At 46.8% G+C, this 112766-nt stretch overlaps 3 protein-coding genes across 6 annotated transcripts; 1 reads left to right on the top strand and 2 right to left on the bottom strand.

Moving 5' to 3' along the window:
- Positions 1-2480: 2480 nt before the first annotated feature.
- On the top strand, positions 2481-30943 carry LOC145339347 (uncharacterized). 3 transcript variants are annotated; one of them, XM_080183785.1, is made up of 8 exons: positions 2481-2586; positions 4872-5006; positions 5920-6115; positions 9280-9466; positions 15725-15860; positions 16602-16784; positions 18489-18607; positions 30630-30943. In XM_080183785.1, the coding sequence occupies exons 2-8, from the start codon at positions 4992-4994 to the stop codon at positions 30730-30732; spliced, it is 939 nt and encodes a 312-aa protein (XP_080039911.1). In that variant the 5' UTR covers positions 2481-2586; positions 4872-4991; the 3' UTR covers positions 30733-30943. The 3 variants fall into 3 exon arrangements, with proteins under 3 accessions (XP_080039911.1, XP_080039910.1, XP_080039912.1); XM_080183784.1 differs by having other exon boundaries at positions 9250-9466; positions 30630-30942; XM_080183786.1 differs by lacking the exon at positions 16602-16784 and having other exon boundaries at positions 9250-9466; positions 30630-30936.
- A 3768-nt stretch (positions 30944-34711) lies between these two features.
- bud13 (BUD13 homolog) lies at positions 34712-64364 on the bottom strand. Of its 2 annotated transcripts, none has more exons than XM_080183778.1 (10): positions 64245-64364; positions 59627-59732; positions 57700-57784; positions 55950-56004; positions 55070-55799; positions 48984-49098; positions 46712-46850; positions 46110-46294; positions 42443-42524; positions 34712-35929 (listed from the first exon to the last, which is right to left on the bottom strand). In XM_080183778.1, exons 1-10 carry the CDS (start codon positions 64349-64351, stop codon positions 35836-35838), a joined length of 1698 nt encoding a protein of 565 aa, XP_080039904.1. In that variant the 5' UTR covers positions 64352-64364; the 3' UTR covers positions 34712-35835. The 2 variants fall into 2 exon arrangements, with proteins under 2 accessions (XP_080039904.1, XP_080039905.1); XM_080183779.1 differs by lacking the exon at positions 64245-64364 and adding an exon at positions 64021-64178.
- A 6656-nt stretch (positions 64365-71020) lies between these two features.
- zpr1 (ZPR1 zinc finger) lies at positions 71021-99521 on the bottom strand. The gene is made up of 14 exons (XM_080183782.1): positions 99205-99521; positions 97560-97721; positions 95511-95601; positions 91103-91173; positions 89865-89951; positions 88364-88486; positions 87419-87472; positions 86798-86864; positions 82180-82250; positions 80727-80816; positions 80465-80575; positions 77428-77517; positions 72974-73039; positions 71021-72357 (listed from the first exon to the last, which is right to left on the bottom strand). The coding sequence occupies exons 1-14, from the start codon at positions 99304-99306 to the stop codon at positions 72226-72228; spliced, it is 1317 nt and encodes a 438-aa protein (XP_080039908.1). The 5' UTR covers positions 99307-99521; the 3' UTR covers positions 71021-72225.
- Between the last annotated feature and the right edge of the window lie 13245 nt (positions 99522-112766).

The raw sequence follows: 112766 nt of genomic DNA, 5'->3' as shown, positions 1-112766 counted from the left end.
TGCCGCAGCTCCAACACTCCAAGCCGATTGGCTGAGTGGGAGCAAAACACTGCCAGATGAGGCTGAATGTGGAGAGCATTCGCTCTGGATCCCGGAGAGACAGATCGGAATATTTTCTAATATTCCAATCTGAAATGGGAGGGATTGGGGGAAGCAGAGATTTAGGAAATCACTCAAAGCTGGTGGACAAAAAACAATGACAAAAGCTCCCGGAAAGTTAGCTGTTATCTCAGGGTGGCCGTTTCCATGGTGTTAGCTGCACTGTGTCCTGGTCACACTTGGACAACATAAGTTCAGTTCTGGACTGAACTCTTCAGGAAGGAGATGTTGGTCTCAGAGAAGGGGATTCACCAGCCTGACAGCTGCTTTGAGGAATTCCTGTTGCAAAGTGTAGAATATGATTTATTCCCTTAGAGAGGAAGGTTAAGAATATCAAAGTATTTAAGATGATGAAAGGATTTGATAGGGTCGACAGAGATCAATTATTTCCGGGGGTGTGGGGGAATGGGGGGGAGTGATTCGGAACCAGTGATAGGGACAGACCGTTCCGGGGGGATTTCACAAAGCATCATTCCACAGCCAGGATGATTGAATACCTGAAATTGTCTCCCCCAGTAATGGGGACAATTGAGACTTTTGGAACGGAGATTGATAGGAAGGTTTCAAGAGTTAAATGGAGTTAAGCAACAAACCAACCTGACCAAATTAACTGGTGACAGAACAGCTGAAGGGGCTGAATGGACTTTCTTGATTTGCTCATGGAATGTCCACATCACTGGCCAGACCAGCATTTATTACTCATTCCTAATTGCCCTTGAGAAGGTGGTGATGAGCTGCCTTCTTGAACCACTGCAGTCCCCATTTGGTGTAGGTACACCCACAGTGCTGTTAGGAAGGAGTTCCAGGATTTTGACCCAGTGATTGCGAAGGAACGGTGATATATTTCCAAGTCAGGATGGTGAGTGACTTGGAAGGGGAACTTGCAGATGGTGGTGTTCCCAGGTATCTGCTGCCCTTGTCCTTCTAGACGATAGTGGTTGTGGGTTTAGAAGGTGCTGCCTAAGGAGGATTGGGAGCCGATGCAGTGCATCTTGTAGATGGTACACGCTGTGTGTCAGTGATGGAAGGAACAAATGTTGAAGGTGATGGATGGTGTGTCAGTCGAGCGGGGCTGCTTTGTCCTGGATGGTGTCGAGCTTCTCGAGTGTTGTTGGAGCTGGCTCCCATCCAGGCGAATGGGGAGTATTCCATCACACTCCTGACTTGTGCCTTGTAGATGGTTAAAAGCCTTGGGGGAGTCAGGAGGTGAATTAATCTCTGAATTCCCAGCCTCTGAGCTGCTCTTGTAGCCGTAGTGTTTTTATGGCTAGTACCTACAGTTTTTGGGTCAATGGTAAACCCCAGGATGTTTATCGTGGGGAAAACCACGATGGTAAGGCCATTGACTGTCAAGAAATGATGATTTGATCTTCTCTTCTTGGAGGTGGTCATTTTCTGGTATTTGTGTGGCACAAATGTTCTGCCACTTGTCAGCCCAAAACTGGATATTGTCCAGATCTTGATCATGTGACTCAGACTGGTTTAATATCTGAGCAGTTGTGAAGAAAACAGAACACCATGCAACCATCAGGTTCTAACCTCATGATGGAGGGAAGGTCTTGATGAAGCAGCAGAAGATGGTTGGGTCTAAGACACTCCCCTGAGGGACTCCTGCAGAGATGTCCTGGAGCTGAGATGACTGACCCCCCACGACCATCTTCCTGTGTGTTAAATGTGACAAATGATTCCCATTGCCTCCAGGTTTGCCAGGCTGCTTGACGCCACACTCGGTCGAATGCAGCCTTGATATTGAGGGCTGTCACTCTCGTGATTAATCGTGAGGAAATAATGACATCGTGGAACAATGTGAATCATTTGATTTGGTTTTACAGATCAATTATTGTCAAATAAATGAATGTTTAAATAAATAATATCATTACATCCAGAATAACACAACATTGCCAACTTGAGTTAGACCATAAGATAGAGGAACAGAATGAGGCCACTCAGCCCATCGAGTCTGCTCCGCCATTCAATCATGGCTGATATTTTTCTCATCCCCATTCTCCTGCCTTTCCCCATAACCCCTGACCCCCTTATTAATCAAGAATGAATCAAGTTGGGTGTTTTCCTGGAGGTTTTACCACAGGAACTCCTGTCTTCACTTGTTTACTTGGTTAAACTGCAATTTCTCACTTTTCCAATACTTTTATTAACTCAGTTGAAGGAAAGTGAGGGGAATAATTTCAGACTCTGATTTACGCTCCTGAACTGCAGAACCCAATCATTAATTTTCAAATCCTGAGGATGGCAGAGTAATCCTGAAGGATTGGCAAATCTAGAATGTAAAACCTCAGGAATATATTTATGGAATTGTGTCTGAGAGTTCTGGTTGGTTAAGGCTGATTCTGGTTACAGCTTCCTGATGATTATTCCTCTCCTACAGAGAACACAAACACCACCAGAACTGTAAAAAGAAACTATCTCCACAGCCGGACGCAGACTTCCTCTTGAGCCATTACCAGTCCACGTTCACTCGACCTCAGAGTAGAATCCAATGCAGCGCTGTAACAAAATGCCACACCTCTACTTTGGTCTTGGGATTTGATCTCTGCTTATTCTTTCCTGTTTGCGTTTGTGGAGGGGGTGGAGGGGGATGTGGAGGGTGAGGTTGATAAGAACAGACTTGGGGGGAGGGGGGTTGCTGGGCACACAGTCTCCCCTCGCACAGCCACTGGATTGGGATTTGTGACTCTGTCAATGACCCTTCCAGGTCTGTCTTCCTACCCGGGGGTTCTGCCCTCTGGGATGTGTCTGCTGTAAGACCCTCTCTGAACAGGTAGCCGACAGTAACACCAGCAATGTCCAGGGCCAAACTGAGAGCTGGTTATTTTCCAGCACTCCAGGATTAATGACTCCACCTGCAACAGAAAAACAGGGAATGGATTCCAGAGTAGATTGTCTGGTTTCAGTTCCTTTAATCTAAGCAGCATGTTAAAAAAAACCATCACACAATTTAAATAAACAATTCTTTTCTAATGGTAAGATTAAATTTGTTGTCTACAACAACTTGCATTGATATAGCACCTTTAACTGTAGTAAACTAGCCCAGGGCATTTCACAATTACTAAACAACAATTGACACTGGGCCACTGAGAAAACGATTGGGGCAAATTATAACAATGTTTTAGAAGAGTGAGAGAAAGCACCGTGACAGAAAGCAACTCTCCAGCTCTGCCCTGGCAGCTGAAGCAGTCACCCTCTGCCCCCATTCCCACCCCCCAAGCCCCCTCTCCTCCCTCCCCAAACCCCCTGCCCTCAACCCCAAACCTCCTTCCTCTCACCCCAACCCCAAACCTCCCTCCCCTCCCCCCAACCCCAAACCTCCTCCCCTCCCTCAACCCCAAACCTCCCTCCCCTCCCCCCAACCCCAAACCTCCTTCCTCTCACCCCAACCCCAAACCTCCCCTCCCCTCCCCCACCCCCAACCTCCCCTCCCCTCCCCAACCCCAAACCTCCCCTCCCCTCCCCAACCCCAAACCTCCCCCCACCACCCCAACCACCTCCCCTCCCCCCAACCCAACCTCCCCTCCCCCAACCCCAAACCTCCCTCCCCTCCCCCCAACCCCAAACCTCCCTCCCCTCCCCCCAACCCCAACCTCCCCCCCCTCCCCCCAACCCCAACCTCCTTCCTCTCACCCCAACCCCAAACCTCCCTCCCCTCCCCCCAACCCCAAACCTCCCTCCCCTCCCCTCAACCCCCAAACCTCCCTCCCCTCCCCAACCCCAACCTCCCTCCCCTCCCCCCAACCCCAAACCTCCTTCCTCTCCCCCCAACCCCAAACCTCCCCTCCCCTCCCCCCAACCCCAACCTCCCTCCCCTCCCCCCAACCCCAAACCTCCCTCCCCTCCCCCCAACCCCAAACCTCCTCCCCTCCCCCACTAAACCCCTCCCTCCCCCCCAACCCCAAACCTCCCTCCCCTCCCCCCAACCCCAAACCTCCCTCCCCCACTAAACCCCCTCCCCTCCCCCCAACCCCAAACCTCCCTCCCCTCCCCCCCAACCCCAAACCTCCCCTCCCCTCCCCCACTAAACCCCCTCCCCGCCCCTCAACCCAAACCTCCTCCCCCACTAAACCACCTCCCCTCCCCTCAACCTCCTCCCCTCCCTCAACCCCAAATCCCCTCCCCCACCCCAAACCCCCAGCCCTGTGTTGCAACAATTAGAATTGGGGGTGTGCTGGGACAGGAGGCTGATGTCACGGAGGGTTGTAGAATGGAAAGGAGCTTTCTCTATTATTTATTCACAGGATGTAGGTTTCATTGGTTTGGCAAGCATGGAATCTTGCTGTGTGCTAAAAAGCTGCTGCATTTCCTACATTAGAACAACGAACATACTTAAAGTGCTTCACTGACTGTAATGCCGTCTGCGATGGTCTAATGATGTAAACGGTGCTATAGAAGTACACATTTATTTCTAAACTCCATTTCTGTTCCATTGCCTATCGCAACACTCCAGAATTGGACATCAATGCAGAATGAACCTTTTCAAAACTAGAGGGCAGGGGTTTAAGGTGAGAGGGGAGAGATACAAAAGTGTCCAGAGGGGCAATTTTTTCACACAGAGGGTGGTGAGTGTCTGGAACAAGCTGCCAGAGGCAGTAGTAGAGACGGGTACAATTTTATCTTTTAAGAAGCATTTAGACAGTTATATGGGTACGAGGGTATAGAGGGATATGGGACCAGCTTAGTAGTAAAAACTGGGCAGCATGGACAAGTTGGGCCGAAGGGCCTGTTTCCACACTGTAAACCTCTATGACTCCATGTTTCAGATATCCTGCCTCGCAGCAGCAAGAGGCCAGTTCGTACCCCTGCTTATCGCAACCCACAGCCATGCAGTGTGAAACAACACAACGATCCGAATTCGGACCAAGATACCGAAGGACCAAGCAATGCGCAGCAGCCAAGTGAGTTACACTGGACTCTTCCTCCAATCTTACACTGAGCCTACTGCACGTCCAGAGGAACGGTTGGGGGTCACAGGCAGTGGGGGAAGGGGCGGGGTCACAGGGCAGTGGGGGAAGGGGCGGGGGTCACAGGCAGTGGGGAAGGGGCAGGGGTCAGAGGGCAGTGGGGGAAGGGGCGGGGGTCAGAAGGGCAGTGGGGGAAGGGGCAGGGGTCACAGGGCAGTGGGGGAAGGGGCGGGGTCAGAGGACAGTGGGGGAAGGGGCGGGGGTCAGAGGGCAGTGGGGGAAGGGGCGGGGGTCAGAGGGCAGTGGGGGAAGGGGCAGGGGTCAGAAGGCAGTGGGGGAAGGGGCGGGGTCACAGGGCAGTGGGGGAAGGGGCGGGGGTCACAGGGCAGTGGGGGAAGGGGCGGGCATCACAGGGCAGTGGGGGAAGGGGCGGGGGTCAGAGGGCAGTGGGGGAAGGGGCGGGGGTCACAGGGCAGTGGGGGAAGGGGCGGGGGTCAGAGGGCGTGGGGAAGGGGCGGGGGTCACAGGGCAGTGGGGGAAGGGGCGGGGGTCAGAGGGCAGTGGGGGAAGGGTGTAGGTTTGTCGTGCTGGTGGAAAGGTTGAGGAAGGAAAATGGGGATGTTAAAGTGAGGTTAAAGCAAAGCCCATTCCAAAGGCGTGAAATGAACCCAAATAAACAGGTCTTTTTCAGGTTGGCAGGAATGTGAGAGCGGGAGGGGGAGGGGGAGGGGGAGGGTGATGAGTAATAAATAGAAAGAGTAAGAGAGACTCGGCCCATCAGTGAGAAACCAATATTAACTCTTGTTTGGTGTCTGTCTGTCAGAAAGCTGTTGTGCTGCCTTGACTGGAATCTTCCTGTGATAATCTCTCCAGCTGCTCATTCGCTGTTTGTGTGAGTTATTTGCAGAAGGGATATCATGGAGTACCCCATGAACCAGTTTCCGTCAAGTCTGCCTATAACAGCGCTATGAGCCTGACAGCAGATCTAACAACAGCCCTGAAGCGTCCAACTAGCAGCATACGCTCAAGTTCCAGCAGCAGCTCCAAGAAAGGCTGGCTACCAGATACACCCAGGAGGCACAGGGAACCTCCAGCCACTGCAGGTGCAGCTCACTAAATACTCCTTCCATCTCTCTCCCCTCCTAAAGGGGTCTCGTTCACCAGCTGACAGGGTCTCAGATTGTTATGTACACTTTGGTGTACCTCAGCCAGTAGTGTTCCTGGATCTGAACATTGGGTTATTGATTTGGTGGGAGATCTGTTCCGAGCCCAGTTCTGAGACAGGTACGGGATTAATGAAGTGGACAACACAAGGCAGGTGGTATGAGGGCATTTCATAACTTGGAGCAAACTGCTCAGAGAGTTACATATTTAATAGGTCAATAACAAGATGGATGAGGGAGTGTCTTTGGACATTTTAGACATCTCAAAGGTAAGATTTCACACAGAGCACATGGAATTAGGAGACTGAGACTGCAGGTGATGGAACCCTACTCAGACAGGAGGAGGGTTAATTATTCCCCTCACCACCCATCCACAAACAGAAAGGGGTTTATTTTCCTGTTTATGAGGAGTGCCCTATTGCCCAAACTTGCAGTTTTAATGTGTTCCAATTTTCCATCAAGAACCCCACAGCAAACTCAAGAAAAGGCACAGTCAGAGGATTTATTTGCATGCCCTCAAAATGTGAAAGGAGAATTGTGTTGTTATCTCCAAACTCAGACAATAAAGAAAGAGACAGGGAAAGAAAGATTTGCAGAGCTAAATGTCTCAACCACGAATAGGTGAAAGGAAGGTTGTGGGTCCTTTGTCCTAGCAGAGAAACAGATTCCTGTTGACCAGCCTGGGTTATAAAATGCAGATGGCCTTTGTATAGCTCACTTTGAAACTGCCTGTGCAGTCCACAAGGGGTCATTAGTGGGTCCCCAAAGATAACAAACGATATGCCAGATTCCTTCATAACTGCCAGGTAGCTTCTTTTGTTCTGGGGTTAGGGGGTATCGGGTATGGGGAGGGGTGCAGGTCAGAGTCATACGCAGACTTGGATTTAGCAATTTTAATAATTTTGTTAATTTTTTTAAAATTTTAGGATCTTAAGTTTTACCAATTGAAATACTTAACATAACAAGATACAATTTTTAACTGCTAACCTACCTCTACTTGTTCCAACTTAAGCAATATTGCTTATAGACTTAAACTCCTCTTCAACAATCAGTTAGTGACGCACAGGCTTACCTACTTATACTTGGGCTGCCAGTCCTTGAGCCTCCAGAACACCTCCGGACAGAGAGAGACAGACACAGACAGAGAGAGAGAGAGAGAGAGACAGAGAGACAGAGAGAGAGAGAGAGAGATAACTCCTGCTTCTTTCAGAACTTGGCAGTAACTGCTTTCTTTTCCCTGTAAATCTAGCTCCTCCCCTTAAACACATTACTCCGTCAACCTAATCAAACCCTATTCTGAATCCACAGGGGAAAAATCAAACAAAAATGCACCAACTCTTTAGACAACCACACCATTAACTACAATTAGTAATTATCCTACATTCTCAGTACATGAGCTGCCTGGTGCAGACAAATTGGCATCATGTAAAACAGAGCTGAATTTTAAACATACCCCTTACAAAAAAATGATATGAATACATTTCTTAGAGGCATAGTATCATCACACATATGTCTAACAAGTCCAACATATCGCACAGCTCCATAGGCAACAAAGAAACCAAGATCATAAATATTCTAGAAAATAAGATCTCTAATGTTCTATTTCCATATTTCCAGGATCTCAGAGTTACCAGAACAAAATGCAACAAAATACAACACAGGCGGAAATAGCTGAAAATTCATGCTCCAGGGTAGAACGAGGAAAAGCTAAACCAGACAACTTAAAGTTTGAAGGTATGGTGACTCAGTGTCACCAGGTGTTACAGGAAGGAGACAGTGCGCAGCTACTGGACCCTAGCATCCTTCCATGAGTCAAGATTAGATTGAGGAACAGACTGTCTGATGTTTCTATATGTCTGTCTATGTTAATATCTGTTGTGCTTCCTGAAGACATTGACTCTAACGATATAATTTGTAACATTAATGAGATACATTAATTGAGATGCAGTGGCAGAGATTTAACGCGATATTTCAGAATACACAGACATACAGAATATACAAAGGACAATGCCAGAGGGAAAATCCACCCTCCATGATTCAGTAGAAAAATGAAATAACATCAGACTTAAAGAGAAAGTTTATAATTGCAGAAAGATGGATGGCAGATCAGAAGATTAGACACAATATAAAAAATAGCAGAGAACAATAAAAAGATGAATAGAGGAAATTAGAGTACAAGAGAAAGCTGGTTAGAAATACAAAAACAGATGGTGAGGGATTCTATAGATATTTAAATCAGTTAAGCGAGCTTTGGTCTTTTAGAAACTGAGTCTGGGGAATGAATAAAAAATAAAAAGATGGCAGATATTTTACCCTGGTTTCATTATAGAGGATAAAGGAACATCCCAGAAATATCTGTAAATCAGGATATGGAAGGAAGGGAGGAACTGAGGAAAATTACAATCACCAGGGAGCTGAGACTGTGCAGATTGTTGGACACATTCCCAGATCCTGATGAACTTCATCATAAAGAAAATAGCCAGTGGGATAGTTGATGCAGTGGTTTTAACTTTCCAACGTTCCCTAGATTTGAGGACCATTACATTGAAAAATAGCAAACGTAACTCCTTCATTCCAAAAGGGAGGGAGACAGAAAGTGGGAAGGTACAGGCCAGTCAGCTTAAGATCCATCAGAGGGAAAGTGTTAGAATCATTATTAAAGATGTTATAGCAGAGCACCTGGAAAATGATCAAGGCAATCAGGCAAAGTTAACATGGTTTTGTGAAAAAGAAATCATGTTTAACTAATTTATTGGAGAAGAGGTAAGGTTATTGTGGAAAATACCAGCTCACGGTGTAGGGGGTAACATATTGGAATGGATAGAAGATTGCCTCGCTAACAGGAAACAGAGAGTAGGCGTAAATGGGTCTTCTTCAGGTTGGCTGGATGTGATGGGTGGTGTGCCACAGGGATCAGTGCTGGGACCTTCAACTATTTACCGTTTATATAAATTGAAGGGATAGGTAGAATAGGTAGGAAAGGAAACTGTGAAGAGGAGGCTACAAGAAGTTGGTAATGTTTCCGTGCATTGTGTGAATGAATTTATTGACAATGTGTTGCTCTGTTACCAAAGGTGTTCATGATTTGAATACCACTTACCAAGTCACGTTTCAGCCTCTCTCCCTCGAGAAGCAACATTGTCCAGCCAAGAAAAGACCCAAGGCAAAGTGTGTACCCATGGAGACTCTCAGCACCTATCGCAACGACTATCCTTTGTATACACTCCAGTCCATGAGGCCAAGGACAGCGGTACCGAGATGGGACAATCTGTATATTAACCGCAATTTACCGTAAGAGTTACACATTGATACCTGTTAACCTTTCACTCACAGTGCACCACACCCATCCTCACCAACATGATTGCAAAATACTGGAGATGCTGGAAATCTGAAAAAATGCTGGAAACCCTCTCCGGTCTGGCAGCATCTGTAGAGGGAGAATGTTTCATGTCCGAATGACTTCCACAAAAAGAATAACAGGGAGTAAAGAAGATATTACAGAGTAACGCTCCCTCTACACTGTCCCTATCAAACACGATGTGAAAATGCCAGTGTTGGACTGGGGTAAACACAGTAAGAAATCTCACAACACCAGGTTAAAGTCCAACAAGTTTATTTGATAGTAAACCCACAAGCTTTCAGAAACGCTGTTCCTTCGTCAGGTGAGTGGAAAGTTCTGTCCCCCATCAAACACTCCCAGGACAGGTACAGCACGGGGTTAGACACAGAGTAAAGCTCCCTCTACACTGTCCCCCATCAAACACTCCCAGGACAGGTACAGCACGGGGTTAGACACAGAGTAAAGCTCCCTCTACACTGTCCCCCATCAAACACTCCCAGGACAGGTACAGCACAGGGTTAGATACAGAGTAAAGCTCCCTCTACACTGTCCCCCATCAAACACTCCCAGGACAGGTACAGCACGGGGTTAGATACAGAGTAAAGCTCCCTCTACATTGTCCCCCCATCAAACACTCCCAGGACAGGTACAGCACAGGGTTAGATACAGAGTAAAGCTCCCTCTACACTGTCCCCCCATCAAACACTCCCAGGACAGGTACAGCACGGGGTTAGATACAGAGTAAAGCTCCCTCTACACTGTCCCCCATCAAACACTCCCAGTACAGGTACAGCACGGGGTTAGATACAGAGTAAAGCTCCCTCTACACTGTCCCCCCCATCAAACACTCCCAGTACAGGTACAGCACAGGGTTAGATACAGAGTAAAGCTCCCTCTACACTGTCCCCCATCAAACACTCCCAGGACAGGTACAGCACGGGGTTAGATACAGAGTAAAGCTCCCTCTACACTGTCCCCCATCAAACACTCCCAGGACAGGTACAGCACGGGGTTAGATACAGAGTAAAGCTCCCTCTACACTGTCCCCCATCAAACACTCCCAGGACAGGGAGAGCACAGATGAGGGTGATCACTCCCGATGCTGCCAGACCTGTTGAGTTCTTCCGGTATTCTCTGTTTTTATCCCAGTGTTCACAGCCTCTGGTCAGAAATTCTGTGGCAAATTCCTGGACGTTAGGTTGTTTTCTGGAAAGTTCTTGATGCAACGAGTAACAATCTGTTTTACCTTTCCGCCATCCCCAAAAACATCACCTTTGGTTCCTGCCTGATTACTGCCATCCTTTTCAATGGGAATGTACGTCTTGATCAGGCTCAGGTGTGATGCTCCCCATGGTTGGATAGCTTGTATAACACTGACTATGCAATCCGGGAGGGACTGTGGTGTAATGGTGACATCACCTGAAACAGTAATGGTGAGGTCCAGGCTGATGCTCGGAAACTGGGATTCACCCTTAATCCCTTTTGCAACATGGCACCTGGTGAATTCAATTCATCAAAATTATCTGGAATATAAAAGCTCATCTCAGTAACAACAAGTATCAAACTATCATCAGTTATTGTAAAACAATCGTCTATTTAATCAATATGCTTCAACTCAATGACAGATTCACTCAGTGGGGAGTGAATAAGAACATAAGAAATAGGAGCAGGAGTAGGCCATCTAGCCCTTCGAGCCTGCCCCGCCATTCAATAAGATCATGGCTGATCCGTCGTGGCTCAGTTCCATTTTCCCGCTTTCTCCCCATAACCCTTAATTCCCCTGTCTATCAAAAACCTATCTACCCATGTCTTAAATATATTTAGCGAGGCAGCCTCCACCACTTCAAAGGGCAGAGAATTCCAGAGATTCACCACCCTTTGAGTGAAGAAGTTCCTCCTCAACTCTGTTCTATACTGCCCCCCCTTATCTTGAGGCTGTGCCCTGTAGTCCTGTTATCCTTTCTAAGCGGGAAGAATCTCTCTACCTCTACCCTATCCATCCCCTTCATTATCTTATATGTCTCTATAAGATCCCCCCTCATCCTTCTAAACTCCAACGAGTACAGACCCAGTCTATTTAGTCTCTCTTCATAGTCTAACCCCCTCATCTCTGGTATCAGCTTAGTGAACCTCCTCTGCACTCCCTCCAAGGCCAAAATATCCTTGCGCAAGTGCGGTGACCAAAACTGCACACAGTACTCCAGCTGCGTCCTCACCAGTGCCCTGTACAGTTGCAGCAAGACCTCCCTGCTTTTATATTCTATCCCCCTCACTATAAAGGCCAGCATTCCATTCACCTTCTTGATCACCTGCAGACTGGGTTTTTGCGACTCATGCACAAGGACCCCCAGGTCCCTCTGCACCGTAGCGTGCTGCAGCTTTTCACCCTTTAAATAGTAATAAGAACATAAGAACATAAGAAATAGGAGCAGGAGTAGGCCATCTAGCCCTTCGAGCCTGCCCCGCCATTCAATAAGATCATGGCTGATCTGTCGTGGCTCAGTTCCACTTTCCCGCCCTCTCCCCATAACCCTTAATCCCCTCTTTTATCAAGAACCCATCAACCCGCTTCTTAAAAATATTTAGCGAGGCAGCCTCCACCACTTCAACGGGCAGAGAATTCCAGAGATTCACCACCCTTTGAGTGAAGAAGTTCCTCCTCAACTCCGTTCTAAACCGCCTCCCCTTTATCTTGAGGCTGTGCCCCCTAGTCCTACTGTCTTTTTTGAGCGGGAAGAGTCTCTCCACCTCTATCCTATCCATCCCATTCATCATCTTATACGTCTCAATGAGATCTCCCCTCATTCTTCTAAACTCTAACGAGTACAAGCCTAGTTTATTCAGCCTCTCCTCATAGCTCAACCCCCTCAACTCCGGCATCAGCCTAGTAAACCTCCTCTGCACTCCCTCCAGGGCCAAAATATCCTTGTGCAGGTGCGGCGCCCAAAACTGCACACAGTACTCCAGCTGCGGCCTCACCAATGCCCTATACAGCTGCAGCAAGACCTCCCTACTTTTATATTCAATCCCCCTCGCTATGAAGGCCTCGCTAATCCCTCCTACTATTCTTTCTGCCAAAGTGGATAACCTCACACTTGCTAACATTATACTCCATCTGCCAGGTCCTCACCCACTCGCTCAGCCTATCTAGATCCCTCTGCAGACTTTCCACACTCTCCACACAATTTGCTTATCCACTCATTTTTGTGTCATCAGCAAATTTTGTTACCCTACACTCAGCCCCCTCCTCCAGATCATCTATATAAATGGTAAATAGCTGAGGCCCCAGCACCGATCCCTGCGGCACTCCACTAGTCACCAACCGCCAATCAGAATAGCACCCATTGATACCAACTCTCTGCCTCCTATTAGACAGCCAATACTCTATCCACGCTAACACCTTACCCCCAACTCCATGCCCCCTAACCTTCTGAAGCAACCTTTTGTGCGGCACCTTATCAAACACCTTTTGAAAATCGAGAAACACCACATCCACCGGTTCCCCTCTGTCTACCGCACTAGTCACATCCTCATAGAATTCCAATAAATTTGTCAAACACAACTTCCCCTTAATGAATCCGTGCTGCGTCTGCTCTATCAAACCATTCCTTTCCAGGTGCCTCGCTATTTCTTCTTTGAATGTGTCACTTTTACCCGGTCTGGCCCACATCTGACTCGGAAATGGCTATGTGACACACTTAGTTCCAGGGCAACTCAGAATGGGCAACAAAAGCTGTTCCTGTCAGCAATATCCACATTCTATAAATAAGTTTTAAAGACTTGTACTGATTTCCTGGAGATCTCAGCCAATTGACCCAAGCTGACCTCACTATTCCATCCTAGTTTTTACAGCTAACTAAATCATTTGTAGTTTCTGATTGTAAAACAGTCCTCGGGTCTGGTCCTGAAACGAGCAAGTCAGAACCAATCCGTGCTTGGATCACTACCGTCAGAATACACATGTCAAAATCAATTCCTTCTACAATACTCTGCTTCATCTCTCAACCATCACAAACATCCACTCCCCTACCCGTAACCAGATTCCACTGGAATGATGCACACTACCGGCCGTCAACAACACAAAGGCTATTTAAAGTTTAAAGCATTAAAGTTTTAAATGTATTTATTAATCAGAAGTAGGCTGACATTAACACTGCAATGAAGTTACTGTGAAAATCACCCAGTCACCACACTCTGGTGCCTGTTCGGGTACACTAAGGGAGAATTTAGCACGGCCAATCCACCCTAACCTTATTTATTAACAAGGGAAAAGAAAGCTGCCTGCAGCCCAGTCTTTGTATGTCTTCAGACTGTCTTCTGCCTAAGAGAAAGTTTCACCCCAGGTGATTACCCACTCTCATCTCAATTGGTCCCACAAGCCAGGTGACCCTCATCTGCTGTGTTATCCTTAAAGGGACAATCACCACATCTCTCCCCCTTCAACTCCTACAATAATCTGCAATAATCAAGTTATTCAGTCCCAAATCTAGGTAAACATTATGTATGTATAAATTGAGTGTTTGCTGAGTTTTTCTGTTTCTTGTACAGAGGCGTAATTCAGTAGCTTGAGATACTTCCACTGGATTAACAGGAATTGTGAACAATGGGTACCACAGCTGGAATTTTACTGCCCTGCCCACCACAGGAATCGGAGTGGGCGTGGGGTGGACCATGGAAACGTCCATTGACCTCGAGCAGGATTTTACGGTTTTGGGATGAGTGAGGCTGGAGAATGCCGCCATCCTCTGCTATAGGCAGCTTGTTGCTTCTTGCTTCCAGAGACATCAGTTATGTCAATAACAGGCCAATTGGTGCTCCACTGAGAAAGATAAGCTAAGAGATGAGTGCCATTGGTGACTAAAAATATCAAATTGAAAGGAAGGATGTGCAATGTTACAAAGATTAATGGTAGCCTGGAAAAGTGGGAAAATTTTAGAATCAGTAAGATGGCTAAAAATAAGAGAATATGAGAGAAATTGTAAATATAAAAAGACATTAACAGGAAGATGGTCACTGGAGTAAGTGTTAGTCCCTTTGGTGCGAGTGCAAGGAATTCAGAAACAAAGAAATGGCTGTAATTTTAAACAAGTATTTCATATCTTTCTTCACAGCGGAAGATAGAGAAAGCTTCCCAGGAATAGTGGAAAATCAAAAAGAACGAGGGAGGGAGGAACTTAAAACAATCACTAGAGGAAAAAGTACAAGGAAATCTAATGGGGAGAAGGTTGCCAAGTTGCTAATGGTTTTCTTCTTGGGGTCTTCCAGGAAGGGTCTGCAGAGTTAGCAAATTAGTAATTTTCTAAAATTTCAAAAATTCTGGAAAATTCCCAGAGGATTGAAAAACCACAAATGTAACATGACTATTCAAAAAGGTGGGCAGCAGAATGTGGGAAACTAGTCTGACATCATAGTCATTGGGAAATCTCTGGAATCTTACTGAAGCAGTAACAGCAGGACATTCAAAAATCCAAATGCAATCTGAGCGGGTCAATGTGTTTTCGTGAAAAGGAACCTGTTCTTGACAAACTTGGAGGATGTAACAAGCAGGGTAGATAAAGGTAAACCAGTCGATGAAATGCATTTAGATTTCCAAAAAACATTTAATAAGGGCCACATAAAGATTAATGCCTAGGGTAAGAGCTCTTAGTGTTGGGGTGATATATCAGCACGGATAGAGGATTGGCTGAATAACAGTAAACAGTCGAGATAAATGAGTCAATATCTGATTACAAACTGGAACAGATGGAAAATGACAGATGGAGTATAATGTGGGAAAATTAGAGGTTGTGCACTTTCGAAGAATAGAAAGCGGAATGATATTTTAATGGAGATTGTAGGAGCTGCATGCAGAGGGATCTGGGTGTCCTGGTACACAAATAACAAAACATCAGCATACAGGAAATTGGCAAGACAAACAGAATGTTGGCCTTTATTAGGCAAAGGAGAGAAGTGGGAAGTCTTGCTACAAATGTGTCAGGCATTGGTGAAATCATACCTAGAGTACTGTGTACAATTTCTGTCTATCGGTGGAGATATTAGAGATAGTTCAGAGAAGATTCACCAGCATGATTCCTGGGATGAAGGAAAGGTCGAGCCGATGCACTCTGGAGTTTAGAAGAACGTTGTGATGGAGCCTCTGACAGTAAGCAGTCACATGGTTTAGATTGTGAGTAAAGCTCCCATAATATATCTTTCCGGTCTCTCTGCAGTGCGGAATTCAGCACAACTCAGAGAGATTCCTACATTGGCTGGGACCCCACTCAATACCCTCGGCCAGGTCTGGCCAGATACAAGGACACACTACCAGAAAAAGAAGGGACCATCGACACCAACACAGTGACAAAGGTAAGTCCACTCAGAAGGTTCAGGTCTGGGTCAGGTGCAAACCAGACTGGATAAGGACTTCCAGTTTCATCCACTGCAGGATGCATTGAACCAAAATATGAGTGATTGCTGCACCCCAATCTCTGGAACCTTTGTTCAAATACTTGTCAGAATAGTGATGAGCTGTAACACCTGGAGAAATAGGAAGGGTTTGGATAACTTGCTGCTCTCACTGTCACCTTTACACATAAACCCAGCACCTGTATTCAAACACATCCTCCCCAGGGTGGATAAAGTCCAGTATTTTTCCTTCAATTCCTATTATTTTTCAGATTGGTTAGCAATAGTGATTTTCCCGGCAGTTCCTGAATTCAGGAAAACACTGACATCCGGCACAGATTCACTCTGAAAGCCCGCAATGGGGAGAGATCATTCTGTCTATGAAACTCACTCTCATATTCCATGTACTCCCTCATCATGATCCTTTATCACTCACTGAACCCCAGCACATCCACAACAACCTGTACAAAATGCCAATATTTAACAGTCTCACTGCACACAGCAGCAACGATCTGTGCTCTCTCAATGTCAGTTGTGCACAGCCTGTGACATTAAATCAGCTTGTTATCACCACTCCCAGCTATCAATCCAGTCCTAAACCTTTGACAGTTCAGGGGTTGTAACTGACAATTCGTTACCCTCTGCACAACAATGTTACGTTGTGAATGCCAGATAACTTTCTGTACTTTATCTTCCTCTCAGCTTGCTTTCACCTTGACACCGTTCACTAAACGGCAGGAACTTAACCGACCGTTAACAATGCAGAGTCCTTGTGGTGGCAAATTTTCTGATGGAACAATTTATAAAAACTCCTTCAGGAACTGGGAGACAAAGCCCAGGGTGCGCCATGTCGACCGTTATGATGGACCCTACATACCTCTTCCAGTAAGCAGTCAGATAGTTTAGATAGTGAGTAAAGCTCCCTCTACACTGTCCCCCCATCAAACACTCCCAGGACAGGTACAGCACGGGGTTAGATACAGAGTAAAGCTCCCTCTACACTGTCCCCCCCATCAAACACTCCCAGGACAGGTACAGCACGGGGTTAGATACAGAGTAAAGCTCCCTCTACACTGTCCCCATCAAACACTCCCAGGACAGGTACAGCACAGGGTTGGATACAGAGTAAAGCTCCCTCTACACTGTCCCCATCAAACACTCCCAGGACAGGTACAGCATGAGGTTAGATACAGAGTAAAGCTCCCTCTACACTGTCCCCCCATCAAACACTCCCAGGACAGGTACAGCACGGGGTTAGATACAGAGTAAAGCTCCCTCTACACTGTCCCTCATCAAACACTCCCAGGACAGGTACAGCATGAGGTTAGATACAGAGTAAAGCTCCCTCTACACTGTCCCCCCCATCAAACACTCCCACGACAGGTACAGCACGGGGTTAGATACAGAGTAAAGCTCCCTCTACACTGTCCCCCCATCAAACACTCCCAGGACAGGTACAGCACGGGGTTAGATACAGAGTAAAGCTCCCTCTACACTGTCCCCCCATCAAACACTCCCACGACAGGTACAGCACGGGGTTAGATACAGAGTAAAGCTCCCTCTACACTGTCCCCATCAAACACTCCCAGGACAGGTACAGCACAGGGTTGGATACAGAGTAAAGCTCCCTCTACACTGTCCCCATCAAACACTCCCAGGACAGGTACAGCATGAGGTTAGATACAGAGTAAAGCTCCCTCTACACTGTCCCCCCATCAAACACTCCCAGGACAGGTACAGCATGAGGTTAGATACAGAGTAAAGCTCCCTCTACACTGTCCCCCCATCAAACACTCCCACGACAGGTACAGCACGGGGTTAGATACAGAGTAAAGCTCCCTCTACACTGTCCCCCCATCAAACACTCCCACGACAGGTACAGCACGGGGTTAGATACAGAGTAAAGCTCCCTCCACACTGTCCCCCCATCAAACACTGCAAGAAATCTCCCAACACCAGGTTAAAGTCCAACAGGTTTATATTGTAGCAAACACCACTAGCTTTCGGCGCTCTGCCCTTTCGTCAGGTGAGTGGGGAGTTCTGATCACAAAATGTTTGTGACTGGAGGAAACCCACACAGGCATGGGGAGAATGTGCAATGTCCACACAGATAGTGACCTGAGGCTTGAATCGAACCTGGGTCCCTGGCACTGTGAAGCAGCAGTGCTAACCACTGTGCCAACGTGCCACCCTGTTGTTCAAAATGCCCTTCAGGAGGGTTGTGGCAAAACACCTTCTTGAGTATAACTGACTATCTTGTTCCACCATTTTAGTGAGCAGTTAAGAATCAATTAAATTGTGGGTCAGAAGTCACATATACACCAGATTGGGAAAGGAGCAGATTTTCCTAAAGGACATTAGTGAAATAGATAGTTTGTGACATGGACACCATTAATGAGATCAGATTTTTAATTCCAGATTTAATAGATTAATTGGATCTAAAATTTCCACTTGTTGTGGTGGCTTTGAACTCATGTCTGTAGATGATTAATCTTGCTCTCTGGATTACTAGTCTAGTTAATGTCAGTTAACTAGTTAACTAGGTTACCATACCCACTGAGGATACAGTGTCACTGCTTCTGTTAACAGGGAAAGATCGAAAATACATCCATTACCCGACAAGATTTCACCCCGAAGAATATCTGCATGCCAGTGGAATTAGCTGGCCAGCCACAGAGAAGTCTCAGCGTTCAGAAGGAAGCACCCAGGTAAAAGGCAATCCCTTCATCCTACCTGCTTCTGCACTGCTACTTGCTCTTGCCTTCCCTTCATACATGCATGAACTTAAGGAAGGTTGTGTTTTGAATAACATTGAATTTTTTGAGAAAGTAACAAGGAGGATGACACTCACACATTTGATGTAACCTCCATGGGTTTGAATAAGGCTTTGACAACGTCCCACAAAAACAAACAGGAGCAGGAGTAGGCCATTTGGCCCTTCAAGCCTGCTCTACCACCTAATGAGATCATGGCTGATCGAACGTTCCTGATATCCATTTCCCTGCCCTTTTTCCTTGATTTCCCCACTGATCAAAATTCTATCTCAACCATAAATATACACAATGGCTCTGTCCCCACAGCTCTCAGTGGCAAGGAGTTCCAAAGGTTTACAACCCTCAGAGAAGAAATTTCTCCTCATCTCAGTCTTACATTGCTACGCTTTATTCTAAGACTGTGCCCTCTGTTCCAAGACTCTCCCATGAGGGGAAACATTTTCTCAGCATTTACTCTGTCATTCTTATGAATTCCAATAAGCAGAGTCCCAACCTGTTTAACAATTCCTCATCGCTCCATACCAGGGATCATCCCACTGAACCTTCTCTGAATTGCTTACAATTAAATATCTTTCCTTAAATAAGGGGACCAAAACGTCCACACAATGCTCCAGGTATGGTCTCACCGATACTTTGTACAATTGCAGCAAGATTTCACCACTCTTATATTCCAAACCCCTTGAAATAAGGGCCAACCTTCCACTGGCCTTCCTGATTACCTGCTGCACCTGTGTGCTAGCTTTCTGTGTTTTATGCAAGTCCTCCCAAGTCCCTTTGTGTTGCAGCTTTCTGCAGTTTTTCTTTATTTAGATAACACTCTGCTCTTTTGTTTTCCCTTCCAAAATGACTTCACATTTTCCTCCCATTATACTCAATTTGCCAACTTTTTGCCCACTTACTTGACCCATTAAGACTTATTTAGATAGACCCATGAACAGATGGGGAATAGAGGGATACAAGTAGTTGGTCTAGATAGGACAATGTGATTGGCCAATGTACTGTTCTTTGTTCTATTAATATCTTTTCATAAACTGTATCCCTCTTGCAATTTGCTTTTCCACCTAGTTTTTCATTGTCTGCAAATTTGGCTACAGTGCATTCGCTTCCTTCTTCTACATGTATACTGTAAACAGTTGCGGTCCCAGCACTTATCCCTGTGGAACCCCACTGATTACAGGTCATCAACCTGAAAGAAAGCCCCTTATCCACACTCGCTGTTTCCTGCCCATTGGCCAGTTCTCTCTCCATGCCAATATTCTACCTCCATGGGCTCTTATGACTTATCTTATCAAACACCTTCTAGAACATAGAACATTACAGCACAGTGCAGGCCCTTCGGCCCTCGATGTTGCGCCGACCAGTGGAACCAATCTAATGACCCTCTAACCTAAACTATTCCAATGTTATCCATATGCCTAGCCACTGACCATTTGAACGCCCTTAAAGTTGGCGAGTCCACAACTGCTGCAGGCAGGGCATTCCACACCCTTACTACCCTCTGAGTAAAGAACCTACCTCTGACATCCGTCCTATAATTACCACCCCTTAATTTAAAGCTATGTCCCCTCGTGTTAGCCATCACCATCCGAGGAAAAAGGCTCTCACTGCCCACCCTATCTAACCCTCTGATCATCTTGTATGCCTCAATTAGGTCACCTCTTAACCTTCTTCTTTCTAACAAAAATAATCTCAAGTCCCTCAGCCTTTCCTCATAAGACCTTCCCACCATACCAGGCAACATCCTGGTAAACCTCCTCTGCACCCTTTCCAATGCCTCCACATCTTTCTTATAATGCGGTGACCAGAACTGTACGCAATACTCCAAGTGCGGCCGCACCAGAGTTTTGTACAGTTGCAACATGACCTCACGGCTCCGAAATTCAATCCCTCTACCAATAAAAGCTAACACACCGTACGCCTTCTTAACAACCTTATCAACCTGGGTGCCAACTTTCAGGGATCTATGCACATGTACACCGAGATCTCTCTGCTCATCAACACTACTAAGAGTCCTTCCATTAGCCCTATATTCTGTATTCCTGTTACTCTTACCAAAGTGAATCACCTCACACTTTTCCGCATTAAACTCCATTTGCCACCTCTCAGCCCAGCTCTGCAGCTTATCTATGTCCCTCTGCAAACTGTAACATCCATCCTCACTGTCTACAACTCCTCCGACTTTGGTGTCGTCAGCAAATTTACTAACCCATCCTTCTACACCCTCATCTAGGTCATTTATAAAAATGACAAACAGCAGTGGCCCCAAAACAGATCCCTGAGATACACCACTTGTAACTGAACTCCAGGTTGAATATTTCCCATCAACCATCACCCTCTGTCTTCTGTCAGCTAGCCAATTCCTGATCCAAACAGTTAAATCACCCTCAATCCCATGCATCTGCATTTTCTGCAGTAGCCTACCATGGGGAACCTTATCAAACGCCTTACTAAAATCCACATACACCACGTCAACTGCCTTACCCTTATCCACCTCTTTGGTCACCTTCTCAAAAAACTCGATAAGGTTTGTGAGGCACGACCTACCCTTCACAAAACCACGTTGACTATCCCTAATCAATTTATTTCTCGCTAGATGATTAGAAATACTATCCCTTATAATTCTTTCCAAAACTTTGACCACAACAGAAGTAAGGCTCACTGGTCTATAATTCCCAGGATGGTCTCTACTCCCCTTCTTGAACAAGGGGACAACATTTGCTATCCTCCAGTCTTCCGGCACTATACCTGTAGCCAATGACGACATGAAGATCAAAGCCAAAGGCTCTGCAATCTCCTCCCTAGCCTCCCAGAGAATCCTAGGGTAAATCCCATCCGGCCCAGGGGACTTATCTATTTTCATACTCTCAAGAATTGCTAATACCTCCTCCTTATGTACCTCAATTCTGGCAAAGTCCAACTACAACACCTCTATCAGTTCCCCTCTATCCACCTCCAGTTGAGACTTCCTGGAAAAATTCTAATGACTTAATCAAGCACGATTTCCCTTTCATGAAGCCATGCTGACTCTGCTTGGTTAGATTATTACTTCCTTAATAGCTGATCCAACATTTTTCCAACATTGAATGTTAGGCTAATTGGCCTATAGTTACTTGCTTTTTGCTCCCTCTCTTTTTGAATAGGGATGTCACATCTGTAGTTTTCCAAACCTCCAGTACTTCTTCAAAATCCAAGGATTTTTGGAAATTTACAACCACTGGCTAGAATTTTACTGGCCTGTCTGCCACGGGAGTCTGAGCAGGAGAGGGCTGGAGAATGGGAAGGTCCATTAATCATGAGCGGGATTTTACAGTTTCAGGATGAGTGATGCTATAAAATCCCACCCACTATCTCTGCAGCTACTTCTTTTAAGACCCTCAAGTGCAAGCCATCAGGGCCAGGAGAATTACCCCCATTAGCCCCTTAGATTGTCTAACACTACTTCTCTAGTGATAGTGATGGCACTTGATCCCTGCCTTGTATTCTTTAGTATTAATGGGATATTCGAAGTATCTTTCCCTATAAAATCTGATGCAAAATGTGTTTAACTCCTCTGCCATTTCCTTGATTCCCATAACTATCTTTCCAGATTCACTTTCTAAGGAACTTATGTTTACTTTGACCTCTCTCTTCCTTTTCATACATTGAAAGAAGCTCTTATTGTCAGTTTTTTTATTCCTCGCTAGTTTGCCTTCGTAGTTTCTTTATCCAGTTCAGTCTAAAAATAGTCAAAGACTCTGTTTCCACTGCCTTTTGAGGAAGAGTTCCAAAGATAGGGGAGGCGAAAGGCCTAGTAGTATTATCACTAGATTATTAATCCAGAAACTTAGCTAATGTTCTGGAAACCTGGGTTCGAATCCCACCACGGCAGATGGTGGAATTTAAACTCAATTTTAAAAAAATCCAGAATTAAGAATCTACTGATGACCATGAAACCATTGTCAATTGTCAGAAACACCCATCTAGTTTACTAAAGTCCTTTAGGAAAGGAAATCTGTTGTCCTTACCTGGTCTGGCCTACATGTGATTTCAGAGCCACAGCAAAATGATTGCCTGAGGGCAGTTGAGAGTCAATTAGGGATGGGTAATAAATGTTGACCAACCAGCGACGCCCATGTCCCACGAGTGAATTAAAAAAACTCAGGAAAAATTTCTCAGCTCTTTCCAAAAGGCCCAATCCTTGTTTTTAAAGTGACCCTGAGTTCTGGGTTGCCCCACAAGAGGAAATGTTATTTCCACATACGAATCAGAGGAGTGAACAATAGAACCCCTGGAATTCAAGGAGAATTAGCAAGTTGGAACTAAATTTCACTCAAAGTAAAGGATAAAAGGGCGGATATCTGTTTCCAATGAGGTTCTGTCAGGCTCAGGTTTGGGTCCTTTGCTTTCTGTGGTGTATTTCGATGTAGCAGGGGCGGGGCGGGCGAGGGGGGGCTGAGAGGGGCAGCAGGGGACAAGAGGGGTGGGGTGGGGGCCAGAAGGCAGCAGGGGTAGGGAGAGGGGCAGCAGTGGGGGTGTGTGAGGGTGAGAGGGGCAGCAGTGGGGGTGTGTGAGGGTGAGAGGGGCAGCAGTGGGGGTGTGTGAGGGTGAGAGGGGCAGCAGTGGGGGTGTGTGAGGGTGAGAGGGGCAGCAGTGGGGGTGTGTGAGGGTGAGAGGGGCAGCAGTGGGGGTGTGTGAGGGTGAGAGGGGCAGCAGTGGGGGTGTGTGAGGGTGAGAGGGGCAGCAGTGGGGGTGTGTGAGGGTGAGAGGGGCAGTATAAGCACAGGCCTGTAAATGTGTATCACTGCCAGGCAGGCTGCAGCTCGGGGGACAGTGCCTGTTTTAGTCTCTGTCCTATTACAGAGCCGGCTCTCCCTGTCTCTAGGCCAAGGCCTCGCTGCACTGTGACCATGCGGATGGTGTGTAATGACTGTCACACAGTAAAATAATCCACTACACCCCCCCCCTGGCCCCACCCCTCCCAAAACACCCTCACCCCCGCACCCCCCTCTCACCCCCCAAAACACCCACACCCCCGCACCCCCCTCTCACCCCCCAAAACACCCACACCCCCGCGCCCCCCTCTCACCCCCCAAAACACCCTCACCCAAAGAAATGTCAGGACCCGAACAGCAACAGACTGAATATCACACAGCCGTCAGAGCCTGGGAAACCCAGCACTGCAACACTGATACTGTCACCCTGAGTGAGATACCAAACCAGCATAAAGAGTAAGATGGCAGTTACACCACCTTCTGGAAAGGCAAACCAGACAAAGGACGTCATCGCTACAGGGCTGGCTTCACCACAACAGCAAATTAATCAAACTTCTCAACAAACCCACCGCGGGGTGAACGAGCGGCTTATAAATCTTCGGTTCCCCCTGCCTCCCCCTCCTCACACCCATCAGTCCCTGAGCCCCAACCCGAGTCCCAATGGACAAAAGAGGCAGTCTACCAATCACTGCCTCGCATCCCAAAGGGAGACAAGCTGGTTTTCCTCAGCATTTTCAATGCTTGAGTCACGAGGGACACAGGTCTTTGGGAAGCTCTGTTGCACCAGGAAGACGTGGGGGGCACAATCAACACCAACGAGATCCTCCTCTGGACCATGAGCTGACGGTACGAACAGCCAGTTCCGCCAACAGGACAAGCAGGAAACCTCATGGTAACATCCCCGTTCCAAACACCACCACCGAATGGACACCATCATCATCCAGGCAAGGGACTGACCAACACTCGTACCACACCCGGAATCCACAACTGCCGGATAAACCATCGACTAACCCACTACCTCACATCAACCACCCTGGCCCCAGACCAACAGAGGCAGAAAGAACCCGACCACAAGAGACTCAATGTCACTGGACTTAAAGACTCTCAGAGGAAGAGCCACTCAGCCAGTGCCTCACAGCGAGCCAACAATGATCAATGAGCCACAGCCACAGAGTCCCCACACTCCGGCACCGAGCCACAGAGTCCCCACACTCCGGCACCGAGCCACAGAGTCCCCACACTCCGGCACCGAGCCACAGAGTCCCCACACTCCGGCACCGAGCCACAGAGTCCCCACACTCCGGCACCGAGCCACAGAGTCCCCACACTCCGGCACTGAGCCACAGAGTCCCCACACTCCGGCACCGAGCCACAGAGTCCCCACACTCCGGCACCGAGCCACAGAGTCCCCACACTCCGGCACCGAGCCACAGAGTCCCCACACTCCGGCACCGAGCCACAGAGTCCCCACACACTGGCACTGAGCCACAGAGTCCCCACACTCCGGCACTGAGCCACAGAGTCCCCACACTCCGGCACCGAGCCACAGAGTCCCCACACTCCGGCACCGAGCCACAGAGTCCCCACACACTGGCACTGAGCCACAGAGTCCCCACACTCCGGCACCGAGCCACAGAGTCCCCACACACTGGCACTGAGCCACAGAGTCCCCACACTCCGGCACCGAGCCACAGAGTCCCCACACTCTGGCACCGAGCCACAGAGTCCCCACACACTGGCACTGAGCCACAGAGTCCCCACACTCCGGCACCGAGCCACAGAGTCCCCACACTCCGGCACTGAGCCACAGAGTCCCCACACTCCGGCACTGAGCCACAGAGTCCCCACACTCCGGCACTGAGCCACAGAGTCCCCACACACTGGCACTGAGCCACAGAGTCCCCACACTCCGGCACTGAGCCACAGAGTCCCCACACACTGGCACTGAGCCACAGAGTCCCCACACTCCGGCACCGAGCCACAGAGTCCCCACACTCTGGCACCGAGCCACAGAGTCCCCACACTCCGGCACTGAGCCACAGAGTCCCCACACTCCGGCACCGAGCCACAGAGTCCCCACACTCCGGCACTGAGCCACAGAGTCCCCACACTCCGGCACCGAGCCACAGAGTCCCCACACTCCGGCACCGAGCCACAGAGTCCCCACACTCTGGCACCGAGCCACAGAGTCCCCACACTCTGGCACTGAGCCACAGAGTCCCCACACTCCGGCACCGAGCCACAGAGTCCCCACACTCCGGCACCGAGCCGCAGAGTCCCCACACTCCGGCACTGAGCCACAGAGTCCCCACACTCCGGCACTGAGCCACAGAGTCCCCACACTCCGGCACCGAGCCACAGAGTCCCCACACTCCGGCACCGAGCCACAGAGTCCCCACACGCCGGCACTGAGCTGCAGAGTCCCCACACTCCGGCACTGAGCCACAGAGTCCCCACACTCCGGCACTGAGCCACAGAGTCCCCACACTCCGGCACCGAGCCACAGAGTCCCCACACTCCGGCACCGAGCCGCAGAGTCACACTGGCACCGAGCCACAGAGTCCCCACACTCTGGCACTGAGCCACAGAGTCCCCACACTCCGGCACCGAGCCACAGAGTCCCCACACTCCGGCACCGAGCCGCAGAGTCACACTGGCACCGAGCCACAGAGTCCCCACACTCTGGCACCGAGCCACAGAGTCCCCACACTCTGGCACCGAGCCGCAGAGTCCCCACACACTGGCACCGAGCCGCAGAGTCCCCGCACACTGGCACCGAGCCACAGAGTCCCCACACTCTGGCACCGAGCCACAGAGTCCCCACACTCCGGCACCGAGCCACAGAGTCCCCACACTCCGGCACTGAGCCACAGAGTCCCCACACTCTGGCACCGAGCCACAGAGTCCCCACACTCCGGCACCGAGCCACAGAGTCCCCACACTCTGGCACCGAGCCACAGAGTCCCCACACTCCGGCACCGAGCCACAGAGTCCCCACACTCCGGCACCGAGCCACAGAGTCCCCACACTCCGGCACCGAGCCACAGAGTCCCCACACACTGGCACTGAGCCACAGAGTCCCCACACTCCGGCACTGAGCCACAGAGTCCCCACACTCCGGCACTGAGCCACAGAGTGCCCACACACTGGCACCGAGCCGCAGAGTCCCCACACTCTGGCACCGAGCCACAGAGTCCCCACACTCCGGCACTGAGCCACAGAGTGCCCACACACTGGCACCGAGCCGCAGAGTCCCCACACTCCGGCACTGAGCCACAGAGTCCCCACACTCCGGCACTGAGCCACAGAGTCCCCACACTCCGGCACTGAGCCACAGAGTCCCCACACTCCGGCACTGAGCCACAGAGTCCCCACACTCCGGCACTGAGCCACAGAGTCCCCACACTCCGGCACTGAGCCACAGAGTCCCCACACTCCGGCACCGAGCCGCAGAGTCACACTGGCACCGAGCCACAGAGTCCCCACACTCCGGCACCGAGCCACAGAGTCCCCACACTCTGGCACTGAGCCACAGAGTCCCCACACTCCGGCACCGAGCCACAGAGTCCCCACACTCCGGCACCGAGCCGCAGAGTCACACTGGCACCGAGCCACAGAGTCCCCACACTCTGGCACCGAGCCACAGAGTCCCCACACTCTGGCACCGAGCCGCAGAGTCCCCACACACTGGCACCGAGCCGCAGAGTCCCCGCACACTGGCACCGAGCCACAGAGTCCCCACACTCTGGCACCGAGCCACAGAGTCCCCACACTCCGGCACCACCTTCAAACACACCACAGTCAGCAGCTGTGCGGAGACACTTGGCCTCTCGACCCGGGTACACCCCGACTGGTTCAACAAATGCAGGGCCTTCCTGAACTGGCAGCTCCACCAGAACTCGAGTGAGAGGAAACAAGGCCGAGGTGCAACAAAGATCCCATGACCTAGAGATCACATGGTGGGGGGAGAGAGCGCAGGAGAACGCTGCAACTCCCCGAAACCACCACACGTATGGCTTCTTCAGTGCTATTAGAACCATCGATGGTGCAGGTACCCAGGGTCCACCTCCCTGCACTAACCCCCCCGTCGGCCCACCCACAAACAGAGAGCCAAAAACAGAGAGGCGCCCAAAGACAGACAGGCAATGAACACTCACTGGAGCGAGTAGAGAGAGCACATTGAGGACCTCAGACTTTGACACAAGTACCCTCCACATCATCCCACAACATGCTACCTGCTGCCATCTTGCACAACCCCAGCTCGTCGTAAGATTGAAACAGCCACCTGACAGCTGAAAGACATCAAGGCCTCTGGCCCAGATGGAATCCCCACTGAAGGATTAAAATGCAGTCTCGGCAAGAATCCACAACCTCATCACCCTTGTCTGGGAGGAAGAGAGCATGCTGGGAGATCTCAGAGATGCCTTAATTGTGACCACCTTCGAGAGAGAGACGGTTCCGTGTGCGGAATTACAGAGGGATTTCTCTACTCTCCGCCATGGAAAAGGTCATTCCCAGAATCCTCCTCAAACCTCCTCCTCCAAATCTCTGCAGATTCCATTCATCGAGAGGCACAATGATCATGATCTTCAAAGTGTGACAAATCCAGGAGAAGTGTAAGGAGCAGCATCAACCTCTGAATACGGCCTTCTCTGATTGCACAAAGATCATCAATTTGGTCGATAGTGAGGGATTGTGGAACATCCTCCTCAAATTCAGCTGCCTGCAGAAATTTGTCACGATTCTCCACTCGGTCCACAATGACGTGCAGGCTGCAATCCTCACCAGCCCAACCCCCACAGACCCAGAACGAGTACAAGCTGGGGTCAAGCAGGGCTGCGTTACTGCACTGGATGCTCTTCTCCATCTTCCTCGCGGCAACACTCCACACCTAGCCCCCGGCGGCTCCCTGCTAGAGTGGAGCTAACCTACCATACAAGCAGAAAACTTCAATCTCCAACGCCTCCAGGCCAGAACCAAAACCAAAACCACTCCAACTTGTGTCATGAAGCTGCAGTTCACAAACACACCTGTGTACGCGCGCACTCAGAGGCCAAGCTACTCACCATTGTCAACGCATTCACCGAGGCATTTGAGAGAATGGGCGTCAGACTAAATATCCGGAAAACAAAGATTCTTTACTACCCGTTCCTGCTACACAAAACTGCACCCTGACCATCAGGGTCGACACTGAATCCCTGGACAATGTGGATAATTTCCCAGACCTCGGGAACCTCCTCTCGGTGCGAGCAGACATTGATGATGAAATCCACCATCGACTCTGTCTTTGGGCACCTGAGGAACAAAGCATTCAAAATCCAAGACGTCAAATCCAGCATCAAGCTCATGGTCAACAGGGCAGCTGGGGTCCCCACCCTCCTGTATGCATCAGAAACATGGACAGTGTACAGCAGACACTTCAAATCCCTGGAGAGATATCATCCTCATTGCCTCCACAAAATCCTACAAATCCAGTGGCAGGATAGGTGTACCAACGTAAGTGCCTCTCCCAGCCAATGTCCCCAGTATCGAGGCACTGGTCACGTCCACCAGCTATAATGAGCAGACACAGGACTCCCGAAACAAGTGCTCTACTCCGAGCTCTGCAATGCCAAGTGATCACTAGGAGGGCAGAGGGAATGCTACAAGAACACTCTGAAAGCTCCCTAAATCAATGCAACATCCCCATCGACATGTGGGAATTGTTTGCCTTAGCACGCACAAACTGGAGAAAAGGCGCCAATCCTTGTGAGTATCACCGGCACAGCACACGGAGACTCAGCGTAAACAATAGAAATAGAGCACAGAATCCAGAGCATCTTATCAAACACCATCTGCCAAGCCTGTGGCAGAGTCTGCGGCTCCAGGGTTGGACTATTCAGCCACGGCAGAACCCACCTCCTGGGGGTCATCCTCGACCCTGACAGACTGCCAAAGAGGAAGAAGATTTCAATGATTTAGACTTAAAAGTAGGGGCACGATTTAGGAGTTCGCAGACAATAAAGACTAATTGGCTGTGTGGTTGTTTATGAGGAAGAAAGCTGGAAACTGCAGGATGTTGTCAATGGGCAGTAAAGCAGCAAACGGAATTCAATTCAGTGGGATGATGATAATGTATTTGGGAAGGACAAACATGACAAGGGAAAGTGGTAAGGACAGGATTCAGAGACGCTTCAAGTGCATGTCCACAGATTCCTGAAGATAATTGGACAGATGATAGAGAAAGAAGCACAGAATAAACCAGCAGGGAAGTACACAGTATTGGAGAAACCGCAAGATGCTCACTGCAATATAGGAAAAATGTGATCACATATTAGAGAGGGTAAAGATTTGTGCGGATGTTGCCAGGAATTGGCTATGAGGAAAGATTGGATTGGCTGCATTGGAATAGAGGCAGCTAAAAGACAGATTTGATTGGTGTATAAAGCACAGGCAAAGATAGGTTCTGTTCAGAGAGGGTGCAGAAACGGAATGTAATTAGCAGAAGGATTAGGGTTGAGCTTGTGGTAGCGTCTTCTCTCACAAAACAGCTACTGTGCACTAACATAATCCACTGTTCCAGAAATCCTTTGCAATTACTGAGATATCACAGAGTGCAGAACTGGCCAATAAATAATCATATAAGGGAATTAATACAAAAAAAACTAATGACAGAAAATCATTAGAATCATAGAATCCCTACAGTACAGGAAGCCATTCGGCCCATCAAGCCTGCACTGGCAACACTCCCTCCCTCTCCGTGTAGCCCACACATTTACCCTGCTAATCCCCCTAAAACTAAGGGCAATTTAGCATGGCCAATCCACCTAACCCACACATCTTTGGACTGTGAGAGGAAACCAAAGCACGTGGAGGAAACCCACACAGACATGGGGAGAATGTACAAACTCCACACAGATAGTGACCCAAGCCAGGTATCGAACCCAGGTCCCCGGTGCTGTGAGGCAGCAGTGCTAACTACTGTGCTGCTGGACCACCTATGATGATTTGCCTGATAGGTGGAAGCAGATTTAATAATAACTTTCAAAAGGTTAAATTTGCATGGCTCAAGGAATAGGTAGGAGTGCGGATTGATAGCTTTTAGTGTTGCCACATGTATGACAGGCTGAATGGTTTTCTGCACTGTTACTTTATGATGCATCTATTTTGTGTCTTACAAAAATGTCTATAAACTCCTGAATAACAAATCTCTTCCACTTTCCCAGTGCACCCCGCCTCCCCATGTGCAAATTGGAAGCCTACCTACTTCACCAGCGTCTGAAAGGCATGAAGATTCACTCCAGACCTGCGTCCATTGCCACACAATGATACCACAATCAGAGTCACCATGATGCAGCGATGTTAAGCACCAAAGCAGCTTTCAATCCATCCAGGCCTATTCAAATAATAAATAAAGAGCTATATGCCTCAGGTCATCACCACTGGCTCAGCGTCCTCTAACTCCTCCTCCTATAAACATAGAACATTCGTCAACAGAATTCAGTAGGAGGTAGGAACAGGCAAAAAGTGCTGGCATTTTGAGGGAGGTTATTTCTTGCTGGGGTTTGACACCAAGATGGCAGGGTTGGCGGATACTGAAGTGGATTGTGAGGTGATACAACAGGATATAGATAGGTTGGTGCAGTGGGCAGATAGGTGGCAGATGGCATTTAATCCTGACAAATGCGAGGTGATGCATTTTGGAAGGAATAATGTAGAGAGGAGCTATGTGATTAAAGGTAGACAAATTAGGAGTATAGAAACACAGAGGGACCTGGGAGTGCAGGTTCACAAATCCATGAAGGTTGTGACACAAGTGGAGAATGTTGTTAGGAAGGCTTATGGAATGCTTTATAGGAAGGGGTATAGAGTTTAAAAGCTGCCGTCTAATGCTTCAGTTGTATAGAACGTTGGTTAGACCGCATTTGGAGTACTGCATCCAGTTCTGGTCACCTTACTACCGGAAGGACGTGGAGTCTCTGGAAAGGGTGCAGAGGAAGTTTACCAGGATGTTGCCTGGCATGGAGGGGCTGGGGTATGAGGAAAGGTTGGAGAAACTGGGACTGTTCTCCTTGGAAAGACGGAGATTGAGGGGGGACATGATAGAGGTATATAAGATACTGAAGGGAATACACAGAGTCAATAGTGAGAGACTACTCCCTAGATTGGTTACAAATACAAGAGGACATGATTTAAGGGTGAGGGGAGAGAGATATAATTTGGATGTGAGAGGAAGGTTCTTTACGCAGAGAGTTGTGGGGGTATGGAACGCGCTACCGAGTAGGGTGGTGGAGGCGGGAACGTTGGACTCGTTTAAGGTTCAGTTAGATAGACACATGAGTGAAACGAGGATGGAGGGTTATGGTAGGGGCTATTAAATAGGGTTAAACCTCGGGAGACACCGGAAAGGCAGGCTTGTGATTAACGTTTTTGTCTTTTCATTCCGCAGGTGGAGGTCCACCTCGTTGTCAAACAAGGGGCATGCACACGGCGGGTTGTGCGTGGGCTGCTCTTGGAGGTTCCGGGAGTGGCCTAGTACTTTGTGTCTGTGTGTGTGCTTGATCCTGGACCGGTAGACGGGCGCCGCAACAGCTCAGTGACTAGCACTGCTGGCTGTGCAGATACATGGATTTGGGCCTGTGTCTGTGGGAGTTTGCGCATTCTCCCTGTGGTTGCGTGGGTTTCCTCCGGGCGCTCCGGTTTCCTCCCACACCCCAAAGATGTGCTCTTAGGCTGATTGGTTTTACCAAATTGACACTATTCTCCCCTGAATCTGGCTAAGTCAGGGGTTCTATTTGTAGATACGCAGGGTAGAATAGGTGTAGGGTGATGCGGCGGCACGGGCTTGTTGGGCCGAAGGGCCTGTTTCCCGTGCTGGGTTGTTCTTTGTTTATTTATTTGGGATTTCCACCTTGTGGATGTTTGGTTGACGCTGTACGCTCACCTTAACGCAGATCAGGGCAGATTAACCAATATCGGCAGTTTGAAATTTTCCTTATCCATTTGTATGCTGCTCCCCTGATGAGCTCCAGGTTGCTGAGCTTACTCACTGAAGGTTAATTAAAACCATTTATCATTATTTTGTGACGTTCAAAAAACTTGTTTCTATGTAGTTACCCAAGGCACCATTTAACTGAATCCTAAAATTAGCTGAGTCTGGGCAGCTGAAGGATTCCGTTGCAGCCCTGAACTTGGTGCTGTTCCAGTTGCAGAGTATAGTAAAACGGCTGATACATTTAGTTAACGCTTGCCAATCTCTAGGGCACTGTCTAGCAAAAGGAAATGACTGGATAATCTGGAGGAGGAGGAGGAGGAGGAGGAGGGGGGGGGCAGTGTGTTGGGGAGGGAGGGGTGGAGAGAGAAGTCTACACTTTTTGAGCCGTGGAACGTTATCAGGGAAGAATCAGAAAATAGAATCCCTACAGTGCAGAAAGAGGCATCCAGCCCATCAAGTCTGCACTGACACTCTGAAAGAGTGTCCCACCCAGATTCTCCCTTCTACCCCATCCCTGTAACCAACTGCATTTCCCATGGCTAATCCACCATTCATCTGGCCCACACATCTTTGGACACTAAGGGACGATTTAGCATGGCCAAACCACCTAACCTGCACATCTTTGGAAAGTTTACTAAAGTGGATAGTGTGAGGCCCTGAAAGAAATCAGAGGCGAATTCAATTTATCAAGAAGGCTGTTGACATTATTCCAAAAGTTCTAACAATGCTGTTGCTGTATTTTAAGCACAGACACAGTAAGTCCAATGCCGGCATCTCCACATCATTTAAGAAAGGAGAATTCATATTTATATTGAGTAAAAGCTGCCTTTAATTTGACTTGGAAGAGTCCATTCTGTCTGTGTTGCTATTGGCAAAGCCCCTCCGACACGTACAGATTCTTCAAGAATCTAATATGCTTCAATTAGTTGGTTCCATATCCCTCAAAACTCCAGGAAATATTGCTTATCTACTCCAACTCTCACAGAAATGATAGCCTTTGACTCTGAATGGCAAAGGCAGGTTATCGGCCATGAGGCTTGAGGGGCTGAAGGTCTCCTCTCGTAAACAGTCAAACCTGTTGCTGTGGGCACTGAGGCCTCAGTCACTACCTAAATAATGTCCCAAAATCATTTGGAGACACCCAGTATTTATATGACTGATGCAGTTAAAGTTCTGGTCAGTATTAACCTGCAGGATGTTGATGGTAGGATATTTGGTAATGGTAATGGCAATGGCAGGAAAAGGTGATTTGATTCTCTCTTCACAGACATGCCAATTGCCTGGCACTTGTGAAATGCAAATTTGTTTGTCACTAAGCCCAGCCTGAATGTTGTCCAGATCTTGCTGTATACAGGCACAGAATGCTTCATCAGCAGAGTTGCAAATGGTACCAAACATCGCAATCAACAAACATTCCCACTCCTGACCTTGTGACAAGTAGCAGGAGCGGATGACTGAGGTGAGGAAAATGGTTGATGAGGGAGGGCAGTGGATGTTGTCTACATGGACTTTAGTGAAGCATTTAATAAGGTCCCTCGCAGCAGGCTAGTTCAAAAGGTTAAATCTCATGATATCAGGGTGAATTAGCTAGACAGACCTCAAGGGACCTCAGGGTCCTTGTGTATGAGTCGCAAAAACCCAGCCTGCAGGTGCAGCAGGTGGTCAGGAAGGCAAATGGGATGCTGGCCTTCATAGCGAGGGGGACTGAATATAAAAGCAGGGAGGTCTTGCTGCAACTGTACAGGGCACTGGTGAGGCCGCAGCTGGAGTACTGTGTGCAGTTTTGGTCGCCGCACTTACGCAAGGATATTTTGGCCTTGGAGGGAGTTCAGAGGAGGTTTACTAGGCTGATACCGGAGTTGAGGGGGTTGAACTATGAGGAGAGGCTGAATAAACTAGGCTTGTACTCATTAGAGTTTAGGAGAATGAGTGGAGATCTCATTGAGACGTATAAGATGATGAATGGGATGGATAAGATAGAGGTGGAGAGGCTCTTCCCACTCAGAAAGGACAGTAGGGCTAGAGGGCACAGCCTCAAGATAAGGGGGGGCAGTTTAGAACGGAGTTGAGGAGGAACTTCTTCACTCAAAGGGTGGTGAATCTCTGGAATTCTCTGCTCGTTGAAGTGGTGGAGGCTACCTCGCTAAGTACATTTAAGATGCGGGTTGATGGGTTTTTGATAAGCGAGGGGATTAAGGGTTATGGGGAGAGGGCGGGAAAGTGGAACTGAGCCACGACAGATCAGCCATGATCTTATTGAATGGCGGGGCAGGCTCGAAGGGCTAGATGGCCTACTCCTGCTCCTATTTCTTATGTTCAATCACTATGTTTTTCACAATTCACAGTAATTCCAAGTTTTGTGTTGTCTACAAATTTTGATAATGTGCACACACAAGTCATGCTCATTAACACAGATCAAAAAAACAGTGGGTCCAATGCCGACCTCTGGGATTAAAGTAGCAGCTATTAAGGAGCATCTGAAAAGAAGAAAAGGGTGTAAAGAGATAGAGGGGTGCAAGGTCCAGGCAAATAAAGGCAAAGCTGCCTATGGTGGAGCAATTAAAACTGAGAGCGCACAAAGAAGCTGAGGAACAGAGATCTGAGTGTGTTACCCTGGTAGAGGATGCTAACAGAGGGGGTCGGGAAAACAAAGGAATTTGAAAACAAGGATGAGAATTTTAAAATAGAGGCATCAAATAACTGGGAGCCAACGTGGAACAGTGAGCAGAGAGGGGGAAACAAAAAGGAAGCTTACAGTTAGGGCACGGATAGCAGAGATTGAAATTTATTAAGTTTCTGGAAAAAGGGAGTATTGGAATAGTCAACGTTAGAAGTAAGAGAGGATGGTGAGGGTTTCAGCAGAACAGCTGAGACTGGTACCATTTATGAAAGTAGAAATTGGTGTTCTTAGTGATGTCACAAGTCAGACTGCATCTCAAGATGACTAGGAGTTTTTTAACACCTCCAGAAACTATGCTTTCTGATTCACTTAACAAAATAACTGATCCTCCCTTTCAAGACAGTGATAGGTTCAATCAATTTAACAGCATCCAGATTTCCAGCTGTAAAAGATTCAAAAATAAATGAATTTGAACAATTCCAGAGATAAGTTCAGATTTGGAAACAGTGGCAGCAGATTTTTGAGTGGAGAAATGATGGGGATAATCCAACTGCCGGCGAGGGAGCTGGTGTGGAGAACATTAAATCATCAAAGTAACAATTTACAAGACAGACTGCATCCAACAGACCCGTAACCACACAGTACAAACTTTATATAAAAAAAATTAACAAGAATAAAAAGATTTTCATCTTCTCGATTGTCCCCAGAATTCTGCACAAACTGGGGCTAAGGAAACCACTTGCAGAGAAGTCTCTGTTCCTGACATTGTCCACAGTGCCACAGTTGGAAGATGTGGACAGGAGTCTCCCTCAGCAGTTTACATATCCTCCACACTCCATTTGTATGCTATCTCCTGCACTGCCTTCTTATCTGCCAATCTGGCATACCGCTTCTGTTCAAAGCCATTTGACCTGCAAGTATTAAAGAAACATTATCTTGTTAGTTTAGTGCCTTTAACTGTAATATTACAAGTGACTGTATGTCTTTTCTATAGCCCAGTTATATTTGTCATCCAGAACAGTGGCAGAGAATAGATTAGTTTACCTCTTAGATTCATGGTTTCTAATGAAACCTAGTTTCGGTACAGAGTAAATTCCCTCTGCACTGTCCCCATCAAACACTCCCAGGACAGGTACAGCACAGGGTTAGATACAGAGTAAAGCTCCCTCTACACTGTCCCCATCAAACACTCTCAGGACAGGTACAGCACGGGGTTAGATACAGAGTAAATTCCCTCTACACTGTCCCCATCAAACACTCCCAGGACAGGTACAGCACGGGGTTAGATACAGAGTAAAGCTCCCTCTACACTGTCCCCCATCAAACACCCCCAGGACAGGTACAGCACAGGGTTAGATACAGAGTAAAGCTCCCTCTACACTGGAGTGAATCAGAAGAGGACATTTCGGCCATCTAGCTGTTTGGCTTGTCAGGAAGATCATAGCTGATTTATAATCTAACTCCATATTACTGCCTTCACTCCATATCCCTTGACAAACGGCATGGTGACACAGTTGTTAGTCCTGCTGCCTCACAGCACCAGGGACCTGGGTTCAATTCCCTGTCCAGGTCACTGTCTGTGTGGAGTCTGCACGTTCTCCTCGTGTCTACGTGGGTTTTCTCCGGGTGCTCCGGTTTCCTCCCACAGTCCGAAAGGCATGCTGGTTAGGTGTGACAACTAGGGAATTGTCAACAGTAATTTCATTGCAGTGTTACTTCAGGGATTCCCAGGTGTTGCTGTGGATGTTGAACATTTTCGAGGAGGTTTGGAGGGTGACCTTGAAGCATTTTCTCTACCCTCCTGGGACTCACTAGCTACGTCGAAGCTCCGAGTAGAGCACTTGTTCAAGCAGTCTCGTGTCCAGCAAGTGGACACGGCCCACCCTGAGGAGCTAATCGAGTGTGGTCAATGCTTCGATGCTGAGATGTCGGTCTGAGTGTGAACACTGACTGTGATGTGCCCGTCCTGCCGATGGATTTACAGGATCTTGCAAAGGCATCGCTGGCGATGCTTCTTCAGGGTTCTGAGGTGCCTGCTGTACATTGTCCGTGTATGAGCCACGCAGCAAAGCGGGTATCACTATTCATCATGGAGTACAGTTACGAGTGGTGTGCCTCAGGGATCTGTTTTGGGGCCACTGTTGTTTGTAATTTTTATTAATGATCTGGATGAGGGTATAGTTGGGTGGATTAGTAAATTTGCTGATGACACCAAAGTTGGAGGTGTGGTAGATTGTGAGGAAGGGTGTCATAGTCTGCAGGGAGACTTAGATAGGTTGCAGAGCTGGGCCGAGAGGTGGCGGATGGAATTTAATGCGGAGAAGTGTGAGGTAATTCACTTTGGTAGGAGCAACAGATGTGTCGAGTATAGGGCTAACGGGAGGACTTTGAATAGTGTGGATGAACAGAGGGATCTAGGTGTGTGTGTACATAGATCCCTGAAAGTTGGGAATCAAGTAGATAAGGTTGTTAAGAAGGCGTACGGTGTCTTGGCGTTTATTGGTAGGGGGATTGAATTTAGGAGTCGCAGTGTAATGTTGCAACTGTACACTACTCTAGTGCGGCCGCACTTGGAGTACTGTGTGCAGTTCTGGTCCCCGCATTACAAGAAGGATGTGGAGGCGTTGGAGAGGGTGCAGAGGAGGTTTACTAGGATGTTGCCTGGTATGGTGGGGAGGTCCTATGAGGAGAGACTGAGGGATTTAGGGTTGTTTTCGTTGGAAAGAAGGCGGCTAAGAGGGGATCTTATTGAAACATATAAGATGATTAGAGGTTTAGATAGGGTGGATAGTGATAGCCTTTTTCCTCGGATGGAGAAAGCTAGCACGAGGGGGCATGGCTTTAAATTAAGGGGGGGTAGCTACAGGACGGATGTCAGGGGTAGGTTCTTTACCCAGCGGGTGGTGAGGGATTGGAATGCCCTGCCTGCTGCAGTTGTAAATGCGTCTAGTTTGGGGGCGTTTAAGAGATCTCTGGATAGGTTTATGGACGAAAAGGGATTGGTATAGGCTAGTGGGTCATTGTTTTTGTAACTGGTCGGCGCAACATCGTGGGCCGAAGGGCCTGTTCTGCGCTGTAATGTTCTATGTTCTATGTTCTACTACTGCCCTGTAGACCATGAGTTTGGTGCCAAGCCCGAGGTCCTGTTCTTCAAACACACTTCCTTTTTCCTCCAGTGAGGAGCTTCCCTCTCTCCCACCATCTCTGTCTTATGGATGTTTGGTGTAAGGCCTATCCTCTCGCACACCTCACTGAAGGTGATGGTGATGGTTTGGAGCTCGGTGTCCGAGTCTGTGCAGACACAAGCATCGTCTGCAGGCTGTAGCTCAATGACAGAGGATGAGACCACCTTGGACCTGGTCTGCAGGTGGTGGAGGTTAAACAGATTCCCGTTTGTTCCAGTTTCGCTCCACTCCAGTAGGGAGTTGCAGAGAGTGAGACAGAGCGTTGCAGCGAGGAAAATCGAGAACAGCGTAATGCAATGACACAGCCTCACTTAACCCCAGCGTGAATGTGAACTGTGTCTGTGGTGAATCCGCTGGTCAGGATCGCAACTTGCATGTCACCACAGAGCATGGCATCGCAGGCAGTGGTGATAAAGTTTTGGGGACAGCTGAAATGGAGGGGGGTGCTCCATACTCTCTGACAGTTGACCTTTGTGACGTACCCCTAGATCTCTTTGTTCTATAATTCTCCACAACGCTCTACATTAACTGAGTAAGTCCTGTCCTGATTCAATCTACCAAAATGCATTACCTCACATTTATCTAAATTAAACTCCATCTGCCATTCATCAGCCCACTGGCCCAATTGATCAAGATCCCGTTGCAATAGATAACCTTTTTCACTGTCCACTTTGCCACCTAACTTGGTGTCATCTGCAAACTTACTAACCATGCCAAGTAAATTCTCATCTAAATCATTAATAAGAACGACAAATAACAATGGACCCAGCACTGATCCCTGAGGAATTTCGCTAATCACAGGCTTCCAGTTTGAAAAATAACTCTCCAGAACCACCTCTTCTGTCAAGAAGCCAATTTTGTATCCATTTAGATACCTCACCCTGGATCCCATGAAATTTAACCTTATGCAACAATCTACCATGCGGTACCTTGTCAAAGGCCTTGCTAAAGTCCACGTAGACAACATCAACTGCACTGCCCTCATCTACCTTCTTGGTTACCCCTTCAAAAAACTCAATCAAATTTGTGAGACATGATTTTCCACTCTCAAAGCCATGCTAACTGTCCCTATTCAGTCCTTGTGTCTCTAAATGCCTGTAGATCCCGTCTCTCAAAACTTACTAACAACTCTGTTCTATGACCCAGTAGGTAGAGATATGATCAGCGCAACTTGTGGGCCAAAGGGCTTGTTTGTGCTTTAGTTTTTCAATGTTTTTCTATGTTCTAACTTACCTACTACAGATGTGAGGCTTACTGGCCTGTAGTTCCCAGGCTTTTCCCTGCAGTCCTTCTTAAACAAAGGCACAAGATTTGCCACCCTCCAATCTTCAGGTATCTCACCCGTGACTACAGATGATTCAAATATCTGTGTCAGGGATCCGCAATTTCCTCCCTAACCTCCCACAATTTCCTGGGATACACTTCATCAGGTCCCCGGGATTTATTTACTTTGATGTGTTTTAAGACTTCCAGCACCTCCTTCTCTGTAATATGTACACTCCTCAAGACATCACTATTTATTTCCCCAAGTTCCCCAACATCCATGCTTTTCTCAACAGTTAATACTGATGAGAAATATTCATTTAGGATCTCACCCATCTCTTGTGGATCTGCACACAGATGACCTTTGTAGAGCTCTTTGGATTCTCCTTTGCTTTATCTGCCAAAAGAATCTCGTGTCCCCTTTTTGCTCTCCTGATTTCTCTCTCAACTCTACTCCTACACCCACTTTATTCTTCAAGGGATCCATTTGATCCCAGCTGCCTACGCACATCACGTGCCTCCTTCTTCTTCTTGACCAGGGCCTCAATATCCCAAGTCATCCAGGGTTCACTACTTCTGCCGGCCTTGTCCTTCACTCTAAGAGGAATTGGCTTACCCTGAACCCTGGTTAACACACTTTTGAAAGTCTCCCACATACCAGACGTCCCTTTGCCTTTCCACAGACTCCCCCAATTAACCGTTGAAAGTTCCTGCCTGATACCAAATAAAACTGGCCTCACCCCAATTTAGAATTTTAATTTTTGGGCCAGATCTGTCATTCTCCATAGATATCTTAAAACTAATAGAATTATGGTCACTGACCCCAAAGTGATCCCTCACTAACACTTCCGTCATTTGCTCTTTCTTATTTCCCAAGAGGAGATCAAATTTTGCCCCGTCTCTAGTCGGGCCATCCAGATACTGAATGAGAAATTCCTCCTGAATACAATCAACAGATTTTCTCCGTCCAAGCCCCTATTACAATGCGGTCCCAGTCAACATTGGGAAAGTTAAAATCTCCCGACTATTACCACCCTATTTTTCTTGGAGCTATCTTAATCTCCTTACATATTTGCTCCTCAATTTCCTGCTATTTGGGGGCCTCTAGTACAACCCTATCAAAATGATTTCCCCCTTCCTATTTCTCAGTTCTACCCATATAGACTCAGTGGCCGAACGCTTGGATATATCCCCTCTCAGTACGGCCGTGATGCTTTCCCTAATCAAAAGTGCAACTCCCCCTCCTCTCTTACCTCCTATTCTATCTTTCCTATAGCATCTATACCCTGGAATATTGAGTTGCCAGTCCTGTCCTTCCCTTAGCCATGTTTCAGTAATATCCCAGTCCTATCTTACCCATCCATGCCCTGAGCTCATCTGCCTTGCCTGTCAGGCCTCTTGCAATGAAATTAATGCAGTTTAATCTGGACTTGCCTTGATCTCCCTCATGCTTTTGCCTGACCTGTCTAGTACTGAGATTACTGATTCTGCCTTTACTGTTTAATGTGGTCTCTAACTTCTATGCTTTCCTCAACCTTCTTGTCTGTCTCCCTACTGTTTTGGGGTCCTACCCCGCTGCCAAACTAGTTCAAACCCTCCTGACAGCATGTGGTCAGTTCCTTCAAAACTGGGATGGAAATCATCAGCTCTTGAGGATTTACCTTTTATTTTCTTCAGTGCTATTATTTTGTTTTGGTTAATTGTGATGAGTCATTGCTCCGGTGGAATATTAGTTCCCTCGGGATGGCCATGTGCTATCGTGGTCCCCTGCTGTAAACACTGATGCAAGGTAATGATTCAGCATGTCCACCACATCCTCCTTTCCTGTTACAAGGTCACCATTATCAGCCTCCAAGCAGCCCACATCACTCCCAACATGGTGTAAACATTTTTATGCTGATTTTGATATCCATACCCAGTGTCTTTTCACATTCCTTTTTTTTAAACTCTTCTCCTATTGTTGACCTTGGCTGCTTTTTGTATCTCTCCCATTTCCATAAATCTGTGGGGTTTTTGCATTTTTAATTGCTTTTTCTTTTAATTTTATTTTTTATTTCTCATCTCTTTAGTTAACTGCTGAGATTTCTTTGGCAAATAGAGTTCTCTCTCTTTAGTAATGTAAACTAGTTCTGTATCACTTCAAATCCCATTCTGAACAAATTTCCACGGATCTTCTGTTGTTTGTTAGCTCTGAGCAGATTTGTCCAATTTACAAGGGATAGTGTGTGGTCAGTTTTACCTTTCTCCCTCGCTACATTGATCCTGATCAGACTGTGTTCACTATTAACTGTTCACACATTGATAGACAGTTAATCAAATCTGGCTTGTTACACATTCGCTATAATCTTGATTTTTTTAAGATGGAGTAATGCCGAAATAGAGGCAGTTTTTACTTAGATACCCCACAAACCCAGAGATGCAGCTTGTGATTTAGGTGTTTAAACCACTGCCCTGACACTGATCAACGTGGTAAACAGACGCACTGATGCAACCTGGAAATAGTCCAGGGGCCACAGTCTGCACACCTGCCTCTGAATGAACTTGAGGTTAAAACGGATTGATTCCACGGGGCAACTGTGTTACTGAATAAGCAGGTAGAGTTTGATGGAGATTCAGCGGGATCTTTGCAGGGAGGCAACAACCAGGTTCCTTCCACTTATAGAACTATTGCTGTGAGCTGCAGTTAAATGTCTCAATTACGGGTGCAAAACTGTACAGCCTTAACCATCCTCCCAAAACCGGGACTGGATCTCAAATCTATCTACTCACTTTAAATGAAATGTGACTTTAGAATGGCAGAAAGATACAGCGTTCCTGATAGCCCTGTACAGACTGGAGCAGGGATTATCTAGCGAGCTGTATATCCAGTAACAGTATTTAAAGACTCCAGCAACTTCCTTAATCATCTGTTTGGGGGCAACGCAATTATTTGTCCCAACTGAATACATCACTGACTTTCAAAAGTTATACTCTTACCTGTCCACTCCATCCCAGCGATATCCGGGGTAGAGGTTAAACCTATTGGGAGGTGGTGCAGGACCGCTGTACACTGGCTTCTCTGTGAAAGCAAATTGATACACAGTCAGCCCCAATGCTGCCTTAGCCTGAAACAAACTTCCCACCGTACCCTCGGGTGGCACGCCGCCCGAACCCCCCCCCAGACAGTACCGAGCCTAAACACCCCCCCCCCCAGACAGTACCGCGCCTAAACACCCCCGTACCCCCCCCCAGACAGTACCGAGCCTAAACACCCCCGAACCCCCCCCAGACAGTACCGAGCCTAAACACCCCCGAACCCCCCAGACAGTACCGCGCCTAAACACCCCCGTACCCCCCCCAGACAGTACCGAGCCTAAACACCCCCGAACCCCCCCCAGACAGTACCGCGCCTAAACACCCCCCCCCCCAGACAGTACCGAGCCTAAACACCCCCGTACCCCCCCCCCCCAGACAGTACCGAGCCTAAACACCCCCCCCCCCCAGACAGTACCGAGCCTAAACACCCCCGAACCCCCCCCAGACAGTACCGAGCCTAAACACCCGCCCCCCCAGACAGTACCGTGCCTAAACATCCCCGAACCCCCCCCAGACAGTACCGTGCCTAAACACCCCCGAACCCCCCCCAGACAGTACCGAGCCTAAACACCCCCGAACCCCCCCCCCCCAGACAGTACCGTGCCTAAACACCCCCGAACCCCCCCCAGACAGTACCGTGCCTAAACACCCCCGAACCCCCCCCAGACAGTACCGAGCCTAAACATCCCCCCCCCCCAGACAGTACCGAGCCTAAACATCCCCCCCCCCCAGACAGTACCGAGCCTAAACACCCCCGAACCCCCCCCAGACAGTACCGAGCCTAAACACCCCCGTACCCCCCCCAGACAGTACCGAGCCTAAACACCCCTGTACCCCCCCCAGACAGTACCGAGCCTAAACATCCCCCCCCCCAGACAGTCCCATGTCTAAACACCCCCGTACCCCTCGGACAGTCCCATGTCTAAACACCCCCGTACCCCTCGGACAGTCCCATGTCTAAACACCCCCGTACCCCCCAGACAGTACCGAGCCTAAACACCCCCGTACCCCCCAGACAGTACCGTGCCTAAACACCCCCGTACCCCCCAGACAGTCCCATGTCTAAACACCCCCGTACCCCCCAGACAGTACCGAGCCTAAACACCCCCGTACCCCCCAGACAGTACCGAGCCTAAACACCCCCGTACCCCCCAGACAGTACCGTGCCTAAACACCCCCGTACCCCCCAGACAGTACCATGCCTAAACACCCCCGTACCCCCCAGACAGTACCGTGCCTAAACGCCCCCGGACAGTACCGTGTCTAAATACCCCCGGACCCCCAGACAGTCCCATGTCTAAACACCCCCGTACCCCTCGGACAGTCCCATGTCTAAACACCCCCGTACCCCTCGGACAGTCCCATGTCTAAACACCCCCGTACCCCTCGGACAGTCCCATGTCTAAACACCCCCGTACCCCTCGGACAGTCCCATGTCTAAACACCCCCGTACCCCTCGGACAGTCCCATGTCTAAACACCCCCGTACCCCTCGGACAGTCCCATGTCTAAACATCCCCGTGCTCCCCAACAGTCCAACGTGCAGAGCCTCTGGTGATGATCTTTGCTTCATCAATGGAGACGGGAGAGGTTCCGGAGGATTGGTGGATTGCGGATGTGGTTCCTCTATTCAAGAAAGGGAATAGAGATAGCCCAGGAAATTATCGGCCGGTGAGTCTAACCTCAGAGGTTGGTAAGCTGATGGAGAGACAGGATTTATGAACATTTGGAGAAGTATAGTGGGATCAAAAATAGTCAGCATGGCTTTCTCAAAGGCAGGTCATGCCTTACAAGCCTGGTTGAGTTTTTTGAAAATGTGACTAAACACATTGATGAAGGACGAGCGGTAGACGTGGTTTATATGGACTTCAGCAAGGCATTCGTTAAGGTGCCCCATGCAAGGCTTATTGAGAAAGTGAGGGGGCATGGGATCCAAGGGGACATTGCTTTGTGGATCCAGGACTGGCTTGCCCACAGAAGGCAAAGAATGGTTGTAAATGGGTCTTTTTCTGCATGGAGGTCGGTCACCAGTGGAGTGCCCCAGGGATCTGGACTAGGACCCTTGCTCTGTGTGATTTTTATAAATGACCTGGATGAGGAAGTGGAGGGATGGGTTGGTAAGTTTGCCGATGACACGAAGGTTGGTGGTGTTGTGGATAGTTTGGAGGGATGTCAGAAGTTGCAGCGTGACATTGATAGGATGCAAGACTGGGCAGAGAAGTGGCAGATGGACTTCAGCCCGGATAAATGTGCGGTGGTTCATTTTGGCAGGTCAAATGGGATGAAGGAATATAATATTAAGAGTAAGACTCTTGGCAGTGTGAAAGATCAGAAGGATCTTGGGGTCCGGGTCCACAGGACTCTCAAATCAGCCTCGCAGGTGGAGGATGTGGTCAAGAAGGCGTATGGTGTACTGGCCTTCATCAATCGAGGGATTGAGTTTAGGAGTCAGGAGGTAATGCTGCAACTTTATAGGACCCTTGTCAGACCCCACTTGGAGTACTGTGCGCAGTTCTGGTCGCCTCACTACAGGAAGGATGTGGAAGCTATTGAGAGGGTGCAGAGGAGATTTACAAGGATGTTGCCTGGATTGGGAGGCATGGCTTATGAGGATTGTTGAGACGGCTCAGTCTTTTCTCCATAGAGAGACAAAGGATGAGGGGTGAACTGGTAGAGGTTTATAAGATGTTGAGAGGTATTGATCGAGTGGATTCTCAGAGGCTATTTCCCAGGGCTGAAACGGTCGCTACGAGAGGACACAGGTTTAAGGTGATGGGGAGTAGGTACAGAGGAAATGTCAGGGGTAAGTTTTTCACTCAGAGGGTGGTGGTTGAGTGGAATCGACTGCCGTTGGTGGTGGTAGAGGCGAATTTGATAGGGTCTTTTAAGAGACTTCTGGATGAGTACATGGGACTTAATAAGATTGAGGGATGTAGATAGGGATATGATCGGTGCAACTTGTGGGCTGAAGGGCCTGTTTGTGCTGTAGTTTTTCTATGTTCTATGTACTCCCCGACAGTACCATGCCTAAACACCCCCGTACCCTTGGACAGCACCATGGATAAACACCCCCATGTCCCCGGACAATCCTATGTCTAAACATCCCCGTACTCCTGGACAGTACCATATCTAAACACCCCCGAACTCCTGGACAATACCATGTCTAAACACCCCTGTATCCCTGGGCAGTACCATGCTTAAACACCCTTGTGTCCTCAGACAGTACCATGTCGAAATACCCCCTTTCCCTCAGACAGTCCCATGTCTAAACACCCCTGTACCCCTGGACAGTGCCATGTCTAAACACCCCTGTACCCCTGGACAGTGCCATGTCTAAACACCCCTGTACCCCTGGACAGTGCCATGTCTAAACACCCCTGTACCCCTGGACAGTGCCATGTCTAAACACCCCTGTACCCCTGGACAGTACCATGTCTAAACACCCCTGTACCCCTGGACAGTGCCATGTCTAAACACCCCTGTACCCCTGGACAGGGCCATGTCTAAACACCCCTGTACCCTCAGACAGTACCATGTCTAAACACCCCCAGTACAATGTTTAAACTCGCCATTTTTATTCTTGGCCTCTTTTTCCTTCTTCTTCCTGATCAGTCCAGCCATGGGGTCTCCATCTCTTTCTTTCTCACGGAGAAAGCGATCCAGGTCTTCGTCATCAATATGTCGTGCGAGTGGTTTCTGCATCTCATGAAGAGCGTCCATGACGTTCTTCCTCTGCTGCTCCTCCTGAGCCATCCTGAAATGAAGATTGCAGAGAGAATGAGGGCAGTTGAAGAGAACACAAACCTGACAAAGGGAAGAGAGATTGAAGGAAAGGGGAGAGTAAGGAGGATAAACCGGGAATGGAATAGGATGAGGGAAGAGACAGGGTGAGGGTGGGAGCGAGGGGAATGAGGGAATGCAGAGGAATAAATTGCGACTGTACAAGAGAAAAGAGAGGTGGAAATGGGACAAAACGTTAGAAAGCAAAAAGAAGAGAGAGTAAAAAGAGTGTTTAGAGGGAGGAAGATAAACAGAGAGAAGGTGTAGTAAGGAGCTGGAACAGACAATCTCCATGTGCTGTGGTGATGCTTAGGCCGATGGGACTGTACTGGAGTCTCTCTGCCCCACATAGCCTCCTTACTGCACATTACTGATCTTCATCCGCTCTCACCCTTTGCCCCACTGTGCGTATTTTTCTTGTTTTGCTGCTTTCTCCTCTTCCTTCTTTTTGCGCTCAATCCGCTCCTGGTCTAAGTCCCTCTTTTTCCCTGATTTGTCTCGGAAGACAGTGGTGGCATTTCCGGAATCATCTTCGAAAAAGAAGGAGAAAGATCTCAGCACCATCAGGTGGTAATCACTGTCCATTTTCTATGCCCCTCATTTGGAGGGAATTTCAGGAATTGGAGCAGACAGCGGGAGTGGAAGGGCCATGCCGAGTTAGCCCAGGCCACTCCAGGCACAGTCTCACAGCTAGCTAGTGAGATTCAGAGGCAGCTGGGAGGTTGCAGCTGTCTGCTGTTACCCTTGCTCAGGGAATGTTAAGAAGGGGTCTGCATTGTTCACATTTCCCCACAACAGTAACAGTGTAAAAGGAATCAAATAGAATCAGACACAATGTGGAAGTGGGCCTGGCCAACTATCCTTCAGAGAATGACACACCTTCTCCATTATCTCAAGTTTTAACTTGCCTGGAAAAATCCAAGCCACTCCCAGCAATCCTTTCCAGAAAGCCTTGTTTCCTCATTGTTTTCAAATCTCCCCATGACAAACATCATTCCTTCACAGAGACTGGCTTCAGGTCTCATCCTTCATTGAGCGGAAAACATTTATCCAATTTTCACATAAAACACACAATGGTTTCTTCCTCACTCTGTGGCAAAGTGTTTCACCTCTAACAACCCAATGTGCAAACAAATGTCTTCTACGTTCTCTTTCACTGATGGAATTATAGAATGCCTAACAAAACGGGAAGAGGCCATTCAGCCCATCAATGCCTCTCTGTGCTGCAACAACTCAAATCATTGCATTCCCACCTTTCCCCCAAAGCCTGGGAAATGTTTTCTCTTCAGATAACTAACCAATTCTCTTTTGAAAATCAGGATTGAACCTACCTTCACCACTCTGAGTGCACTGTAGATCCGAACCACTCGCTGTGTGAAAAGATTTTCCCCATGTTACTGATTCTTTTGCCAGTCACCCTTTATTGGTGTACGCTGGTCCCCAACCCCTACCCTAGTGGGAACAGTTTCACCAATCTATGTCCAGACCCGTCATGATTCTGAACATCTTGACCTGAATCTCTTGTAAACTTTCCCTCCTCAAAGGAGAACAGCCTCACAGCTTCTCCAATCCATCCACTAAACTGAAGTGCCTCATCCCTGGAACCATTCCAATCAACCCTCTCTACATTCAAATTTTTTGCAAAGTGTGGTACCCAGAATAGGACACATTACTGGGCATGGGATAATCTTCTTGTTCAATGCAGCACAGTAACCTCTCCTCAATCTGTCCTGCCTCTTGCTGATAAATTCAAACAAACGGTGCCCCCATCAGTGACTCCTCCGGCAGAGAAAAAACACATTCTCCATTTACTATCCGATTGCTTCTTCAGTTTAACCTTTTATTAAAACTCTTGCATTGTTCAGCTCCTGTGAGAATAGTTGCTTTGTATCACAACAAGATTCACAGTTTCAAATTTCCAACATTTCTGATCTCCCAGTGCAGGAGGGCATCTGAGCGTGCGTGCATGCGTTCAGCGAGCGTTGAGCGACTGTTGAGAGCAAGAGTGAGTATGACAGCATGCATGTGTAAGTGTAAGAGTGCATATGTTGAGTGAGTGTGGAGTGTGAATGTGTGTGTGTGAGAAAGTGAGTGTGCGTGTGTTGAGGGGAGTGTGCGTGCATCTGTGAGTGTAACCGTGCGTATGTTGGGTGAGTGTGTGCATGGTGAGTGGGAACGTGAGTGTGAGCAAGTGTGTGTGAGTGTAAGTGTGCATATGTTGAGTGAATGTGTGTGGGGGAATGTTACATTGAACAATAGCAAAGCAGCAGAGGCATTGCATTGGAGATATTCATTCTAAGCAGGAGGTCTCAGGTTCTCTGTCCTCCTCTATGCTCACAGCTGGGGCAAGACCAAAACAACAATTGATTCACTCACCTCGGTCAGCCAAGGATCTGTTCCTGTCACCTGTACACTGACCCTGGCAGTAAGTGGAGGGATTTGAGCGTTCGATAAAAGTAGGGTCAGGCTCTTTGCTGCATCCATAGTGATGCTCTCCCTGGTTAAATATCCAGCTAGTATTGCTGAGCTTTGAACATGAAGGATGTGTATTTAAGCAGATTAAGGTGTGTGTGAGTGTGGAGGGATGGACAGTAAGACGGACAGATTACATCATCGGGGGGAAATAATGGCACTAACAGTGTGTGCGTGTGCCTGCAGCATACCTGCCAGACGCTCTGCTGCGTGCTCCCTCTGCCTCCGCTCCTCCTTCTCCTTCCTCAGTATTTCTGTGGATATGAGGCCAGCTTGACCCCCGGACAGCATTTCATTCCCTTGTGACTGAACCACATGGAGACTGTCAGTTCATCAAGATTTCAGACGGATTTGTGTCGATTTAGCTTGCTTACAAACCAACAGAAACATGAAATTTGAATGAAATTGTGAGGCTAACATGACAGTCATAACGCAGTAAATTTAACCTTCTTACTGACCTTTCAGCCTACAGTAATTACAGCACAGAATCAGGCCACTCCACTCATCCATCCATGTTAACACGCACACAAGCCTCCTTCTGCCCTCTGTTATTTCATCCTATCAACATATCTCTATTCCTTTCTTGTTCAGGTTTATCCAGCTTCTCCTTAAATACATCAATACTATCCACCTCAAACACTCACTGAGGGAGTAGCGTCTACATTCTCCCCACTCTTGGGGTAAAGAAGCTTCTCCTGAATTCATTGTCAGATTTATTTGTGACTATCTGATAATTATAGTCCATTAATTCTATGCTTCCCACAAGTGCAAACATTAGGATGGCACCGTGGCACAATGGTTAGCATTGCTGCCTCACAGCGCCAGGGAACTGGGATTAATTCCCAGCTTGGTCTGTGCAGAGTCTGCATGTTCTCCTCATGTCTACACGGGTTTCCTCCAGTTTCCTCCCACAGTTTGAAAGATGTGCTGCTTAGGGTGCATTGGTCATGCTAAATTCTTCCTCAGTGTGCCCGAACAGGCGCCAGAGTGTGGTGACTAGGGGATTTTCACAGTAACTTCATTGCAGTGTTAATGTGAGTCTGCATGTGACACAAATAAATAAACTAAATTAAACCTTCCCTAAGTTGCCCTTGTCAAGCTCTTTTAAAATCGTAAAAGAAATAATCAAGTCATTCCTCCAGCTCCTCTTTTTCTAAACAACACAGCTGGTGCAAATTTTTAAAAAGAATTGTTAACTGTCCTCAAATTACTTCACAGTGGAAAACATAGAACATTACAGCACAGTACAGGCCCTTCGGCCCTCGATGTTGTGCCAAGCTGTGTCCAAACCCAAGATCAAGCAATCCCACTGCCTATAATTCTGGAGTGCTCCATGTGCCTATCCAATAACCGCTTGAAAGTTCCTAAAGTGTCCGACTCCACTATCACAGCAGGCAGTGCATTCCACACCCCAACCACTCTCTGAGTAAAGAATCTACCTCGGACATCCCTCCTATATCTCCCACCATGAACCTTATAGTTATGCCCCCTAGTAACAGCTACATCCGCCCAAGGAAATAGTCTCTGTACGTCCACTCTATCTATCCCCCTCATCATCTTATAAACTTCTATTAAGTCACCTCTCATCCTCCTCCGCTCTAAAGAGAAAAGTCCCAACTCCCTCAACCTTTCCTCATAAGACCTACCCTCCAAACCAGGCAGCATCCTGGTAAATCTCCTCTGCACTCTCTCCAATGCTTCCACATCCTTCTTATAGTGAGGTGACCAGAACTGAACACAATATTCCAAATGTGGTCTCACCAAGGTCCTGTACAGTTGCAGCATAACCCTACGGCTCTTAAACTCAAACCCCCTGTTAATAAACGCTAACACACTATAAGCCTTCTTCACGGTTCTATCCACTTGAGTGGTAACCTTCAGAGATCTGTGGATATGAACCCCAAGATCTCTCTGTTCCTCCACATTCCTCACAATCCTGCCGTTGACCCTATAATCTGCATTCAAGTTTGTCCTACCAAAATGAATCACCTCACACTTATCAGGGTTAAACTCCATTTGCCACTTTTCAGCCCAGCTCTGCATCCTATCAATGTCTCTTTGCAGCCTACAAGAGCCCTCCACCTCATCCACTACTCCACCAATCTTGGTGTCATCAGCAAATTTACTGACCCACCCTTCAGCCCCCTCTTCCAAGTCATTGATAAAAATCACAACTAGCAGAGGACCCAGCACTGACCCCTGTGGTACACCGCTGGTAACTGGCCTCCAGTCTGAAAATTTTCCTTCCACCACCACCCTCTGTCTTCTATGATACAGCCAGTTACTTATCCAATCGGCCAAATTTCCTTCTATCCCATACCTCCTTACCTCTTCACGAGTCTACCATGGGGAAGCTTATCAAACACCTTACTAAAATCCATGTATACAACATCAACTGCTCTACCTTCATCCACACATTTAGTTACCTCCTCAAAGAATTCAATCAAATTTATGAGACAGAACTTGCCTCTCACAAAACTGTGCTGACTATCCCGGATTAAACTGCATCTTTCCAAACGGTCATAAATCCTATCCCTCAGGACCTTTTCCATTAGCTTACCGACCACTGAAGAAAGACTAACTGGCCTATAATTACCAGGGTCATTCCAATTTCCTTTCTTGAAGACAGGAACAACATTCACCACTCTCCAGTCCTCTGGCACAATCCCCGAGGACAGTGAGGACCCAAAGATCAAAGCTAAAGGCTCCACAATCTCATCCCTTGCCTCCCAAAGTACCCTAGGATGTATCCCATCTGGGCCGGGGACTTATCAGCCCTCAGGTTTTTTAAAATTGCTAATACATCTTTCCTCAGAACATGTACCTTCTCCATCCTACCAGCCTGTATCTCACACACATCCTCAAAAACATGGCCCCTCTCCTTAGTGAGCACTGAAGAAAAGTATTTATTCAACGCATCACCTATCTCTTCTGACTCCATGCACAAGTTCCCACTACTATCCTTAACCGGCCCTAAACTCACCCTGGTCATTCTTCTATTTCTCAGCACATGGGATCGCAAGGAATGTCTTGAGATGGATAGAAAGCTGGTTAGCAGATAGGAAGTAAAGAGCTGGCATAAATGGGTCTTTTTTTGATTGGCAGGCAATGACGAGTGGGGTTCCGCAGGGATCTGTACTGGGACTCCAACTGTTCATATTATATATCAATGACTTGGAAGAGGGAACTGAATATATTATCTCCAAGTTTACAAATGATACAAAGTTGGGTTGGGAGGGTGAGCTGCGAGGATGATGCAGAGATGCTTCAGCGTGATTCGGACAGGCTTCGAGCTCTGACAAAGAACAAAAACAGCCCGGGAAACAGGCCCTTCGGCCCAATGAGCCCGTGCCGCCATTTTAACATTACGAGTCCCCCCTCACACCCATGACCCTTATCTATGCTTATGGCATTCCACATTGAGGGAAAACTAATTTGGGGACAATTTATTACCTCCATTCAGCCTAATAGCACATCTTTGGGGTGTGGGAGGAAACCGGAGCACCCGGAGAAAACCCACGCAAGCACGGGGAGAATGCGCAAACTCCCACAGACACCGGCCCAAATCCATGTGTCTGCACAGCAAACAGTAATAGTCACTGAGCTGTCGTGTTGCCCAGCATCTGGTCCAGTTTAAGCTTACACTAACGACATGAAGTACTAGGCTATTCTCGAACAACCAAGAGTAGCCCTTGTACGACCCATCGTGTGTATGCCCCTCGTTGGACAACAAGGTGGACCGACTTAAAACCTGTGAATTAAAAGAGAAAAACATTAGTATCATTCCACATCCTTATACATTACCAGGGACGTCCCAAGGCTACTGAACCTTATTTAAAACAATCTCCTATATCCCTCCATCTCCAATCCACTCATGTGCCTGTCTAAGTTACTCTTAAACAACTCCAGCGTGCCTGCCTCCACCACCTTACTTGGCAGAGCATTCCATACCCCCACTACCCTCTGTGTGAAAAACCTCCCTCTAACATCCGTGTTATACCTCGCCCCCCTCACCCTAAGCCCATGGCCCCTCGTAATGAGCGTTTCTAACATAGGAAAAAGCTTACCACTATTTACTCTATCTATACTCTTCATAATCTTATATACCTCTATTAGATCTCCCCTCAGTCACCTTCTTTCAAGGGAAAACAGCCCCAATTTGCTCAACCTTTCCTCATAACCCAGTCCTTCCGTACCGGGCAACATCCTGGTAAACCTCCCCTGCACTCTCTCCAGGGTCTCCACGTCCTTCCGGTAGTAAGGTGACCAGAACTGGACGCAGTACTCCAAATGCGGCCTAACCAATGCTCTATACAACTGCAACATTAGACTCCAGCTCTTACACTCTATACCCCTTCCCATAAAGGCTAACATACCATAAGCTTTCTTCACAGCCTTCTCCACTTGTACTGCCACCTTCAATGACTTGTGCACTTGCACCCCCAGGTCTCGCTGTGTTTCTATACTCTTTATAGGTCTACCCTTTATCATATAACTCCCCCCTACATTATTTCAGCCAAAATGCATCACCTCACATTTATCCGGATTAAACTCCATTTGCCATATATCTGCCCAATACACCAGCCTATCAATATCCCGTTGTATTGCCAGACACTGCTCCTCACTGCCCGCCAATCCAGCCATCTTGATGTCATCAGCAAATTTGCTGATCACACCACCTACTCCCTCTTCCAAATCATTTATATACACTACAAAGAGAAGAGGTCCCAGTACTGAGCCCTGCAGCACACCACTAGTGACAGACCTCCAGCTAGAAAAGGACCCCTCCACTACTATTCTCTGTCTCCTCTTACCAAGCCAGTTCTCAACCCATCTAGATACCTGGCCTTGTATTTCATGACCCTTAATCTTTTCAACCAACCTACCATGAGGGACTTTGTCAAACGCCTTACTGAAATCCATATAGATGACATCAACGGCTCGTCCTTCGTCGACCGTTTTTATCACCTCCTCAAAAAATTCTGCCAGATTCGTAAGGCAAGACTTCCCCTTTACAAAGCCATCCTGCGTATCCCTAATCAGATCGCAACGCTCTAAGTGCGCATACATCCTATCCCTAAGAATCCTCTCCATCAACTGGCCTACCACTGACGTCAAACTCACCAGCCTATAGTTACCAGGGTTATCCCTCCTACCCTTTTTAAACAACGGTACCACGTTTGCTATCCTCCAGTCCTCTGGGACCTCACCTGTGTCCAAAGAAGAGACAAAGATTTGCATCAGAGGCCCAGCAATCTCATCTCTCGCCTCCCTAAGCAGCCTAGGATAAATGCCATCAGGCCCCGGAGATTTATCAGTTTTAATGCTACCTAAAAGCCCTAACACTTCTTCCTTTGTAATGGGCAAAGGGTCACCCAGACTCAAAACATTGGCTCTATTCTCTCTCCACAGGTGCTGTCAGACCTGCTGAGATTTTACAGCATTTTCTGTTTTTGTTTCAGCTTCCAGCATCTGTAGTATTTTCTTTTTACATTGAATTCAATGATCAGCCACGATCAAAATGAACGGTGGAGCAGGCTCGAGGGGCTGAATGGCTTTCTCCTGTTTCTAGTTTCTATATTTGTCCCTGTGCCCACCTGACTGTGCTGGGCACCTGCTCTCTGCCCAATTGCTCCCGGTGATTGCAGGAATCAGAGAGAAGTGGAGCACAAGAATATTTAAAATTTCACCCTGGACTCAAGTAGCCGTTACAAAAGAAGCCTGTACATGGAGAGCATGGTCACTGAACTCTTGCCATGGGTGAGGGAAGAGAGCCAGTCACGGAGAGAATAGCACTCACAAGAAGAATGTAAACTAAAAGCAATGCTCAGTAAGAGTTTACAAGCAATAATTTTGATATTAACTGTGCTTAGAATCAGAGAAACTCTACAGTGCAGATGGCCATTTGGCCCATCAAGTCTGCACCAACCGTCTGACAAATCAGACCCTCTCTCTGTAACCCAGTGTATTTACTGTGCTAATCTCACTAACTAACATCTTTGGACGTCTGTGTTAGTCAACAACACATCACTGACCTGGGAGATAACACTTTGGATGCAGAAAGTAAAAGTCCAGCTTCAAATGTCGGAACCAAGTAACCTGTCCTCACAATGTGTCCCTACACCTCAGCTTTCACATCAGTAAAACATCCCAAGCAGAGAGAAAATCCTTCCAATCCAAAGACTGAAGCCAGCATTCAAATTTTACCCCTTAACTGAAGGCACATTTCCTCACGATTCCGAGAGCCTCAATATTCCTGCCACAATGCTCCACTTACTTTTCTAATTGGACTCGACTCCTGGCTGGCTCCTTTGCCCCTCGAGGGAGCTGGTCTTCGGGAGGGTAGCCTTTGCCGAGTGGGTGAGGATTCAGAGCTGCCTGAGCCGGGCTTATGGAATGAATCGCGTGCCTCGAACCTCTTCCTCCGTGGTGGTGATAGGTCCAAATCAGAAGATTGCTGACACCTCCTTCGTGGGGATGAAAGGTCAGAATCAGGGTCATGTCTTTTCTGTGAAAGGTCAGGGGAATCATACCTTCTAGAAGTCAGCTCTGTGGACATGACACATTTCTCTGTGTTTTTAGTAAGCTTTTTTCTAGGTGGTGAAAGGTCAGGAGAATCACGGCGAGCCCTCCTGGGAGGTGAAAGGTCAGGAGAATCACGGCGAGCCCTCCTGGGAGGTGAAAGGTCAGGAGAATCACGGCGAGCCCTCCTGGGAGGTGAAAGGTCAGGAGAATCACGGCGAGCCCTCCTGGGAGGTGAAAGGTCAGGAGAATCACGGCGAGCCCTCCTGGGAGGTGAAAGGTCAGGAGAATCACGGCGTCCTCTCCTGGGAGGTGAAAGGTCAGGAGAATCATGGCGTCCTCTCCTGGGAGGTGAAAGGTCAGGAGAATCATGGCGTCCTCTCTGGGGAGGTGAAAGGTCAGGTGAAACCGTTCTCATTTGTCTCTCAGGGAGCTGAGGATCTTTGATCTTTTTGCTTTCTGCAGACTCAGAATCTGGTATCAAACTAGAGAGAATAAAACATATGTCAGCAAATCAAGAAACATCTTTTCATGTCAAACCCCTTCACATTGGGGCATTATCTAAACGAAATGGAGTAAATGAAAAAGCAACTCTGCAAACAGAGCCTGAGTATAGTCAGTCAGAAAGCCCTTACCCATCTGAGCGTGTCTGGGAAAACAGAGAGGACTCTTGGCCCTCTTCCTTTTCATCTAAATAAAAGAAAAGTCACAAAGGTAAGAATGATGTCAAAAACAAGAAGCCTACTTGTGTTTTAAAATTAATCAAAGGATGAGAAAGTTTAACTGTGGGTGCTTTCTGTGTATTTCTCTAGTGGGAATTACTAGTCTGGTCCCAGCTAACTGAGTCAGAGTTCAACTTGTCTCCCAACTTGCAATCAAAGCATAACCCTTTAACAATACAGAGCAAAAGGAGCCAGTGCTGAAACAGGTGATTACTACTACTAGCTACTGAGCCACACACAATCAAGTCTCCCAGCTGCACATCCCAGGTTGTGCTGCTTTAGCTGGTCACACTAATACTACAACTCAGTATCCTCTCCTAATTACTATCCAGTAACCAGTGTTACGGTGCACTTTAAGATTAATATTCCTGCCAACATGAGCTACCTGCGCTGACAAAGCTAGCCTGCCAGGAGGAGTACAGCTAGAGATCAACCCTTCTCCTCAGGAGGCGCCAATTACTCCTCGAGTGGTGGAAATTCAGATCAGCGATGCAGCAATAGTTGCACAAAATCTTGGGATTCCCTCCCTTACAGCACCGTGACTGAGGCAGATCATCAGCATCTCCAGAACAACGATGGGCAATTCATATCCAGTGATGCCACATTCGATGGACACAATCAGCACGGCCGACAGGGCAGAGGAACTCTGGTTATGAGGTTGGACAAGTAAACACAACATCAAAACCCACCACTGTGGATGAGAATTTGAAATCAGTAAAAAGTGACCATGGAATTGCAGAAGCCCAACTCCCAATTTCTGAGGAAGTAAAGTCTGTTTCTTATCCAACCTGGGCTTCAGCATAACTCCAGCTTCACACCAACATGCCTGGCTCTGCACTGCCTTCTGAAGCTGCCTGGTGGGATGATGGACATTTCAAACTACTTACAGCAGCTCACCACTACCTTCTCAAAGCAGTGAGGGATGGACAACAAGCACTGGGGTTCGGCCAATGGTATTCTCCAATTACAAAGAACAAAGGACACTACAACACAGGAACAGGCCCTTCGGCCCTCCAAGCCTGCGCCGCTCATGTGCCCAACTAGACCATTCGTTTGTATCCCTCTATTCCCAGTCTGTTCATGTGGCTATCTAGATAAGTCTTAAACGATCCCAGCGTGTCTGCCTCAACCACCTTGGCAGTGCATTCCAGGCCCCCACCACCCTCTGTGTAAAATACATCCCCCTGACATCTGTATTGAACCTTGGCCCCCTCACCTTGAACTTGTGACTCCTCATGTTCGTCACCTCCGACCTGGAAAGAAGTTTCCCACTGTTCACCCTATCTATGCCCTTTGTAATTTTACACACCTCTATTAGGTCACCCCTCATCCTCCAGGAGAACAATCCCAGTTTACTCAATCTCTCCTCATAGCCAAGACCCTCCATACCAGGCAACATCCTGGTAAGCCTTTTCTGTACTCTCTCTAAAGCCTCCACGTCCTTCTGGTAGTGCGGCGAACTGAACTGGACGCAGTATTCCAAATGTGATCTAACCAATGTTCTATATAGCTGCAACATCATATGCCAACTTTTATACTCTACGCCCCATCCAATAAAGGCATAAATTAATAAATTTAAACCCCACAGCTGCTAATTCCACTTCACCGCGAGGCTGAAATTGGATTTGTTTTAAAAAGATTGCTTCACAACTTCACAGTTTACCTCCCAAAATCTTCCACTTGCTGCTCAACCGGAATTCTTCCATTTGTTGGATAATTTCAGGCCGTTCATCAACGAACTCTGCCACCTAAAGCAACAGGCTGGAGATCAACACACTGTAATACAACAACAACCTGTCTTTCTATAGCACCTCTAACCTAGCAAAATATCACATGGCTCATTCTGTAACAGGCAGGGGGACAGCTCCCATTCAGCTAGGGCTATGAAGATGATGAGGGAAATGCAATAAGTCGGGGGCTGTTAGTCTATAAGCTCACAAACTTGAGCAATCTTCCCAAGGGAGTGAAATTCAAACCAGAGGGAATCACATTAGCAGCTGTCTTGTATAAAGCTGACAAGATAATTGTGGACAATGTGGAATGGGAACAGAAAAAGCAGCTCATAAAGGAGAGCCTTCGTTAAGAGAAGCCACTTGGCATCTACATGAGATCTGGACCAATATAAACTTAAGGGAAAGGTTAGTGGCAATGGTGTACACTGATACTGAATGGAGCAATGAATACCCAGGTACAAGTTTCATCCTAAACATCCATTGCCATTCATCATGTAGTAATCACACCTGCAGCATTTACTGGTAGCTTTGAAGAGCAAAGCTCTCTCACTGTCCCAGTCAAAACTCCCAGGACAGGTACAATGCTGGGTTAGATACAGATTAAACCTCCCTCTACACTGTCCCCATCAAACACTCCCAGGACAGGCACAGCACAGGGTTAGATACAGATTAAACCTCCCTCTGCACTGTCCCCATCAAACACTCCCAGGGCAGGTACAGCACAGGGTTAGATACAGAGTAAAGCTCCCTCTACACTGTCCCCCCCATCAAACACTCCCAGGACAGGTACAGCATGGGGTTAGATACAGAGTAAAGCTCCCTCTACACTGTCCCCCATCAAACACTCCCAGGACAGGTACAGCACGGGGTTAGATACAGAGTAAAGCTCCCTCTACACTGTCCCCCCCATCAAACACTCCCAGGACAGGTACAGCACGGGGTTAGATACAGAGTAAAGCTCCCTCTACACTGTCCCCCCCATCAAACACTCCCAGGTCAGGTACAGCACGGGGTTAGATACAGAGTAAAGCTCCCTCTACACTGTCCCCCCCATCAAACACTCCCAGGACAGGTACAGCACGGGGTTAGATACAGAGTAAAGCTCCCTCTACACTGTCCCCCCATCAAACACTCCCAGGACAGGTACAGCACGGGGTTAGATACAGAGTAAAGCTCCCTCTACACTGTCCCCCATCAAACACTCCCAGGACAGGTACAGCACGGGGTTAGATACAGAGTAAAGCTCCCTCTGCACTGTCCCCCATCACTGTCAGAGGGCAGAGCTTTCTAACTCAGCCCCGATCTCAGTAGAGGGTCTCCTATACACACTGTAACATTTCCCACATCAGCCACCCACTGGCCTCTCTAGAAGCACAGATAGAAGCATTCAGCCCTTTGTACGTGCTGTCTCTAAAAGACAAGTTGCCTCACAGCTCTTTCCCCATGGTTGTGTTTTCCACTTCCTGTATTTACCCAATTTCCTCTGGAAAGTTATTATTGAAGCAACTTCCACTGGCCCCTCCGATACCGTGCTGTGGACCAACGAGTTGTTACAGAAATTCTCTTCTCACCATTGACTCTTTGGCTCTCCAGTGAAAATATCGATTTATTTTTATGGGGCTATTGGAGCTGTACTGAGAAAGCGGGATTGGGTTTCAGGTTGACTGTGGAGCCTTCGCCTTGCCCAACCCTTTAACAGAAGTTTTTTTATGGGCCACAGTCAATTTACCTGAACACACTTGTCATTATTGAATTAGTTTTAGTTACTGTTATGTGGTGTTAGTGACTGCCTTGTTACCTTGTGAAAAAGCCCAGCTCAAGTCGCTCAGGGGAACAACTTATCCAGCTAGCACTTACCACAGGGGCATCATCCTCCTCTTCAGACTCTGCTGCTGCCACTGACACTGCTTCCTTCTCCTTTGCCAGGCTCTTCCAGGTCACATCATCATCCACAATCCGCATCCTGGATTATAACAAACACAGTAAAAAGTCTGACAACACCAGGTTTTAGTCCAACCAATTTATTTGATGATACTCACAAGCTTTTGCGGTTTCCCTCTTCGTCAGGTGAATGGAGAGTTCTGGCCTCAGACAGAGCATATAAAGCATAGACAGTTTAGAGATTACTGATTAGAATGCAAATCCTTACACCTAACCTGCTGTTCAAGACCTGAAGTGGCCGACAATGTGTGTGGAAGGAGCACTGATCACAGGTTACAGACATGTGTATTGTCTCCAGACAGTACAGTAAGTGAGGTTTTGCAAACCCAGGCAAGTCACTGGGGTTACAGATAGTAATGATTACTGATACAGAGACTGATAGCCAAGTTCCGCACACATGAGGACGGTCTCAACAGGGATCTTGGGTTCATGTCGCACTATCTGTAACCCCCGTGACTTGCCTGGGTTTGCAAAACCTCACTTACTGTACTGTCTGGAGACAATACACATCTCTTTAACCTGTGGTCAGTGCTCCTTCCACACACATTGTCGGCCACTTCAGGTCTTGAACAGCAGGTTAGGTGTAAGGATTCGCATTCTAATCAGTAATCTCGAAACTGTCTGTGCTTTATATGCTCTGTCTGAGGCCAGAACTCTCCATTCACCTGACGAAGAGGGAAACCTTGAAAGCTTGTGAGTATTATCAAATAAATTGGTTGGACTAAAACCTGGTGTTGTCAGACTGTTTACTGTGTTTACGCCAGTCCAACGCCGGCATACCCACATTATAACAAACAGACAGAGGCTTTCAACTGCTCACAAGCTCAACCCAACGTCAGTTCTGACCTGGGCAGATAGAGGACAAGAAATGTTTAAATGACAAAATGGGAAAGCTGACAAAGGACCCCAGAGTACAGCATCTGCAACTGTCCAAAAGATCACAGATTCTCTCAGTTTATTTGTATGAATGGTGGCTGCAGGCTGGATGAATAAACTGACTGTGGCACAGGAAGTCATTCAGGTGAGGGAGCAAAAGGGAATGTGATGGCGGTAGGGGACAGTACAGTGAGGGGAACTGGCACTGCTCTCTGCAGTGAAGAGCCAAAGTTCAGGTGGTTGTGTTGCCTGCCCAGTGCCAGGGGTCGGGACAGGGCTGTGGAGGAAAGAGGTTCTGCAATAAGTATAGGAGGAGTTGGACACTAAAGTAAAAGTTGGTAATAGGCCAATTGAGCCAGCTTTGCCATTCAATGGGATCATGGCTAATCTGATTATAAACTCATTTCTGTTGGCTTAGTTTGAAGTTTAAGTAGTTTAAGTTTTCTCAACTTAGGTTTAAAGGACTGAGGTCAGGCTGGATTGTCTCTACTTTAACACCAGGAGAATTGCAGGTAAAACAGATGAGTTGAGGGCAACAATTGACATGTGGAAGTGTGATCTAGTGAGCATCACAGAAGGAAGGACATGATTGGCAACTCAACATTCTGGGATATAGAATCTTCAGGCGAGACAGGGGAGCGGGTAAAGAGGAAGAGACATTGCATTATTAGTTAAGGAGTCAGTTACTGCAGGAAGGAGAGATGATACCTTGAGGGGGAGTGGGGGGGGGGGACGTCAAATGAAGCTTTGTGGGTCGAGCTTAGGAATAAAAGAGGGACAGCCACATTGTTAGGTGTTTATTATAGATCCCCAGATAGTCAGAGGGATATTGAGGATTGTGGATGATGATGTGCTCAATTTGTGCAGGTGTGTAAAAACAATAACAAATAGGTTATTATATTAGGCGATTTCAACTTTCCCAACATTAACCGGGATACACATAATATTAAGGGTTTGGATGGAATAGATTTCTTGAAATGTGAACAGGAGAACTTTTTAAATCAGTATGTGCAGAGTTCAACAAGGGAGGGAGCTGTGCTGGACCTGATTCTAGGGAATGAAACTGCTCAGGTTGTTGAGGTGGTGAGGGAGCATTTTAGTGATAATGACCACAACATGGTACAACTTCAGCTTGTTATGGACAAGGAAATAGACAAGCTGCAAAAAAAAGTTTTGGATTGGGGTAAGTGGATTTAGTAAAATAAGACAGGATCTGGCCAAGGTAAACTGGGAACAGCTACTAACGGGAAAATCTACAGAAGAACAGTGGGGGGGCATTCAAAAAGGAAATGGGGAAGGTGCAAGCCCAGCATGTTCCCTCTAGGATGACAGGGAGGAATAACAAAGCCCAAAGAACCATGAATGACCAGAGATATTCAGGGTACAATGAGAAGGAAAAGTACAAAGAGTACAATCAACGGAGGCATTAGTGAGGTATAGAAAGTGCAGGGTGAAGTTGCAGAAAGCAATTAGGAAAGCAAAGAGGGGCCATGAGAAACCTCTGGCTGGTAAAAATAGGGAAACTCCCAAAATATTCTATAAGTTCATCAATGACCAGGGAGCATAACATCGGTACTGGGGAAGAGGTGGCCTTGGAAAGGGTTCAGAAGAGGTTCACAAGAATGATTCCTGGAAGGAAGAGCTTGTCATATGAAAAATAGTTGAGGACTCAGTCAGTACTCATTAGAGTTTAGAAGGATGAGGGGGGATCCTATTGAAGCTTACAGGATACCGCGAGGCCTGAACAGAATGGACATGGAGAGAATGTTTCCACTAGTAGGAAAAACTAGAACCAGAGGGCACAACCTCAGGCTGAAGGGACAATCCTTTAAAACAGAGATGAGGAGGAATTTCTTCAGCCAGAGAGTGGTGAACTCTTTGCTGCAGAAGGCTGTGGAACCCAGGTCATTGAGTGTCTTTAAGACAGAGATAGATAAGTTCTTGAGTAATAAGGGGATCAGGGGCTATGGTGAGCAGGTAGGAGACTGGGGATGAAGAAATAATCAGCCATACTGAATGGCAGAGCAGACTCAATGAGCCGAGTGGCTTAATTCTGCTCCTATGTCTTATGGTCTATTATTAAAGATTTCATAACTTGGCATTTGGATGGTAGTGGTATAATCAGACAAAATCAGCGTGGATTTACAAAATGGAAATCATGCTTGACGAATCTTGGAATTTTTTGAGGATGTAACTAGTAGAGTTGATCAGGGAGAACTAGTGGATGTAATTTATTTAGACATTCAGAAGGCTTTCAACAAGGTCTCACATAACAGACTACTATGTAAGGTTAAAGCACATGGGATTGCAGGTAATGTCTTGAGATTGATAGAAAGCTGGTTAGCAGATAGGAAGCAAACAGCTAGCATAAATGGGTCTTTTTCTGATTGGCAGTCAGTGACTAATGACATAACACAGGGATCTGTGCCAGGACCCCAACTGTTCACATTATGTACGAATGAATTGGAAGAGGGAACTGAATGTATTATCTCCAAATTTGCAAATGATACAAAGTTGGGTGGATGAGTGAACTGTGAGGAGGATAGAGATATTTCAGCGTGATTTGGACAGGCTGAGTGAGTGGGCATCTGCATGGCAAATGCAATATAATATTGATAAATGTGAGGTTATTCAATCTGGTAACAGTACTAGGAAGACAGATTATTTGATTGGGTATAAATCAACAAGACATTGGAGTCCCCGTGTCACTGAAAGCAAGCACGCAGATACAACAAATAAATGGTAAAGAAGACAAATAGTATGTTGGCCTTCACAGTGAGAGGATTTAAGTATAGGGATAGGGATATTTTGCTGCAATTGTATAGGGTGGCGGTGAGGCCATGCCTGGAGTAGTGCGTGCAGTTTTGGTTCCTTATCTGAAAAAGGATGTCCTTGCAATAGCAGGAGTACAGTGAAGATTTACCAGGCCAATTCCTGGGAAGGCAGGTCTGTCATATGAGGAGAGACCAAGTTAGTTAGGCTTATCTTCACTGGAGTTTAGAAGAGTGAGAGGGGATTTTATAGAAACTTATAGAATTTTAACAGGGTTAGACAGGATAGATCCAGAAAGAATGTTCCCAATAGTGGGAAAGCCCAGAACTAGGGATCATAGTTTGAAGATAAGGGGTAAACCTTTTGGAACTGAGGCAAGGAGAAATTTCTTCACCCAAAGGCTGGTAAATGTGTGGAATTCACTACCACAGAATGTAGCTGAGTCCAAAACATTGTGTAACTTCAAAACTAAAAAGAGGGAAATCAGGATAATGAATCTGATGATCAGCTATGATCAAAACGAATGGCGGAGCAGGTTCGAAGGGCTGAATGGCCTCCTCCTGCTTCTAGTTTCTTCCCCGTCGTTCTCAACGTCATCCCACCTGTATGAACCTACCAACCCCGCTGAGTATTTAGCAACTTTTAATGCGATTGTGTCTTACTTTACCAGAGACTGGCCTAGTTTCCCCATCCCCGGGTAAGTATGGAGCACAGCAAGATCCCAGTAACAGCACTGAGTTGGTAACCGGATAATCTGCCGCTTTAATGTTGTTTAGAGTCAGTCTGGGGGAGGGGGCGATAGACTGCTATTCCCGCCCAACAGGCCCCAGCCCCGGCCTTTGCCAGTGAGGCTGCCTGCCTGCACTGTTCCCGAAACGGGCCTCACCCTCCGCCTTTAACCTTCACTTTCTTCCTGCGCCGCTTGCTACCCGTTTCTCGCTCCGAGCCGCTCAGATATCGCTTCAGATATTCCTCCTTGCTGACAGCAGCCATTGCAATCCCAGCCACCACCACCCTGACCCCCCACCCCGTCTCCCGGGTAACAGCTCTGACTCCTCCCACCCCGTCTCCCGGGTAACCGCTCTGACCCCCGCCCACCCCGTCTCCCGGGTAACCGCCTTGGCTCCCCCCCACTCCGTCTCCCGGGTAACGGCCCTGGCCTCGCCCACCTCTTCTCCCGGGTAACAGCCCTGGCCCCGCCCCTCACGCCAGCGGCTCCGCCCAGTTGCCGCCATTTTGCTGCGGGAGGTGGCCGTCATGGTGCACTTGCCAACTCTCCCGGACTCTCCCGGAATTAGAACAGAAATCTCAGCCGAAATTCCTGATCCATTCAAACAGGATGTTTGTCCAGTAAGGACTGAGAGTGTTTGTGATGATTCCCCCCAGGGTTATGTGCCAGCCAGTGGTGCCCGGGGTGAGGGTAGCGCCTTAACATTCCACATCCAGAGAACTCGGCCTCACAAAAGGCACAAGAATGAGGGCATTTCCAATAATAACTAGAAACTAAACTGTTATTAAAATTAATTTATAGATGTGGCATCACTGCCAAGGACAATATTTATTGCCCCTTGATAAAGTGGTGATGAGTTGCCTTCCTGAATGGCTGCAGTTGATGTGGTTTTGCTATAAGCACAGTGCTGTCAGGGAGGGAATTCCAGGATTTTGACCCAGTGACAGTGAAGGAACGGTGATAGAACATAGAACACTACAGCACAAACAGGCCCTTCGGCCCACGAGTTGCGCCGATCACATCAACACCTATCTATAACCCCCAATCCCATTAGATCCCATATACTCATCCAGAAGTCTTTTAAAAGACCCCAGCGAGTTCGCCTCCACCACCACTGACGGCAGCCGATTCCATTCACTCACCACCCTCTGAGTGAAAAACTTACCCCTAACATCACTTCTGTACTTTCCTCCCCGCACCTTAAATCTGTGTCCTCTCGTAGCGACCATTTCAACCCGGGGAAATAGCCTCTGAGAATCCACCCTATCCCTCTCAACATTTTATAAACCTCTATCAGGTCGCCTCTCAACCTTCGTCTCTCCAGGGAAAAGAGACCCAGCTCCCTCAACCTAACTTCATAAGGCATGCCTCCCAGTCCAGGCAACATCCTTGTAAATCTCCTCTGTACCCTTTCAATAGCTTCTACGTCCTTCCTATAGTGAGGCGACCAGAACTGCGCACAGTACTCCAAATGAGACCTGACTAGGGTCTTATAAAGTTGCAGCATTACCTCCCAACTCCTAAACTCAATCCCTCGATTAATGAAGGCCAGTACACCATATGCCTTCTTGACCACCTCTTCCACCTGCGAGGCCGATTTAAGAGTCCTGTGGACCCGGACCCCAAGATCCTTCTGCTCTTCAACACTACTAAGACTCCTGCCCTTGATAGTGTACTCGTTCATCCCGTTGGTTCTGCCAAAATGGACGACTACGCATTTATCCGCATTGAAGTCCATCTGCCACTTCTCCGCCCAGTCCTGCATCCTATTTATGTCCTGCTGCAACTTTTGCCATCCTTCCAGACCATCCACAACACCACCGACCTTCGTGTCATCAGCGAACTTACTTACCCATCCCTCCACTTCCTCATCCAGGTCATTTATGAAAATGACAAACAGCAAGGGTCCTAGAACAGATCCCTGGGGCACTCCACTGGTGACTGACCTCCATTCAGAAAAAGATGTATTTCCAAATCAGGATGGGGAGTGACTCGGAGGGGAACTTGCAGGTGGTGGTGTTCCCAGGTCCTTCTACACAGTGGTGGAAGGTGCTGCCCAAGGAACCTTGGTGAGTTCCTGAAGTGCGTCATGTTAATAGTAGCTATTATTAATAATGTTACAGCTAGACACTTGGAAAAATTGAAGAAATTTAGGCAGGGTCAATATGATTTTGTGAAAGGGAAATCATTTTTAACCAATTTAGTTGGAGTTCTTTTAAGTAACAAAAGAACAAAGAAAATTACAGCACAGGGCCTCCAATCCTGCACTGACCATGCTGCCTGTCTGAACTAAAACCCTTCCGGGAACCATATCCCTCTATTCCCATCCTATTCATCCACTTCTCAAGACGCCCCTCAAAACTCACTATCGTACCTGCTTCCACTATCTCCTCCTGCAGCGAGTTCCAGGCATCCACCACCCTGTGTGTAAAAAACTTCCATGTATATCTCCTTTAAACCTTGCCCCTCGCACCTTAGACCTGTGCCCCTAGTAATTGATTCTTCCACCCTGGGAAAAAGCTTCTGACTATCCACTCTGTCCATGCCTCTCATAATCTTGTAGACTTCTATCAGGTCGCCCCTCAACCTCCATCGTTCCAGTGAGAACAAGCCAAGTTTTTCCAACCTCTCCTCATAGCTAATGTCCTCCATACCTGGCAACATCCTGGTAAATCTTTTCTGTACCCTCTCCAAAGCCTCCACATCCTTCTGGTAGTGTGGCGACCAGAATTGGACACTATATTCCAAGTGTGGCCTAAATAAGGTTCTATAAAGCTGCAACACGACTTGCCAATTTTTAAGCTCAGTACCCCAGTCAACGAAGGTAAGCATGCCATATGCCTTCTTGAACTACGTTCTCCACCTGCATTGCTACTTTGTGACCTGTGTAACTGTACACCCAGATCCCTCTGCCTATTGGGTTCTGCCACTTACTGTATATCTATTAGAGCTTTCAAAATGCATTACCTCACATTTGTCCGGATTAAACTCCATTTGCCATCTCTCCGCCCAAGTTTCCAGCCGATCTGTATCCTGCTGTATCCTCTGATGATCCTCAGCGCTCCATCCGCAACTCCATCAACCTTTGTGTCGTCTGCAAACTTACTAACCAAACCAGTTACATCTTCCTCCAAATCATTTATATAGATTACAAACAGCAAAGGTCCCAGCACTGATCCCTGAGGAACACCACTGGTCACAGCCCTCCATTCAGAAATGCACCTTTCTACTGCTACTATGTGCTGTAGATGAAGGGGAACCGGTGGATGTACTGTAATTAGATTTCCAGAAGACATTGGAAAATTTATTGCATCAAAGGTTATTGCTAAAGGCTAATGTTGGCATGGATTTAAGATTGGCTAGCCAACTGAAAATAGACATTTGCCATAAACAGGACATTTTTGTGGTTGGCATAATGTCTTGAGTGATAGGAGTTAGTGCTGGGGTTTCAATTTTTTACAATTTATATAAATCATCAAGGGACCAAAGTTATAGTTGCTTAATTTGCTGATGACAAAAAGATAGGATTGTAAGAAATGAAGAGTAAACATGAAACCATTGTCAATTGTCAATGGACCTGTCTCATCCATTAATGTCCTTTAGGGAAGGAAATCTGCTGTCCTTGCTCCTGGTCTGGCCTACACATGACTCCAGAGCCACAGCAATATGGATGACTCTCAACTACCCTCCAAGAGCAACTAGGAATGGACAATAAATTCTGACCAACCAGCAACACCCATTTCTCACAAATGAGCAAAAAAAAAATATGGAGGCTACAAAGGGATCTAGACAGATAAGTGACTGACAAAATGAAGTATAATGTGAGAAATTATCTATTTTGGCAGGAAGAATGAAAAAGCTCATCTAAATGGTCAGAGATTGGAGACCTGAGGTGCAGAGGGATCTGGGTGTCCTAGTGCATGAATCACAAAAGGCTAGTACACAGGTACTGCAGGTAATGAGGCAAGCTACTAGAATGTTATCATTCATTGTGAGGGGAGTTGAATAAAGATAAAAGTATGGAGATTTCATTTGATTGTCACATGTATTAGTATACAGTGAAAAGTATGGTTTCTTGCACACTGTACAAAGCATACCGTTCATAGAGGAGCGCAGAATGTAGTGTTATAGTCATAGCTAGGGTGTAGAGAAAGATCAACTTAATGCGCAGTAGGTCCATTCAAGTCTGATAGCTTCATTGGCGAGACCACATCTGGAATACTATATATTGGTCTCATTATTTAAGGAAGGATGTAAATGTGTTCGGGGAAAGTTTGCTGAAACTATAAACTGGATTGGGGAGGTTTGTCCTACGAGGATAGGTTGGACAGGTGAGGTTTGTATTCACAGGAGTTTAGAAGAGTAAGAGGCAATCCTGAGGGATTTTTACAGGATGGACATGGAGAGGATGTTTTCTCTTGTGGAGAATCTAGTACTAGGAGACATTGTTTAAAAATAACCATTTTTAACCATTTAAGAGAGGTGAGATGGATTTGTTTTGCTCTCTGAGGACTGTCTCTCTGGAACTCATCCTCAAAAGGCAGCAGAAGTAGAGTCTTTGAATATTTTTAAGGCAGAGCGAAATAGATTCATCATCACAGAGAGAGTGAAAGGTAATCAGGGGTATGTGGAAATGTGGAGTCAAGGTCACAGTCAGATCAGCCATGATCTTATTGAATGGCAGAACAAGCTCAAGCAGGCCGAATGGCCTCCTTCTAATTCATATTTGTATCAACCAAAGCAGGATAAACTTTGGACAGATCAACAGGCCCAAACTAGGCATTTCTGACATGTTACACATATCAGCAGCAGCATTCTATATCAGCACAATTTATTAATTTATCACCTAGCATGTACTTTGTCCTCCACCAGCATCAAGCAAGGAGGCCAACAGTCAGTAAGGTAGAAGGGAGCACCTGTTAAATTAGATTACAAAGCTTGTGGAGAGCTACGTGCAATCAAAATCAGCAGGTTTTTCCCAAAGCTAAACAGCTTCCAGTTCCTGTCCTAGTTATAAGCTGCTGTGATATATCCTTCAGTTAAAACAAGGCTTGAATTTTTATAGTACCTTTCACAACCGCATCTCCAATGGCTGCCAACTTGCAATCAGATTCTGGTGAAATAGTGCCATAGTGGGATTGGAGGAGGCAGATGGGCCTTAATTTAACATTACATTCAAAAAGACAGCATGTTCAACAGTGCAGCACACCCTCAGTATTACACCGGAGCATCAGCCTTCATTTTTGTGCAAAAGGTACAGGTGAAGAATAAACTAGGCTTGTACTCGTTAAGAGTTTAGAAGAATGAGGGGAGATCTCATTGAGACATATAAGATGATGAATGGGATGGATAGGATAGAGGTGGAGAGACTCTTCCCGCTCAGAAAGGACAGTAGGACTAGGGGCCACAGCCTCAAGATAAAGGGGGGGCGGTTTAGAACGGAGTTGAGGAGGAACTTCTTCACTCAAAGGGTGGTGAATCTCTGGAATTCTCTGCCCGTTGAAGTGGTGGAGGCTGCCTCGCTCAATATTTTTAAGACGCGGGTTGATAGGTTTTTGATAGGCAAGGGGATTAAGGGTTATGGGGAGAGGGCGGGAAAGTGGAACTGAGCCACGACAGATCAGCCATGATCTTATTGAATGGCGGGGCAGGCTCGAGGGGCTAGATGGCCTACTCCTGCTCCTATTTCTTATGTTCTTAAGAACTAGAACCCTCAACTTTCACGAGAGGGAACACACTTTATGATATTTAAATTATTTGTTTGTGGGATGTGGGCATTGTTGGCTCAGCTAGCAATTATTGCCCATCCCGAGTTGTCTTCGAAACAATGACATGCTGCCTTCTCGAATTGTTGCAATCTCTGCGGTTTAAGTACATCGCCCATTCCTGGGAGTTTCAGGATTTTGACCCATTGGCAGTGAAGGAACGGTGATATATTTACATGTCAGAATGGTGAATGATTTGGAGTGGAACCTCCAGGTGATGATGTTCCCAGGTGCTGTTGATGGAGCCTTGGTGAGTTGCTGCACTGCATCCTGTAGATGGTGTATACTGCTGACACTGTGCCTTGATGGTAGGAGTGAATTATGAAGGTCGTAGATGGAGTGCAAATCAAGCAGCCTACTTTTTCCTGGAGTGTTGCTGGAGCTGCACTCATCCAGGTAAGTGGAGAGTACCTCATCACACTCCTGATTTGTGCCTTGTAGGTGGTGGGGAGTCAGGAGTTACTCACACAGAATCTTCAGCCTCTGACGTAGTCACATAGCCACAGTTATGTGGCTAGTTCAATTCATTTTCTGGTCAATGGTAACCCCAGGTTGTTCATAGTGGGGGATTTGGGGATAGCAATGCCATTGAACATCATTGGGAGATGGTTGAATTCTCCCTTGTTGGAGATAGTCATTGCCTGATACTCTGAGCAAATGTTACTGGCAACTTATCAGCTCAAGCCTAAATAATGTTCCATCTTGCTACATTTGGACAGACTGCCTGAGTATCCGAGGAGTTACGAATGGTGAACATCGTGCAGTGACCATCTCCACTGCTGGCGTCATGATGGAGAAAAGGCACTGATGAAGCAGCTGAAGATAGCTGGACATGAGCCAGAGAACCATCATGAATGAAAGCTGGAGAAATTTCGGAATTCTTCAACACCGTGAAAAAAAATCGAGAAAAAAAGCAAAGCTCTAGTCCCCATTGGAGGCAGCCTGTTTTGATCCAAGAGTGGAAATATGTGGATGGTGTTTTGACATCCCCTCCGTGGTCATAAGTCAATGTTCCACAGGTTTACACCATACCTGCCATTGGTGATTTTGACAGTGATGTGTTTGCTTTACCTTGGCCTTTGTTCCTGAGTAAACACACAGGTCTGGATCAGTTTGGGAAAGAGTTCATATGAAATTTACCAGCTTGTGAAAAAAGACAACTGCAAGTTACAAAGAAGATCGATATATTTATTAAATATATCGCATCTGAACATCACAGTTGCTTCAAGTCCGATAAAGGAAATTTCAAACAAAGGCACATGCTGGAAATGGTCAGATTTGTGGAGAGAGCTTCACTTTGATGAACTTTTGGTAAAGTTTTACAGTTGCTGCCTGACTTGAGAATTTCCAGAATGTTCTCACCTTTATTTGAGGTTTCACAGTACTAAACTTTTATTGAAATGCAGAGTTCCCTTCTGCTTTCAACACAATAGCAAGCTACAGGATCTGTGCTCAGTACATAGATTATAATTCTGCCGACACAAACACTTAGTCACTTTGTCTATGTAGCAATCAGCAAATAACTTGTGATAATACTAACTTCTACAATGTCTTTGGGCTTATCAAAATAATACAAGTTAAATGATTGAAAGGTTCACAATGTTATCCAAGATTAGGATTGTGAAACAGGACCAGGGATTCTGAGGATCCAAAGTCCAATTCTGCGAATGGAATTTACCAACAGGCTGGTAGATGTACAATATTGTTCAGGCTACAATGTCCCAACACCCTAAAGAATTAATCCATCTGACTCCAGTGCAAATAAAAGAAGCTTCTCATATTGTACAGTATCACGCTCCATTCAAGCATCATGCAAATCACAACCTTTATCCCCTCTCAAACATTCAGGACTGCACGTAACAGCTACAATACCGTTTCCTGATTTACTGCTTGTAGCTTAGTCAGTCCAAGCTTCATCCCTAACTGTACAATCCGAGTGAGTGTGATATGGCTTCTATTTCTTAGCTGCAGTCTGGACAAATAAATAACAAAAGTTACACCAAGACGCAAGATGAGCTGCATTAGATAGAGGCAACTGGCTCTCACCTGCTGTTTCCCTCATCTCAGACTGATCAGGAAGGACCTGATCAAAGGCTGGAAGAACTTTCGGTCCCAGCTTGGGCAGTGGTGGGGACAGAAGAATAAAGGTGGAGTAATCCCAGCAATTGTTCCTTTCACTTTGCACCAAATGGCATTCCAATATTCAGGAGCTGTCCCTGGGTGGAATGTATTCAGACCCACATCACATCCCACGACAAATACTTCATTGCTCCCTTTTTATTGGAATCTCATTTCTTTTGAGGAATAACTATTTAAATATTTCACCCCAGCTATCCCCTTCCTGACTCCAGCCTGTGCTTTGTTTCCATTCTCTATTTATCCAATTTCTGCTCTTTATAATCCTCCGTGTTCATGTCGTTCAAACCAAGTTCCTCATTATCTTCAAACGTGCGCTCGTATTTCTCAATCTTCATTTCTGGATCAGGATCAGGAGCGTATAAGTTCTACATTGAGAGAGAGGGAGGAAACAAAGAAATGCGTTAGGAATGGAATCCACATAACTTAACGGGCAACTCTTTCCCAGTCTCCAGGCTTCTCCATCCTGTCTCCTTTGTATTTACAGCACCTTCTGGATCAAAGTGAGTTTAAATTGTGACTACAAGAGATGTACAGAATCTCCATTCATTCAGAGTGCCTACTCACTGAAGGAGGAGACAAAACACCCAAAGAAATGCTGGGTTACAATGACACTAGCTGTCTGGATATAACTGACCGCTCACGTGATATTAATTCTGGAGAAAGGACAGTGAAACCTCCGTGCGGAGATATAGCCAGGACAGAGGCAGTCAGCCATTGCTGAACCTGACCAAGAACAGCAGCTATATTTCTGCAAACACCATTTTGTTCTGGGAGTAACTGAACTCAAGTAAACGGATAATTTCAGTGAGAGCAGCACCCAAAGGGTGCTGGGAAATGCAGGGGGCTGAGTAGTCCCAGTGAGAGTTAATAGGGACCACATGAAGCTGTTGATTCTGTGCAGAGAAAGAAGGACAGGCGAATTTGTTCTTGGTTAGAAGCCGCTGTGTTTAAATACGTGAAACGATCTCAGCAGGTACTTACCTGGAGGTAACTGTTTCCCGCTGAGTCTCTAAGAATGATGTGAGCTTCTCTCTTTCCCGAAATAATCTGAAGGAAAAAAAAATCTAATTCAGACAAAGAAAAGAGTTCAGCAAAGACACAGAAAAATCCAAATAGTTAAAAGCTGACACGGGTTTGTGGAATTTTAGAGATTGTGGTGATTCATAGTGAGGTAGCTTTCTGTCTACATTCACAGCACAGAATGGAGGCCATTCAGCCCATTGTTGAACAAAGATCAGATTACACTAATCCCATCTTCCAGTATTTGGTCCATAACCCTGGAGGTGATGGCAGTGCAAGTGAATATCTAAATATAACAGGTTCTGACTCAGCCACCCTCAGGGAGTGAGTTCCTCCGAGTGAAAAAAACTTTCCTCAACCTCCCTCTAGCCTTCTACCTCCCACATGCAGAGTGTAGCAGGTGCACTCGGTATTGTAGTTGCATCAATAAATACTCTAGTTGCTGCCCCAGTACAAGCTGCATTAACACAGCAGCTAGTTACATAGAAACATAGAAGATACGAGCAGGAGAACATAAGTAGTAGGAGCAGGAGTAGGCCATCTAGCCCTTCGAGCCTGCCCCGCCATTCAATAAGATCATGGCTGATCTGAAGTGGATCAGTTCCACTTTCCCGCTTTCTCCCCATAACCCTTAATTCCCTTGCCTACCAAAAACCTATCTACCCGTCACTTAAATATATTTAGCGAGGTAGCCTCCACCACTTCAACGGGCAGAGAATTCCAGAGATTCACCACCCTTTGAGTGAAGAAGTTCCTCCTCAACTCCATTCTAAACTGCACCCCCCTTATCTTGAGGCTGTGCCCTCTAGTCCTGCTATCCTTTCTGAGCGGGAAGAATCTCTCTACCTCTACCCTATCCATCCCCTTCATTATCTTATACGTCTCTATAAGATCCCCCCTCATCCTTCTAAACTCCAACGAGTACAGACCTAGTCTATTCAGTCTCTCTTCATAGTCCAACCCCCTCATCTCCGGTATCAGCCTAGTGAACCTCCTCTGCACTCCCTCCAAGGCCAATCTATCCTTGCGCAAGTGCGGCGACCAAAACTGCACACAGTACTCCAGCTGCGGCCTCACCAGTGCCCTGTACAGTTGCAGCAAGACCTCCCTGCTTTTATATTCTATCCCCCTCGCTATAAAGGCCAGCATTCCATTCACCTTCTTGATCACCTGCAGACTGGGTTTTTGCAACTCATGCACAAGGACCCCCAGGTCCCTCTGCACCGTAGCATGCTGCAGCTTTTCGCCCTTTAAATAGTAATCCCTCCTACTATTATTCCTGCTAAAGTGGATAACCTCACACTTGCTAACATTGTACTCCATCTGCCAGGTCCTCGCCCACTCACTCAGCCTATCTAGATCCCTCTGCAGACTTTCCACACCCTCCGCACAATTTGCTTTTCCACTCATCATTGTGTCATCAGCAAATTTCAACACCCTACACTCAGCCCCCTCCTCCAGATCATCTATATAAATAGTAAATAGCTGAGGCCCCAGCACCGATCCCTGTGGCACTCCACTAGTTACGAACTGCCAATCAGAATAGCACCCATTGATACCAACTCTCTGCCTCCTATTAGACAGCCAATCCTCTATCCACGCTAACACCTTACCCCCAACTCCATGCCCCCTAACCTTCTGAAGCAACCTTTTGTGCGGCACCTTATCAAACGCCTTCTGAAAATCGAGAAACACCACATCCACCAGTTCCCCTCTGTCTACCGCACTAGTCACATCCTCATAGAATTCCAATAAATTCGTCAAACACAACTTCCCCTTAATGAATCCGTGCTGCGTCTGCTCTATCAAACAATTCTTCTCTAGGTGCCTCGCTATTTCTTCTTTGATGACGGATTCCAGCATTTTTCCAACAACAGACGTTAAACTAACCGGCCTATAATTTCCTGCCTTTTGCCTGCTACCTTTCTTAAACAGCAGCGTAACATTAGCCATTTTCCAATCTTCCGGCACTTCCCCAGAAATAATCACTAAAGCGTCCCCGATCACCTCTGCCATTTCCTTCAGAATCCTGGGATGCATTCCATCCGGTCCTGGGGACTTGTCCACCATCAGTCCCGCTAGTCGATCAAGCACTACCTCTCTAGTGACAGTAATCGCATTTAGGCCTCAACTCCTACCATCCTTCTATCTTTAATATCTGGCAAACTATTCGCATCCTCCTCCGTGAAGACCGAGGCAAAAAACTTATTTAAGGCCTCAGCCATTTCCTCAACTCCCACCACTAAATCCCCCCTCTCATCCTCTAAGGGTCCAACATTCACTCTAGCCAGCCTCCTCCTCTTTATATATTTGTAAAAACTCTTACTGTCCTTTTTTATATTTAGTGCTAGTTGAGCTTCATAGTCTATGTTCTTATGTTCTATCCTTCCTTTCTTTATCAACTTCTTAGTCATTCTTTGTTGATTTTTAAACCTCTCCCAATCTTCTACTCGCCCACTACTTTTAGCCACTCTAAACGCATCAGCTTTTAATTTAACACTCTCCTTTATTTCCTTCGATAACCACGGCTGATTATCCTTTCTATGTTCCTTCTTTACCATTGGAATATATTTCTGCTGAGTACCGAAAAAGATCTCCTTAAAGATCCTCCACTTTTTCTCAGCCGTCCTACCGACCAATCTGTGCCCCCAATCTACATTTGCCAATTCCGCTCTCATCCTACCATACTCCCCTCTGTTCAAACAGAGGACACAGGTCCGGGACCTTACTTTCTCATCCTCCATCTGCATCAAAAACTCAACCATACAATGATCACTCGTCCCAAAAGGATCCCTCACAACAAGATCCCTAATTCTTCCTGCCTCGTTACACAACACCACATCTAAGACAGCTCGCTCCCTCGTCGGTTCTGTTACACACTGTTCAAGGAAACTATCCCGGCAGCATTCCAAGAACTCTTCCTCAAGCCCACCGCGTCCGACATGGGTCAACCAATATGTAGATTGAAATCCCCCATAATTATCACCGTTCCATTCCTACACACATCATTTATTTGCTTATTTATAGCCTGCCCCACCTCCAAGTTATTATTTGGGGGCCTATAGACCACACCCACCAGTGTCTTCCTCCCCTTACTGTTCCTTATCTCCACCCACAATGATTCCACGTTCTGCTCTTTGGAGCCTATATCTTCCCTTACTACCGCTCTGATATTATCCTTAATCAGCAGAGCTACCCCACCCCCTTTTTCCTCCCGTCTATCCTTCCTAAACACTTGATACCCCTGGACATTCAGCTCCCAGTCCCTGTCACCCTGCAACCACGTTTCTGTAATGGCCACCAGATCATATCCATTTGTGCTGATCTGTGCCACCAGCTCATTCACTTTGTTCCGAATGCTTCGTGGATTCAGGAGGAGGCCATTTGGCCCTTTGAGCCTGCTCTGCCATTCATTATGATCATGGCTGACCATCTAACTCAACAGCCTGATCCCGCTTTCTCCCCACATACCAAGTTAACATTCCAAGGAACTCCTGTGAAACGGAGCCAAAAATAATAGGACTTGAGCCAGTGACTTTAGGGCAGGTGGCCAAAAAGTGGCCACAAGTTTGTGTCTGTATATGCCCTGTTTGTGAACACAGCTCTTCATTCGCCTGAAGAATCTCTGAAAACTTGTGCTACCAAATAAACCTGTTGGAGTTTAACCTGGTGTTGAGAGACTTCTTACAGTGTCTAATCCAGGCCTTCTTCCCTGCCCTATCCGCATAATCCCACACATTTAGCATGACCAATCTATCTAACCTATGTGAAAAGCTGGAATAAATTTCACAAATGATAAAAGCTGAAGAAATTGCCAGTGATCAGCATAGGTGGTGATCTGGTTGTACAGCATGTCAGGGTGGAGTAGGTTACACAGCAACAGCTGCAATGAGTGATATGCTTTCAGGATACTGAATGGGGTCAAACCTGTTGCCTGGGAGTCACCCTCCTGTCTGTCACTGTACACAGGTGCAGCCTTATTCAGCTCTCAGCTTTTATTTTGATTGTCAGCTTCGAAACAGCACATCCACAGCAATCAGGCTCCCTCAGCCCAATCACTTCCTGGGAGCTGCCTTATTTCACTGCCTGTTAGGGTAACTGCAAGTGCTATAAACATTAGAGGCAGCTAGAATCTGAACACACTGACATAAAGTTCAGCCATGGGGAGAGATGTAAGCTGGAGGTCACTACAGTGGTGCAGTGTGTAATGCTCAGGTTTATTGAAAGTATTCTCTCGTTTTGAATCTGGTTCAGCTTTCAGTCGCTGTTCAATGCCACCAGATTCACCTCACACAAGGCAAACTGCAACAGTAACATTGTGAAATTAAATATAACTGCACAGACACTATATTATTTTATCTGGGGAATATCCCAGTTGTTCAAATACAAAATTCAGCAGCTAAGAGCTCTCTTACCTCATTCAACTTCTGCCCAAATTCTCGAAGTTTTTCAGATCTTTCTGGAGCGCTGCTATCGCCAGCAAAAAATGGATTCTTTGCCACGATCTGTTCGATCAAGGAAAAATAGACAGATCACTCAAACTCCTCCTTTCAAACCCCTAGAACTACAAATATGATGAAACACAGTAGTAATAAAACCAAGGTCAGTGTCTTTGCAAATGGCTGTACAGCTCCTCACCTTCCCACAAAACCAGCAATATTCTGGAGTTTGAATGTCTATAGTTCACAACTTCCTCTTTAACATCCACAGCCCTGCGCTCTACAACCTTCCCTGCCTAACTTCTCAGGACAATTCCTCAACTAAACATCTTTAAATTGGTGAGATAAGGCACATAAACTGCTTGCAGACACAATGTTGTAATGTCCCAAATACTGAATATTCTAACAAGGCAACTGAAGCTTTGCTTCAATTTTGAAACCAAAACTCACCAACTAAAAGCTTAAAAGATCAGTATACGGGGCAAAGATTCAACTGGATAGACATTCACAGGAGATAAGGAAAAGGTCACTTAGCTTCTCAAAGTCCAACAATAACCTGCTCTGATGGCAGAGTTGGTCCTTTTGAGTAACCGCAATGCTTGTTGCTTATTTGAAACATTTCTAACAAGTAGGAACACTTTTCCTGCGGATCCCCATCAAGAGTTGATATTTCTATAAGCAATGTTGCCTTCCCTGTGGCACTGCAAGGGGGAAGGCCACAAGTTCATAAGATAGAGCAGCAGAATAGGCCTTTTAGCCCATCAAGTTTGTCCTGTCATTCAATCATGGCTGATATGCTTCTCATCCCCATTTTCCTGCCTTCTCCCCATAACCTTCCAACCCATTACCAATTAAAAATTTGTCTAACTCCTCAAACGTACTCACTGTCCCAGCATCCACTGCACTTTGGGGTAATAAATCCCACAGATTCACAACCCTTTGGGAAAAGTAGTTTCTCCTCAACTCTAATAAATTTGCTACCTCTTATCCTGAGACTATGACTTCTCATCCTCTAAGGGTCCAATGTTCATCCTAGCCAGCCTCTTCCTTTTTATGTATTTATAAAAAATACATAATACAAATCCCTTAGAGGATGAGAGGGGGGACTTAGTGAAAGGGGATGGGGAAATGGCTGAGGCCCTGAATAACTTTTTTGTTTCGGTCTTCATGGAGGAGGACATGAATAATTTGCCGGGTGTTAGCGATGGAAAGATGGTAGGAGTGGAGGGCCTGAATGACATTATTGTTACTAGAGAGGCGGTGCTCGACAGACTGGAGGGACTGATTGTGGACAAGTCCCCAGGACCGGATGGAATGCATCCAAGGGTTCTGAAGGAAATGGCGGAGGTGATAGTGGATGCCTTGGTGATTATTTTCCAAACGTCGCTGGATTCCGGGGAAGTGCCGGAAGATTGGAAAACGGCTAATGTTACGCTGTTGTTTAAGAAGGGTGGCAGGCAAAAGGCGGGGAATTATAGGCCGGTTAGTTTAATGTCTGTTGTAGGAAAAATGTTAGAATCCGTGATCAAGGAGAAAATAGCGAGGCATCTTGAGGAGAATTGTTTGGTAGAGCAGACGCAGCACGGTTTCGTTAAGGGGAAGTCGTGTCTGACGAATTTATTGGAGTTCTATGAGGATGTGTCTAGGGCGGTGGATGTGGTCTTTCTTGATTTTCAGAAGGCGTTTGACAAGGTGCCTCACAAGAGGTTATTGCAGAAGGTCAGGGGGCATGGAGTTGGGGGTAGGGTGTTAGCGTGGATAGAGGATTGGCTGTCAAACAGGAGGCAGAGAGTGGGGGTCAATGGGTGCTATTTGGATTGGCGGTTGGTGACTAGTGGAGTGCCCCAGGGGTCGGTGCTGGGGCCTCAGCTATTCACCATTTATACAGATGATCTGGAGGAGGGAACCGAGTGTATGGTGTCGAAATTTGCTGACGACACCAAGATTGGTGGAACAACAAATTGTGCGGAGGGTGTGGAGAGTCTGCGGAAGGATCTAGATAGGCTGGGCGAATGGGCCAGGAAATGGCAAATGGAATTTAATGTTGGCAAATGTGAGGTTGTCCACTTTGGTAGGAATAATGGTAGGAAGGATTATTACTTACGTGGAGAAAAGCTGCAGCAGGCAACAGTGCAGAGGGACCTCGGGGTCCTTGTGCATGAGTCGCAAAAACCCAGCTTGCAGGTGGTCAGGAAGGCGAATGGGATGCTGGCCTTCATAGCGAGGGGGATTGAATATAAAAGTAGGGAGGTCTTGCTGCAGCTGTATAGGGCACTGGTGAGGCCGCAGCTGGTGTACTGTGTGCAGTTTTGGTCGCCGCACTTACGCAAGGATACTTTGGCCTTGGAGGGAGTGCAGAGGAGGTTTACTAGGCTGATTCCGGAGTTGAGGGGGTTGAACTATGAGGAGAGGCTGAATAAACTAGGCTTGTACTCGTTAGAGTTTAGAAGAATGAGGGGAGATCTCATTGAGACGTATAAGATGTTGAACGGGATGGATAGGATAGAGGTGGAGAGACTGTTCCTGCTCAGAAAGGACAGTAGGACTAGAGGGCACAGCCTCAGGATAAAGGGGGGACGGTTTAGAACGGAGTTGAGGAGGAACTTCTTCACTCAAAGGGTGGTGAATCTCTGGAATTCTCTGCCCGTTGAAGTGGTGGACGCTACCTCGCTAAATATTTTTAAGACGCGGGTTGATAGGTTTTTGATAGGCAAGGGGATTAAGGGTTATGGGGAGAGGGCGGGAATGTGGAACTGAGCCACGACAGATCAGCCATGATCTTATTGAATGGCGGGGCAGGCTCGAGGGGCTAGATGGCCTACTCCTGCTCCTATTTCTTGTGTTCATCCTGGAATGCCCCACAAGAGGCAGCATCATGGCAGCTAACATGAGTGTTAGCTCGCTTCTTCCATAGTCCTAAGATACAGCTGAAAGTTCCACAAACACCTCGCACATTCCCAGTGTCCCAGGCCATAAAAAGTTACTAAGATTTAGAAAATAAATCAACTCTCACTAATTCTTTCACATCTGTCAGCAACCCTTCCAAGGTGGTGAATTTTCCTCCGAGAATTCCCATTCCCAGCTCAAACTCCAGCTCTGGAATGGAGATGGCGCAGGTTTCAGACTGCAAGAAACAAAAGGGCAGAATTATTGTCCTGTCAGAGCTTAAGAGCACAAGTCAAAAAGTATCATGTTTTTGTACAGTTTTAATTATTGGTTATGAATGTAAGCAGTTATTTCATGTTGCTGCAAACTATAACAGTGGGATGTTGTACCTTGAGTAGGTCCCTGCTCATGTCAGATGGGTCTGTAATTCGCAGCGTGATTTTGGTACCCAGAGGCTCAGTGGCTCCTCCAGACTTCACCTAAAATTGTAAAATACTATGAACGAACAAGCAGTATTTATACAAAACTCTTTCTGCCAAATTTCATCTCTGCTACCCTCCTCCTCTGGAGACTGAATCCCTGCTACAGTAAGATGTCACATCCTCTTGTACCTGAGCTAAGAAGTCTCTCTTCATGAAGAGCTGGGACAAAGGGAATTGCAAGCTATTTTGGGTGTCACAGTCAAAGAACAGCTCATGAGAACATTACAACAGTCATTCCAGTATAAAAATATTTCACTGGCAGGAACGCACTTGAAATGTCTGATGGTTGTGAAAGGTGCTATATAAATGCAAGTCTCTCTTTTCTCTCAGACTTTGCAACATAAATACATGAGGCACACACAGTTCAATTTTTTCTATTCTTTAAAACAAGGGCAGAAAGAGTCAACAGCAACACTCCAGCTTATGAGTGGAGTTAACTCAGTTCAGAGCACTGGAGTCCAGAATCCCCTGGCTTGCAAAAGCTAACACATGCCTTTGATTTGAGCTTTCTCAGATATCAGTCTATATCGCTGCACAAAGCTAGATCCTCACTGAGTTTGCTAAAATACAAATAAGAATCTTATTTTTTCAAGGGCAACACCTGAGCAACGGGTGGTACAGTGGCACAGTGGTTAGCACTGCTGCCTCACAGCACCAGGGACCTGAGTTTGATTCCTGGCTTGGGTCACTCTCTGTGTGAAGTTTGCACATTCTCCCATGTCTGCTCAGGTTTCCTCCGGATGCTCTGGTTTCCTCCCACAATCCAAAGATGTGCAAGTTAGGTACATTTGCCATGCTAAATTATCCCTTAGTGTCCTGGGATGCATAGGTTAGAGGCATTAGCAGGATAAATACGTGGGGTTACAGGGATAGGGCCTGGGTAGGATTGTTGGCCTGGTGTTGTCAGACTTTTTACTAGGATTGTTGGTGCAGACTTGATGGGCCTCTTTCTGCATTGTAGGGATTCTATGATTCTATAACACAGATCTGGTGTGAGTGAGGAAGGGGGAATGCTCAGTATTGTTCCCTGCACCATAAACACAGAAGCAGTGAACAGAAAACCCTGAAACTCCCCACATCGGCACTTTCTTTGAAGAGACGGTATCAGTGCCAGAGATAACATTACCCTGGCCAATCTCAGTCCAGCTCAGCACTGACAAGGTCACCAGTCTCTGCTTTTGGGAACGGGGTGGAGCTCACAGTGCAGGACAACAATCCACTGAGGAGCCAATTGCTTTACAAAACAAAAAGGAATTGGAGCAGCAAAGCACTGTCAATAGTTCAAACTTCTTCCCCACAATACCAAAGGCATTTCCCCCTCCCCATTATATTTTACAAGGTAAGTAATTGGCCACATTACCTCATTAGTCCTGTGTCCACAGGCCTCACAATTGGTTGCCATGATGATCACCTCCTTGAAGTGTGGGATTTCTAGCAACCTTTGATGAAGGAAAACACCAGCACAGCTTAAAACAGGAACTGTTACAATCCCAAGTTGTGTGGCTGCTGAATGGGCAGTGAGTGCGCATTGGCTGTTACAAGGCCCAAAGAAATCAAAAAGACCCAATTCCTGAAAGCATTCACTGAATTGTTTTGGCCAGAAAGAGGCCATTTGGCCCACTGAGTCTGCACTAGCTTTCTGAATGAACAGCTCACCCGGTACCATTCTCTAGTCTTCTCCTGTAGCCCTGCATTCTTCCTTCTCCAATTAACAACCTAATTCCCCAATGAAGGCTGTACCTGAATCCACCGTACATTCAGGCAGTGTATTACAGTCCCTAACCACTTGCTGTAAGAAAAACTATTTTACTAATTACTTTAAATCTGTGCCTTTTTCTTCTCGATGGTTTGAGTGGGAACAGTTCCTCCCTATCTCCTCTGTCGAGACCACTTATGATTTTGAACACCTCCATCAAATCTCCTCTCAATCTTCTCTAAGAAGTGTCCTAACTTCTCCAATCTATCTTCATAACTGAAATTCCTCATTCCCAGAAACCATTCCCATGAATCTTTCTGCACACATGAAGATCCATTAACGTGAAATCATTCGGGGCAGATCACGGCATTCCGACGGGATGTAGCGGTCATGTTACTGAGCTCATAACCAGGGGCCCAGGCAAAATTTAAATTTAATTAATAGATTTGGAATTGAAAGCTAGCCTTGTTAATGATGACCATAAAACCGCTGTTGCTGGTGGTAAATCCAATCTGGTTCACTAATGTCCTTTAGGAAAAGAAATCTGCCATCCTTCCCCAATCTGGCCTACACGTGACTCCAGACTCACAACTGCCCTCTGAAATGGCCGAACAAGCCACTCAGTTCAAATGCAATTAGTGATGGGCAATAAATGATGGCCTTGTCAGTGACGCTGACATCCCATGAAAGGATAAATAAATAAAAAAACTTACCCCAGCGTTCTGGCCAATATTTATCCTCAGCAAATAGCAGAATACTTAATCATTAACATGTTGTGGCTCGTGGGAGTTTACATAAACCAGCTGCCATATTTCCTGCATTACAACCTTGACTAATACAGGTCAAAATGACTTTCTTAGTTGTAATGTGCACTGAGACATCCTGACCTTGTGAAGGATGCTATACAAATGTAAGTGGTTCCTGTCTGTAGTGTTGATAATGGGAAACTAAGAATATCAAAGGAAACGCTGGTGTTAGAACAAAACGAAACCACAACTCAAGTAACACAAGAAACAAGATAATTTGAAAGGAGAAGTGTGAATGTTCATTTTTGCTGTATGTATATTCTAACTTGAAAAGGAACCTGACATTAAGACCCTCCATTACTGAGGAAAGATGTCTATATGGCTGGTAAAGATTGATACACTGCCAGGAACTGGTGGATGTGGTGTTTTTAGACTTCCAAAGGGCGTCTGATAAGGTGCCTCACAAAAAGTTGTTGCAAAAGGTTAGGGGACATGGAGTTGGGGGTAAGGTGTTAGCATGGATAGAGGATTGGCTGTCTAATAGGAAGCAGAGAGTTGGAATCAATGGGTGCTATTCTGATTGGCGGTGACTAGTGGAGTGCCACAGGGATCAGTGCTGGGGCCTCAACTGTTTACCATCTATATAGATGATCTGGAGGAGGGGGCTGAGTGTAGGGTAACAAAATTCGCTGATGACACAAAGATGCATGGAAAAGCAAATTGCTTGGAGGGTGTGGAAAGTCGGCAGAGAGATCTGGATACGCTGAGTGAGTGGGCGAGGACCTAGCAGATGGAGTATAATGTTAGCATGTGTGAGGTTATCCACTTTGGCAGGAATAATAGTAGGAGGGATTATTATTTAAAAGGCGAAAAGCTGCAGCATGCTACGGTGCAGAGGGACCTGGGGGTCCTTGTGCATGAATTGCAAAAACCCAGTCTGCAGGTGCAGCAGGTGATCAAGAAGGCGAATGAAACAGAACATAGAACACTACGGCACAAACAGGTCCTTCGGCCCACAAGTTGCGCCGATCACATCTATACCTACTAAGCCATACAACTATCTGTAACTTGCAATGCCATTAGATCCCATATACTCATCCAGAAGTCTTTTAAAAGACCCCAGTGAGTTCGCCTCTACCACCACCAACGGCAGCCGATTCCACTCACTCACCACCCTCTGAGTGAAAAACTTTCCCCTAACATCTCCTCTGTACTTGCTTCCCAGCACCTTAAACCTGTGTCCTCTCGTAGCGACCATTTCAGCCCTGAGAAATAGCCTCCGAGAATCCACCCTATCTATTCCTCTCAACATTTTATAAACCTCTATCAGGTCGCCTCTCAACCTTCGTCTCTCTTCAAAAGGCATGCCTCTCAATCCAGGCAACATCCTTGTAAATCTCCTCTGCACCCTCTCAATAGCTTCCACATCCTTCCTGTAGTGAGGCGACCAGAACTGCGCACAGTACTCCAAGTGGGGTCTGACAAGGGTCCTATAAAGTTGTTGGCCTTTATAGCGAGGGGGATAGAATATAAAAGCAAGGAGGTCTTGCTGCAACTGTACAGGGCACTGGTGAGGCCGCAACTGGAGTACTGTGTGCAGTTTTGGTCGCCGCATTTGCGGAAGGATAGATTGGCCTCGGAGGGAGTGCATTAAAGGTTCATTAGGCTGATACCGGAGATGAGGGGGTTAGCCTACGAGGAGAGAATGAATAGACTGGGTCTGTACTCGTTGGAGTTTAGAAGGCTGAGTGGCGATCTTATAGAGACATATAAGATAATGAAGGGGATAGGTAGGGTAAAGTTATAGATTCTTCCCGCTTAGAAAGGATAACAGGACTAGAGGGCACAGCCTCAAAATAAGGGGGGGTGGGGGTTTAGATCGGAGTTGAGGAGGAACTTCTTCACTCAAAGGGTGGTGAATCTCTGGAATTCTCTGCCCATTGAAGTGGTGGAGGCTACCTCGCTAAATATATTTAAGTCACGGGAAGATAGGTTTTTGACAGACAGGGGAATTAAGGGTTATGGGGAGAAAGCGGGAAAGTGGAACTCAGCCACTTCAGATCAGCCATGATCTTATTGAATGGCGGGGCAGGCTCGAAGGGCTAGATGGCCTACTCCTGCTCCTATTTCTTATGTTCTTACATAGCTCTGTGTTAATAATTCATCCCTCTTACAGCCTCTCAAGTAGCTGTACACACCATTCCTCACATCATTTTAGACAAACCTCCAAAAATTCAAAGACGTGATTAGTCAGTGAGCAATAAATTCCTGAACAAGTCAATACCCAAAACACAGGGACCTTTAGTTCTGATTAAACTGGGGCAATGAACTGAAAATATGCCCACCCTTTGAAACATGAACCCAAATCTTTTCTCTTTCAGACACTGACTGACCCATTGTGTAGATTCAGAATATTGCACATTTTTATTGTAAATCTGCTTGCAATCTCCATCAAGTTAAGAACATATGAACTTGGAACAGCAGTAGGCCATTTGGCCCCTTGAGCCTGTTCCGCCATTCAATAAGATCATGGCTGATCTTTCTGTGGACTCAGCTCCACTTACCCGCCCGCTCACCATAAACCTTAATTCCTTTACTGTTCAAAACTTTATCTATCCTTGCCTTAAAAACATTCAATGAGGGAACCTCAACTGCTTCACTGGGCTTGGAATTCCACAGATTCACAACCCTTTGTGTGAAGAAGTTCCTCCTCAACTCAGTCCTAAATCTGCTCCCCTTATTTTGAGGCCATGCCCCCCTAGTTCTGATTTTACCTGCCAGTGGAAACAACTTCCCTGCTTCTATCTTATCTATTCCTTTCATAATTTTCCAAAAGTGTCCCCTTCATTCTTCTAAATTCCAATGAGTATAGTCCTAGTCTACTGTGTCTCTCCCCATAAACCAACCCTCTCAACTCTGGAATCAACCTAGTGAATCTCCTCTGCACCCCTGCCAGTGTCAGTATATCCTTTCTCAAGTAAGGAGACCCCCTCATCTCCGGTATCAGCCTAATGAACCTTCTCTGCACTCCCTCCAAGGCCAATATATCCTTTCACAAATGCGGCGACCAAAACTGCACACTGTACTCCAGGTGTGGCCTCACCAGTACCTTATGCAGCTGCAGCAAGACCTCCTTGCTTTTATATTCTATCCCCCTCGCTATGAAGGCCGACAACTTCATCGGACCCTTGTCAGACCCCACTTGGAGTACTGTCCTGGAGCAATCATTAGTTTTCTCTCTATCCTGTACAGCATTGCTGATGGGATTGTTGGCAATGCAGTGTATTCAGTGAATGAGGGAAAGGGAAACACAGCCCAAGTTAAAGAATTCTTGCAGCTTGAGATTTCCATGTTTTAATCTTTGGTCTAAGAGGAGCTGCTTCCTCACTGCCATTGAGTTTTGACCCAAAATAAAGGCCATTTTTCAAAATAAACAATTTTGATCCTTGGTCGATTATGCTGGATGTTTTGATTCAAATGCAGATATTTCACTGCCCACCATTCCACTGGGTCTAATACTCTCTGCCGAAGGATACGCACTAACTTCATGTTGGTTTCAGCAGGTGCATTACACTCTGGGCAGTTGGTACCAAACTGCAACACCTACAGAGAGACAGAAACACGCCAATTAGCAACACAGATTTCCTCCTCCAACAAAATTCAAGGGAGAAAGGGAGGGGAAGAAAAACAAAAAAAATTAATGGAATACAAGAGACCTCATAACATGATACTGAACAGCCCTTTGACAACAATAGAGTCTTTCGACATTCCGGGGGTTTCGCCTTTCAAGGTTACATTTTTCAGGATCAGACATAGCTCCCCCCACCGTCCCACCCCCCCACCCACAGTGTAACTGGAATTAATCGGTGGGCTGGGACAGAGGATCTGTCAAATAGTTCAAACAGGTAACAGAACTGAAATGGCTACAGAAAGAAGGCCATTCTGCCCATTGCATCCATACTGGCTCACTAAAAAAAGCCCAGCCAGTCCCACATCCTGCCCTGTGACTAAGGATGATTCTGAGATTATGACCAGCGCTTCTGTCATTAGTATCCTTGGGTACATTTCATCTGGCTTTGGAAATTTCCCAACTTTATACACAATCAGCCTGACTAACACCTCCTCAATAGCAATTATTGTTTTGTTTTAGTCCTTACTTCATTCCTTAAGTCGTCCATGCTGCTTTGGGGTGTCTCTTCCTCTGTACATGCCTGTAAGGATAGCGGCAAAATGAAACCATTGGTGCATGGAAGGTTCAGTCTTTCAATATCATTAGTTTTCTCTCTATCCTGTACAGCATTGCTGATGGGATTGTTGGCAGTGTTCATGTTACTCACCAGCTCCACTCAAGCTGGCCTGTGAACGATGTGAAGATCCAGTTCAACCAGAGCTGTATTTGTGGAGATCACTGATCTTTGCAACAATCAGCCTGGGGGGCATCATTTCTTACTGTACCCCAACACACTGTCCAGAGGCCAGACTCAACTGTCGGGAGTAGACTCTCGGCAGGAAAGAAGCTTCGCGGTAGTAATCATTGTATAGGACTGGATTTAAACAATATTATGGGGAGATAGATTAGCTTTGAAACATTAATTACAAAATACCCATCAGTTAGTGTTTGGGATTGCAAGCATTTGATTCTTTGTTTCAATGAAGACTGTGGTAATGAGTTCTACACTGGGTGGTATGAATGTGGAACTCAGCACCACACGAGAAGTTGGAATGAATAAAATTGATGCATTTAACATGAAGCTGGATGATCAGTTAAAGGAATGAAGGATAATCTGACAGGAGAGGATGGAGGCAGCTTGCACGGTGCAGCTATGGAGATGGGTTGGGTCTAATGGCCTGTTTTTGTGTAAATACTTCATACATGGCCATCGGATTTCTAATCCCTGGAGCTATGCACTCTCTCTGCTGCTGTTTACCAACACACATTTCCTGCAATTATAGAACTGATTTCTTTAATGGGATTTCCAATGTCAGTCCCAGTTATGTGGTAACATTTGTTAAGCATCCCTTCCCAGGGTTGAAAATGCACTATTTCAAAGTGGTGATTTATCAAATCCTAGTAACTCAGCCAACATACAAACCATTCCTACCTGCAGCCCCAACATACTGTCCTGGGCAGAATCTCGTTTATACTGAGTAATCAGTAATGCTTCATCCTTCCGTGGGGCATAAGGATTCTCAACAAAGCTGTTCCCAGATGGATCATCAATAATCTGCACAAGGAAACCAGATTAACTAAAACTGAAAACAAGTCAGGAATGTGCTGGAACACTCGCCACTTGCCTGGATATGTGCAACTCCATCAAGGACAAAGTAGCTCTGTTTGATTGGTACCCCACCACCACCACCTTCAACATTTACTCAGTGTTAAATCCTCATAAATACATTCCACAGTCTCTAACCTCCTGGTTCCATGTTCAAAGTCACTGATGTTAATTAATGCTTAAACAACTGGAAACAAATAATTTTCTGATCCACATTGATATGAATTGAGATTAGGTACATAGAGCCAGAGGGCATTGATTGGATGGTTACTTGAACACCCACAAAGAGATACTGACAGGGAAAGCACAGAGTCAGGACATATAAATCTGAATGGGCCACTCTGTGTAAAATTATTCCCAAGTAAGGAGCAACTCTGGTTTGCTCCTTCACCAACTAGTTATCAGCACTATAACAGTTGCCACCATTCAAACCAAATCACCCTATATTTGAATTTTTTTGTCATATTTATATTAGTAATCCTTTGCTGTATCATCTGTAAAACAGCATCACCCCTGTATTGTGGTCTGGAACTGTGGTCGTCCCTTGGTTTTAAATATATATTTTATATCAGCTTTTATATTCTCAATCTCACTGCAGGACATAGGGTTCCATTCATTTCTTTTATGGACTCATCTTCTTGCTGTGATTATACATGTTTCGTAAACCTGGTTTGCAATTTGGACAAATAATCCCAGACAGGCGTTCAAATCCCACTACAGTTAGGAGAATTTAAACTCAACTATACTATCAATCTGGAATCATATATCAGTCTAATTAATAACAATCATGAAACCACCAGATTGCCACAAAAACCCATTAGATTCACTGATGTGTTTTAGGAATGTGCTGGTGGCCTGCAGGTGGTCCCATATCCAGATCAACTCTTAACTGCGCTCTGAAATGGCAAACCCTGGGCCAGGTAGCGCAGGATGGTGGCTCCCCACCTCCTCCACAAGGGCAATTAAGACAGTGATGCACACTGCGCAAGAACTGATTATTTTACTAATTCCTCTATTTTCCCCATGCACCTTTCCACAGAGTATAATCATGTTTTCTTTTAAAACCTTCCTCTTACTAGCATTAAATTAAACATGCCTATTCTTGTCCGGTCTCTAATCAATATTTGCTTGAAGCTTCCAGGTTATTTACTGTGCATTCTATTTCATCACCCTCTGAATATCTGGGCATCATTGCCTCTAAGGTACAATGTTTCAGAATTAGTTGAGGAATTTAGCTTACACAGGTCAACAGCTTTCCCCTTGCAATGAATTCACACTGACAGGAGCATAGCAGTAATATAGAGCAGAGACAGAAAAAGTGGATTACCAGTGTGAATGGCACCTCAACATCCTTCAACTTCATTAGCTTTTCAATAAATTCCTCAATTTTCAAGGCCACCTCAGGGTCAGTTGCCTGGATGGGTCAGAGAGCAAGAAATGGGGATTTTCGTTAGGTCACTTTCATGAAAAAACACATAGCAAGCCAAAAGCACTAATTGGCATTTTCAAAATGAATCTGGATCACTGCTCCCAAACTGGGGCAGGAACTGCAGCATCTCAACCCCACACAGAGAGAAAGAAGGTTATCTGAAAGGCAGTGCCCTCACCTCTACTAATCTCGCTCCTTTTTATAAACACTACCTACCACAAGCCATCTTTCTGAATAATCTAGTTCATCCTTGTTTCCATATACTAAATGCTACACACTATCTCAGTTCCCCAATTCAACTTTACCATTGTTGGAAATTATCCGTTCAGGGCTGAACACAACCAGGAATTCAGACTCTGGAATTCTAGTTAAAAAGAAGCAAGTTTGACAGCTCCTAACCTCAGTGTCCCAATGCTTCTGTCATTAGTATCCTTGGGCACATTTCATCGGGTTTTGAAGATTTCTCAATTTTATACACATTCAGCCTGACTAACAGCTGTTTTTCTCTCCTACCCTTGAGTCCTGGACTTGTGCCTCCATCATAGAATCTCTACCATGTGGAAGGAGACCATTCGCCCCTTCGACCCTTCACTGACAACAATCCCACCCAGGCCCCATAATCCCACATATTTTCACAGGGGATTTTCACAGTATCGTCATTACTGTGTGAATGTAAGCCTACTTGTGACAAATAAATAAACTTTAACTTTATATTTACCCTTCAATCCCCCTGACACTAAGGGACAATTTGGCCTGGCCAATCAATCTAACATATTTGGAGTGAGGGGAAACCTAAGCATCCGGAGGAAACCCATGCCACGGGGAGGATGTGCAAACTCCACACAGACAGTGACCTGAGGCTAGAATTGAACCTGGATCCCTGGCGCTGTAAGGCAGCAGTGCTAACCACTGTGCCACCCGGAATAGAACCCGGGTCCCTGGCACTGTGAGGCAGCAGTGCTAACCACTGTGCCACCATGCTGCCCTAATGATGCTTGAACATTGGGGAGATTTTGGGAAAGGAGACAGGGGGTGGAGCAAACATTCAATACTTGACTTTATTTCACATTCTTGGCAAACTGGTGATCAGTGCTAGCCAGAAGAAAATAAAAGCCCAATTACACAAAACAACCTACCTTCCGTGTTGGCTGGTCCTGCTCTAGACCAGCAACAGCTCTATCAATTAGACCCTCTACAGTGGACAGTGCTACAGAAAGAGGAAAGAACATATGAGAGCCTAACTCATAAAACTGCTAAAACAAGCAAATATGTCCCAATTCAGTCATTAGCATCAATCCATCAGTAGCTACTCAAAGAAGCTCTATAATAGATCCTTCACAGTCTGGCATTTAGATTCAAGCCTTTAATCCAGTTACATACAATCCTGGAGAAGATAAGTAACAATCCTTTCCAGTGCACATGTGCAGATGACAGAGCAACTTGAAAACAGTTAATAAGGTATATGGTATCTTGGGTTTTATTAATAGAGACATCAAGTATGTTACAATCCCAGTTGATGTTATAACTGGATGGGATGTTCCCAGAATCACATCTTCGCGCAAAACTACTTTTTAATCAGTCACAGAATCGCTAATTAATTTTTACGAGAAAAAAATATTGATTAAATAAATTGGATTACAATACAATACTCCTGTACACCCCCCCACTTAGCTTAACAAACGCACACAGGTTTTAACATGAACACGGATGACGAAGTAAACTTGAAGCTGTAGTGGCCTCATTAACACACAGAGTGCTTTCTAAAGCACACAGGTTGGCCGTGGTCAAACACACACACTGCTCTGAATTTAAGTTAGTGTCTGTAGATTTCTCCTCAAAATCCTCTAAATGATTGCCACGAGAGTTGCCAAACTCCACTCCCAAAAACACATTTTAAAACTTTCTCTCGTAGTAATTCTTTCACTTAGTGGTTTGCATTCCAAAATCCAGTCAAAGCTTTACAATTGAGTCTTAAACAAAACTCCTGCTACACTTTTAACAGTGAATCCATTCCAGAATTTTGCCCCAACCCCTTTAGGATTTCTTTGTCTTGCCTGCTATCCAAATGGTCACAATTGCTTTAACTCTCAATTCCCAGCCTTTTATTAAAATTATATCAAATGTTTTAGTGACCTCTAAGGTCTGCTCCCCACTTTAAGTCTAATTAATGCAATTGTCTCCTTAACGCAGAGCACTTTGTTTACTCTTCCTTGCATTCTTCTGAACAATACCTTATTCTCTGTTCACTTGTATTTTCCGGCGCCGTTCCCTGGTTATCTGGACTGTATCTTGTTTCTGGAGGAAGCCTGCATCTTTGCAACGCAATTGTCCTGCCAGCGTTGAGAGCTGCTCACTCCTCAGTGATGTCTCAAACTGCTCTAGAACACAGAACCCTACAGTGCAGAAAGAGGCCCTTCGGCCCATCGAGTCTGCACCAACCACAATCCCACCCAGGCTCTACCCCATATCCCTACATATTATACCTATCTAATCCCTCTAACCTATGCATCCCTGGATACTAAGGGGCAATTTCTTAGCATGGCCAATCAACCTAACCCGCACATCTTTGGACTGTGGGAGGAAACTGGAGCACCTGGGGGAAACCCACTCTAGTTTCCATTAAAACTAAGAATAAAAGAAAGCTCTTTCCCCTCTGGGCCTCCTATTGTTAAGAAACACCCCGTTACTATATTCATCCTTCACTACATAGCCCTCGCTAAGCAGATCAAAAACACAGTTGGAATTTACCAAACTCCCTAAGTACAAATACCTTTGCCCAGAATGAATCTAACTCTAGGTGTTACACTTCCAGGCACAGTAACACTAAATTAAACCCACCTAAAACTATAACTTATTTCTAATGTTTACCAATACAAATATAAATCCCTTAAAACCACCGTTGTTTTCCTAACAAGATTAAGGAGGTGAGGCTGAACATGTATGAAACATCAGATAAGCCTTCTCTGGAGCACTGTGTCCAGTTCTGGGAACCTTCATTGAGCAAGGGTGTGAAAGTAAAGGAGAGTAAAGAGGAGATTTACAAAAATGAACCCAATGAGGAAAGGTTGGCTGCTTTCCTTGGAGAAACGAAGGCTGACAGGAGACTCGATAGCAGTATTCGAGGGCCGTGGAGCTGTGGACAGGGTAAATAGCAGGAAACTGTTCCCACTCAAGACAGCATCAATAACTAAACATAGATTCAAAATAATGGGCAAAAGGAGTAAAAGTGATGTGAGGAAAATTTTTGGAGTCTGGAACAAATAGTCAGAGGGTGATGGAGGCAGTTCGATTGAGGCATCCAAAACGGAATAGGGTTACTATCTGAAAGGAAAGAACACGCAAGGTTATGGGGATAAAACAGGGGACTGGGACTGGATAGAATGTTCTTTCAGAGAGCCAGTGCACACTCCAGTGGTCGAACGGCCTCCTTATGCACAGTAAAGATTCTGTGATTCTGAGACGGCTTCATTGTTTTTACGGACTATCAGAACAGCTAAAATCTTTATAACTGTCATATTTTTGCTTTATTTAAGAAGGGTGCCAGGCAAAAGGCGGGGAATTATAGGCCTGTTAGTTTAACGTCTGTTGTAGGTAAAATGTTAGAATCCGTCATCAAGGAGGAAATTGCGAGGCATCTTGAGGGGAACTGCTTGATAGAGCAGACGCAGCACGGTTTCGTTAAAGGGAAGTCGTGTCTGACAAATTTACTGGGGTTCTATGAGGATGTGTCTAGGGCAGTGGATAGAGGAGAGCCGGTGGATGTGGTCTTTCTTGATTTTCAGAAGGCGTTTGACAAGGTACCTCACAAGAGGTTATTGCAGAAGGTCAGGGGACATGGAGTTGGGGGTAGGGTGTTAGCGTGGATAGAGGATAGGTTGTCAAATAGGAGGCAGAGAGTGGGGGTCAATGGGTGCTATTCGGATTGGCAGATGGTGACTAGTGGAGTGCCCCAGGGATCAGTGCTGGGGCCTCAGCTATTTACCATTTATATAGATGATCTGGAGGAGGGAACCGAGTGTAGGGTGTCGAAATTTGCTGATGACACCAAAATTGGTGGAAAGGCAAATTGTGCGGAGGGTGTGGAGAGTCTACAGAAGGATCTAGATAGGCTGGGCGAATGGGCCAGGAAATGGCAAATGGAATTTAATGTTGGCAAGTGCAAGGTGGTCCACTTTGGTAGGAATAATGGTAGGAAGGATTATTACTTACGTGGAGAAAAACTGCAGCAGGCGACGGTGCAGAGGGACCTCGGGGTCCTTGTGCATGAGTCGCAAAAACCCAGCTTGCAGGTGGTCAGGAAGGCGAATGGGATGCTGGCCTTCATCGCGAGGGGATTGAATATAAAAGTAGGGAGGTCTTGCTGCGGCTGTATAGGGCATTGGTGAGGCTGCAGCTGGAGTACTGTGTGCAGTTTTGGGCGCCGTACTTACGCAAGGATCTTTTGGCCTTGGAGGGAGTGCAGAGGAGGTTTACTAGGCTGATGCCGGAGTTGAGGGGGTTGAGCTACGAGAGGCTGAATAGATTAGGCTTGTACTCGTTAGAGTTTAGAAGAATGAGGGGAGATCTCATTGAGACATATAAGATGATGAATGGGATGGATAGGATAGAGGTGGAGAGACTCTTCCCGCTCAGAAAGGATAGTAGGACTAGGGGGCACAGCCTCAAGATAAAGGGGGGGCGGTTTAGAACAGAGTTGAGGAGGAACTTCTTCACTCAAAGGGTGGTGAATCTCTGGAATTCTCTGCCCGTTGAAGTGGTAGAGGCTGCCTCGCTAAATATTTTTAAGACGCGGGTTGATGGGTTTTTGATAAGCGAGGGGATTAAGGGTTATGGGGAGAGGGCGGGAATGTGGAACTGAGCCACGACAGATCAGCCATGATCTTATTGAATGGCGGGGCAGGCTCGAAGGGCTAGTTGGCCTACTCCTGCTCCTATTTCTTATGTTCTTATTATGTTCTGTCAGTAGTTGTCACTGTTTACAGGGAACCAGCCTCATCTGTGGTCTTTTGAACAACAGAGTAGTAACAGCAGGTAGTAGAGGCAATGTGAGTGTGTTACAATAGGGGTTACAGATGGGAGCAGCAAACAGCAGCTCTGAGGGCAGCTTTGTGAAGATGCTTCAACCAGCTGCAGTGGTCGTCCCACCCTTTAACCACAGAGGCCGCAAAAACAGGAAACTCCTCACACCCCACAAGACAACTGAGCAAAGCTGCAGAATCCTTTCATCACGTTGAAAGAACCCATCCTAAACTGGAAATCTCGCTTTGATCAGCAACCCATTCTCTTTACTGAACAGAAGGCAATGACCAGAAGAGTCATTCCAGAGATCCAGCCTACACCTTCTGCCATTTACCCAGAATGACTGATCCCAATCCATTTGTTCTCAGCACCTTTGTTGTGGTTCTCTCAACCCATGTTTCTTTCAAATGCCCCAAAGTGGGGTATTTTTCTGGTCACTTTTCTCTGCCTCTTTCTGGAGCCCAGATGGGAATTTTTCACCAGAATCTCCTGGTATTATGGTACAAACACTAAACAGCTACTCACCCCCTTTCTGTGTGAATGGTGGAATCTCAAAGTCAAGTTCAGGGATTTTGGTTGTTGCGCAGTCAGATTTCACTACCTCCCGGTTCAGATCCTGCACAACAGATTCAGCCCGACAGACAGGGTTAATCACACACCCATTATAAACAGAGATCTGGGCGTACAAGTCAGTATTCAAATCAAACAGCTTGATAGAATTACTTTGAAAATAAAGAATACTGTTAATCAAAGAACAAAGAAAATGATAGCACAGGAACAGGCCCTTTGGCCCTCCAAACCTGCACCAACCATGCTGCCTGACTTAACTAAAACCCTCTACGCTTCCAGGGACCATATCCCTCTACTCCCATCCTATTCACGCATTTGTCAGGACGCCCCTTAAAAGTCACTATCGTATCCACTTCCATTAGCTCGCCCAGCAACGAGTTCCAGGCTCTCACCACCCTCTGTGTAAAAAATCTGCTTTGCACATCTTTTTTAATTCTTGCCTCTCGCACCTTAAATCTGTGTCCCCTAGTAATTGACCCTTCCATCCTGGGAAAGAGCTTCTGACTATCCACTCTGTTCATGCCCCTCATAATCTTGTAGATTTCTATCAGGTCTCCCCTCAACCTCCGTCGCTCCAGTGAGAACAAACCAAGTTTCCCCAACCTCTCCTCATGGCTAATGCCTTCCATATCAGGCAACATCCTGGTAAATCTTTTCTGTACCCTCTCCAAAGCCTCCACATCCTTCTGGTAGTGTGGCGACCAAAAATTGAACACTTTATTCCAAGTGCGGCCTGAGGTTCTATAAAGCGTCAACATAACTTGCCAATTTTTAAACTCAATGCTCCAGCCAATGAAGGCAAGCATGCCGTATGCCTTCTTGACTACCTTCTCCACCTGCATTGCCACTTTCAGTGACCTGTGCACCTGTACACCCAGATCCCTTTGCCTATCAAAACTCTTAAGGGTTCTGCCATTTACTGTCAATACATAACGAAGCCTGTTTATGCTTCACATGGGAATGTTCTGTGGTACACTGATTTCACAGCACCAGAACCTTTAACCTTCATCAAGCAGCCTCACAACGTCAGAAATCTGGTTTTAATTCCAGCCTTGGATCACTGATTGTGCAGAGTCGGCACGTTCTCCCTCTGTCTGCATGGATTGCCTCCGAATGCTGCCACTACCTCCCACAGTCCAAGGATGTGCAGATTAGGTTAATTGGCCATGCTAAATTGTCCCTTAGTATCCCAAGGTGTGTAGATTAGATGGAATAGCCATGGGAACATAGAACACTACAGCACAAACAGGCCCTTCGGCCCACGAGTTGCGCCGATCACATCAACACCTACCAATCTATAGACCTATCTATAACCCCCAATCCCATTAAACCCCATATACTCATCCAGAAGTCTTTTAAAAGACCGCAGCGAGTTCGCCTCCACCACCACTGATGGCAGCCGATTCCATTCACTCACCACCCTCTGAGTGAAAAACTTACCCCTAACATCACTTCTGTACTTTCCTCCCCGCATCTTAAATCTAAATGTAATGGGTTACGGGCATAGGGCCTGTGTAAGATACTCTGTCAGACAGTCAGTGCAGATTTGCGGGGCTGAATGGCCTTCTGCACTGTAGGGATTCTGTGAAGACTATGCCTGACCAGACTGTGGCCTTAATATCTGTCCTCCATAATCCTTCACTCTCAATCAAAAATCTACCCAACTCGCCGATGAATATCTTCAATGACCCAGTCCCCACTGCTCTCTGCCAGAGGAGCTTCCACAGACTCAAAGCCCTCATTCCTCCTCATTTCGGTCTTAAATGGGACATCCCCTATTTTGAAACGGTGTCCCTTAGTTCTAGATTCCCACACACGAGGAAACCGCTCAATGTTTACCCTGTCAAGCTCCCTTATACATGTATGTTTCTACAAGATAATCTCTCATTCTTCTAAACTCCAGTGAGTACAGGCCAATCCTGTGCACCCACCATTAAATAGAATGATAAATCAGAAACATGAGAGTTTAATTTCTAAGAGCACCGAATGCAGTCACTAACTCACCTCCTTGGAAGAAACAAGCAGTTTGTACTGCACTCCTTCCTCCTGAATCTTCCCTGCTGACTGGATCTCATTGTTCACCCAGCCACAGTTCTCACAGGCAAAAGAACTCACAATAATTTCTTTGAAGAATGGAATTTTAGTCAACAGTAACCGTGTCATCCCCTTGAAAGAAGGAGAAAGCGAGAAGGAAAGCATCATCATCTACTGAATAAAGATCACGTTACTGCACACACAGCCTGCAATGCCAAAAGGAATTGGTAAATTCACCATCACTGAGATCCAATCAGCTGGTCAGCTCGGAAAAGTCAAATGAATTTGAAAAGTTAATTCTGTTTCTCTCGCAGATGCTGCCAAACCTGAGCTTTTCCGACTTTTCCTATTTTTAACTCACTGATGTGATCAAGTCTATGGATGAGGGAAGTGCAGTTGATGTAGTTTATATGGATTTTAACAAAGTCTTTGACAAGATCCCACATGGGAGAGTGCTTGAGAAGGCTACGGCACATGGAATTCAGGGAAATTTGGTGAGATGGATCCTAAATAGGTTTAGGAACAGGACACGAAAGGTGGTGGCAGAAAGCTTTTACAGTGACTGGAAGCTGGTCTCCAGTGGCATACCACAAGATCAGTGCTGGGACCCTTATTGTTTGCTATATACATAAATGATATAGATGAGAATGCGGGGGGGGGGAATGATAAGTGAGTTTGCAGATGACACCAAGATTGGTAGGGTGGTTAATAGTGAAGAAGGTTGTAGGTTACAGGAAGGTATAGATGAGGTTGGTTAGTTGGGCACAGCAACGGCAGATGGTATTTAACCCTGATAAGTGCAACGTGATGCACTTTGGCAGGAGAAACAAGAGGAGGGAGTATTTAATGAATGGCAGGATACTGGGAAGCTCAGAGGAACAGATGGGTTTTGGGATACTTATTCATAGATCCCTGAAGTTGGCAGAGCAGATGAATAGGATAGTTAAGAAGGCATAGGGGACACTTGCTTTTATTTGTCATGGCACAGAATATAAGAGCAAGGAGGTTAAGTTGGAACTGTACAGAGTGTTGGTTAGGCCACTGTGCAGTTCTATCGTCTCACTAGAGGGGGTACAGAGGAGGTCCACCAGGATGGTACTTTTTAAGCTATAAGGAGGGACTGGATAGGCTTGGATTGTTTTCTTTAGAACAGAGAAGGCTGAGGGGGGACATGATTGAGGTGTATAAGATTATGGAGATGGTGAGTAGGGAGCAGCTGTTCCCTTTAGTTGAGGGGTCAACCATGGGGGGGTACAGTTTTAGGGTGGAGGGCAGGAGATTCAGAGGGGATTTGAGAAAAAATATTCACTCAGGTGGGAATCTGGAATGCACTGCCTGGGAAGGTAGTGGAGACCAGAAACCTATTTGGATGAGCTCTGGCAACATCATAACAATTAAGGATGTAGGACAAGTGTAGGGAAAGGCAGGACAAATACACCTTCAGTGGAGTTATAGTTGGGGCAGACTGGATGGACTGCATGGACTGGAGGGCCCACCCTCCCCTCCCCGCACCGTCCCCCACCCCCACCCCTCCCCGCACCGTCCCCCACCCCCACCCCTCCCGTCCCCCACCCCTCCCCCACCCCGTCCCCTCCCCTCCCCCCCCTCCCCTCACATTCTGTAGGCAGTTCATGCACAGACTCTCGATCAGAGTCGGACCCGAATCCTCGGCACCCAAATCCGGGAACATCGGCCCGGAGCCCCCGCTATCCGCCATAGCCTCGGCTCTCAGGCTGCGTCCCTCGCCGGGGCCTCGGCTCTCAGGCTGTGTCCCTCGCCGGGGCCTCGGCTCTCAGGCTGCGTCCCTCGCCGGGGCCTCGGCTCTCAGGCTGCGTCCCTCGCCGGGGCCTCGGCTCTCAGGCTGCGTCCCTCGCCGGGGCCTCGGCTCTCAGGCTGTGTCCCTCGCCGGCTCTCCGCCTCTCTCTATCCCGCGCCGCCGCCGCTCTGCGACTCGCTGCTGCCACCCGGCGACCGGAGGAGCTGCAGCGAGTTGCATTAAGATGGCGCCTACACTTCAATCTATCCATTCTCCATTACACTGATTAAACAATAGCAATTCTTCAAATCACTGAGACTGATTGGGAAAATATTTAATTCCCACATCCTCACCTGACAACAATTCAACTACTTTCTAAAATTAATCCTGGGTTATGCACAGCAAGATCCCAAAGCCAACCAAAATCCGCCTCTAAAACTAGAAATACTCAGCAGCTCTGGCAGCATCAGTGCAAAGAGAAACAAGAGTCTTCAAAGCAATGGCTTTCTTCTGACAATAGATAAACCATCTTACAATCAGTCATCAATCAGAAATATTAATTTTCCCTCTCTTTCCATAATAAGTAGTCTCACAACACCAGGTTAAAGTCCAACAGGTTTATTTGCCAGCACGAATCATCTTTCCATTGTGCCAGACCTGTTGGCTATTCCTGGCGTTTTCTGTTTTTATTCCAGATCCACAGTATTTAGCATTTAGTAACAGATTGAATTTGATGGTCTTTGTTGACGAAGGAATGTTGCGCAGGACAAATACAGCCAACTCTAATATTTAGTCAGATAAGTGGAGATTTCTTCCTGGCACCTTCAACTCAGCAGCACTCCTGTACTGCTTTGAAATGTAAGAACCAGTTATCCATCACTCAGATCCTGCTTTACAGCTTTGAACTTGCGTCCTTCAGAACTCAAATGCCTAAATGTAACTAGTGGAACTATATGAAATCCTGCTTTCAAACAGAGAGTATTTCTGGAGCTCCAGCACCTATTGGCTGTGATTATGAGGAGCTTCATCCAATTCAAACTCCATGCATAGCCTGGTATCATATTTATTCTCACCGAGGAGAACAGCACATTGTAACCAAAAGCTTCACAAGGCTGAGAACTCACAAGTACCCCTGAATCTGGACCTTTCACAGCCAATCCTATTGAAAGTGCCCTGAGGTATAGGCTTCACATCCCTAAAGCAACAAACAGAGCCAACATTCTATTGCTTGGTAGCATGGTCTTAGCTGAAAGCAATTCATTTCACCAGTAAGTATATACATTCAAGTCCCATTCCTAGATCCCAGCACTAATCCAGGCAAACAGTCCAGTGCAGTAGTGAGGAAGTGCTGCACCGTTGTAGTGCTGTCTTTCAGCTGAGATGTGACTGGAGGCTGTGTCTGCTCTCAGGTGAATTTAAGTGACGTTATTTTTGAAGAAGAGCAGAATTGTCCATAGGGCCAGCCTGGTGTTTGTAGCTCAAACATCACCAATTATCTACTCATTGTCTCATCACTATCAAAACTTCCCCAGCACACAGTGACAGCTACATTAAAACGGTATATTTCAAGAAAGTATTTGGTTGGATAGGAAGTTCTTTGGGATCTCTTGAAGTTGTAAAATATGCAAAAAAAAGGAGTTTTTTATTTTGTTGTCCTGGTTTTTGTTTATAGAATGATTACCAATGAGTAAGTTATTCACATTGGCTAGATCCCAATACAGTAAAAAGTCTGACAACACCAGGTTTGAGTCCAACCGATTTATTTGATAGTAAACTCACAAGCTTTCGGGTTTGTCCCTTCGTCAGGTGAACTCTCCATTCACCTGACGAAGGGGCTAGCCCCGAAAGCTAGTGAGTTTACTATCAAATAAATCGGTTGGACTCAAACCTGGTGTTGTCAGACTTTTTACTGTGTTTACCCCAGTCCAACGCCGGCATATCCACATCATGACTACTATAGATCCCAACACCTCAGCTTTGTAACATGTCTAAAAGCAAAATGCAGCAAATGCTGGCAGCATCTGCGGATAGCGAGTGCACAGTTTTGGCCTCCTTATCTGTGGAAGGATATACTTGCCATTGACAGAGTGCATGAGACGGCAAGATTGTTTTCTAAGATTGAGAAAACTAGGCCTGAGTTCTCTAGAATTTCAAAGCATGAGATATGATTTCATTGAAACTTACAAAACTGTTACATAGTATGACAGGGGAGATGGGTACAAGATGTTTCTCCCGGCTGGGTGGTCCCAGAACCCGGGGACACGGTCCCAGAATCAGAGGCTGTTTAGAACTGAGATGAATAATTTCTTCATTCACAGAGTGGTGAACATGTGGAATCCTCTACCCCAGAGGTTATCCCTCTATTCCCATCCTATTCATGGATTTGTCAAGACGCCCCTTAAAACTCACTTTATCCACTTCCACTACCTCCCCCGGCACCGAGTTCCAGGCATCCACCTCTCTTTGTGCAGAAAATCTGCCTCGTACATCTCCTTTAAGCCTTGCCCCTCGCACCTTAAACCTGTGCCCCCCGAGTAATTGACACTTCCACCCTGGGAGAAAGCTTCTGACTATCCACTCTGTCCATGCCCCTCATAATCTTGTAGACTTCTATCAGGTCTCCCCTCAACCTCCATCACTCCAGTGAGAACAAACCAAGTTTCTCCAACATCTCCTCTTAGCTAATGCCCTCCATACCAGCAACATCCTGGTAAATCTTTTCTGTTCCCTCTCCAAAGCCTCCACATCCTTCTGGTAGTGTGATGACCAGAATTGAACACAATATTCCAAGTGTGGCCTAACTAAGGTTCTATAAAGCTGCAACATGACTTGCCAATTTTTAAACTCAATGCCCCGGCCGATGAAGACAAGCATACCGTATGCCTTCTTGACTACCTTCTCCACCTGCATTGCCACTTTCAGTGACCTGTGTACCTGTACACCCAGATCCCTCTGCCTATCAATACTCTTAAGGGTTCTGCCATTTACTGTATATTTCCTATCACTATTGGATCTTCCAAAATGCATCACCTCACATTTGTCCAGATTAAACTCCATCTGGCATCTCTCCACCCAAGACTCCAACTGATCTATATCCTGCTGTATCCTCTGATATTCCTCATCACTATCCGCAAATCCACCAACCTTTGTGTCATCTGCAAACTTACTAATCAATCCAGTTATATTTTCCTCCAAATCATTTATATATATTACAAACAGCAAAGGTCCCAGCACTGATCCCTGAGGAACACCACTTGTCACAGCCCTCCATTCAGAAACACACCCTTCCACTGTTACCCTCTGTCCTCTTTGACCGAGCCAGTTTTGTATCCACCTTGCCAGCTCACCTCTGATCCCATGTGACTTCACCTTCTGCACCAGTTTGCCATGAGGGACCTTGTCAAAGGCCTTACTGAAGTCCATGTAAACAACATCCACTGCCCTACCCTCATCAATCATCTTCGTCATTTCCTCGAAAAACTTGATCAAACTCGTGACACACGACCTCCCCTTCACAAAACCATGTTGCCTCTCACTGATACGTCCACTTATTTCCAAATGAGAATAAATCTTGTTTCAAAGATATGGAGATCGTGCAGGAAAATGGTATTGAGGCAAGTTGATCAGCATGAACTCACTGAATTGTAGAGCAGGCTTGACGAGCTGAATAGCCTCCTCCAATTCCTATGAAGCAGAGATAATATTTCAGATCTCATCAGAACTAGAATAAGTTGAGATGTAACAGATTTTAACCAAGTCTAGAGGTCAAGGAAGGGAGAGGGGAGAAAAGAACAAAAGAGAAAGTCTGTGATTGGGTGAGGCTGGTGAGAGTAAATAACAAATGGGGAATTGGACAAGGCAAAATGACGTGGTAATCGGACAGGTAAAGAAGCAAATGGTGGGTGAAGACCTGAATGTGCCCAGGAGAACTGTTAAATCAGCTCAGTCTTCTCAAAAATGATATCTTAGCTTTCACTATTGTATCAATAAATCTGTTCCACGTGTCAATCATTTTCTTCAAATCGATCCTAAAATTAAGTTTTCCAATTTTGAATCTTTGTCCTAATCTCACAATTCAAATTAAAGTTGTTTTCTGGACTTAGTTTGTTCATACTCATTATGTATAAGATCATTTTGGGGGCAGATGTTTGAGGGCAAATCAACATCTGGCATGTGGGAGGCTTTCCAGTGTAAGTCGATAGGGATTCAGGACTGGCAGATTCCTGTAAGGATGAAGTATGGCAAATACGGGGAACCTTGGAAAACGAGAGATATTCTGAGCCTAGTCAAAGAGAAAAAGGAAACATTTGTCAAAGCTAGGAGGCTGGGAACACATGAAGCAAGTGTGGAATACAAGGAAAGTAGAAAGAAACTTAAGCAAGGATTAAGGAGGGATAAAAGGGGTCACAAAGTCATTGGCCAGCAGGATTATGGAAAATCCTAAAGCTTTTTATACATATATTAGAAACAAGAGGGTAGCCAGGGAGAGGGTTGGCCCACTCAAGGACAGAGGAGGGAATCTATGCGTGGAGCCAGAGGAAGTGAGCGAGATATTAAATGAGTACTTTGCATCAGTATTCACCAAAGAGAAGGACTTAGTGGATGCTGAGTCTGGGGAAGGATGTGTAGATAGTTTGGATCATGTTGAGATCAAAAAGGAGGAGGTATTGGGGTTCTTGCGAAACATTAAGGTAGATAAGTCTCCAGGGCCTGATGGGATATACTCCAGAATACTGAGAGAGGCAAGGGAGGAAATTGCGGGGCCTTGAGAGAAATCTTTGTATCCTCTCCGGCTACAGGGGAGGTCACCACAGTAAGAAGTCTCACAACACCAGGTTAAAGTCCAACAGGTTTATTTGGTGGTAAATGCCACTAGCTTTTGGGGTTTGCCCCTTCGTTGAGTGAGTGGGAGTTCTGATCACAAACAGGGCATATAAAGACACACACAGTTTACAGAATACTGATTAGAATGTGAGTCTTTACAGCTAAACAAGTCTCAAAGATGCAGACAATGTGAGTGGAGAGAGCGTTAAGCACAGGTTAAAAAGATGTGTATTGTCTCCAGACACGACAGTTAGTGAGTTGTTGCAAGCCCAGGCAAGTCATGGGGGTTACAGATAGTGTGACATGAACTCAAGATCCCAATTGAGGCCGTCCTCATGTGTGCGGAACTTGGCGATCAGTCTCTGCTCAGCGACTCAGAAAGGACAGTAGGACTAGGGGGCACAGCCTCAAGACAAAGGGGGGGCGGTTTAGAACGGAGTTGAGGAGGAACTTCTTCACTCAAAGGGTGGTGAATCTCTGGAATTCTCTGCCCGTTGAAGTGGTGGAGGCTGCCTCGCTAAATATTTTTAAGACGCGGGTTGATGGGTTTTTGATAGGCAAGGGGATTAAGGGTTATGGGGAGAGGGCGGGAATGTGGAACTGAACCACGACAGATCAGCCATGATCTTATTGAATGGCGGGGCAGGCTCGAGGGGCTAGATGGCCTACTCCTGCTCCTATTTCTTATGTTCTTATGACTCTGCCTTGTCGTGTGTTGTGAAGGCCGCCTTGGAGAATGCTTACCCGAAGGTCAGAGGCTGAATGCCCGTGACCACTGAAGTGTTCACCAACAGGAAGGGAACAGTCTTGCCTGGTGATTGTCGAGCGATGTTCATTCATCCATTGTCATAACGTCTGCATGGTCTCCCCAGTGTATCATGCCTCAGGACATCCTTTCCTGCAGCGTATCAGCTAGACAATGTTGGCCGAGTTGCAAGAGTATTTACCATGTACCTGGTGGATGGTGTTCTCACGTGTGATGATGGCATCCGTGTCGATGATCCGGCATGTCTTGCAGAGGTTGCTGTGGCAGGGTTGTGTGGTATTGTGGTCACTGTTCTCCTGAAGGCTGGGTAGTTTGCTGCGAACAATGGTCTGTTTGAGGTTGTGTGGTTGTTTGAAGGCAAGAAGTGGGGGTGTGGGGATGGCCCTGGCGAGATGTTCGTCTTCATCAATGACATGTTGAAGACTCCGGAGAAGATGTTGTAGCTTCTCCGCTTCGGAAAGAGGAAAGAGGAAAGAGTTCAATTGGACTCCACCAGAAGGCCGCAGCCCTTGACTTGACATGTGTACCCAAGCCATCAGGAGGTGCCGCAACACCAGATTCATCAACCGCACTCACAAGGCAGCCCCGAACATCACCCAAGCACAACGCAACGCCATCCACGCTCTCAAGACCAACCGCAACATTGTCATCAAACCAGCAGACAAAGGAGGGGCCATCGTCATACTGAACAGAACGGATTACTGTAAAGGAGTTTACCAACAACTGAACAATGAGGAACACTACAGACAGTTACCCACAGATCCGACCAAAGAACACACCGTCTACTCAACAATCTGATCAAGGCCTTTGATCCGGACCTTCAGAGCACCCTCCGTGCTCTCATTCCACGTACTCCCCGCATTGGAGATCTCTACTGCCTCCCAAAGATACACAAGGCAAACACACCTGGCCGTCCCATCGTATCGGGCAATGGGACTCTGTGTGAGAACCTCTCCGGCTACGTCGAGGGCATCCTGAAACCCATTGTACAAAGAACCCCTACAGAACTTCCTACAGAAACTCAGCACACATGGAGCAGTTGAACCAGGGACACTTCTCGTCACAATGGATGTCTCGGCGCTCTACACCAACATCCTCCACAACGATGGCATTGCTGCAACTGCCTCAGTACTCAATGCCGACAACTGCCAGTTTCCAGATGCAATTTTATAACTCATCCGCTTCATCCTGGACCACAATGTCTTCACCTTCAACAACCAGTTTTTCATCCAGACACATGGAACAGCCATGGGGACCAAATTCATTCCTCAATATGCCAACATCTTCATGCACAGGTTCGAATAAGACTTCTTCACTGCACAGAATCTTCAACCGATGCTATACACTAGATACATTTTCCTCCTTTGGCCTCATGGTGAACAATCACTGAAACAACAATATGATGATATCAGCAAGTTCCATCCCATCAGACTCACCATGGACTATTCTCCAGAATCGGTTACATTCTTGGACACATACATCTCCATCAAGGACGGTCACCTCAGCACCTCACTGTACCACAAGCCCACAGATAACCTCACAATGCTCCACTTCTCCAGCTTCCACCCTAAACATGTTAAAGAAGCCATCCCCTATGGACAGGCCCTCCGTATACATGGGAGGATCGCAACAGACACCTCAGCTGAAAGATGCCCTCATAATAACAGGATATGGAGAGTTCTGATGCGCCACAACAAAAAACCCCCCCATCTCCTCAGAAGACAAACACGGGACACAGTGGACAGAGTACCCTTCATCATCCAGTACTTCCCCAGAGCAGAGAAGCTACGACATCTTCTCCAGAGTCTTCAACATATCATTGATGAAGACGAACATCTCACCAGGGCCATCCCCACACCCCCACTTCTTGCCTTCAAACAACCACACAACCTCAAACAGACCATTGTCCGCAGCAAACTACCCAGCCTTCAGGAGAACAGTGACCACAATACCACACAACCCTGCCACAGCAACCTCTGCAAGACATGCCGGATCATCGACACAGATGCCATCATCACACGTGAGAACACCATCCACCAGGTACATGGTAAATACTCTTGCAACTCGGCTAACGTTGTCTACCTGATACGCTGCAGGAAAGGATGTCCCGAAGCATGGTACATTGGGGAGACCATGTAGATGCTATGACAACGGATGAATGAACATCACTCGACAATCACCAGGCAAGACTGTTCCCTTTCTGTTGGCGAACACTTCAGTGGTCACGGGCATTCAGCCTCTGACCTTCGGGTAAGCATTCTCCAAGGCGGCCTTCACAACACACGACAGCGCAGAGTCGCTGAGCAGAGACTGATAGCCGAGTTCCACACACATGAGGACGGTCTCAACAGGGATCTTGGGTTCATGTCGCACTATCTGTAACCCCCATGACTTGCCTGGGCTTGCAAAATCTCACTCACTGTGCTGTCTGGAGACAATACACATCTCTTTAACCTGTGCTTAATGCTATCTCCACTCACATTGTCTGCACCTTTAAGACTTGATTAGGTGTAAAGGCTTGCGTTCTAATCAGTATTCTGTAAACTGTGTGTGCCTTTATATGCTCTGTTTGTGATCAGAACTCCCACTGACCTGACGAAGGGGCAAACCACAAAAGCTAGTGGTGTTTACTACCAAATAAACCTGTTGGACTTTAACCTGGTGTTGTGAGACTTCTTACTGTGTTTACCCCAGTCCATCACCGGCATCTCCACATCATGTCTAGAGAGGATTGGAGAATAGCCAATGTTGTCCCTTTGTTTAAGAAAGGTAGCAAGAATAATCCAGGTAATTACAGGTCGGTGAGCCTTATGTCAGTGGCAGGGAAATTATTGGAGATGATTCTTTGAGACAGGATTTATTCCCACACGGAAATAAGTGGACGTATTAGTGAGAGGCAACATGGTTTTGTGAAGGGGAGGTCGTGTCTCACAAACTTGATCGGGTTTTTCAAGGAAGTGACTAAGATGATTGATGAGGGTGGGGCAGTGGATGTTGTCTACATGGACTTCAGTAAGGCCTTTGACAAGGTCCCTCATGGCAGACTGGTGCAGAAGGTGAAGTCGCATGGGATCAGAGGTGAGCTGGCAAGGTGGATACAAAACTGGCTCGGTCAAAGAGGACAGAGAGTAGCAGTGGAAGGGTGTGTTTCTGAATGGAGGGCTGTGACAAGTGGTGTTCCTCAGGGATCAGTGCTGGGACCTTTGCTGTTTGTAATATATATAAATGATTTGGAGGAAAATGTAATGGGTTTTACTAGTAAATTTGTGGATGACAAAAGGGTTGGTGGATTTGCAGATAGTGATGAGGATCATCAGAGGATACAGCAGGATATAGATCAGTTGGAGTCTTGGGTGGAGAGATGGCAGATGGAGTTTAATCTGGACAAATGTGAGATGATGCATTTTGGAAGGTCTAATACAGATAGGAAATATACAGTAAATGGCAGAACCCTTAAGAGTATTGATAGGCAGAGGGATCTGGGTGTACAGGTACACAGGTCACTGAAAGTGGCAATGCAGGTGGAGAAGGTAGTCAAGAAGGCATATGGCATGCTTGTCTTCATCAGCTGGGGCATTGAGTTTAAAAATTGGCAAGTCATGTTGCAGTTTTATAGAACCTTAGTGAGGCCGCACTTGGAATATAGTGTTCAATTCTGGTCATCAGAAGAATGTGGAGGCTTTGGAGAGGGTACAGAAAAGATTTACTGAGATGTTGCCTGGTGTGGAGGACATTAGGAGAGGTTGGAGAAACCTGGTTTGTTCTCACTGGATCGACGGAGGTTGAGGGGAAACCTGATAGAAGTCTACAAGATTATGAGAGGCATGGACAGAGTGGATAGTCAGAAACTTTTTCCCAGGGTGGAAGAGTCAATTACTCGGGGGGCACAGATTTAAGGTGTGAGGGGCAAGGTTTAAAGGAGATGTACAAGGCAGGTTTTTACACAGAGGGTGGTGGGTGCCTGGAACTCGTTGCTGGGTGGATGGGGGGGGGGGGGGAGGTAGTGGAAACAAATGAGTTTCAAGGGGCATGTTGACAAATACATGAATAGGATGGAAATAGAGGGGTACGGTCCCCGGAAGGGTAGGGGGTTCTAGTTCAGTCAGACAGCAGGGTCGGTGCAGGCTTGGAGGGGCTGAAGGGCCTGTTCCTGTGCTGGAATTGTCTTTGTTCTTTATATCTCAGGGTGATATCTGTCCATTCTTTTTAAAGCCATGACTTTAGGGAGCAGCTTTGTAGCTGCTTAAATTGTCTGAATCTGACCAGAACTAGATCAATAACCGATCTGAACAGCTTCATGCTTTCAGTCACTAACTGGGAATCTAGATGTCTCATCAGGGAATAAAGCATGAGTCATGCGCAGTGTCACTGGGCTTTGTGAATCTACAGTGTGCATATGAACCTTAACCTTGTTGGTTAAATAAATATCCACGTGAAGTCCGTTTGCCTGGATTTGATGTCAGCTGATTTTTGTTGTACGTAGAACCTGTGGTTGTGTCCATGTGGCAGTCACCTTGCCATGACCTCCCAGCTAGTAATGGAGAAGGGCACTGTAACCCCAAAATCAACCTCCTGCATCAACAAAGGGGCAGAGAGACCCAGGGGGACAGAGAGACCCAGGGGGACAGAGAGACCCAGAGGGACAGAGAGACCCAGGGGGACAGAGAGACCCAGGGGGACAGAGAGACCCAGAGGGACAGAGAGACCCAGGGGGACAGAGAGACCCAGGGGAACAGAGAGACCCAGGGGGACAGAGAGACCCAGAGGGACAGAGAGACCCAGGGGGACAGAGAGACCCAGGGGGACAGAGAGACCCAGAGGGACAGAGAGACCCGGGGGAAAGAGAGACCCAGGGGGACAGAGAGACCCAGAGGGACAGAGAGAGCCAGGGGGAAAGAGAGACCCAGGGGGACAGAGAGACCCAGAGGGACAGAGAGACCCAGGGGGAAAGAGAGACCCAGAGGGACAGAGAGACCCAGAGGGACAGAGAGGCCCAGGGGGACAGAGAGACCCAGGGGGAAAGAGAGACCCAGAGGGACAGAGAGACCCAGGGGGACAGAGAGACCCAGAGGGACAGAGAGACCCAGGGGGACAGAGAGACCCAGAGGGACAGAGAGACCCAGGGGGACAGAGAGACCCAGAGGGACAGAGAGACCCAGGGGGACAGAGAGACCCAGGGGGACAGAGAGACCCAGAGGGACAGAGAGACCCAGGGGGACAGAGAGACCCAGAGGGACAGAGAGACCCAGAGGGGCAGAGAGACCCGGGGGAAAGAGAGACCCAGGGGGACAGAGAGACCCAGAGGGACAGAGAGACCCAGGGGGAAAGAGAGACCCAGGGGGACAGAGAGACCCAGAGGGACAGAGAGACCCAGGGGGAAAGAGAGACCCAGAGGGACAGAGAGACCCAGAGGGACAGAGAGGCCCAGGGGGACAGAGAGACCCAGGGGGAAAGAGAGACCCAGAGGGACAGAGAGACCCAGGGGGAAAGAGAGACCCAGAGGGACAGAGAGACCCAGGGGGGCAGAGAGACCCAGGGGGACAGAGAGACCCAGAGGGACAGAGAGACCCAGAGGGACAGAGAGGCCCAGAGGGACAGAGAGACCCAGGGGGGCAAAGAGACCCAGGGGGGCAAAGAGACCCAGAGGGACAGAGAGACCCAGGGGGACAGAGAGACCCAGGGGGAAAGAGAGACCCAGAGGGACAGAGAGACCCAGGGGGACAGAGAGACCCAGGGGGGCAAAGAGACCCAGGGGGATAGAGAGACCCAGGGGGGCAAAGAGACCCAGGGGGGCAGAGAGACCCAGAGGGACAGAGAGACCCAGGGGGACAGAGAGATCCAGAGGGACAGAGAGACCCACGGGGACAGAGAGACCCAGAGGGGCAGAGAAACCCAGTGGGACAGAGAGACCCAGGGGGACAGAAAGACCCAGGGGGACAGAGAGACCCAGGGGGACAGAGAGACCCAGAGGGACAGAGAGACCTAGGGGGACAGAGAGACCCAGGGGGACAGAGAGACCCAGGGGGACAGGGAATGGAGGGACAGGGGACAGAGGGTCAAAAATACAGAAAGACAAAGACTAGAGAGGTAGAGATAGAGATACAGAGACTGAATGGCAGAGGGACAGAGAATTAGAGGGAGCAAAATACACAGAGACACACACACAGAGTAACAGAAATACAAAGAGACAGAAACCTCATTCTAGAATCCATTAACAAAGATTTTATAGCACAGCATTTGGAAAACAGTGCAGATTGGACAGAGTCAGCATGGATTTATGAAAGGGAAATGATACTTTACTAGTCTGGAATTCTTTGAGGATGTAACTATGAGAGTTGATGACGGGGAGCCGGTAGATGTGGTTTATTTGGACTTTCAAAAAGCCTTCAACAAGGTCCCTAGTAAGAGATTAGCGTGTAAAATTAAAGTGCACAGGACGGGGGGAAGTGTATTGAGATGGATAGAATACTGGCTGGCAGAGAGGAAACAAAGAGTAGGGATAAACGGGTCTTTTTCCAAATGGCAGGCAGTGACTAGTGGGGCACTGCAGGGATCAGTGCTGAGACCCCAGCTATTCACTATATATTATTGATTTAGATGAGGGAACTGAATGTATTCTTGTCAAATTTGCTGATGATACAAAGTTGGGTGGGAGGGTGAGCTGTGAGGAGGATGTAGAGATGTGTCAGTGTGATTTGGACAGGCTGAGTGAATGGGCAAAGGCATGGCAGATGCAGTATAATGTGGACAAGTCTAAGGTTATCCACTTTGGGAGCAATAATAGGAAGGCAGATTACTACCTGAATGGCTGTAACTTGGGAGAGGGGAGTGTGCAGAGGGACCTGGGTGTCCTTGTGAACCAGTCACTGAAGGTAAGCGTGCAGGTACAGCAGGCGGTAAAGAAGACAATGGTATGTTGGCCTCTATTGCAAGAAGTTTTGAGTACAGGAGCAGGGATGTGTTGTTGCGATTATACAGGGGCCTTGGTGAGGCCACACCTAGAATATTACATAGAGTTTTGGTCTCCTTATCTGAGGAACGATGTTCTTACTGTAGAGGGAGTGCAGAGAAGGTTTTCCAGACTGATTCTTAGGATGGCAGGACTGATATATGAGGAGAGATTGGAACGGTTAGGATTGTGTTCACTGGATTCAGAAGAATGAGGTGTGAAATCTCATGGAAACATATAAAATTTTAACAGGACTCGACAGGATCGATGCAAGAAGGATATTCTTAATGATGGGGGTGTCCAGAACCAGGGGTCACAGTCTGAGGATTCAGGATAGATTGTTTAGGATAGAGGTGAGGAGAAATTTCTTTACCCAGAGAGTTAAAGCCTAATGTTAGTACTGGGAAGTTGATACAGTCCATTATAAAGTTTAAAGTTTAATTATTAGTGTCACAAGTAGGCTTACATTAACACTGCAATGAAGTTATTGTGAAAATCCCCTAGTCACCACACTCTGGCACCTGTTAGGGTACACTGAGGGAGAATTTGGCGTGGCCAATGCACCCAACCAGCACATCTTTCAGACTATGGGAGGAAAGTGGAGCATGCAGACACGGGGAGAATGTGCAGACTCCACACAGACAGTCACCTAAGCCAGGAATCGAACCTGGATCCCTGGCATTGTGAGGCAGTAGTGCTAACCCACTGTGCCACTGTGCCACCCTTAGCCTATGGAATTCACTACCACAGAAAGTAGTTGAGGCCAAAATGTTGAATGTTTTCAGTTAGATACAGCACGTGGGGCGAAGGGGATCAAAGGATATGGGGGGAAGGTGGGATCAGGCTATTGAGTTGGACGATCAGCCATGATAATGAATAGTG

This window comes from Carcharhinus amblyrhynchos, unplaced genomic scaffold, assembly GCF_965287045.1.
Source record: "Carcharhinus amblyrhynchos unplaced genomic scaffold, sCarAmb.v2.hapA scaffold_413, whole genome shotgun sequence".
NCBI classification, from domain to species: domain Eukaryota; kingdom Metazoa; phylum Chordata; class Chondrichthyes; order Carcharhiniformes; family Carcharhinidae; genus Carcharhinus; species Carcharhinus amblyrhynchos.
This window is presented reverse-complemented; position numbering and strand designations above follow the sequence as displayed.

Excerpts from the sequence above, each read along its gene's own strand:
- LOC145339347 (XM_080183784.1), top strand. Across the intron at positions 6,116-9,249 it reads GGAACCTCCAGCCACTGCAG|GTGTTCATGATTTGAATACC; the intron begins GTGCAGCTCACT and ends CTGTTACCAAAG. Across the intron at positions 15,861-16,601 it reads ACACCAACACAGTGACAAAG|CTTGCTTTCACCTTGACACC; the intron begins GTAAGTCCACTC and ends TCTTCCTCTCAG.
- bud13 (XM_080183778.1), bottom strand. The coding sequence starts at position 64,351 with ATGGCTGCTGTCAGCAAGGAGGAATATCTGAAGCGATATCTGAGCGGC. Across the intron at positions 46,295-46,711 it reads TACGCACAGTGGGGCAAAGG|GATGGCTCAGGAGGAGCAGC; the intron begins GTGAGAGCGGAT and ends TCTTCATTTCAG. Across the intron at positions 42,525-46,109 it reads AGAGGCCAAGAATAAAAATG|AGAAGCCAGTGTACAGCGGT; the intron begins GCGAGTTTAAAC and ends TTGCTTTCACAG.
- zpr1 (XM_080183782.1), bottom strand. The coding sequence starts at position 99,306 with ATGGCGGATAGCGGGGGCTCCGGGCCGATGTTCCCGGATTTGGGTGCC. Across the intron at positions 88,487-89,864 it reads TTGAGGTGCCATTCACACTG|ATTATTGATGATCCATCTGG; the intron begins GTAATCCACTTT and ends TTCCTTGTGCAG. Across the intron at positions 87,473-88,363 it reads ACAGTATGTTGGGGCTGCAG|GCATGTACAGAGGAAGAGAC; the intron begins GTAGGAATGGTT and ends CTATCCTTACAG.